The 144,179-nt window shown below is 34.8% G+C and overlaps 1 protein-coding gene across 1 annotated transcript; it reads right to left on the bottom strand.

Annotated features, from left to right (window-relative positions):
- Nucleotides 1-121,626: 121,626 nt before the first annotated feature.
- On the bottom strand, nucleotides 121,627-124,654 carry LOC130966351 (uncharacterized). The gene is made up of 2 exons (XM_057891141.1): nucleotides 124,182-124,654; nucleotides 121,627-122,065 (listed from the first exon to the last, which is right to left on the bottom strand). Exons 1-2 carry the CDS (start codon nucleotides 124,652-124,654, stop codon nucleotides 121,627-121,629), a joined length of 912 nt encoding a protein of 303 aa, XP_057747124.1.
- Nucleotides 124,655-144,179: the final 19,525 nt, after the last annotated feature.

Raw genomic sequence — 144,179 nt, 5'->3', positions numbered from 1 at the left:
CAAAGCTTGAGGACTGGTTACTGGAATTTTGCACTGATCCCATCTGTGAAACAAGAGTTTGTAAAGTAGAAGCGAAAGTATTCAGAGTTGCTTTAATACTTTCTTCCATAGCCTGATGTCTCTGATCAATGGCTTGTAGTAAGTCAGTATTAGGGGATGAAGAGATGCTAGTGGTCTGAGAGGTTTGCTGAGGGGCTTGAGGTTGTCTTAAATGAGGTGCTCTGTAAGGTTGATTCTGCTGCCTGTTGTTATTGTTATTCCACCTCTGATTTCCATTGTTATCTCTGCCTCCTCTGTTAGAATTGTCCCTCCAACCCAGGTTAGAATTGTCTCTCCAGCCTTGGTTGGAATTATCCTGCCATCCTTGGTTATAATTGCTACCTTGATTGTACCCTTGATTGGGGCGGTCATAAAAGTTGTGAGTGGCTGCTATAGTATTGTCTTCTGGTTGGAGCTGCGGACACTCATCGGTATAGTGACTATAATCTGCACAGATGCCGCACACTCTTTGTGGGACTAACTGCTGGCTGTGCTGTGGTGGAGAAGGCTGAACTTGCTGAGGTTGTTGTTGATTCAGTTGCATCTGTTTCAGCAAGTTAGTAATTTCATATAGATTCTGGGCTATAGCAGTAGTCTCTATATTGGTGGATACCTCCGCAACAGCTCTTGACCGACTTTGTCTCTGCCTATGATTCCTAGTAGAGTCAGCTAAGTCTCTGATCAATTGCCATGCTTCGTCCGTGGTCTTGTGCTTTTTCATAGAACCATTGCAAGCACCTTCCAGTGTGGTCCTATCTTGAGGTCTCAGACCTTGTGTAAAGTAACTGAGTAAGACTATCTTGTCAATCATATGATGGGGACATGCATTTCGAAGTGTATTGAAGCGTTCCAAGTATTCGTAGAGGGTCTCATATTCGTCCTGGACGATCATAGACATGTCCTTCCTTAGCTTATCAGCAACTTCAGCTGGAAAAAATTTATCCAGAAATTCGCTCCTAAGTGTATCCCAGTTGGAAATGGTTTCTCTGGGCTGAGTGTAGTACCACTCTCTTGCCTTTCCTTCCAGAGAAAATGGGAAGGCTTTTAATAGAATAGAGATTTCATCAACTCCATCACGCTTAACAGTAGAGCAAGCGGTCTGGAAATCCCTGAGATGCTTGATAGGCTCTTGAGCAGGTAAGCCATGAAATTTGGGCATCAAGTTGAGTAGTGACGATTTTATTTCAAAATCTACAGCTACTGCTGGGTGGTGCGCCTGGAATGGTTGGAGCGTAAAATCAGGGGCTCCTTCCTCCTGGATGGTGACTCTTCTGGGTGCTGCCATGTCACCTGTACGTAAATGAACTGGATCAGTAGAAAGAGGGGTTGTTTCTTCCTTAAATGACAGTTCAGGTTCGTCCTCAAAGAGGAGTCGCCTACGCCTAGCTCGCCTTATATGTGAAAGAGTTCTTTCAATTTCAGGGTCAAATGCTGGCAAGCTTGGATCAGGAAGCGAACGCGTCATTTAACAAAAGAAACGTGCAGTTCATAGTGATAGAATGAAAAGAAAAAAAATTACAGTAGAAATAAATACCAATCAATAAATTAACACACTGTTGCAACTCCCCAGCAACGGCACCAAAAATTGATGCAGCAAAAATTGGTGAATTAAAAATTATTAAAAGGTGTACGTTGCGAGTATAGTTCTTAACTCACCGAAAATCCACTTATCAATTTAGAAATATGTCACAGAAATTCAAATTTTAAATACTGGGAGTATGAATCCCAGGTCGTCTCCCAACGAGTTGCAGAAAGGTGTGCTATTTTATTAATCAGATGTTTTCAAAAAAGGTTTGAGTTGAATAACAGGAAATTAAATTGATGAATTTGAACAATGTAAATAAAAGCCTTGACTGGGAGTTGATTAGTTGGAATACTCTCAAGATTAATTGATAATTAAAAGTTATTCTATTTTGTTATCCTTTACTAGGCAAAGGAAAGTCAAACAAGTTGGAATGCTACGTCTGTTCACAAGTTGCAACCCACTTAATTAAAAGTGATTGGTGTTAGTGACTAGAAGGCAATCCAACAGTAAACCCAATTACAACCTTTCTTTCAAGCCTTCCAACTCAATTGGTTCCTTTCAATCAACTCCCCATCAAGTTAGGGAACTACTCGCTCATTGTAAATGCAAAATTCATAACATATGAGAAGAAATTAAAGAAAGACATTGTAAATAGAAATAAAAAATAATCCAATTAAAATAAGAATAATCCTTGTCTTGAATAAATCCTAATAGTATTCCAATGGTAAAATTAACAAAGCAAAGGACATGGAAGAGTAAAGCCAAGTAAAGAAAATGAACTAGAATGACGAAGTCTTGATGAGGTAATGACTCTTCTCAATATCCCAATGCAAAAGTAGTAGAAAAATAATATCCTAAGAGTATCAATTGTGTAGAGAGAAAACCTAGAGGAGGAGTAAAACTAGATCTAAAATCTCAAAACTGTGTAAAATGAATGTTGTCCTTCGTTTCTGCATGTTCTCTGGCTCTAGTCTGCTGTTCTGGGCCGAGAACTGGGTCAAAATAGGGCCCAAAACCGCTCCCAGCAAAATCTGCAGATTATGCAGATCGCGCATGTCACGCGATCGCGTCGTCCACGCGGACGCGTCATTCGCATTTTTTTCGTGCCACGCGTTCGCGTCGTCCACGCCTCCGCGTTACTTGTGCTTTTCCTTTCTGCGCGGTCGCGTGAGCCAAGCAGCCGCGTCACTGCGATTTCTCCTCTTCCGCGCGAACGCGTGAGCCATGCGGCCGCGTCACTTCTCGCTGGTTGTCTCCTCAATTTCTTGTGTTCCTTCCATTTTTGCTAGCTTCCCTTCCAATCTCCAACTCATCCATGCCTTATAAAGCCTGAAACACTTAACACACAAATCACGGCATCGAATGGGATAAAGGAGAACTAAAATGCATAATAAAAAGTCTTTAGGAAGCAGTTTTCAACCATGTAATAATTCCAGGAAGGAAATATAAATGCATGATAAATTAATGAATAAATAGGTAAGGATCATGATAAAACCACATAATTATACACAATATAAACCATAAAATAGTGGTTTATCAAGTACACGTGCACGTGGCCTTGTTTTCGTCTCAAAGTTGATTTTTGAGTTTTAAAAGCTAAATTTCATACTTCTAAGCCTCCGATCTCATCACTTTTGTCTTAAATCATTATGATATGCCTAGCAATGAGAAAAGGAGCTAGGGGATGTGGTAACTTCCGAGTGAAGCAAGGAAAAAATGAATGATCAATGAAGATCAAAGATGATTTTGTGAGATGCGGAGGATGGCGGTGGAAGTGCTTGTTATGCCATGGGCCGAAGGGCCGTAATTGTTAATGAATTGGCTGGTTATGGATTTAACCGTGAGCCGGATGGCTAGATTATTGCCGTGTTATGGCGGAGCCATGATTATGGCTAAGTATAAATGCATATATGCTGTTGAATGAATTGTGAATATTTGAACTTCTACTATCGGAGATGAGAGTTTCCCTGGGAGGAAGCAGTGGCTAGCCACCACGTGCTCCAAGTTGAGACTCGAAGCTCTTTTGACCCTATGTTGTCAGGGTGGCTGGGCACTGTGAAAGCCCCGGATGAGCTCACCCCCATAAATATTCACCAGTGAGGGTGATGGATATGGATCATGATTATGATCAAGTTTATATTGAGTATAACTCGAGCTGGGGAGACACGACAGAGGGACAGTCCAATGGTTAGCTACCAGGACTTGTCGGGTTGGCTCTATAACCGATAGATGATATCATTAGCCATTAGGGACAGGCATTCATCATATGCATACTATGTGAATTGATTGAGATTGCCTATTTGACTGCATATTACTTGCTATTTGTCTAAATGCTTTATTTGTTCCTATTTGTATATCTCTTGTCTGATATAACTGTGTTTGCTATATTATGCTCCTGCTGGTGGTTGGGAGGTCTGAAGAAATTGGAAAGGAAAGTATTAGTTAGATTGAAGGATCTTTAGTCAGATGCCTTTTATGGTTTAGCTTGTTTATAAGCTTTGATTTTATCTGGAAGAAGTTCTAGGATTGCCTTCGGCTCTCCTCTATTATTACGTATTATATATGTGGAAGCTGTTACCATGCTGGGAACCTCTGGTTCTCACCCATGCGGATTTTATGGTTTTCAAATGCAGGATGTGAGGTTTCTCGCTGAGGCATGCTGGAGACTCCTGGATTAGCGAAGATCCTTTGTTCTCGGGACTCTGTTTTGGTTTATATGTTTTGCTTAGATACTTTTATCTCCATTAAATAATACAAACTGTGATGACTCCTCTTATAGGAGATTTTGGAGAATAGGTTTTTTGTATTTGTGTCCCTTTGGGTTTCCTTTGGGGTTTCCTTATTTTATCATATGTATATATTGCTATTCTCGGACTAGTTATCTTCGCAACTGGATTTTGAGTCTTGATATTCCTGTTTTTGACACTCCGTTGTATATATATAATCTCGCGTTAGCTTATCCTTTGTTCGTTACGTTATCGATCGGAGTATTGCGCTTTCGAGTGGCGATTTTTGTTTATCCCTTTTTCTACAAAGGCTCCTAGTTATAATCAATCATTCATACTACTATACGTACTAATTTTTTTTATTTTAGAGGTCGTAATACCTTTCCATCTCTGAATTATGACTTAAGCATAAGACTCTGTATGGTAGGGTGTTACATAGCATTATCTTGTGAATAAAAAAATAAAAAAATATTTTTAAAAAAATTAAAAATTTGAAAAAACTAAAATTTTAATTTTTTATTTTTTAAATTATATTATTTAATTCTTTTATTTAAAATAGAAAAATAAAATAAAGTCCGGCAATATCTAGTAAACAACAGATCTGTAAATTTATTAATTTTTTTTTAATTTTTAAACTAAAAAAATAAATTTTTTTCTAATAGAAGAAAAATAAAAAATTATAACAATATCCAAAAAATAAAAAAATTTTAAATTTTAAATTTTAAATTTTTTAAATTAATTTATTCTTAATTTATGAACTAGTACAGTAAAAAAAAGTAAACTGCTGGGGTGTAGCCTTATCTAGTGAATAAAAAAATAAAAATTTATTTCTATAAAGATTAGAAATTTTAAAAAATTAAATTTTTTATTTTTGAAATTTTAAATTATAACATTAAATTATTTTTATATAAATTAGAAAAATAAAATAAAGTCCAGCAATATCTAGTAAACAACATATCTGTAATTTTTTTTAATTTTTAAACTAACAAATATTTTTTTTCTAATATTAAAAAAATAAAAAATTTCAAAAATATTCAAAAAATAAAAAATTGAAAAATTTTTATTTTTAAAATTTTTAAATTAATTTATTCTTAATTAGTGAACAAGTGCAACAAAAAAAGTCAACTGTCTAGGTGTAGCATTATCTGGAGAATAAAAATAAAAAAAATATTTTAAAAAACTAAATTTTTTATTTTTGAATTTTTAAATTATATGATTATTTTTTATTTAAATTAGAAAAATAAAATAAAGTCCAGCAATATTTAGTAAACAATAGATCGGTAAAAGTATTTTTTTAGATTTAAATCTAAAAAATTAAATTTTTTTCTATTAGTAGAAAAATAAAAAATTCCAAAAATATGAAAAAAATAAAAATTTGAAAAATTTAATTTTTTTGAATTAATTTATTTTTAATTTGTGAACAAGTGTTACAAAAAAAATCAATAGTATGGGTGTAGCAAAATCCGGTGAATAACAAAATAAATTTTTTTTTTAAAAATTAATTATTTTAAAATATTAAATTTTTTATTTTTGAATTTTTAAATTATAGTATTTAATTCTTTTATTTAAATTACAAAAATAAAATAAAGTCTAGCAATATCTAATAAACAGCACATCTATAAATTTATTATTTTTTATTTTTAAACTAAAAAAATAAATTTTTTCTAATATTAGAAAAATAAAAAATTCTAAAAATATCCAAAAATAAAAATATAAAATTTAAAATTTGAAATTTTTTAAATTGATTATTCTTAATTTGTGAACAAGTGCAGCAAAAAAAGTAAACTGTCCGGGTGTAGCATTATCCGGTGAATAAAAAAATAAAAAAATATTTTTAAAAAACTAAATTTTTTATTTTTGATTTTTTAAATTATATGATTAATTTTTTATCTAAATTAGAAAAATAAAATAAAGTCCAGCAAAATTTAGTAAATAACAGATCTGTAAAATTATTTTTTTTAATTTTAAATCTAAAAAATAATTTTTTTTCTAATTGTAGAAAAATAAAAAATTCCAACAATATCCAAAAAATAAAAAATTGAAAAATTTTAAATTCTTTAAAATAGTTTATTCTAAATTTGTGAACAAGTGCCACAAATAAAAGTCAACTATACGCGTGTAGCATTATCCGATGAATAAAAAAATAAAAAAATATTTTTAAAAAAATTAAAAATTTTAAAACCCTAAAATTTTAATTTTTGATTTTTTAAATTATATATTATTTAATTTTTTTATTTAAAATAGAAAAATAAAATAAAATCCGGCAATATTTAGTAAACAACGGATCTGTAAATTTATTAATTTTTTTAAATTTTTAAACAAAAATTTTTTCTTCTAATAGTAGAAAAAAATTCCAACAATATCCAAAAAATAAAAAAATTTTATATTTTAAATTTTAAATTTTTTAAATTGATTTATTTTTAATTTATGAACAAGTGCAGCAAAAAAAGTAAACTGTCCAGGTGTTGCCTTATCCGGTGAATAAAACAATAAAAAATTATTTCTATAAAGATTACAAATTTTAAAAAACTAAATTTTTTAATTTTGAATTTTTAAATTATAATATTAAATAATTTTTATATAAATTAGAAAAAATAAAATAAAGTCCAGAAATATCTAGTAAACAACATATCTGAAATTTTTTTTAATTTTTAAACTAAAAAAATAATTTTTTTCTAATATTAAAAAAATAAAAAATTCCAAAAATATTCAAAAAATAAAAAATTGAAAAATTTTTATTTTTAAATTTTTAAAATTAATTTATTCTTAATTAGTGAACAAGTGCAACAAAAAAGTCAACTGTTTGGGTGTAGCATTATCTGGAGAATAAAAACTGAAAAAATCTATTTTAAAAAACTAAATTTTTTATTTTTGAATTTTTAAATTATATGATTATTTTTTTATTTAAATTATAAAAATAAAATAAAGTCCAGCAAAATTTAGTAAATAACAAATCTGTAAAATTATTTTTTTTTAATTTTAAATCCAAAAAACAAATTTTTTCGAATATTAGAAAAATAAAAAATCCAACAATATCCAAAAAAAAGTGAAACATTTTAAATTGTTTAAAATAATTTATTCTTAATTTTTAAACAAATGCCACAAATAAAATTCAACTATACGAGTGTAGCATTATCCGATGAATAAAAAAATAAAAATAGTATTTAAATTATATGATTTAATTGATTTATTTAAATTAGCAAAATAAAATAAAGTACAGCAATATCTAGTAAACAACAGATTTGTAAATTAGTTAATTTTTTTATTTTTAAACAAAAAATTTAATTTTTTTCAAATAGTAGAAAAATAAAAAATTCTAACAATATCCAAAAAATAAAAAAATTGAAAATTTTTAAATTCTTTAAAATAATTTATTCTTAATTTGAGAACAAGTGCCACAAATAAAAGTCAACTATATGGGTGTAGCATTATCCGTTGAATAAAAAAATAAAAAATATTTTTAAAAAAATTAAAAATTTGAAAAAACAAAATTTTAAGTTTTGATTTTTTAAATTATATGATTTAATTCTTTTATTTAAAATAGAAAAATAAAATAAAGTCTGGCAATATCTAGTAAACAACAGATCTATAAATTTATTAATTTTTTTTATTTTTGAACTAAAAAATTTTTTTTCTAATAGTAGAAAAATAAAATGATCCCAAAATATCGAAAAAATAAAAAATTTTAAATTTTAAATTTTAAATTTTTTAAATTGATTTATTCTTAATTTATGAACACGTGCAGCAAAAAAAAAAGTAAACTGTACAGGTGTATCCTTATCCGGTGAATAAAAAAATATTTAGTAAATAAGAGATCTGTAAAATTATTTTTTTTAATTTTAAATCTAAAAAATAATTTTTTTTCTAATTGTAGAAAAATAAAAAATTCCAACAATATCCAAAAAATAAAAAATTGAAAAATTTTAAATTCGTTAAAATAATTTATTCTAAATTTGTGAACAAGTGCCACAAATAAAAGTCAACTGTATGGGTGTAGCATTATCCGGTGAATAAAAAAAAAAATTTTTTTTAAAAAACTAAAAATTTTAAAAAACTAAAATTTTAATTTTTGATTTTTTAAATTATATGATTTAACTCTTTTATTTAAAATAGAAAAATAAAATAAAATCCGACAATATCTAGTAAACAACAGATCTGTAAATTTATTATTTTTTTAATTTTTAAACTAAAAAATAATTTTTTTTCTAATAGTAGAAAAATAAATAATTCCAATAATATCCAAAAAATAAAAATTTTAAATTTTAAATTTTAAATTTTTTAAATTAATTTATTCTTATTTTCTGAACAAGTGCAGCAAAAAAAAGTCAACTTTCTGGTTGTAGCATTATCTGGAGAAGGAAAAAATAAAAAATATTTTTAAAAAACTAAATTTTTTATTTTTGAATTTTTAAATTATACGATTAATTTTTTTATTTAAATTAGAAAAATAAAATAAAGTCTTGCAAAATTTAGTAAACAATAGATCTATAAAATTATTTTTTTTTAATTTTAAATCCAAAAACTAAATTTTTTTCTGATAGTAGAAAAATAAAAAATTCCAACGATATCCAAAAAATGAAAAAATTTAAAAAATTTGAATTCCTTAAAATAATTTATTTTTTAATTTTTAAACAAGTGCCACAAATAAAATTCAACTATACGGGTGTAGCATTATCCGGTGAATAAAAAAATAAAAAAAATATTTTTAAAAAAATAAAAAATTTAAAAAAACAAAATTTTTTATTTTTTATTTTTAAATTATATGATTTAATTGCTTTATTTAAATTAGAAAAATAAATAAAGTGCAGCAATATCAAGTAAACCACAGATATTTAAAATAATTAATTTTCTTAATTTTTAAACTAAAAATTTAATTTTTTTCTAATAGTATAAAAATAAAAAATTCCAACAATATCCAAAAAATAAAAAATTGAAAAATTTTAAATTCTTTAAAATAATTTATTCTTAATTTGGGAACAAGTGCCACAAATAAAAGTAAACTGTAAGGGTGTAGCATTATCTGGTGAATAAAAAATAAAAAAAATAGTTTTAAAAAAATTAAAAATTTGAAAAAACTAAAATGTTATTTTTTTATTTTTTAAATTATATGATTAAATTCTTTTATTTAAAATAGAAAAATAAAATAAAGTCTGACAATATCTAGTAAACAACATATTTATAAATTTATTAATTTTTTTAAATTTTTAAACTAAAAAATAAATTTTTTTATAATATTAGAAAAATAAAAAATTTCAACAATAGCCAAAAAATAAAAAAATTTTAAATTTTAAATTTTTTAAATTAAATTATTCTTAATTTTTGAACAAGTGCAGCAAAAAAAAGTCAACTTTCTGGCTGTAGCATTATCTGGAGAAGGAAAAAATAAAAAAATATTTTTAAAAAACTAAATTTTTTATTTTTGAATTTTTAAATTAAATGAATAATTTTTTTATTTAAATTATAAAAATAAAATAAAGTCCAGCAAAATTTAGTAAACAACAAATCTGTAAAATTATTTTTTTCTTAATTTTAAATCCAAAAAATAATTTTTTTCTAATAGTAGAAAAATAAAAAATTCCAACAATATCCAAAAAATAAAAAATTGAAAAATTTTAAATTCTTTAAAATAATTTATTCTTAATTCTTGAACAACTGCCACAAATAAAATTCAACTGTACGAGTGTAGCATTATCTGATGAATAAAAAAATAAAAAAATATTTAAAAAAAATAAAAAGTTTTAAGAAACTATATTTTTTATTTTTTATTTTTTAAATTATATGATTTAGTTCCTTTATTTAAATTAGTAAAATAAAATAAAGTGCAGCAATATCTAGTAAACAACAAATCTGTAAATTTATTAATTTTTTTAATTTTTAAACTAAAAATTTAAAAATTTTTTCTAATACTAGAAAAATAAAAAATTCCAATAATATCCAAAAAATAAAAAAATGAAAAATTTTAAATTGTTTAAAATAATTTATTCTTAATTTGTGAACAAGTGCCACAAATAAAAGGCAACTGTACGGGTGTAGCGTTATCTGGTGAATAAAAAAATAAAAAATATTTTAAAAAAATTAAAAATTTGAAAAAAATAAAATTTTAATTTTTTATTTTTTAAATTATATGATTTAATTCTTTTATTTAAATTAGAAAAATAAAATAAAGTCCGACAATATCTAGTAACCAAAGATCTGTAAATTTATTATATTTTTTAATTTTTAAACTAAAAAAATAATTTATTATCAAATAGTAGAAAAATAAAAAATTCCAACAATATCCAAAAAATAAAAAATTTTAAATTTTTTAAATTAATTTATTCTTAATTTATGAACAAGTGTAGCAAAAAAAAGTAAACTCTCTGGGTGTAGCCTTATCCGGTGAACAAAAAAAATTTTTTCTTTAAATATTACAAATTTTAAAAAATTAAATTTTTTATTTTTGAAATTTTAAATTATAATATTGAATGATTTTTATATAAATTAGAAAAAATAAAATAATGTCCAGCAATATCTAGTAAACAACATATCTATAAATTTATTTTTTTTATTTTTAAACTAAAAAAATAATTTTTTTCTAATATTAAAAACATAAAAAAGTCCAAAAATATTCAAAAAATAAAAAAATTGAAAAAATTTTCTTTTTAAATTAATTTATTCTTAATTAGTGAACAAGAGCAACAAAAAAAGTCAACTGTCTAGGTGTAGCATTATCCATAGAATAAAAAATAAAGAAAATATATTTTAAAAAACTAAATTTTTTATTTTTGAATTTTTAAATTATATGATTTTTTTTATTTAAATTAAAAAAATAAAATAAAGTCCAGCAATATTTAGTAAACAACAAATCTGTAAAATTATTTTTTTAGATTTAAATCTAAAAAATTAAATTTTTTTCTATTAGTAGAAAAATAAAAAATTCAAAAAATATCTAAAAAATAAAAATTCGAAAATTTCAAATTTTTTAAATTAATTTATTCTTAATTTGTGAACAAGTGTTGCAAAAAAAAGTCAACAGTACGGGTGTAGCAAAACTCGGAGCATAACAAAATAAAAAAATATTTTGAAAAAAAATTAATAATTTTAAAATATTAAATTTTTTATTTTTGAATTTTTAAATTATAGTATTTAATTCTTTTATTTACATGAGAAAACTAAAATAAAGTCTACAATATCTAATAAATAACACATCTGGAAATTTATTATTTTTTAATTTTTAAACTAAAAAAATAAATTTTCTCTAATAATAGAAAAATAAAAAATTCCAAAGATATCCAAAAAAAATTGGAAAATTTTAAATTTTAAATTGATTATTCTTAATTTGTGAACAAGTGCAGCCAAAAAAAGTCAATTGTCCGGGTGTAGCATTCTCCGGTGAATAAAATATAAAAAAATATATTTTAAAAAACTAAATTTTTTATTTATGAATTTTTAAATAATATGATTAATTTTTTATCTAAATTAGAAAAATAAAATAAAGTTTAACAATATTTAGTAAATAATAAATCTGTAAAATTATTTTTTTATTTTAAATCTAAAAAATAATTTTTTTTCTAATAGTAGAAAAATAAAAAATTCCAACAATATCCAAAAAATAAAAAAATTGAAAAATTTTAAATTCTTTAAAATAATTTATTCTTAATTTGTGAACTAGTGCCACAAATAAAAGTCAACTGTACGGGTGTAGCATTATCCGGTGAATAAAAAATTTAAAAAATATTTTTAAAAAATTAAAAATTTGAAAAAACTAAAATTTTATTTTTTATTTTTAAATTATATGATCCTAGGAAGAAAAAGGCGAGCCATGTGTCTGTGGTGAAGAAATGTTGAGTGAAATTAAGCCAAAGGCCACTGCAACATTTGCCACTAAGCTTTCAATAAGTAATAAGCTCTCTAATACAAAAGAAAGAAGAAAAAGCTAACAAGGGAAATAAGCAAAAAGTAAGGTATTGTAGCAGCAACCTTGGTGAACCCTTTAGGAGACATTGTTTGTTTTGATAGCAAGTAATAAATGAACTATTATTGATCTGCATAAAACCCCATAAACCAAATTCAACTATCTGCCTAATAAGGACATATATACTTCTCTATTTCATTCTATCTTCTCTTATGTTTAGTGCTTGCTTGGGGACAAGCAAGATTTAAGTTTGGTGTTGTGATGACAAGTCATCATATGCCCATTTTTCAAGCTAATTTCACTTGTTCCACTAGTTTTTATGCACTTTCTTGCATTCTAAGTAAGTAATTTGGAATGGAAATGCATGATTTCTTTGAATCAAACAACCACCATTTAATTGATGCTAAATCATGAGGTTTAAGCTAAATTTAATTGATTTTTAATGATTTATAAACCTTGTGAATTTGGTGATACTTTGAGTGGTTGTTTTGATTACTTGTAGGTGAAGAAAGAAGAAAATAAGAAAAGCGTGGCATAAGAAATGTGTCCAAAGGAAGCAAAAAGCGTGCCAACATTAAGGAAGAAGGAAAGCTAAGTTGAGAAAGCAAACTGAGCTTCACAAGGAAAAATGGGAGAAAGCAAGGCACAAAGCTCAGTTCACTTGTGAACTGAGCACTAAAGAAAGCAAGGAAATGACATAAAGCTCAGTTCACTAAGTGAGCTTTATCGGGCTCCTTCAAAAATTAATTCAAAGCAAAAATCCCATAAATGAAGCCACCAAGTTTCGAACTCATGAACTAAAGGAAGCAAGGAACGCTCCTTGCAAGGAAATTGAGAAAGAATTAGCCAAAATGCTTCCTCCAAGGTTCGAACAAGGGATCTCTCACTACCAAGCTTGCAAGGAAAATAACACAAGATGCTTGGGCCAAGTTTCGAACCTGGGAACTCTTTGGAACATAAGGGAAGAGCGTCCAACTTTTCCAAGAAAAATAGCCTCCACTTGCTTCCACCAGGATTCGAACTTGGGAGATTGAGGTCCCAAGCAAGGCGCTGCACATGGAGAGCTCAGTTGGTTTTCCCAACTGAGCGCTACTCTCCCCAAGCTCCCCATGATGGGATATTTTAGGTTGAGACAAGAATCTCTCCCAAAAATAACACCAATCTAACCGGCAAGTATACCGGGTCGCATCAAGTAATAAAAACTCACGGGTGTGAGGTCGATCCCACAGGGATTGAAGGATTGAGCAATTTTAGTTTAGTGGTTGAATTAGTCAAGCGAATCAAGATTTGGTTGATTGAGTTGCAGAATTTAAATTGCATTGAAAGTAAAGAGAGCAATGAGTAAATTGCTGAATCTTAAAGAACAAGAAATTAAATGGCAGAAACTTAAAGAGCAAGTAATGTAAATTGCAAAATCTTAAAGTGCTGGAAATGTAAATGACTTGAATTGTAAAGGGAATTGGGAGTTGGATTTGCAGAAATTAAACAAGGAAAAGTAAAATTGCATCGAACAGAAGGATAATTGGGAATTGGGATTAGATCGTAGTTAAAACAGAAAGGTAAATGAATAAGTAAAGCAAGAGCAGAAAATTTAAAATGTGAGAATTGGATCTCAGGTCCCAGAGACTAGAAAACTGAGTCTAGATCTCAATGCCTTCCTAGATCCAACAAGAACAATAGCCAGGAAATTGTAAATTGCAAGGGAAATAGAAGAAGAGCAATTAACAGGAAGCTAAATTCAATTAAACAGTAAATCAAAAGAGAGATCTAAGGTGAGATTGAAACAGAATTCCTTCAATTCTCCAACCCAAGATCCAAGACAAGTGTAATTGAAATTGAAAGCTAAGAGGAAGAGAATGGACTTCTCCTTCCCCCGAAACAAGAAACTAAAGATCACTCTGTAACTCAAAACTCAAGGAAAGCTCTCAGCAAAATTCTAAAAAGAGAACTCCCCGAAACAAATTGAATTCTAGCCTATTTATACACCTTCTTCAATTGATCTTCAAGCCTTGGTTTGGGCCTTTGCTCTTGATGGAATTGGGTTGAAGGAGGCCTTGGTTGATTGCTCTTGAAATTTGGAAAGAGACCCAAGTGAATCAATTGAACCGGATGTGAGTTTTGCAAAGTTGGGTTTTTAAAGTTAGCCTCAAAGTTAGGGGCTAACTTCATGGCTAACTTTTTTTAGCAGCAAACCCCATTCTCTGCACTTCACGTTGGTGCCAACGTTAGGGGGCTAACTTTGACCCTAACGTTGGCCTCCCTTATGCACATTTATGGGGCCAACTTTGTCCTCTTGTCATGTTGCCAATTTTATGCCCAATATAGACTATCATATATGGTTGGAAAGCTCTGAATGTCAGCTTTCTAACACACTTGGAATCACTTCAATTGGACATCTACAACTCAAGTTATGATCATTTGAAGAGGGCATGGTCGCTGGCTTTGGTGTGCAGCGTTTGAGGTAACGTTAGCCCTCAAACGTTGGCGAAAACGCCAATTCTGGAGGCTCAAACGTTTTGTCCACCCCATACTATTATACATTGTTGGAAAGCCCTGGATGTCTACTTTCATTTGCCGTTGGAAGCGCATCAATTGGAGCTCTACAGCTCGAGTTATACTCCATTGAAGGTGCAGAGGTCAAGTGGCCTCACTGCAGGTTGCCCACATGTTCATTTATGCACATTGTGGGGCAGTTTTCTCCCTCAATTTTAGTGTCCACCATGCAGTGCCATATATGCTTGGAAAGCTCTTGATTCCTACTTTCCAATGCTTCTTGAATCACCTCATTTGGAGCTCTCTAGCTCAAGTTATTCTTGTTGGAAGTACACCCTGGAGGACAATTTCTCATGCCAACGTTAGCCTCCAAGTTAGGGGCTAACGTTGGCGCTAACGTGGCTAACCCCTGGAGGACAATTTCTCATGCCAACGTTAGCCTCCAAGTTAGGGGCTAACGTTGGCGCTAACGTGGCTAACCCCTGGGAGCAATTTCAAATCTCCAACGTTAGCCTCCAAGTTAGGGGCTAACGTTGGGGCTAACTTCAATTCTAACTTCAATTATTCCTGGTTCAAGTTCACTTGATTCATTGTCTTCTCTTAGCTTCTAGCCATTCCTTCTCATTTCAATCCTTTTCCAAGCTTTCTTCACCTATCATAAATCAACCAAACACATCAAAGCTATGCTTGAAATCATGAGATGATCATTCTATCCTAATATGCACCAATTATGGCATCAAACCTCATGAAAAAGCATTAATTCACATATGGTTGATTCAATCAAAGGAAGCATGAAAATCTACCTAAATTGGCTTGCTTGTAGCTTAAGAAAGTGCATAATTCAAGTGAAAACAAAAGAAAAAGACTAGTAAAACTAGGCTAAGATGACTTGTCATCACAACACCAAACTTAAATCTTGCTTGTCCCCAAGCAAGCAGTAAAACATAAGAAAAATTACTAGAAGCAGAGAAGTGTATAAGCCTTTTATTGGAAGACATTGAATACTGGTAAATGGAGTTTTTATGCATGGTATCTTAGGGATTTTTATTCTGGGGCTGGGACATCAACATTCCTTTGGATCCTTACTTGAATTACAAAAAAAAATGAGACTTGTTATTAGCTTGGTCCTTAGCTTTTCTTGTTCTTTTCTTGGCTGAGGCTTAATGCTATGTGGTAAGGCAACTTTTTAGAGTAAGCTTTCAGCCAGCATTCCCGCCCCAGTTGGTTCAAGATGCTAGGTGTTGAAACACCCCTATGGACTTACTTGCTCAAGCCTCTCCTTAGCACACACACATCACAGGCATTTAGCTTGTTTTGTTCATCTCTGTTAGTTCTTTGGAAATTGATGCCCAGCACCTCTTTGGGTTACTAAATGCTTTGTCTCAAAGTAGCTCTTGATGGTGGACTTTCGGTTGGCAATCCCGGGTTAGTTAACCCAAGTTGCCGGGTGATGAAGCACCCCTTAGAACCTAGTTATCCAAGCTTATCTTTGTACAAAAAGCATCACAGGCATATATCCAAATCTCAAGCTATTGATGCCCAGCCTTGTTTATTTCTTTTTGCTTCTTTTTCTTGCATTTTCTTTCTTTTATTTTGGACCTTTTTCTTTTGTCAAGTCTCATGAAATGTAACTCAAGTTCATATCACAAAGTCATGCTAACATTCAGCCTTATTCATAAATCAACTAATGAACCAGCACATACCACCACATAACCTTATTTTGTCTCATATCATGCTAGACTTTTACTCTTTCTCTATTTCACAGTTATTTTTCTTTTATTCAAGCATGAGGAACAAAGCATATAATTCAAGTAAGATGAAAGTGAATCAAGCACTTAGACTAGTAAGCCATAATAGCATGAAACCAAACAAACTCGCAGACAGTAAATAAATCTAAGAAGACACTAATTAACAGGGGACATTTGCACTTTCAATTAACATACTTGAACTAGAATTAGTCAGAGAACAATACAACCTCTTGGAGTCTCTTTGTTTCCTCTGTGTCATCATCATTGTTGGCTTCTATATCCTTCCTCTGTCCATGATGATGTACTTTTTCCTCCAAGAGATTGAATGACTTCCTACAAAAGATATTGAAAGTTGCTTGTTCCCCAAGCACTTGAGAGGCAGTTAGCATGCATGTATGCTTGTGATTCTGTGAACCTAAGTTGATGTGGGAACACCAAACTTAGTTCCTTGCCTACTTCTATATGTAGCAAAATGAATACATGCATGAAACATCAAGTACTTTTATTAAGGAAATAAACTATGAACTAAGAAACAAACTATGAACCAGAAAACAACCAAAAACTAGAAACATGACAATTGTTAAGCAGTTTCTCTGATGGTTTGGAGCTGATACTGATCATGCTGAGGGTGCAATGTGTTCTTAATGAAATTTTGGTGGAACACCAAGCTTAGCATCCAACATTCACCCCTTAACTATTTTGGTGTGCAACACCAAACTTAGCTCTTTGCAATACATAGAAATCTACTCAACTCTTTTATTAAATTAGCTATGAAGAGAAAATTACCTCAGGTTGGGTTGCCTCCCAACAAGCGCTCTTTTAATGTCACTAGCTTGACATCCTTCATTCTCTGATCATGGGGGTTGAAAATCATAGTGCTTCAACTTTTCTCCTCTTACTGTGAACTTCCTTCCAGTCTCCTCTTTGATGATCTCTAGGTGTTCAAGTGAAAGGACCCGGTTCACAGTGTAGTATTCAGATAATTGTTGAGACACCTTCATTGGTTGGGTGTTTAGCACCACTTTATCCCCTGGTGAAAAGCCTTCAGTAGGGATCTTCTTGTTTCTCCACCCTTTTGGCCTCTTCTTCTTTTCTTTCTCAAGAGATACTCCCTGCCTTGGTGGTTCTTTATTTGGGGTGTTGAGGTTCTCATCTGGGGGTTTTGGATCTAGTTCCTCCCTGATTTCTTTGGTCTGTTGCACCATCTCTACTTCTTTCAATTGTGGATTTAGAAGTCTTGGATTTGATTCATTGAATGCCTCCTTCAAGCTTTGATCTCTGGCCTTATCCTTCATATAATCTTCTTCTTGAGTGGGCTCATGCAGGGTTTTAAAAACATGGAATGCTAGGTGCTCATCATGCACTCTCAGCAACAATTCCCCTTTTTCAACATCTATCAATGCTCTGCCCGTAGCTAGAAAAGGCCTCCCCAGGATGATGGGAGTGTCAGGGTCCTCTTCTATATCTGAGATAACAAAGTCAGCAGGGAGAAAGAATTTTCCCACTTTTACCAACACATTCTCCACAACTCCCAGTGCTTGCTTAGTGGATTTGTCAGCCATTTGGAGAACTATTCGTGTGGACTTTAGCTCAGAAATTTTAAGTTTCCTCATTAGAGACAAAGGCATCAAGTTTATGCTTGCACCCAGGTCACAAAATGACTTCTCAATTGTTATGTTTCCTATGGTGCAAGGTATGTAAAAACGCCCAGGATCATCTTTTTTCTCTGGCAACTCTCTTTGGAGGATAGCACTACATTCCTTTGTCATCTCAACAATCTGTCCTTCCTTCAGGGATCTTTTCTTTGTTAGCACTTCTTTCATAAATTTGGCATATAATGGCATCTGTTCAAGTGCTTCTAAGAAAGGAATATTGATACTGAGTGTCTTGAATATGTCCAGGAACTTTGAATATTGCTTATCCTCGTTTTCTTTTTTGAACCTCTGAGGGTACGGAAGTTTGGGGACATCTGGCTTCACCCCTTCCTTCTTCTCCTGTAGCTGTGTTTCAAGGATGTCCTCATCTTTCTTTGAGCTTTTTGCATTCTTGGTCTTTCTCTCCTCTTCACTTCTTTCTTCTGTCTCTTCTCGTGGAACTTTTCTGTTGTGTTCTTCCTGATTGATGGCTTCCTTCTCACTTCCCACCATAATTGCTTTGCATTCTTCCCACTTTGTAGCTTTTCCTTTGTCCCTTGGGTGGTCTGAAGTGGTACTAGGGGATGCATTTGATTGCTTCTCACCCATCTCTGTGTTTTGTTTAGCCATTTGTTCCATATGCCTCTCAAGATTTCTGATTGCAGCTTCTTGATTTTTGATTGTTGTGGCTTGATCTTTTCTTACTGCTTCTTGCTCTTTTCTTGCTGCTTCTTGATCTTGTCTTGCCATCTCTTGATTTTTCATGAGTTTCTCCATCATTGTCTCTTGGTTCTTCATCATCTTTTCTATCAATGTCTCCAAGTTGGAGATCCTTTGAGTGTCTTGTGATGTTTGTGGCTGGTTGTGGGGTGTTGAAGGTTGATGGTGGGTATTTTGGTTAGTGGTTTGGTTATTGGGTGGATAGTAGCTAGAATTTGGGTGGTTGTTTTGGGATTTTCTATATGGATTGGGGTTAGTGTTTTGCTGGTTGTGATTTTGGTTGTTTTTGAGTTGTTTTGGTTTGAATTTTTTTGCCATGGTTGCTGATTTTGAGTGTGGTTATCTCCCCATCTTATGTTTGGATGGTTCTTCCAGGATGGATTGTGGGTGTCACCATAGACGTCATTTTGGCTGGGGCTTTGGTTGTGCACATATTGAGGTTGTTCCTGCTGCTGATCTTCTTGGTTTTCTTCATTTTGCCCCCATTTGGTTGATGGTTGGCTTGTATTTACTGCTGGAACTTGCAGGCTATCAATCTTTTTAGCCATCTGCTCAAATTGTTGTTGAATTTGCTGCTGCATTAATTTGTTTTGAGCCAGGATTGAATCCACTCCTTCTAGCTCCATTACTCCTCTTCTTTGTGACGGTTGGCGGCTTCTTTGATGAGCAAAGAAATATTGGTTGTTAGCCACCATGTCAATGAGTTCTTGAGCCTCCTCTGCAGTTTTCATGAGTTGCAAGGAACCTCCAGCTGAGTGATCCAAAGCCTCCTGGGATTTCAATGTTAAGCCTTCATAGAAGTTTTGTAGCTTCTCACATTCATTAAACATGGCAGGGGGGCATTTTCTGACTAAAGCCTTGTACCTCTCCCATGCCTCATAAATGGGTTCAGCCTCCATTTGTGTGAATGTTTGTACCTCAGCCTTCAGCCTTATAACCCTCTGAGGTGGATAAAACTTGGCAAGGAACTTGGTTACCAAATCATCCCAGTTGTCGATGCTGTCCCTTGGAAACGATTCCAACCATTGAGTGGCCTTGTCCCTGAGAGAGAATGGGAATAGCATCAGTTTGTAACTGTCAGGAGGCACACCATTAGTTTTGACCGTGTTGCATATCCTCAAGAAGGTGGATAAGTGTTGGTGCGGGTCCTCAAGTGATCCTCCACCAAAAGAACAATTGTTCTGAACCAAAGTGATGAGTTGTGGCTTAAGTTCAAAATTGTTTGCATCGACATTTGGGGTAAGGATGCTACTCCCACAATGCCTTGGATTAGCAAATGTATATGAAGCCAAGACTCTCCTCTGGGGTTGACCATTGTTGTTGGCCATTCTCACTGGTGGATTTGTTGGATTTGTTGAGTGTTCCTCCAATTCATGATATTCTTCATCTGATTCTTCCTCTCCAGCAACATTTTTTCTCTTGCTTCTCTTCTTAGCCTTTGGAGGATTCTTTCGTCTTGTTCATGCAGACTTAGTGTGCTTCTTCTTGTACCTGACATACAAGCATGACAAAAGGAATTCACAAACCAGTGATGTTTCAATTTACTGCTAAATTGAAGTTTTAGTTAGTTTAAACAATAAATCAAACAGTTAGTGGGTTAATCAAAATTTAAAGAAAAAATGCTTGATCTAAATAACCACCTCACTTAATCATTGTCAATCTAATCAATCCCCGGCAACGGCGCCAAAAACTTGATGGGATATTTTAGGTTGAGACAAGAATCTCTCCCAAAAATAACACCAATCTAACTGGCAAGTATACCGGGTCGCATCAAGTAATAAAAACTCACGGGTGTGAGGTCGATCCCACAGGGATTGAAGGATTGAGCAATTTTAGTTTAGTGGTTGAATTAGTCAAGCGAATCAAGATTTGGTTGATTGAGTTGCAGAATTTAAATTGCATTGAAAGTAAAGAGAGCAATGAGTAAATTGCTGAATCTTAAAGAACAAGAAATTAAATGGCAGAAACTTAAAGAGCAAGTAATGTAAATTGCAAAATCTTAAAGTGCTGGAAATGTAAATGACTTGAATTGTAAAGGGAATTGGGAGTTGGATTTGCAGAAATTAAACAAGGAAAAGTAAAATTGCATCGAACAGAAGGATAATTGGGAATTGGGATTAGATCGTAGTTAAAACAGAAAGGTAAATGAATAAGTAAAGCAAGAGCAGAAAATTTAAAATGTGAGAATTGGATCTCAGGACCCAGAGACTAGAAAACTGAGTCTAGATCTCAATGCCTTCCTAGATCCAACAAGAACAATAGCCAGGAAATTGTAAATTGCAAGGAAAATAGAAGAAGAGCAATTAACAGGAAGCTAAATTCAATTAAACAGTAAATCAAAAGAGAGATCTAAGGTGAGATTGAAACAGAATTCCTTCAATTCTCCAACCCAAGATCCAAGACAAGTGTAATTGAAATTGAAAGCTAAGAGGAAGAGAATGGACTTCTCCTTCCCCCGAAACAAGAAACTAAAGATCACTCTGTAACTCAAAACTCAAGGAAAGCTCTCAGCAAAATTCTAAAAAGAGAACTCCCCGAAACAAATTGAATTCTAGCCTATTTATACACCTTCTTCAATTGATCTTCAAGCCTTGGTTTGGGCCTTTGCTCTTGATGGAATTGGGTTGAAGGAGGCCTTGGTTGATTGCTCTTGAAATTTGGAAAGAGACCCAAGTGAATCAATTGAACCGGATGTGAGTTTTGCAAAGTTGGGTTTTTAAAGTTAGCCTCAAAGTTAGGGGCTAACTTCATGGCTAACTTTTTTAGCAGCAAACCCCATTCTCTGCACTTCACGTTGGTGCCAACGTTAGGGGGCTAACTTTGACCCTAACGTTGGCCTCCCTTATGCACATTTATGGGGCCAACTTTGTCCTCTTGTCATGTTGCCAATTTTATGCCCAATATAGACTATCATATATGGTTGGAAAGCTCTGAATGTCAGCTTTCTAACCCACTTGGAATCACTTCAATTGGACATCTACAACTCAAGTTATGATCATTTGAAGAGGGCATGGTCGCTGGCTTTGGTGTGCAGCGTTTGAGGTAACGTTAGCCCTCAAACGTTGGCGAAAACGCCAATTCTGGAGGCTCAAACGTTTTGTCCACCCCATACTATTATACATTGTTGGAAAGCCCTGGATGTCTACTTTCATTTGCCGTTGGAAGCGCATCAATTGGAGCTCTACAGCTCGAGTTATACTCCATTGAAGGTGCAGAGGTCAAGTGGCCTCACTGCAGGTTGCCCACATGTTCATTTATGCACATTGTGGGGCAGTTTTCTCCCTCAATTTTAGTGTCCACCATGCAGTGCCATATATGCTTGGAAAGCTCTTGATTCCTACTTTCCAATGCTTCTTGAATCACCTCATTTGGAGCTCTCTAGCTCAAGTTATTCTTGTTGGAAGTACACCCTGGAGGACAATTTCTCATGCCAACGTTAGCCTCCAAGTTAGGGGCTAACGTTGGCGCTAACGTGGCTAACCCCTGGAGGACAATTTCTCATGCCAACGTTAGCCTCCAAGTTAGGGGCTAACGTTGGCGCTAACGTGGCTAACCCCTGGGAGCAATTTCAAATCTCCAACGTTAGCCTCCAAGTTAGGGGCTAACGTTGGGGCTAACTTCAATTCTAACTTCAATTATTCCTGGTTCAAGTTCACTTGATTCATTGTCTTCTCTTAGCTTCTAGCCATTCCTTCTCATTTCAATCCTTTTCCAAGCTTTCTTCACCTATCATAAATCAACCAAACACATCAAAGCTATGCTTGAAATCATGAGATGATCATTCTATCCTAATATGCACCAATTATGGCATCAAACCTCATGAAAAAGCATTAATTCACATATGGTTGATTCAATCAAAGGAAGCATGAAAATCTACCTAAATTGGCTTGCTTGTAGCTTAAGAAAGTGCATAATTCAAGTGAAAACAAAAGAAAAAGACTAGTAAAACTAGGCTAAGATGACTTGTCATCACCCCACACTCTGGTGCACCAAAATTGACAAGCAATGCAAGTTGGGCGCTCAGTTTGGTATTTGAACTGAGCTTGCCCCTGGGAGGTGCACTTGGGGGCCAAAATTCATTAAAAATCCAAATTAATTCATTTCTTCACCAACTTTTAGAGCCCACCCAAAATCTTAGATCTAAATTAGGAAGTGTATAAATAGGTGATAGTTTGATTTAGAAAAGACTTTTTTTACCTTTTGCTTCTTTGAAGAATTTTTATTTTTGTAATTTTGAGCTTTTTATTTTTTGGAGCTGAGTTCTTGGAGAATTGGGAAGGATAATTGATCTCTCTTCTTCTTTGTTCTTGCTTGAGCACTCTTTAATTTTCTTGCTTTGGATCTTGGGTGTAGAATTGAAGAATTTCTGTTTCAATCTCACCTTGAGATCTCTTGTTTACTTTTTCTACATAATTGAATTTCCATTTCTGTTTACTGCTTCATTCTTCTACTCTTTCTGCAATTTACTTTTCTTTATTTCTGTTGCAATTGTTCTTGTTGGATCAAGGAAGGATTTGAGATCTAGACTTGTTTTCTAGTCTCTTCCACTCCTGAGATCTTCAACCTCTTTTAATTTGCTGCAATTAAGCACAAGTCATTTTTTGTTTTATTTTTCAAAGCATTTTACTCTTCTGTTTGAGATCTACTTCAATTCAATTCATCTTTTGCCTTTCTGTTTATTGCAATTTACTTTTGCTTGTTTAAATTCTGCAATCCCAATTCCCAATTCCTTTTATAATTTAAGCAATTTACATTTCTTGCACTTTAAGTTTCAGTCATTTACATTTCTTGCAATCTAAGCTTCTGCAATTTAAATTACTTGTTCTTTAAGATTCAGCACTTTTACCTCTTGTTCTCTTTAATTTATTGCAATTCTTCCCTCTCCCTTTACAATTCATGCAATTTAGTTTCTGCAAATTACAAATCCCTCAACCAATACTTGATTCGCTTGACTAAATCAACCACTAAACTAAAATTGCTCAATCCTTCAATCCCTGTGGGATCGACCTCACTCATGTGAGTTATTATTACTTGATGCGACCCGGTACACTTGCTGGTGAGTTTTGTGTTGGATCGTTTTCCACACATCAAGTTTTTGGCGCCATTGCCGGGGATTGAATTAGATTGACAATGATTAAGTAAGGTGGTGGTCTAGATTAAGCATTTTTTTCTTTATTTTTACTAAGCGCATTAACTGTTTGACACATTGTGTCACCTAACCCTCTAACCACATTCTGGCAATAGAATGTCCATGTTTCATTTGGTTTATTTGTGATTTTTACAAGTCATGGAGGCTGAGGTGCGTGAGAGGGAGTGAGCAACAATACCCAGCCTGTAAGAAGGGTGTTGGCCTCTTACACTATCCCCAATCCCAGACATTATGGGAGCAGCATCCTCACCCCAAACGTTCAGGCAAATGACTTTGAGTTGAAGCCTCAACTAATCACCTTGGTGCAAAACAATTGTGCTTATGGAGGTGGCCCTCTTGAAGACCCCAACCAACATTTGTCTATTTTCTTAAGGATTTGTGAAACGGTCAAGACAAATGGGGTTCATCCTGACATTTACAAATTACTTCTGTTCCCATTTTCTTTGAGAGACAATGCTACTCAATGGCTGGAAACCTTTTCCAAAGAGAGCATCAACAATTGGGATGAATTGGTGAGCAAATTCCTAGCCAAGTTCTACCCACCTCAGAGGGTCATCAAGCTGAAAACAGAAGTGTAAACATTCATTCAAATGGATGGAGAGTCGTTGTATGATGCCTGGGAGAGATACAAGGCCTTAATCAGGAAGTGTCCCCCAGAAATGTTTAGTGAGTGGGATAGACTCCAAAACTTCTATGAAGGGTTGACCCAGAAAGCTCAGGAAGCATTAGATCATTCAGCAGGAGGCTCATTGCAGTTAATGAAGACAGCAGAGGAAGCCCAAAACCTTATAGAGATGGTGGCAAACAATCAATACTTCTTTGCTCATCAAAGACAATGCCAACCAACCCAGAGAAGGGGTGTACTGGAGCTGGAAGGTGTGGATACCATCTTCAAAGTGATGGCTCAACAAATTCAGCAACAATTTGAGCAGATGGCTAAGAAAATTGATGGACTGCAAATCGCTGCAGTAAATACACAAAGCCAATCTCAAACCTCACATGGGTGGAAGCAATCTGAAGAAAGTTTTGGGATAGTCAATTATGAGCAACAAAATCAACAGTACGGGTGTAGCAAAATAAATTTTTTAAATTAATTTATTCTTAATTTGTGAACAAGTGTTGCAAAAAAAGTCAACAGTACGGGTGTAGCAAAATCCGATGAATAACAAAATAAAAAATATTTTGAACAAAATTAATAATTTTAAAATATTAAATTTTTTATTTTTTAATTTTTAAACTATAGTATTTAATTCTTTTATTTAAATGAGAAAAATAAAATAAAGTCTACAAAATCTAATAAACAACACATCTGTAAATTTATTATTTTTTAATTTTTAAACTAAAAAAGTAAATTTTCTCATATATTAGAAAAATAAAAAATTCCAATGATATTCAAAAAATAAAAAATTTGAAAATTTTAAATTTTAAATTTTTTAAATTGATTATTCTTAATTTGTGAACAAGTGCAGCAAAAAAAAGTCAATTATCCGGGTGTAGCCTTATCCGGTGAATAAAAAATAAAAAATATATTTTAAAAAACTAAATTTTTTATTTATGAATTTTTAAAATATATGATTAATTTTTATCTAAATTAGAAAAATAAAATAAAGTCCAGCAATATTTAGTAAACAATAGATATGTAAAATTATTTTTTTTAAAATTTTAAATATAAAAAATAATTTTTTTCTAATAGTAGAAAAATAAAAAATTCCAACAATATCCAAAAAATAAAAAAATTGAAAAATTTTAAATTCTTTAAAATAATTTATTCTTAATTTGTGAATTAGTGCCACAAATAATAGTCAACTGTACGGGTGTAGCATTATCCGGTGAATAAAAAAATAAAAATATTTTTAAAAAATTAAAAATTTTAAAAAACTAAAATTTTATTTTTTGATTTTTAAATTATATGATTTAATTCTTTTATTTAAAATAGAAAATAAAATAAAGTCCGACAATATCTAGTAAACAACAGATTTGTAAATTTATTAATTTTTTTAATTTTTAAACTAAAAAAATAAATTTTTTTCTAATAGAAGAAAAATAAAAAATTCCAACAAAATCTAAAAAATAAAAAAATTTTAAATTTTAAATTTTAAATTTTTTAAATTGATTTATTCTTAATTTATGAACAAGTGCAGCAAAAAAAAGTAAACGCTCCTGGTGTAGCCTTATCCGGTGAATAAAAAAAATTATTTCTTTAAAGATTACAAATTTTAAAAAATTAAATTTTTTATTTTTGAAATTTTAAATTATAATATTGAATGATTTTTATATAAATTAGAAAAAATAAAATAAAGTCCAGCAATATCTAGTAAACAACATATCTATAAATTTATTTTTTTAATTTTTAAACAAAAAAATAATTTTTTTCTAATATTTAAAAATAAAAAATTCCAAAAATATTCAAAAAATAAAAAAATTGAAAACATTTTCTTTTTAAATTTTTAAATCAATTTATTCTTAATTAGTGAACAAGTACAACAAAAAAAAGTCAACTGTCTAGGTGTAGCATTATCCAGAGAATAAAAAATAAAAAAAATATATTTTAAAATACTAAACTTTTTATTTATGGATTTTTAAATTATATGATTTTTTATTTAAATTAGAAAAATAAAATAAAATCTAGCAATATTTAGTAAACAACAGATCTGTAAAATTATTTTTTTTAGATTTAAATCTAAAAAAGTAAATTTTTTTCTATTAGTAGAAAAATAAAAAATTTCAAAAATATCCAAAAAATAAAAATTTGAAAAATTTAAATTTTTTAAATTAATCTATTCTTAATTTGTGAACAAGTGTTGCAAAAAAAAGTCAACAGTACGGGTGTAGCAAAATCCGGTGTATAACAAAATAAAAAATATTTTGAAAAAAATTAATAATTTTAAAATATTAAATTTTTTACTTTTTAATTTTTAAATTATAGTATTTAATTCTTTTATTTAAATGAGAAAAATAAAATAAGGTCTACAATATCTAATAAACAACACATCTGTAAATTTATTATTTTTTAATTTTTAAACTAAAAAAATAATTTTTCTTTAATATTAGAAAAATAAAATATTCCAACGATTTCCAAAAAAATAAAAAATTGGAAAATTTTAAATTTTAAATTTTTTAAATTGATTATTCTTAATTTGTGAACAAGTGCAGCAAAAAAAGTCAATTGTCCGGGTGTAGCATTATTCGGTGAATAAAAAATAAAAAAAATATATTTTAAAAAACTAAATTTTTTATTTATGAATTTTTAAATTATATGATTAATTTTTTATCTAAATTAGAAAAATAAAATAAAGTCCAGCAATATTTAGTAAACAATAGATCTGTAAAATTATTTTTTTTAATTTTAAATCTAAAAAATAATTTTTTTCTAAAAGTAGAAAAATAAAAAAATTCCAACAATATCCAAAAAATGAAAAAAATTGAATAATTTTAAATTCTTTAAAATAATTTATTCTTAATTTTTGAATTAGTGCCACAAATAAAAGTCAACTGTACGGATGTAGCATTATCCGGTGAATAAAAATATAAAAAAAATATTTTTAAAAAATAAAAAATTTGAAAAAACTAAAATTTTATCTTTTTTTATTTTTAAATTATATGATTTAATTCTTTTATTTAAAATAGAAAAATAAAATAAAGTCCAACAATATCTAGTAAACAATAGATCTGTAATTTTATTATTATTTTTTTAATTTTTAAACAAAAAAATAAATTTTTTCCAATAGTAGAAAAACAAAAAATTCTAACAATATCCAAAAAATAAAAAGATTTTAAATTTTAAATTTTTTAAATTGATTTATTCTCAATTTATGAACAAGTGCAGCAAAAAAAGTAAACTCTCCGGATGTAGCCTTATCCGGTGAATAAAAAAAATTATTTCTTTAAAGATTACAAATTTTAAAAAATTAAATTTTTTATTTTTGATATTTTAAATTATAATATTGAATGATTTTTATATAAATTAGAAAAAATAAAATAAAGTCCAGCAATATCTAGTAAACAACATATCTATAAATTTATTTTTTTTATTTTTAAACTAAAAAAATAATTTTTTTCTAATATTAAAAAATAAAAAAGTCCAAAAAAATTCAAAAAATAAAAAAATTGAAAATTTTTTTTTAAGTTTTTTAAATTAATTTATTCTTAATTAGTGAACAAGTACAACAAAAAAAGTCATCTGTCTAGGTGTAGCATTATCTAGAGAATAAAAAATAAAAAAATATATTTTAAAATACTAAATTTTTATTTATGAATTTTTAAATTATATGATTTTTTTATTTAAATTAGAAAAATAAAATAAAGTGCAGCAATATTCAGTAAACAACAGATTTGTAAAATTATTTTTTTATTTTAAATCTAAAAAATAATTTTTTTTCTAATAGTAGAAAAATAAAAAATTCCAACAATATCCAAAAAATAAAAAAATTGAAAAATTTTAAATTCTTTAAAATAATTTATTCTTAATTTGTGAACAAGTGTTGCAAAAAAAGTCAATAGTACGGGTGTAGCAAAATCCAGTGAATAACAAAATCAAAAAATATTTTGAAAAAAATTAATAATTTTAAAATATTAAATTTTTTACTTTTTAATTTTTAAATTATAGTATTTAATTCTTTTATTTAAATGAGAAAAATAAAATAAAGTCTTCAATATCTAATAAACAACACATCTGTAAATTTATTATTTTTTAATTTTTAAACTAAAAAAATAATTTTTCTCTAAAATTAGAAAAATAAAATATTCCAACGATATCCAAAAAATAAAAAATTGGAAAATTTTAATTTTTAAATTTTTTAAATTGATTATTCTTAATTTGTGAACAAGTGCAGCAAAAAAAAGTCAATTGTCCGGGTGTAACATTATCCGGTGAATAAAAAATAAAAAAATATATTTTAAAAAACTAAATTTTTTATTTATGAATTTTTAAATTATATGATTAATTTTTTATCTAAATTAGAAAAATAAAATAAAGTCCAACAATATTTAGTAAACAATAGATCTGTAAAATTATTTTTTTTAATTTTAAATCTAAAAAATAATTTTTTTTCTAATAGTAGAAAAATAAAAAATTTCAACAATATCCAAAAAATAAAAAAATTGAAAACTTTTAAATTCTTTAAAATAATTTATTCTTAATTTGTGAACTAGTGCCACAAATAAAAGTCAACTGTACAGGTGTAGCATTATCCGGTGAATAAAAAAATAAAAAAATATTTTTAAAAAAATTAAAATTTGAAAAAACTAAAATTTTATTTTTTGATTTTTAAATTATATGATTTAATTCTTTTATTTCAAATAGAAAAATAAAATAAAGTCCGACAATATCTTGTAAACTACAGATCTATAAATTTATTATTTTTTTTAATTTTTAAAACAAAAAAATTAATTTTTTTCCAATAGTAGAAAAATAAAAAATTCCAAGAATATCTAAAAAATAAAAAAATTTTAAATTTTAAATTTTAAATTTTTTAAATTGATTTATTCTTAATTTATGAACAAGTGTAGCAAAAAAAAGTAAACTCTCCGGGTGTAGCCTTATCCGGTGAATAAAAAAATTATTTCTTTAAAGATTACAAATTTTAAAAAATTAAATTTTTTATTTTTGAAATTTTAAATTATAATATTGAATGATTTTTATATAAATTAGATAAAATAAAATAAAGTCCAGCAATATCTAGTAAACAACATATCTATAAATTTATTTTTTTAATTTTTAAACTAAAAAAATAATTTTTTCTAATATTAAAAAAATAAAAAAGGCCAAAAATATTCAAAAAATAAAAAAATTGAAAAAATTTTCTTTTTGAATTTTCTAAATTAATTTATTCTTAATTAGTGAATAAGTGCAACAAAAAAAATCAACTGTCTTGGTGTAGCATCATCCAAAGAATAAAAATTAAAGAAAATATATTTTAAAATACTAAAATTTTTATTTATGAATTTTGAAATTATATGATTATTTTTTATTTAAATTAGAAAAATAAAATAAAGTGCAGCAATATTCAGTAAACAACAGATTTGTAAAATTATTTTTTTTTTAGATTTAAATCTAAAAAGTAAATTTTTTTTCTATTAGTAGAAAAAAAATTCCAAAAATATCCAAAAAATAAAAATTTGAAAAATTTTAAATTTTTTAAATTAATTTATTCTTAATTTGTGAACAAGTGTTGCAAAAAAAAGTCAACAGTACGAGTGTAGCAAAATCCGGTGAATAACAAAATCAAAAAATATTTTGAAAAAAATTAATAATTTTAAAATATTAAATTTTTTACTTTTTAATTTTTAAATTATAGTATTTAATTCTTTTATTTAAATGAGAAAAATAAAATAAAGTCTACAATATCTAATAAACAACACATCTGTAAATTTATTATTTTTTAATTTTTAAACTAAAAAAATAATTTTTCTCTAAAATTAGAAAAATAAAATATTCCAACAATATCCAAAAAATAAAAAATTGGAAAATTTTAAATTTTAAATTTTAATTTTTATAAATTGATTATTCTTAATTTGTGAACAAGTGCATAAAAAAAAAGTCAATTGTCCGGGTGTAGCATTATCCGGTGAATAAAAAATAAAAAAATATATTTTAAAAAACTAAATTTTTTATTTATGAATTTTTAAATTATATGATTAATTTTTTATATAAATTAGAAAAATAAAATAAAGTCCAGAAATATTTAGTAAACAATAGATCTGTAAAATTATTTTTTTTAATTTTAAATCTAAAAAATAAATTTTTTTTCTAATAGTAGAAAAATAAAAAATTCCAAAAATATCCAAAAAATAAAAAATTGAAAACTTTTAAATTCTTTAAAATAATTTATTCTTAATTTGTGAACTAGTGCCACAAATAAAAGTCAACTGTACAGGTGTAGCTTTATCCGGTGAATAAAAAAATAAAAAAATATTTTTAAAAAAATTAAAAATTTGAAAAAACTAAAAATTTTATTTTTTGATTTTTAAATTATATGATTTAATTCTTTTATTTAAAACAGAAAAATAAAATAAAGTCCAACAATATCTTGTAAACAACAGATCTATAAATTTATTAATTTTTTTTAATTTTTAAACTAAAAAAATTAATTTTTTTCCAGTAGTAGAAAAATAAAAAATTCCAACAATATCTAAAAAATAAAAAAATTTTAAATTTTAAATTTTAAATTTTTTAAATTGATTTATTCTTAATTTATGAACAAGTGCAGCAAAAAAAATTAAACTCTCCGTGTTTAGCCTTATTCGGTGAATAAAAAAATTATTTCTTTAAAGAATACAAATTTAAAAAAATTAAATTTTTTATTTTTGAAATTTTAAATTATAATATTGAATGATTTTTATATAAATTAGAAAAAATAAAATAAAGTCCAGCAATATCTAGTAAACAACATATCTATAAATTTATTTTTTTTAATTTTTAAACTAAAAAAATAATTATTTTCTAATATTAAAAAATAAAAATGTCCAAAAATATTCAAAAAATAAATAAAATTGAAAAAATTTTCTTTTTGAATTTTTTAAATTAATTTATTCTTAATTAGTGAATAAGTGCAACAAAAAAAATCAACTGTCTTGGTGTAGTATCATCCAGAGAATAAAAATTAAAGAAAATATATTTTAAAATACTAAAATTTTTATTTATGAATTTTTAAATTATATGATTATTTTTTATTTAAATTAGAAAAATAAAATAAAGTGCAGCAATATTCAGTAAACAACAGATTTGTAAAATTATTTTTTTTAGATTTAAATCTAAAAAGTAAATTTTTTTTCTATTAATAGAAAAAAAATTCCAAAAATATCCAAAAAATAAAAATTTGAAAAATTTAAATTTTTTAAATTAATTTATTCTTAATTTGTGAACAAGTGTTGCAAAAAAAAAGTCAACAGTACGGTGAATAACAAAATCAAAAAATATTTTGAAAAAAATTAATAATTTTAAAATATTAAATTTTTTACTTTTTAATTTTTAAATTATAGTATTTAATTCTTTTATTTAAATGAGAAAAATAAAATAAAGTCTACAATATCTAATAAACAACACATCTGTTAATTTATTATTTTTTAATTTTTAAACTAAAAAAATAATTTTTCTCTAAAATTAGAAAAATAAAATATTCCAATGATATCCAAAAAATAAAAAATTGGAAAATTTTAAATTTTAAATTTTTTAAATTGATTATTCTTAATTTGTGAACAAGTGCAGCAAAAAAAGTCAATTGTCTGGGTGTAGCATTATTCGGTGAATAAAAAATAAAAAAATATATTTTAAAAAACTAAATTTTTATTTATGAATTTTTAAATTATATGATTAATTTTTTATCTAAATTCGAAAAATAAAATAAAGTCCAGCAATATTTAGTAAATAATAGATCTATAAAATTATTTTTTTAATTTTAAATCTAAAAAATAATTTTTTTTTCTAATAGTAGAAAAATAAAAAATTTCCACAATATCCAAAAAATAAAAAATTGAAAACTTTTAAATTCTTTAAAATAATTTATTCTTAATTTGTGAACTAGTGCCACAAATAAAAGTCAACTGTACAGGTGTAGCATTATCCGGTGAATAAAAAAATAAAAAAATATTTTTAAAAAAATTAAAAATTTGAAAAACTAAAATTTTATTTTTTAATTTTTAAATTATATGATTTAATTCTTTTATTTAAAATAGAAAAATAAAATAAAGTCCGACAATATCTTGTAAACAACAGATCTATAAATTTATTAATTTTTTTTATTTTTATACTAAAAAAATTAATTTTTTTCCAATAGTAGAAAAATAAAAAATTCCAACAATATCTAAAAAATAAAAAAATTTAAATTTGAAGTATTAAATTTTTTAAATTGATTTATTCTTAATTTATGAACACGTGTAGCAAAAAAAGTAAACTCTCCGGGTGTAGCCTTATCCGGTGAATAAAAAAAATTATTTCTTTAAAGATTACAAATTTTAAAAAACTAAATTTTTTATTTTTGAAATTTTAAATTATAATATTGAATGATTTTTATATAAATTAGGAAAAATAAAATAAAGTCCAGCAATATCTAGTAAACAATATATCTATAAATTTATTTTTTTTTATTTTTTAACTAAAAAAATAATTTTTTTCTAATATTAAAAAAATAAAAAAAGTCCAAAAATATTCAAAAAATAAAAAAATTGAAAAAATTTTCTTTTTAAATTTTTTAAATTAATTTATTCTTAATTAGTGAATAAGTGCAACAAAAAAAATCAACTGTCTTGGTGTAGCATCATCCAGAGAATAAAAATTAAAGAAAATATATTTTAAAATACTAAAATTTTTATTTATGAATTTTGAAATTATATGATTATTTTTTATTTAAATTAGAAAAATAAAATAAAGTGCAGCAATATTCAGTAAACAACAGATTTGTAAAATTATTTTTTTTAGATTTAAATCTAAAAAGTAAATTTTTTTTCTATTAGTAGAAAAATAAAAAATTCTAAAAAGATCCAAAAAATAAAAATTTGAAAAATTTAAATTTTTTAAATTAATTTATTCTTAATTTGTGAACAAGTGTTGCAAAAAAAGTCAACAGTACGGGGGTAGCAAAATCCGGTGAATAACAAAATCAAAAAATATTTTGAAAAAAATTAATAATTTTAAAATATTAAATTTTTTACTTTTTAATTTTTGAATTATAATATTTAATTCTTTTATTTAAATGAGAAAAATAAAATAAAGTCTACAATATCTAATAAACAACACATCTGTAAATTTATTATTTTTTAATTTTTAAACTAAAAAAATAAATTTTCTCTAAAATTAGAAAAATAAAATATTCCAACGATATCCAAAAAATAACAAATTGGAAAATTTTAAATTTTAAATTTTTTAAATTGATTATTCTTAATTTGTGAACAAGTGCAGCAAAAAAAATCAATTGTCTGGGTGTAGCATTATCCGGTGAATAAAAAATAAAAAAATATATTTTAAAATACTAAATTTTTTATTTATGAATTTTTAAATTATATTATTAATTTTTTATCTAAATTAGAAAAATAAAATAAAGTCCAGCAATATTTAGTAAACAATAGATCTGTAAAATTATTTTTTTTAATTTTAAATCTAAAAAATAAATTTTTTTCTAATAGTAAAAAAATAAAAAATTCCAACAATATCCAAAAAATAAAAAAATTGAAAAATTTTAAATTCTTTAAAATAATTTATCCTTAATTTGTGAACTAGTGCCACAAATAAAAGTTAACTATACAGGTGTAGCATTATTCGGTGAATAAAAAAATAAAAAATATTTTTTAAAAAATTAAAATTTGAAAAAACTAAAATTTTATTTTTTGATTTTTAAATTATATGATTTAATTTTTTTATTTAAAATGGAAAAATAAAATAAAGTCCGACAATATCTTGTAAACAACAGATCTATAAATTTATTATTTTTTTTTAATTTTTAAACTAAAAACATTAATTTTTTTCCAATAGTAGAAAAATAAAAAATTCCAGGAATATCTAAAAAATAAAAAAATTTTAAATTTTATATTTTTTAAATTGATTTATTCTTAATTTATGAACAAGTGCAGCAAAAAAAAAGTAAACTCTCCGGGAGTAGCCTTATCCGGTGAATAAAAAAAATATATCTTTAAAGATTACAAATTTTAAAAAATTAAATTTTTTATTTCTGAAATTTTAAATTATAATATTGAATGATTTTTATATAAATTAGAAAAAATAAAATAAAGTCCAGCAATATCTAGTAAACAACATATCTATAAATTTATTTTTTTTAATTTTTAAACTAAAAAAATAATTTTTTTCTAATTTTCAAAAAAAAGTCCAAAAATATTCAAAAAATAAAAAAAATTGAAAAAATTTTCTTTTTAAATTTTTTAAATTAATTTATTCTTAATTAGTAAATAAGTGTGACGAATGGATTTTTGACGGTTTAGAATTTCACAAATGAATTCTCGTTGCAAGTATAGTCTCTAAACCAATCGCTAATCCTTTCATACAAAAGATTGTTTGTCACAAGTAACAAACCCCTAAAATTAATAACCGAAGTATTCAAACCTCGGGTCGTTCTCCCTAGGAATTACAATAAAGTGTTTTGTTATTGGTTGTGAGTTATTTTTTGGGGTTTTGATAAGAAGCATGAAAGATAAATGGCAAGAAAGTAAACAAAGGCCTAAAAAGGTCTTGGCAAGGATTGGTGGTCAAGGATCTCTATCCTAATCACTAACCACAATATGAGAATTGCAAGGATCAATCCCATTAAATCATCCTCTAACTAGTAGTAAAGGAAAGTCAAATGAGCTATATCAATCCTAGTCCATAAGTCCTAACTCTCCACCAATTCAATTAGTGAGAACTAGAGTCAATGGCTCCCAATCATCAATCACTTGGACATTAGTAACTCAAGAGTTCCCAAGTTACCTTTCCAAGCCAAGAGTATAAAATTCTACTCTAAAATCCAACCAAGCATTTCATCAAACACTTGGAAGGCATAAAAGGAAAGCATAGTAAATTGCAAGAAAAGTAAATCTACACTACTCAATTACAAGGAATTAACAACAACAAATCAAAAAAAACACATTTATTAAGAATTACCTTGAATTGAATTGAAAGAAAATGGGAGAAACAAAAGTAGATCTACAACAAAACATAAGAACAACATAAAGGAAATTACAACAAAAGAATAGAAGAAGATGAATGTATCAACAAGGAATTAAGAGGATAGAAGTAGAAGAAGATGAATAAAATCTAGATCTAAGAACTAAACCTAATCCTAATTCTAATTCTAGAGAGAAGAGAGAGCTTCTCTCTCTAGAAACTAACTCTAAACTAATCCTAATGTGTGTGTAATGAACTAATGAGTTGGCATTCCCTTTGCTCTTCAATCCTTGGCTTTAAATAGCATCTTTGGCGCCAAAGTTGGTTAGGATTGGGCCCCACAACCCTTCAGAATTCGTTGGCCACGTTTTCATTAAAAAATCATAAACCAACACCGACGCGTACGCGCACAGCACGCGTACGCGTCCATGGAGCAATTGGTAGGTGCGCGCAAGCGCCAGGTGCGCGCGCGCGTCCATGGGCGAGTTCAACTTCTTTGACTTTTCATGATTTCTCCACTTTGCATGCTTTCCTTTTCACTCCTTTGATCCATTCCTAGCCTTTTCAATCTGAAATCACTAGCAAACATATCAAGGCATCTAGTGGAATCAAAGGGAGATTAAAACCATCAAATTAAGGGTCTAAAAGCATGTTTTCATATCTAAGCACAAATAAGGAGACAATCATAAAACCATGCTATTTCATTGAATAAATGTGGGTAAAAGGTGATAAAATCTCTTAAAATCAATACAAGATAAACCGTCAAAACGGGGTTTGTCAACCTCCCCACACTTAAACCAAGCATGTCCTCATGCTTAAACCAAGAATGAAGTAAGGGTATGGCATTTATTTAATGGAAACTAACTAAATGCAATCTACCTATATGCAACTATCTAGATGAATGCAATTGCTTGGTCAAAATAAATCAATTCCCAAGAAGCATATATGCACAAGGGCTAAGGACTAGCAAGTCTAATCCATAATTGAATTGAGTTATTAAATATTTTTACAAACTTGCATGAAAAGGGATGATCATAGGTGGAAACATGTAATTGAGCATCAAACCCTCACCGGTAGTGTTTGCACTCTATTCGCTCAAGTGTTTAGGGTTGATTCACTCAATTCTCTCCTAATCATGCTTTCTAAGATTTGTTTTTCTTCTAACAATCGACATATATTTCATGCATGCATACAAGTATCATGAGGTCTTTTCTTTAGGTTGTAATGGGGTTAGGGTCAAGGTAGGATGCATATATGGTTAAGTGAGCTTGAAGTTTGAATCTTTGATAAGCTTAGACTTCCCACCTAACCTATGACATCCTATACAGTTTCAAAGCTAACCTAACTACCCATTTCTCACTTTTTCACATACTTATGCATTTCCTTTTTCATTTCACAACACTTATGCATTGATCTTATTGAGCTTCACTTTGCTTCGGGGCATTTTGTCCCCTTTTTATTATTTTTCTTCTCTTTTTTTTCTTTTCTTCCTTTTTTTCTATTTTTTTCTTTTCTTTTCCATATTGTTTTTTTTTTCTTTTGTTTTCATTCATTTTTTTTTCTATATACAAGAATCTCAATGCATAAGGTTTTACATTTGATCAATACATGAGTATGTACCCAATTCCCAATATTTTCAATAACAATACAAAATTACCCTTTTATTCACCCAAAGTCCCAAGGTTCCCACACTTGAATGATACTCACACACTCTAGCCTAAGCTAATCAAAGATCCAAATAAGGACATTTATTGTTTTTCGCTTTAAGGCTTGTAATGTGCTAAAATTAAGAACAAATGGGTTAATCGTAGGCTCAAATTGGCTAACAATGGAAGATCAAAGGTAAGGCCATTTGGGTAAGTGAGCTAATGAAATGATGGCCTCAATCATATAAATGCATGAATACTCAAAATAATGGATATAAAGAACCAAACAAATCAAAGATTACAATCATAGGAAGAGAATAATGCACACAAGAAGGAAAATAAGTGGTTATAAGATGTAACCACACCATTAGGCTCGAATCTCACTTGCTTGTGTTCTTAGCTCAAAAATATGATCCACAATATATATGATTCAAGCAAGTTCTATGAAAAGTTTTCACTCAAATCAATTAAGGTGCCCTATAGATAGAAATCTTGAAAATTTCCATTATTTTGACTAAGCTTATTGTGTATATATATGCAATAAGGATCCTAAAAACCTAAAATAAAATGCAAAAGTGTTGGGATTAGAAGTTTGTCACCCAAAATCGCCGAACGGTCGGACGACCTCCCCACACTTAAAAGTTTGCACCGTCCTCGGTGCATGCAAAGATGAGCAAGGGGGTACGACGACTCTCCGGATTGCTACGTGTTCTTAGTCTTGCTTCCGTTATTGCTTGTGGTGCATTCATCATGAAAAACAAAAATATAACACCATAAGGTAGGGTAATACAAAAGCAAGGAAGCATAATTGTTGGAATGAGGTAAATCACTAGAATTGAGTGAGTGAATTAGTGTGACATTAATGACAAATAAGTGTGTGAATTCTAAATTGCGCGGTTTAGAACACACATTAGCATAAAAGTTATGTCACAAAAGAAGCATGCACTTTACTCATTCTAGTATGCTTGAGATGCTTTAAGTGAACTTGTAAGGTAAAACAAGCATTAAAGAAGCATGAAAGCATTCAAGCCAAACACATATGGATGCATATAATCATGAAATACAATGCATTAAGGTAAATGCACAATATCATCCATCAAGAGGTTGCCTAATCACAAAATAAGGCTCAAATCACATGGTGGCCAAATCATGTAATTCAAGAAGAGTTACAAGCTCGAAGGCAATTCTCATCACTTGGTATTTTTCAAAAGATAAGCATGAAAAACTCAAGACCAAGTAGCAAAATATAACCTCAATCATAGGATCCAACAAAGATTATCTAAAAACATTAATGCTAAATTAGCATTTAGGCAATAAGGGGGGAAGCAATGCATAGTAAACAAAGTCAATAATCCAACACTTATGATGAAAAGAGAGAAAATAAAATGAAAACTAAACTAAAACTAACTAACAAACTAACCAACTAACTAATTAACTAACTAAAATAAATGGTTATCCATGGTGTTTGGAAGTGTTGGATGAGGGGTAGGAGGAGGGAAGAAGAGATAAGAAGGAAAGAAATGGAAAGAGGAGAAGAAAAGAAATGTGGTGAAGGAAGGAACTCCGCGCGTACGCGCGCATGCCGCGCGCGCGCAGATGGTTCATTTCGAGCGTGGCGCGTACGCGTCATGTGCGCATACGCGTGAATTGGTTTGTGCCTCAGGCCCAATTTCCGCATGGTGCAGGCCTAACTCTCGGGTCAAGGTATTGGTGGTGGAACTTCTCAATCCACGCGTACGCGCGCATGGCGCGCACGCGTGGATGGTCCAAAATGCTTGATGCACGCGTACGCGTGGATGGTGCTCTGTTTTTCAAAAATATTTTTCTATGTTTTTGCACCAATCTAAGCATTCTAAACCTCCAAACAGCTACCAAAACACCATAAAACCTTATTTGACATACTAAACTACCAATTAGACTCATTAAAACAATCAAAACAAGAATTTAAACTAATTTTACCAACATGTACAAAAAGAGAAAATGAAAAGAAGTTACCATGGTGGGGTGTCTCCCACCTAGCACTTTTATTTATTGTCCTTAAGTTGGACTTATGAGGAGCTTCTCTCAAGGTGGCTTGTGCTTGTACTCATCTTGGAACTTCCACCAATGCTTGGACTTCCAATAAGCTCCATCATGCAAGATTAATAGCTCCAAGCTTTGATGGAGTTCTTCACAAACCATGGGCTCCCAATGTTGATCCTTATGTGTTCCCGGATCCCATATTTTGTCTTCACACCCATCTCCAAGTTGATTATTATTAATCCATGTGGGTGGTGAGCAAGGTGAATTCTCAATAGAGTGACCAAACATCCTTCTAGACCCAAGCAATCTAGTTCTACACCAACTCTTACAATTAAGCTTTGAGTATGCAACCATGATGAACCTAGAATGATATTCAAACCACTAACCATCTCCTTTTTACTCTTAAAGCCACAAATATGTCTAAGTTGACCATCCGTCTCAAACAAACCATATTCAAGGGGAATAATAAAGCTTAAGTATAAAGAATTTACCCACTTGAATGAAAAAATAGATGGTGGTGGCTTGGGGAGAGGTATTTCTAATGTGCTAGTAAACTCCACTCCCTTGTTTGCTTCTTTGTCAATCTCCACCTCTTCATAAACTTCTTCATTCCCAATCCTTTGTTCATCAACTTCCTCTAACTCTTCTCCATCACTCAAGTCATAAATGGGAGGTTGAGAGAAATCTACCTCCATATCACTTTCAAATTCATTGGGAGAAGGTTCTTCGAATTCAAAGGATTCTTCACCAAGAAGATTGGATGCATGATCTTCATTACCAAGGGAACTCCATTCTTGCTTCATTCCTTCCAAGTCTTCATTCAAAATTTGTTTTGGAGGTTGTGCACTTTCCTCCTCAACATCAAATTCAATCTTCTTGGTGGGGTTTTCTTCAATTCTAAGTTTCCAAGGGGGTTCCGCATCTCCTAAGTCTTCAACCACTTCTTCCTCTTCTTCAATGGCCATAGGTTCCTCCAATTGTTCTAACACAAAGTAGCATTCCTCATTCTCCACCGGAGTTTCCAATCTCTCCTTCATGCTATGCTTTTCAATTGATTCTCCACATGTAACCATGGGAGTGCCTTGAGTACTCAAATTATGAACAAGTGCAGCAAAAAAAGTAAACTCTCCGGGTGTAGCCTTATCCGCGGAATAAAAAAATTTATTTCTTTAAAGATTACAAATTTTAAAAAAAATAAATTTTTTATCTTTGAAATTTTAAATTATAATATTGAATGATTTTTATATAAATTAGAAAAAATAAAATAAAGTCTAGCAATATCTAGTAAACAACATATCTATAAATTTATTTTTTTTAATTTTAAGACTAACAAAATAATTTTTTCTAATATTAAAAAAATAAAAAAATCCAAAAATATTCAAAAAATATAAAAAAAATTGAAAAATTTTTCTTTTTAAATTTTTTAAATTAATTTATTCTTAATTAGCGAACAAGTGCAACAAAAAAGTCAACTATCTAGGTGTAGCATTATCCAGAGAATAAAAAATAAAGAAAATATATTTTAAAATAGTAAATATTTTATTTATGAATTTTTAAATTATATATTATTTTTTATTTAAATTAGAAAAATAAAATAAAGTGCAGCAATATTTAGTAAACATCAGATTTGTAAAATTATTCTTTTATATTTAAATCTAAAAAAGTAAATTTTTTTTCTATTAGTAGAAAAATAAATAATTCCAAAAATAACCAAAAAATAAAAATTTGAAAAATTTAAATTTTTTAAATTAATTTTTTCTTAATTTTTGAACAAGTGTTGTAAAAAAAAAGTCAACAGTATGGGTGTAGCAAAATCCAGTAAACAACAAAATCAAAAAATATTTTGAAAAAAATTAGTAATTTGAAAATATTAAATTTTTTACTTTTTAATTTTTAAATTATAGTATTTAATTCTTTTATTTAAATGAGAAAAATAAAATAAAGTCTACAATATCTAATAAACAACACATCTGTAAATTTATTATTTTTAATTTTTAAACTAAAAAAATATTTTTTCTCTAAAATTAGAAAAATAAAATATTCCAACGATATCCAAAAAATAAAAAATTGGAAAATTTTAAATTTTAAATTTTTTAAATTGATTATTCTTAATTTGTGAACAAGTGCAGCAAAAAAAAGTCAATTGTCTGGGTGTAGCCTTATCCGGTGAATAAAAAATAAAAAATATATATTTTTAAAAACTAAATTTTTTATTTATGAAATTTTAAATTATATGATTAATTTTTTATCTAAATTAGAAAAATAAATAAATTTTAGCAATATTTAATAAACAATAGATCTATAAAATTATGTTTTTTTAATTTTAAATCTAAAAAATAATTTTTTTCTAATAGTAGAAAAATAAAAATTCCAACAATATCCAAAAAATAAAAAAATTGAAAAATTTTAAATTCTTTAAAATAATTTATTCTTAATTTGTAAACTAGTGCAACAAATAAAAGTCAACTGCATGGGTGTAGCATTTTCCGGGAAATAAAAAAATATTATTAAAAAAAATAAAAATTTGACAAAACTAAAATTTTATTTTTTGATTTTTTAAATTATGTGATTTAATTCTTTCATTTAAAATAGACAAATAAAATAAATTCTGACAATATCTAGTAAACAACAGATCTGTAAATTTATTTTTTTTTAATTTTTAAACTAAAAAATTAAATTTTTTTCTAATAGTAGAAAAATAAGGAATTCCAACAATATCCAAAAAATAAAAAAATTTTAAATTTAAAAATTTTAAATTTTTTAAATTGATTTATTTTTAATTTATGAACAAGTGCAGCAAAAAAAGTAAACTCTCCGGGTGTAGCCTTATCCGCGGAATAAAAAAATTTATTTCTTTAAAGATTACAAATTTAAAAAAATAAATTTTTTATTTTTGGAATTTTAAATTATAATATTGAATGATTTTTATATAAATTAGAAAAAATAAAATAAAGTCCAGCAATATCTAGTAAACAACATATCTATAAATTTATTTTTTTTATTTTAAGACTAAAAAAATAATTTTTTCTAATATTAAAAAAATAAAAAATCCAAAATATTCAAAAAATAAAAAAAATTGAAAAATTTTTCTTTTTAAATTTTTTAAATTAATTTATTCTTAATTAGCGAACAAGTGCAACAAAAAAAAGTCAACTGTCTAGGTGTAGCATTATCCAGAGAATAAAAAATAAAGAAAATATATTTTAAAATAGTAAATATTTTATTTATGAATTTTTAAATTATATGATTATTTTTTTATTTAATTTAGAAAAATAAAATAAAGTGCAGCAATATTTAGTAAACATCAGATTTGTAAAATTATTTTTTTAGATTTAAATCTAAAAAAGTAAATTTTTTCTATTAGTAGAAAAATAAATAATTCCAAAAATAACCAAAAAATAAAATTTGAAAAATTTAAAATTTTTAAATTAATTTATTCTTAATTTGTGAACAAGTGTTGTAAAAAAAAGTCAACAGTACGGGTGTAGCAAAATCCAGTGAACAACAAAATCAAAAAATATTTTGAAAAAAATTAGTAATTTGAAAATATTAAATTTTTTACTTTTTAATTTTTAAATTATCGTATTTAATTCTTTTATTTAAATGAGAAAAATAAAATAAAGTCTACAATATCTAATATACAACACATCTGTAAATTTATTATTTTTAATTTTTAAACTAAAAAAATAATTTTTCTCTAAAATTAGAAAAATAAAATATTCCAACGATATCCAAAAAATAAAAACTTGGAAAATTTTAAATTTAAATTTTTTAAATTGATTATTCTTAATTTGTGAACAAGTGCAGCAAAAAAAAGTCAATTGTCTGGGTGTAGCATTATCCGGTGAATAAAAAATAAAAAATATATATTTTAAGAAACTAAATTTTTTATTTATGAAATTTTAAATTATATGATTAATTTTTTATCTAAATTAGAAAAATAAATAAATTTCAGCAATATTTAATAAACAATAGATCTTTAAAATTATGTTTTTTTAATTTTAAATCTAAAAAATAATTTTTTTCTAATAGTAGAAAAATAAAAAATTCCAACAATATCCAAAAAATAAAAAAATTGAAAAATTTTAAATTCTTTAAAATAATTTATTCTTAATTTGTGAAGTAGTGCAACAAATAAAAGTCAACTGCATGGGTGTAGCATTTTCTGGGAAATAAAAAAATATTATTAAAAAAATTAAAAATTTGAAAAAACTAAAATTTTATTTTTTTATTTTTTAAATTATATGATTTAATTCTTTTATTTAAAATAGAAAAATAAAATAAAGTCCGACAATATCTAGTAAACATCAGATCTGTAAATTTATTAATTTTTTTAAATTTTTAAACTAAAAAAATAAATTTTTTTTCAAATAGTAGAAAAATAAAAAATTCTAACAATATCCAAAAAATAAAAAAGTTTTAAATTTTAAATTTTCTAAATTGATTTATTCTTAATTTATGAACAAGTGCAGCAAAAAAAAGTCAATTGTCTGGGTGTAACATTATTCGGTGAATAAAAAATAAAAAATATATTTTAAAAAACTAAATTTTTTATTTATGAATTTTTAAACAATATGATTAATTTTTTATCTAAATTAGAAAAATAAAATAAATTCCAGCAATATTTAGTAAACAATAGATCTATAAAATTATGTTTTTTTAATTTTAAATCTAAAAAATAATTTTTTTCTAATAGTAAAAAAATAAAAAATTCCAACAATATCCAAAAAATAAAAAAATTTAAAAATTTTAAATTCTTTAAAATAATTTATTCTTAATTTGTGAACTAGTGCCACAAATAAAAGTCAACTGTACGGGTGTAGCATTATCCGGTGAATAAAAAAATAAAAAAATATTTTAAAAATATTAAAAATTTGAAAAAACTTAAATTTTATTTTTTTATTTTTTAAATTATATGATTTAATTCTTTTATTTAAAATAGAAAAATAAAATAAAGTCCGACAATATCTAGTAAACATCAGATCTGTAAATTTATTAATTTTTTTAAATTTTTAAACTAAAAAAATAAATTTTTTTTCAAATAGTAGAAAAATAAAAAATTCTAACAATATCCAAAAAATAAAAAAGTTTTAAATTTTAAATTTTCTAAATTGATTTATTCTTAATTTATGAACAAGTGCAGCAAAAAAAAGTAAACTCTACGGATGTTATCCGGTGAATTAAAAAAATTATTTCTTTAAAGATTACAAATTTTAAAAAATTAATTTTTTATTTTAAAAATTTTAAATTATAATATTGAATGATTTTTATATAAATTAGAAAAAATAAAATAAAGTCCAGCAATATCTAGTAAACAACATATCTATAAATTTATTTTTTTTATTTTGAAACTAAAAAAATAATTATTTTCTAATATTAAAAAATAAAAAAGTCCAAAAATATTAAAAAAATAAAAAAAGTAGAAAACATTTTCTTTTTAAATTAATTTATACTTAATTAGTGAACAAGTGCAACAAAAAAAGTCAACTGTATAGGTGTAGCATTATCCAGAGAATAAAAAATAAAGAAAATATATTTTAAAATACTAAATTTTTTATTTATGAATTTTTAAATTATATGATTATTTTTTTATTTAAATTAAAAAAATAAAATAATGTCCAGCAATATTTAGTAAATAATAGATCTGTAAAATTATTTTTTTTAGATTTAAATCTAAAAAAGTAATTTTTTTCTATTAGTAGAAAATAAAAAATTCTAAAAATATCCAAAAAATAAAAATTTGAAAAATTTAAATTTTTTAAATTAATTTATTCTTAATTTGTGAACAAGTGTTGCAAAAAAAAGTCAACAATACGGGTGTAGCAAAATCCGGTGAATAACAAAATAAAAAAATATTTTGAAAAAAATTAATAATTTTAAAATATTAAATTTTTTATTTTTGAATTTTTAAATTATAGTATTTAATTCTTTTATTTAAATGAGAAAAATAAAATAAAGTCTACAATATCAAATAAACAACACATCTGTAAATTTATTATTTTTTAATTTTTAAACTAAAAAATAAATTTTCTCTAATTTTGAAAAATAAAAAACTCCAACAATATCCAAAAAATAAAAAATTAGAAAATTTTAAATTGATTATTCTTAATTTGTTAACAGGTGCAGAAAAAAAGTCAACTGTCCGAGTGTAGCATTATTCGGTGAATAAAAAATAAAAAAAATATATTTTAAAAAATTAAATTTTTTATTTATGAATTTTTAAATTATATGATAAATTTTTTATCTAAATTAGAAAATAAAAATAAATTCCAACAATATTTAGTAAACAATAGATTTGTAAAATTATATTTTTTAATTTTAAATCTAAAAAATATTTTTTTTCTAATAATAGAAAAATAAAAAATTCCAACAATATCCCAAAAATAAAAAAATTGAAAAATTTTAAATTCTTCAATATAATTTATTCTTAATTTGTGAACTAGTGCCACAAATAAAAGTCAACTGTACAGGTGTAGCATTATCCGGTGAATAAAAAAATAAAATAATATTTTAAAAAAAATAAAAAATTTGAAAAAACTAAAATTTTATTTTTTTTATTTTTTAAATTATATGATTTAATACTTTTATTTAAAATAGAAAAATAAAATAAAGTCTGACAGTATCTAGTAAACAACAGATCTATAAATTTATTAATTTTTTTTTAATTTTTAAAATAAAAAATAAATTTTTTTCTAATAGTAAAAAAATAAAAAATTCCTACAATATTCAAAAAATAAAAAAATTTTAAATTTTAAATTTTAAATTTTTTTAACTTGATTTATTCTTAATTTATGAATAAGTGCAGCAAAAAAAAGTAAACTCTCCAGGTGTAGCCTTATCCGGTGAATGAAAAAAATTATTTCTTTAAAGATTACAAACTTTAAAAAATTAAATTTTTTATTTTTGAAATTTTAAATTATAATATTGAATGATTTTTATATAAATTAGAAAAAATAAAATAAAGTCAAGTAATATCTAGTAAACAACATATCTATAAATTTATTTTTTTAATTTTTAAACTAAAAAAATAATTTTTTTCTAATATTAAAAAAATAAAAAAGTCCAAAAATATTCAAAAAATAAAAAAATTGAAAAAATTTTCTTTTTAAAATTTTTAAATTAATTTATTCTTAATTAGTGAACAAGTGCAACAAAAAAAAGTCAACTGTCTAAGTGTAGCATTATCTAGAGAATAAAAAATAAAGAAAATATATTTTAAAAAACTAAATTTTTTATTTATGAATTTTTAAATTATATGATTTTTTTATTTAAATTAGAAAAATAAAATAAAGTCCAGCAATATTTAGTAAACAACAGATCTGTAAAATTATTTTTTTAGATTTAAATCTAAAAAAGTAAATTTCTTGCTATTTATAGAAAACTAAAAAATTCGAAAAATATCCAAAAAATAAAAATTTGAAAAATTTAAATATTTTAAATTAATTTATTCTTAATTTGTGAACAAGTGTTGCAAAAAAAGGTCAACAGTACGGGTGTAGCGAAATCCGGTGAATAACAAAATAAAAAAAATATTTTGAAAAAAATTAATAATTTTAAAATATTAAATTTTTTATTTTTGAATTTTTAAATTATAGTATTTAATTCTTTTATTTAAATGAGAAAAATAAAATAAAGTCTACAATATCTAATAAACAACACATCTGTAACTTTATTATTTTTTAATTTTTAAACTTAAAAAATAAATTTTCTCTAATACTAGAAAAATAAAAAACTCCAACAGTATCCAAAAAATAAAAAATTGGAAAATTTTAAATTTTAAATTTTTTAAATTGATTATTTTTAATTTGTGAACAAGTGCAGCAAAAAAAGTCAAGTGTCCGGGTGTAGCATTATCCGGTGAATAAAAAATAAAAAAATATATTTTAAAAAACTAAATTTTTTATTTATGAATTTTTAAATTATATGATTAATTTTTTATCTAAATTAGAAAAATAAAATAAAGTCCAGCAATATTTAGTAAACAATAGATCTGTAAAATTATTTTTTTTAATTTTAAATCTAAAAAATATTTTTTTCTAATAGTAGAAAAATAAAAAATTCCAACAATATCCAAAAAATAAAAAATTTGAAAAATTTTAAATTTATTAAAATAATTTTTTCTTAATTTGTGAACTAGTGCCACAAATAAAAGTCAACTGTACGGGTGTAGCATTATCGGTGAATAAAAAAATAAAAAAATATTTTAAAAAAAATTAAAAATTTGAAAAAAGTAAAATTTTAATTTTTTTATTTTTTAAATTATATGATTTAATTCTTTTATTTAAAATAGAAAAATAAAATAAATTCCGACAATATCTAGTAAACAATAGATTTGTAAATTTATTAATTTTTTTTAATTTTTAAACTAGAAAAATAAATTTTTTTCTAATAGTAGAAAAATAAAAATTCCAACAATATTCAAAAATTAAAATAAAATAAATTTTAAATTTTAAATTTTTTTAATTGATTTATTCTTAATTTATGAACAAGTGCAGCAAAAAAAGTAAACTCTCCGCGTGTAGCCTTATCTGGTGAATAAAAAAAATGATTTCTTTAAAGAATAAAAATTTCAAAAAATTAAATTTTTTATTTTTGGAATTTTAAATTATAATATTGAATTATTTTTATATAAATTAGAAAAAATAAAATAAAGACCAGCAATATCTAGTAAACAACATATCTGTAAATTTATTTTTTTAATTTTTTAACTAAAAAAATAAGTTTTTTCTAATATTAAAAAAAAAAATAAAAAAAGTTCAAAAATATTCAAAAAATAAAAAAAATTGAAAAAATTTTCTTTTTAAATTTTTTAAATTAATTTATTTTTAATTAGTGAACAAATGCAACAAAAAAAGTCAACTGTCTACGTGTAGCATTATCCAGAGATAAAAAAAATATATTTTAAAATAATAAATTTTTTATTTATGAATTTTTAAATTATATGATTATTTTTTATTTAAATTAGAAAAATAAAATAAAGTCCAGCAATATCTAGTAAACAATATATCTATAAATTTATTTTTTTTTAATTTTTAAACGAAAAAAATAATTTTTTTTCTAATATTAAAAAATAAAAAAGTCCACAAATATTCAAAAAAAATTGAAAAAATTTTATTTTTAAATTTTTTAAATTAATTTATTCTTAATTAGAGAACAAGTGCAATAAAAAAAATCAACTGTCTAGGTGTAGTGTTATCCAGAGAATAAAAAAATATATTTTAAAATATTAAATTTTTTATTTATGAATTTTTAAATTATATGATTATTTTTTATTTAAATTAAAAAATAAAATAAAGTCCAGCAATATTTAGTAAACAACAGATATGTAAAATTATTTTTTTTAGATTTAAATCTAAAAAAGTAAATTTTTTCCTATTAGTAGAAAAATAAAAAGTTCCAAAAATATCCAAAAAAAAATTTGAAAAATTTAAATTTTTTAAATTAATTTATTCTTAATTTGTGAACAAGTGTGGCAAAAAAGTGAACAGTACGGGTGTAGCAAAATCCGGTGAATAACAAAATAAAAAAATATTTTGAAAAAAATTAATAATTTTAAAATATTAAATTTTTTATTTTTGAATTTTTAAATTATAATATTTAATTCTTTTATTTAAATGAGAAAAATAAAATAAAGTCTACAATATCTAATAAACAACACATTTGTAAATTTATTATTTTTTAATTTTTAAACTAAAAAAATAAATTTTCTCTAATATTAGAAAAAAATTCTAATGATATCCAAAAAATAAAAAATTGTAAAATTTTAAATTTTAAATTTTTTAAATTGATTATTCTTAATTTGTGAATAAGTGCATCTAAAAAAAGTCAATTGTCCGAGTGTAGCATTATCCGGTGAATAAAAAATAAAAAAATATATTTTAAAAAACTAAATTTTTTATTTATTAATTATTAAATTATATGATTAATTTTTTAACTAAATTAGAAAAATAAAATAAAGTCTTGCAATATTTAGTAAACAATGTATCTGTAAAATTATTTTTTTAATTTTAAATCTAAAAATAATTTTTTTTCAAATAGTAGAAAAATAAAAAATTCCAAAAATATCCAAAAAATAAAAAAATTGAAAAATTTTAAATTCTTTAAAATAATGTATTCTTAATTTGTGAACTAGTGCCACAAATAAAAGTCAACTGTACGGGTGTAGCATTATCCGGTAAATAAAAAAATAAAAAAAAATATTTTTAAAAAAATCAAAAATTTGAAAAAACTAAAATTTTATTTTTTTGTTTTTTTTAAATTATATGATTTAATTCTTTTATTTAAAATAGAAAAATAAAATAAAGTCCGACAATATCTAGTAAACAACAGATCTATAAATTTATTAATTTTTTTTAATTTTTAAACTAAAAAATTTTTTTTCTAATAGTAGAAAAATAAAAAATTCCAACAATATCCAAAAAATAAAAAAATTTTAAATTTTAAATTTTAAATTTTTTAAATTGATTTATTCTTAATTTATGAACAAGTGCAGCAAAAAAAAGTAAACTCTCCAGGTGTAGCCTTATCCGGTGAATAAAAAAAATTATTTCTTTAAAGATTACAAATTTTAAAAAATTAATTTTTTTTGAAATTTTAAATTATAATATTAAATGATTTTTATATAAATTAGAAAAAATAAAATAAAGTCCAGCAATATCTAGTAAACAACATATCTGTAAATTTATTTTTTTAATTTTTAAACTAAAAAAATAAGTTTTTTCTAATATAAAAAAAATAAAAAAAGTCCAAAAATATTCAAAAAATAAAAAAATTGAAAAAATTTTCTTTTTAAATTTTTTAAATTAATTTATTTTTAATTAGTGAACAAATGCAACAAAAAAAGTCAACTGTCTACGTGTAGTATTATCCAGAGATAAAAAAATATATTTTAAAATAATAAATTTTTTATTTATGAATTTTTAAATTATATGATTATTTTTTATTTAAATTAGAAAAATAAAATAAAGTCCAGCAATATTTAGTAAACAACAGATCTGTAAAATTATTTTTTTTAGATTTAAATCTAAAAAAGTAATTTTTTTTTCTTTTAGTAGTAAAATAAAAAATTCTAAAAATATCCAAAATATAAAATTTTGAAAAATTTAAAATTTTTAAATTAATTTATTCTTAATTTGTGAACAAATGTGGCAAAAAAAGTCAACAGTACGGGTGTAGCATGTAAAACCCGGTTAATTAACGGCTAATTAACCCATAAATGAGAATTTATTCTAGAAAGCCTAAAATGTGATTTTTATGGCTAAATGTGATAGAGGAGACTGAGACGAGAATTTTGGTACCAATTTTATAGAATTCGGACCAAGATTGGACCGAACGGGCCAAACCGGGCCAACCGGACCCAAAGTGGGCCCTTGGCCCAACATAACTTAACCAAAACCCTAGTTTTCAGCACTCTCTCTCCTCATTTGTTACACACACAAGCTGAAATTAGAAAGAAAGGGAGGAAGAACACTCTCTCAAGTTCTCTCCCTTGGTTGATCTTCAAATCACCATAACTTTTGATCTAGAGCTCCGATTGCCGCCCCGTTTGCGGCCACGCGTTCACCGCGGAGAGCTCTACAAAACCCATACAATCAATCTTGAGGTAAGCCACATGTTGCTGTTCGAAATCTCAGCCCTTATTTTCGAGTTTCATGGGTTAAATGTTGAGATTTTGGGTTCTTTGATGTTATAGGACTAAACTCTCTTGAAGGAGAAGGTTAATCTTGTCTCCTTGGACCTTGGGTGTGGTAAGATTCTCAACCCTAGTGTGATTTGTGGTTTTATGATGTTTGGGTATTGAGATGTTGTGTATGGGTATGATGGTTGTGGCTTAGGTTGTGGATATGTGAATATTGGAGCTTAATTGGTGACTTTGAAAAGCTTGGAAAGGGTTTGGTGGTGAAAAATCTGTTCTTGGAGGTGTTGAGGCCTTGAGAGCTTGTGGATAAGTGGTTTGGAAGTGCTCCGGTGGAGCTTGGGAAATTCGGCTAAGGTATGGTTTCGGTTTCCCGTATCTAATATGTAATGTGGTAGGAAACACTTAGGCTAGAGGCCCTAAGATAGGCATTGAATGGTTGATGGTGTTAAATGATTGATATATATGATGTGGTCATATATGTGATGATGATTATTGATGCCTTAATGGTATGATGTATGAGAGGTATGCATGTTGTGATATATGCTTGATGATTGGTTATGGTTGAATTGTGGGTTGAACCATGTTGATGGTGAATATGATATTGATTATGTATAATGATGGTTAATTGGAATTGATGTTGTTGGGAATTGACATGAGGATTAGTATATGATATGTCAATATGTTTGAGTTTGAGCCACTTGGGTGAAGTGGGCTAAAATGATGAGATAGTGATTTTGTATATTGTGGTAATGTGTCAACGTGTGAGTTGAGGAGGCTTGATGTTGAATTTGATACATTTGATTGATTTCAAAGAAAAGGGGTGAAATTGGCATGTTTTGATTGATTTTGAAAAGAGTTGAAAATGGTTTGTTTTGAAAATGGCATATTGTGGTTTTGTATGAAAATATGGTTTTTGGGCATACTTTGACGGGACATAACTTGGACTACGGATCTCTGTTTTGTACCAAATCTGTTTAGAAAGGAAAATTGATCCGGGGTGTCCATGCCGTTCGAAGAACGGGTGAAAAATGATTTAAAATGAGGAAGTTATGTCCATTGGAAGATAGGGGTTTGAATCTGTGAATTCTGCAGCTTTTAACTTAGAAAATTTTTAGCAGAATAACCCCTTGCGCGTAAGCGCACCTGGCGCGTACGCGCCGATCTTCCGAGAAGTGCCATCCACGCGTACGCGTGATGTGCGCGGGCGCGCCGATTGTGCTGCACCCAATGCCCAGCCATTTTCCAGAGAGTTATGCCAGACTTGTGCCGGTGTTGTGCCTGGGGCACGAGAACACCCGCGCGTACGCGTAGTTGACGCGTGCGCGTCGATTGGCAAACTTGTAATCCACGCGTTAGCGTGCATGACGCTTACGCGTCGATAAGTTTTTGAGGCCATCCACGCGTGCGCGTGGAGTGCGCGCACGCGCGGCCCTGTTTTCATCCCAAAGTTGATTTTTGAGTTTTAAAAGCCAAATTTCATACTTCTAAGCCTCCGATCTCACCATTTATGTCTTAAATCTTTATGGCATGCCTAGCTGTTAAGAAGGGGCTAGTGAATGAGGTAACTTGCGAGTGAAGCAAGGGAAATATGAATGATCAATGAGGATCAAGATGATTATGTGAGATGCGGAGGATGGTGGTGGAAGTGCTTGTTATGCCATGGGCCGAAAAGCTATAATTGTTTATGAATGGGCTGGTTCTAGATTGAACCGTGAGCCGGAATAGCAGTGTATGCTATGAGTATTGGCGGGTTCTGGACTGAACCGTGAGCCGGATGGCTGATATGGATGTTGATCCATGGATGAGAATTCATGCATGTTTATGCTGAATTATTGATAATTGTGAATTCCACTTCCACTATCGGAGATACGAGTTTCCCTGGGTCGTAGCAGTGGCTAGCCACCACGTGCTCCAGGTTGAGACTCGAAGCTCTTTTGACCCTATGTCGTAAGTGTGGCCGGGCACTGTGAAAGACCCGGATGAGCTCGATCCCCCATAAATATTCACCAGTGAGGGTGATGGATATGGATCATGTTTATGATCAAGTTTATAACGAGTATAACTCGAGTTTGGGGATGCATGACAGAGGGACAGTCCAATGGTTAGCGACCAGGACTTGTCGGGTTGGCTCTATAACCGACAAGATGATATCATCAGCCACTAGGGACAGGCATTCATCATATGCATATTATGTGAATTGTTTGAGATTGCCTATTTGACTGCATATAACTTGCTAATTGTCTAAATGTCTTACTTGCTCCTATTTGATATTCTTTGTTTGATATAACTGTGTTTGCTATTTTATCTCCTGCTGGTGGTTGGGAGGTTTGAAGGAATTGGAAAGGGAAGTATTAGTTAGACTGAAGAATCTTTAGTCAGATGCCCTTATATGGTTTAGTTTGTTTATAAGCTTTAATATTATCTGGAGGAAGTTCTAGGATTGCCTTCGGCTTTCCTCCATTATTATGTATTATATATGTGGAAGCTGTTACCATGCTGGGGACCTCTGGTTCTCACCCATGCGGACTTTGTGGTTTTTCAGATGCAGGACGTGAGGTTTCCCGTTGAGGCATGCTGGAGACTTCTAGATTTGCGAAGATTCCTTGTTCTTGGGGACTATGTTTTAGGCTTATATGTTTTGTTTAGATACTTTTATCTCCACTAAATAATACAAACTGTGATGACTCCTTTTATGGGGGAATTTTGGAGAATAGGATTTATGTATTTGTGTCCCTTTGGGTTTCCTTTGGGGTTTTCCTTATTTTATCATATGTATATATTGCTATGCTCGGACCGGTTATCTTCGCAGCCGGATCTCGAGTCTTGATATTCCTGTTTTTGACACTCCTTTGTATATATATAATCTCGCGTTGGTTTATCCTTAATCGTTACGTTTTCGATCGGAGTGTTGCGCTTTAGAGTTGCGGTTTTTGTTTACCCCTTTTTCTACAAAGGCTCCTAGTTATAACCAATTATTCATACTACTATACGTACTAAATTTTTATTTTAGAGGTCGTAATACCTTGCCATCTCTGAATTATGACTTAAGCATAAGACTCTGTATGGTAGGGTGTTACATTATGGTATCAGAGCAGTTCGTTCCTATAGAGCCTGAGGGATGGACTGACTATGCTTCTGTGCATTCTCTGTGTGTGTGTTATGTGCTATTAGTATATCTGCTTGATATAATTGGCATAAACGTTCATGAGCATGCATTTGGGACTTTGAAGCACTAGACTTCCGATATTGAGACTGATCAACTTAATATCGATTGTTGGGTGTGTATAGGAACCAGATGGCGCCTCGTGGACGCGGTAGAGGTAGTGCGAGAGGTCGTACGAATGCTCGTGCACTGGAGGATAATCCTAATAACCCGGTGAACTTCATGGCTGTGTTGGAGAACATGGCTGCTGCTATGCAAGCCACTGCTGAGGCTGATACATGGTTTCAGGCTATAGAGCGAGCATTACAAGCACAAGTGGTACCTGAAGGACAGCGTGTCGAGTTTGCCACTTATATGCTCACCGGTGAAGCGTCGCATTGGTGGCAAGGTATCCGACGTCTTCTGCAGCAGGGTGATGACTATATCACCTGGAATGTCTTTCAAGAAGAGTTCTATAAGAAGTACTTTCCGACTTCTGCTAGGACGGCTAAGGAACTTGAATTGTTACAACTGAAGCAGGGTACTATGTCCATATCAGAGTATACTGACAAGTTTGAGGAGCTGTTCAGGTTCTCTCGTGTGTGCCAAGGGACTCCGGTGGAATATGAGGAATGGAAGTGTGTTAAGTATGAAGGAGGACTCCGGAGTGATATCTTCAGTTCAGTGGGACCAATGGAGATTAGGACTTTCTCCGAGTTGGTAAACAAATGTAGGGTTGCCGAAGAGTGTGTGAAAAGGGCAACCGCTGAGAAAGGGAGTCAAAGGGGATCATTCCCACAGAACCGAGGGAAGAGCTTTGCACCTAGAGGTTCGTCTTTCAAGAGAGGAAGCTCTTTTAGGAAGCCCAACAACAACAACAACTCCCAAGGGAGGAAGTTTGGGAAGCAGCCTCAGAATGATCAAGCTTGTACTAGGTGTGGAAGTCACCATCCGGGAGCACCATGCAAGGCCGGATGGGGTTTGTGCTACACTTGTGGAAAGGCGGGGCATAAAGCCGTAAATTGTCCTGAGAAGCAGAAACAAGGTGCTGGAAAAGCACAACAGACTGGTCGGGTGTTCACCACTTCAGCTGTAGGAGCTGAGGGATCTGAGACACTCATTCGAGGTAACTGTGAAATAGCTGGTCAAACTTTAAATGCTTTATTTGATTCGGGAGCATCACATTCATTCATTGCATTTGAGAAAGCTCATGAGTTAGGATTGAAGATTGTAACCTTAGGTTATGACCTAAAGGTATATAATGCTACCCATGAAGCCATGGTAACTAGGCTAGGATGCCCGGAAGTTTCCTTTAGGTTCAAGCAGCGTGATTTTGTTCATAATTTAGTCTGCTTGCCGATGATTGGTCTTGATCTTATCTTGGGATTGGACTGGTTATCTAAGAACCATGTCCTGCTTGATTGTTCTACAAAGTCGGTGTACTTTATGCCCGAAGATACTGAAGGACCGGTCGTGGTGAATAATTATTACTTGAATTCGATGATGGTGAATTGTTCCGGAACCGAATGTCAGGGTATCTTGCTGTTAACCGCGAGCGTTTCGGGTGATGATCAAAGGTTGGAGCAGATTCCGGTTGTGTGTGAGTTTCCGGAATTGTTTCCCGATGATATCGATGAGTTTCCACCTAACCGAGAGGTTGAGTTTGCTATTGAGTTGGTGCCCGGGGCGGGACCAATCTCAAGTGCTCCTTATAGGATGTCACCGTTAGAGATGAACGAGCTAAAGTCTCAGTTAGAGGATTTGTTGGGAAAGAATTTTATACGACCGAGTGTCTCTCCGTGGGGTGCTCCAGTGTTACTGGTGAAGAAGAAGGATGGGAGTATGCGCCTCTGTGTGGATTACAGGCAGTTGAACAAGGTTACAATAAAGAATAAGTACCCATTACCGAGAATTGATGATCTCATGGATCAGTTACAAGGAGCTGGAGTTTTCTCCAAGATTGATTTGCGATCCGGTTATCACTAGATAAGGGTGAGGGGTGAGGATATCCCTAAGACCGCTTTCAGGACTCGTTATGGTCATTATGAGTACACTGTAATGTCTTTTGGGTTGACGAACGCTCCTGCGGTATTCATGGATTACATGAATAGAGTCTTCCGTCCGTTTCTGGATAAATTCGTTGTTGTCTTCATTGATGACATACTGATTTATTCCAAGACTGAAGAAGAGCATGCGGAACACTTGAGGACCGTGTTGCAGATTCTAAAGGAGAAGAAACTTTATGCAAAACTGTCTAAGTGTGAGTTTTGGAAGAGTGAGGTGAAGTTTTTGGGTCATGTGGTGAGTAAGAAGGGAATAGCAGTAGATCCAACTAAGGTGGAGGCAGTGATGGATTGGAAACAACCAACCACCATAACAGAGATAAGGAGTTTTCTGGGTCTAGCTGGCTATTACCGAAGGTTTATCAAGGGCTTTTCACAGATAGCGTTACCAATGACAAAGTTAACCCGCAAAGACACTCCGTTTGTTTGGACTCCTGAGTGCGAGGAGAGCTTTCGGACATTGAAGAAAAAGTTGACCACTGCGCCTGTGTTAGTGTTACCCGAGCCGAACGAGCCATTTGAGGTGTACTGTGATGCCTCATTAAAGGGTTTAGGGTGCGTGCTGATGCAGCATCATAATGTGGTGGCGTATGCCTCACGACAGTTGAGACCTCATGAAGTTAATTATCCTACACACGACTTGGAGCTCGCTGCGGTTGTGTTTGCCTTGAAGGTGTGGAGGCATTATCTCTATGGGGTTAAGTTCCAAGTTTTCTCTGATCATAAGAGCCTGAAGTACCTCTTTGGTCATAAAGAGCTTAATATGAGGCAGAGAAGGTGGATGGAATTGTTGAAGGATTACGACTTTGAGTTGCATTACCATCCGGGAAAGGCGAATGTAGTGGCGGATGCGTTAAGTCGGAAGTCGTTATGTGCAGCTTGGATGATGCTCCAAGAGGAGAAGTTGCTCAAGGGATTCGAGAGTCTGAAAATTGGTACTCAAGAAGTATCCGGAACTTTGTGTTTGAGCCGATTAGAAATCTCAAGTGACTTTAAGTCCGAACTCCTAAAGGCTCATCAAAATGATGAAGCATTATGGAAAGTGTTACCGGCTATTGAGCAAGGAAAACAGTGGAGAGTGTCGGAAGAAAAAGATGGGTTATGGAGATTCAAGGGTAGAATCATTGTGCCGGATGTTGGCACTTTGAGGCAAGATATCTTAAAAGAGGCACACAAAAGCGGATTCTCCATTCACCCGGGAAGTACTAAGATGTACCATGATTTAAAGGCGATGTTTTGGTGGCCGGGTATGAAGAATGATGTGGCGGAATATGTTTCAAAGTGCTTAACTTGTCAAAAGGTAAAGATTGAACATCAAAGACCTTCTGGGATGTTGCATCCTTTAGAGATTCCACAATGGAAGTGGGAAAGTATTGCAATGGACTTTGTGTCAGGATTGCCAAGGACTAGGACTGGTTTTGATGCTGTTTGGGTAATTGTGGACCGACTGACGAAGTCAGCTCACTTTTTGCCCATTCGTATAAATTACACCCTTGAGGAGCTAGCACGGTTGTACATAAAGGAGATTGTGAGACTTCATGGTGTACCTGCTACTATAATCTCTGATAGAGATCCTCGTTTCACTTCAAGGTTTTGGGGTGCATTTCAGAAAGCTTTTGGAACCCGATTAAGCTTGAGCACGGCTTACCATCCTCAAACAGATGGTCAATCTGAGAGGACAATCCAAACACTAGAGGATATGTTGAGAGCTTGTGTTTTGGACCAACTGGCGAGTTGGGATCGGTATATGCCATTGGTGGAGTTTGCATACAATAATAGTTATCATGCGAGCATCGGAATGGCTCCGTATGAGGCCTTGTATGGGAGAAAATGTCAATCTCCGCTATGTTGGTATGAAGCTGGAGAGAAAAGCTTGTTGGGGCCGGAAATGATAGCTGAGACCACCGAACAAGTCAAGAAAATCCGAGATAGGATGCTTACGGCGCAGAGTCGTCAGAAGAGTTACGCCGATCAAAGGCGAAAGCCCTTAGAGTTTGAGGAAGGGGACCATGTTTTCTTAAGGTTACTCCGACTACGGGAGTAGGTAGGGCGATTAAAGCAAAGAAGTTGAATCCTCGATACATTGGTCCATTTCAAATCTTGGAGAGGATTGGACCGGTGGCGTATCGGGTGGCTCTACCACCTCATCTTTCGAACCTGCACGACGTGTTTCACATGTCGCAGCTTCGGAAGTACACTCCTGATGCTAGCCATGTGTTGGAACCTGAATCGGTTCAGTTAAGGGAAGATTTGACGCTTCCAGTGGCTCCGGTCAGAATTGATGATACTAGTATCAAACGGTTGCGTGGAAAAGAGGTTTCTATACTGAAAGTGGCTTGGAGTCGAGGCGGTGTTGAGGAACACACTTGGGAACTTGAGTCGGAGATGCGAACGGATTATCCGCATTTATTCTCAGGTAATTGCATTTGAATTTTGTGGGCAAAATTCTCTATTAGGTGGGTAGGATGTAAAACCCGGTTAATTAACGGCTAATTAACCCATAAATGAGAATTTATTCTAGAAAGCCTAAAATGTGATTTTTATGGCTAAATGTGATAGAGGAGACTGAGACGAGAATTTTGGTACCAATTTTATAGAATTCGGACCAAGATTGGACCGAACGGGCCAAACCGGGCCAACCGAACCCAAAGTGGGCCATTGGCCCAACATAACTTAACCAAAACCCTAGTTTTCAGCACTCTCTCTCCTCATTTGTTACACACACAAGCTGAAATTAGAAAGAAAGGGAGGAAGAACACTCTCTCAAGTTCTCTCCCTTGGTTGATCTTCAAATCACCATAACTTTTGATCTAGAGCTCCGATTGCCGCCCCGTTTGCGGCCACGCGTTCACCGCGGAGAGCTCTACAAAACTCATACAATCAATCTTGAGGTAAGCCACGTGTTGCTGTTCGAAATCTCAGCCCTTATTTTCGAGTTTCATGGGTTAAATGTTGAGATTTTGGGTTCTTTGATGTTATAGGACCAAACTCTCTTGAAGGAGAAGGTTAATCTTGTCTCCTTGGACCTTGGGTGTGGTAAGATTCTCAACCCTAGTGTGATTTGTGGTTTTATGATGTTTGGGTATTGAGATGTTGTGTATGGGTATGATGGTTGTGGCTTAGGTTGTGGATATGTGAATATTGGAGCTTAATTGGTGACTTTGAAAAGCTTGGAAAGGGTTTGGTGGTGAAAAATCTGTTCTTGGAGGTGTTGAGGCCTTGAGAGCTTGTGGATAAGTGGTTTGGAAGTGCTCCGGTGGAGCTTGGGAAATTCGGCTAAGGTATGGTTTCGGTTTCCCGTATCTAATATGTAATGTGGTAGGAAACACTTAGGCTAGAGGCCCTAAGATAGGCATTGAATGGTTGATGGTGTTAAATGATTGATATATATGATGTGGTCATATATGTGATGATGATTATTGATGCCTTAATGGTATGATGTATGAGAGGTATGCATGTTGTGATATATGCTTGATGATTGGTTATGGTTGAATTGTGGGTTGAACCATGTTGATGGTGAATATGATATTGATTATGTATAATGATGGTTAATTGGAATTGATGTTGTTGGGAATTGACATGAGGATTAGTATATGATATGTCAATATGTTTGAGTTTGAGCCACTTGGGTGAAGTGGGCTAAAATGATGAGATAGTGATTTTGTATATTGTGGTAATGTGTCAACGTGTGAGTTGAGGAGGCTTGATGTTGAATTTGATACATTTGATTGATTTCAAAGAAAAGGGGTGAAATTGGCATGTTTTGATTGATTTTGAAAAGAGTTGAAAATGGTTTGTTTTGAAAATGGCATATTGTGGTTTTGTATGAAAATATGGTTTTTGGGCATACTTTGACGGGACATAACTTGGACTACGGATCTCTGTTTTGTACCAAATCTGTTTAGAAAGGAAAATTGATCCGGGGTGTCCATGCCGTTCGAAGAACGGGTGAAAAATGATTTAAAATGAGGAAGTTATGTCCATTGGAAGATAGGGGTTTGAATCTGTGAATTCTGCAGCTTTTAACTTAGAAAATTTTTAGCAGAATAACCCCTTGCGCGTAAGCGCACCTGGCGCGTACGCGCCGATCTTCCGAGAAGTGCCATCCACGCGTACGCGTGATGTGCGCGGGCGCGCCGATTGTGCTGCACCCAATGCCCAGCCATTTTCCAGAGAGTTATGCCAGACTTGTGCCGGTGTTGTGCCTGGGGCACGAGAACACCCGCGCGTACGCGTAGTTGACGCGTGCGCGTCGATTGGCAAACTTGTAATCCACGCGTTAGCGTGCATGACGCTTACGCGTCGATAAGTTTTTGAGGCCATCCACGCGTGCGCGTGGAGTGCGCGCACGCGCGGCCCTGTTTTCATCCCAAAGTTGATTTTTGAGTTTTAAAAGCCAAATTTCATACTTCTAAGCCTCCGATCTCACCATTTATGTCTTAAATCTTTATGGCATGCCTAGCTGTTAAGAAGGGGCTAGTAATGAGGTAACTTGCGAGTGAAGCAAGGGAAATATGAATGATCAATGAGGATCAAGATGATTATGTGAGATGCGGAGGATGGTGGTGGAAGTGCTTGTTATGCCATGGGCCGAAAGGCTATAATTGTTTATGAATGGGCTGGTTCTGGATTGAACCGTGAGCCGGAATAGCAGTGTATGCTATGAGTATTGGCGGGTTCTGGACTGAACCGTGAGCCGGATGGCTGATATGGATGTTGATCCATGGATGAGAATTCATGCATGTTTATGCTGAATTATTGATAATTGTGAATTCCACTTCCACTATCGGAGATACGAGTTTCCCTGGGTCGTAGCAGTGGCTAGCCACCACGTGCTCCAGGTTGAGACTCGAAGCTCTTTTGACCCTATGTCGTAAGTGTGGCCGGGCACTGTGAAAGACCCGGATGAGCTCGATCCCCCATAAATATTCACCAGTGAGGGTGATGGATATGGATCATGTTTATGATCAAGTTTATAACGAGTATAACTCGAGTTTGGGGGTGCATGACAGAGGGACAGTCCAATGGTTAGCGACCAGGACTTGTCGGGTTTGCTCTATAACCGACAAGATGATATCATCAGCCACTAGGGACAGGCATTCATCATATGCATATTATGTGAATTGTTTGAGATTGCCTATTTGACTGCATATAACTTGCTAATTGTCTAAATGTCTTACTTGCTCCTATTTGATATTCTTTGTTTGATATAACTGTGTTTGCTATTTTATCTCCTGCTGGTGGTTGGGAGGTTTGAAGGAATTGGAAAGGGAAGTATTAGTTAGACTGAAGAATCTTTAGTCAGATGCCCTTATATGGTTTAGTTTGTTTATAAGCTTTAATATTATCTGGAGGAAGTTCTAGGATTGCCTTCGGCTTTCCTCCATTATTAGTATTATATATGTGGAAGCTGTTACCATGCTGGGGACCTCTGGTTCTCACCCATGCGGACTTTGTGGTTTTTCAGATGCAGGACGTGAGGTTTCCCGTTGAGGCATGCTGGAGACTTCTAGATTTGCGAAGATTCCTTGTTCTTGGGGACTATGTTTTAGGCTTATATGTTTTGTTTAGATACTTTTATCTCCACTAAATAATACAAACTGTGATGACTCCTTTTATGGGGGAATTTTGGAGAATAGGATTTATGTATTTGTGTCCCTTTGGGTTTCCTTTGGGGTTTTCCTTATTTTATCATATGTATATATTGCTATGCTCGGACCGGTTATCTTCGCAGCCGGATCTCGAGTCTTGATATTCCTGTTTTTGACACTCCTTTGTATATATAATCTCGCGTTGGTTTATCCTTAATCGTTACGTTTCGATCGGAGTGTTGCGCTTTAGAGTTGCGGTTTTTGTTTACCCCTTTTTCTACAAAGGCTCCTAGTTATAACCAATTATTCATACTACTATACGTACTAAATTTTTATTTTAGAGGTCGTAATACCTTGCCATCTCTGAATTATGACTTAAGCATAAGACTCTGTATGGTAGGGTGTTACATTATGGTATCAGAGCAGTTCGTTCCTATAGAGCCTGAGGGATGGACTGACTATGCTTCTGTGCATTCTCTGTGTGTGTGTTATGTGCTATTAGTATATCTGCTTGATATAATTGGCATAAACGTTCATGAGCATGCATTTGGGACTTTGAAGCACTAGACTTCCGATATTGAGACTGATCAACTTAATATCGATTGTTGGGTGTGTATAGGAACCAGATGGCGCCTCGTGGACGCGGTAGAGGTAGTGCGAGAGGTCGTACGAATGCTCGTGCACTGGAGGATAATCCTAATAACCCGGTGAACTTCATGGCTGTGTTGGAGAACATGGCTGCTGCTATGCAAGCCACTGCTGAGGCTGATACATGGTTTCAGGCTATAGAGCGAGCATTACAAGCACAAGTGGTACCTGAAGGACAGCGTGTCGAGTTTGCCACTTATATGCTCACCGGTGAAGCGTCGCATTGGTGGCAAGGTATCCGACGTCTTCTGCAGCAGGGTGATGACTATATCACCTGGAATGTCTTTCAAGAAGAGTTCTATAAGAAGTACTTTCCGACTTCTGCTAGGACGGCTAAGGAACTTGAATTGTTACAACTGAAGCAGGGTACTATGTCCATATCAGAGTATACTGACAAGTTTGAGGAGCTGTTCAGGTTCTCTCGTGTGTGCCAAGGGACTCCGGTGGAATATGAGGAATGGAAGTGTGTTAAGTATGAAGGAGGACTCCGGAGTGATATCTTCAGTTCAGTGGGACCAATGGAGATTAGGACTTTCTCCGAGTTGGTAAACAAATGTAGGGTTGCCGAAGAGTGTGTGAAAAGGGCAACCGCTGAGAAAGGGAGTCAAAGGGGATCATTCCCACAGAACCGAGGGAAGAGCTTTGCACCTAGAGGTTCGTCTTTCAAGAGAGGAAGCTCTTTTAGGAGGCCCAACAACAACAACAACTCCCAAGGGAGGAAGTTTGGGAAGCAGCCTCAGAATGATCAAGCTTGTACTAGGTGTGGAAGTCACCATCCGGGAGCACCATGCAAGGCCGGATGGGGTTTGTGCTACACTTGTGGAAAGGCGGGGCATAAAGCCGTAAATTGTCCTGAGAAGCAGAAACAAGGTGCTGGAAAAGCACAACAGACTGGTCGGGTGTTCACCACTTCAGCTGTAGGAGCTGAGGGATCTGAGACACTCATTCGAGGTAACTGTGAAATAGCTGGTCAAACTTTAAATGCTTTATTTGATTCGGGAGCATCACATTCATTCATTGCATTTGAGAAAGCTCATGAGTTAGGATTGAAGATTGTAACCTTAGGTTATGACCTAAAGGTATATAATGCTACCCATGAAGCCATGGTAACTAGGCTAGGATGCCCGGAAGTTTCCTTTAGGTTCAAGCAGCGTGATTTTGTTCATAATTTAGTCTGCTTGCCGATGATTGGTCTTGATCTTATCTTGGGATTGGACTGGTTATCTAAGAACCATGTCCTGCTTGATTGTTCTACAAAGTCGGTGTACTTTATGCCGGAAGATACTGAAGGACCGGTCGTGGTGAATAATTATTACTTAAATTCGATGATGGTGAATTGTTCCGGAACCGAATGTCAGGGTATCTTGCTGTTAACCGCAAGCGTTTCAGGTGATGATCAAAGGTTGGAGCAGATTCCGGTTGTGTGTGAGTTTCCGGAAGTGTTTCCCGATGATATCGATGAGTTTCCACCTAACCGAGAGGTTGAGTTTGCTATTGAGTTGGTGCCCGGGGCGGGACCAATCTCAAGTGCTCCTTATAGGATGTCACCGTTAGAGATGAACGAGCTAAAGTCTCAGTTAGAGGATTTGTTGGGAAAGAATTTTATACGACCGAGTGTCTCTCCGTGGGGTGCTCCAGTGTTACTGGTGAAGAAGAAGGATGGGAGTATGCGCCTCTGTGTGGATTACAGGCAGTTGAACAAGGTTACAATAAAGAATAAGTACCCATTACCGAGAATTGATGATCTCATGGATCAGTTACAAGGAGCTGGAGTTTTCTCCAAGATTGATTTGCGATCCGGTTATCACTAGATAAGGGTGAGGGGTGAGGATATCCCTAAGACCGCTTTCAGGACTCGTTATGGTCATTATGAGTACACTGTAATGTCTTTTGGGTTGACGAACGCTCCTGCGGTATTCATGGATTACATGAATAGAGTCTTCCGTCCGTTTCTGGATAAATTCGTTGTTGTCTTCATTGATGACATACTGATTTATTCCAAGACTGAAGAAGAGCATGCGGAACACTTGAGGACCGTGTTGCAGATTCTAAAGGAGAAGAAACTTTATGCAAAACTGTCTAAGTGTGAGTTTTGGAAGAGTGAGGTGAAGTTTTTGGGTCATGTGGTGAGTAAGAAGGGAATAGCAGTAGATCCAACTAAGGTGGAGGCAGTGATGGATTGGAAACAACCAACCACCATAACAGAGATAAGGAGTTTTCTGGGTCTAGCTGGCTATTACCGAAGGTTTATCAAGGGCTTTTCACAGATAGCGTTACCAATGACAAAGTTAACCCGCAAAGACACTCCGTTTGTTTGGACTCCTGAGTGCGAGGAGAGCTTTCGGACATTGAAGAAAAAGTTGACCACTGCGCCTGTGTTAGTGTTACCCGAGCCGAACGAGCCATTTGAGGTGTACTGTGATGCCTCATTAAAGGGTTTAGGGTGCGTGCTGATGCAGCATCATAATGTGGTGGCGTATGCCTCACGACAGTTGAGACCTCATGAAGTTAATTATCCTACACACGACTTGGAGCTCGCTGCGGTTGTGTTTGCCTTGAAGGTGTGGAGGCATTATCTCTATGGGGTTAAGTTCCAAGTTTTCTCTGATCATAAGAGCCTGAAGTACCTCTTTGGTCATAAAGAGCTTAATATGAGGCAGAGGAGGTGGATGGAATTGTTGAAGGATTACGACTTTGAGTTGCATTACCATCCGGGAAAGGCGAATGTAGTGGCGGATGCGTTAAGTCGGAAGTCGTTATGTGCAGCTTGGATGATGCTCCAAGAGGAGAAGTTGCTCAAGGGATTCGAGAGTCTGAAAATTGGTACTCAAGAAGTATCCGGAACTTTGTGTTTGAGCCGATTAGAAATCTCAAGTGACTTTAAGTCCGAACTCCTAAAGGCTCATCAAAATGATGAAGCATTATGGAAAGTGTTACCGGCTATTGAGCAAGGAAAACAGTGGAGAGTGTCGGAAGAAAAAGATGGGTTATGGAGATTCAAGGGTAGAATCATTGTGCCGGATGTTGGCACTTTGAGGCAAGATATCTTAAAAGAGGCACACAAAAGCGGATTCTCCATTCACCCGGGAAGTACTAAGATGTACCATGATTTAAAGGCGATGTTTTAGTGGCCGGGTATGAAGAATGATGTGGCGGAATATGTTTCAAAGTGCTTAACTTGTCAAAAGGTAAAGATTGAACATCAAAGACCTTCTGGGATGTTGCATCCTTTAGAGATTCCACAATGGAAGTGGGAAAGTATTGCAATGGACTTTGTGTCAGGATTGCCAAGGACTAGGACTGGTTTTGATGCTGTTTGGGTAATTGTGGACCGACTGACGAAGTCAGCTCACTTTTTGCCCATTCGTATGAATTACACCCTTGAGGAGCTAGCACGGTTGTACATAAAGGAGATTGTGAGACTTCATGGTGTACCTGCTACTATAATCTCTGATAGAGATCCTCGTTTCACTTCAAGGTTTTGGGGTGCATTTCAGAAAGCTTTTGGAACCCGATTAAGCTTGAGCACGGCTTACCATCCTCAAACAGATGGTCAATCTGAGAGGACAATCCAAACACTAGAGGATATGTTGAGAGCTTGTGTTTTGGACCAACCGGCGAGTTGGGATCGGTATATGCCATTGGTGGAGTTTGCATACAATAATAGTTATCATGCGAGCATCGGAATGGCTCCGTATGAGGCCTTGTATGGGAGAAAATGTCAATCTCCGCTATGTTGGTATGAAGCTGGAGAGAAAAGCTTGTTGGGGCCGGAAATGATAGCTGAGACCACCGAATAAGTCAAGAAAATCCGAGATAGGATGCTTACGGCGCAGAGTCGTCAGAAGAGTTACGCCGATCAAAGGCGAAAGCCCTTAGAGTTTGAGGAAGGGGACCATGTTTTTCTTAAGGTTACTCCGACTACGGGAGTAGGTAGGGCGATTAAAGCAAAGAAGTTGAATCCTCGATACATTGGTCCATTTCAAATCTTGGAGAGGATTGGACCGGTGGCGTATCGGGTGGCTCTACCACCTCATCTTTCGAACCTGCACGACGTGTTTCACATGTCGCAGCTTCGGAAGTACACTCCTGATGCTAGCCATGTGTTGGAACCTGAATCGGTTCAGTTAAGGGAAGATTTGACGCTTCCAGTGGCTCCGGTCAGAATTGATGATACTAGTATCAAACGGTTGCGTGGAAAAGAGGTTTCTATACTGAAAGTGGCTTGGAGTCGAGGCGGTGTTGAGGAACACACTTGGGAACTTGAGTCGGAGATGCGAACGGATTATCCGCATTTATTCTCAGGTAATTGCATTTGAATTTTGTGGGCAAAATTCTCTATTAGGTGGGTAGGATGTAAAATCCGGTTAATTAACGGCTAATTAACCCATAAATGAGAATTTATTCTAGAAAGCCTAAAATGTGATTTTTATGGCTAAATGTGATAGAGGAGACTGAGACGAGAATTTTGGTACCAATTTTATAGAATTCGGACCAAGATTGGACCGAACGGGCCAAACCGGGCCAACCGAACCCAAGTGGGCCATTGGCCCAACATAACTTAACCAAAACCCTAGTTTTCAGCACTCTCTCTCCTCATTTGTTACACACACAAGCTGAAATTAGAAAGAAAGGGAGGAAGAACACTCTCTCAAGTTCTCTCCCTTGGTTGATCTTCAAATCACCATAACTTTTGATCTAGAGCTCCGATTGCCGCCCCGTTTGCGGCCACGCGTTCACCGCGGAGAGCTCTACAAAACCCATACAATCAATCTTGAGGTAAGCCACGTGTTGCTGTTCGAAATCTCAGCCCTTATTTTCGAGTTTCATGGGTTAAATGTTGAGATTTTGGGTTCTTTGATGTTATAGGACCAAACTCTCTTGAAGGAGAAGGTTAATCTTGTCTCCTTGGACCTTGGGTGTGGTAAGATTCTCAACCCTAGTGTGATTTGTGGTTTTATGATGTTTGGGTATTGAGATGTTGTGTATGGGTATGATGGTTGTGGCTTAGGTTGTGGATATGTGAATATTGGAGCTTAATTGGTGACTTTGAAAAGCTTGGAAAGGGTTTGGTGGTGAAAAATCTGTTCTTGGAGGTGTTGAGGCCTTGAGAGCTTGTGGATAAGTGGTTTGGAAGTGCTCCGGTGGAGCTTGGGAAATTCGGCTAAGGTATGGTTTCGGTTTCCCGTATCTAATATGTAATGTGGTAGGAAACACTTAGGCTAGAGGCCCTAAGATAGGCATTGAATGGTTGATGGTGTTAAATGATTGATATATATGATGTGGTCATATATGTGATGATGATTATTGATGCCTTAATGGTATGATGTATGAGAGGTATGCATGTTGTGATATATGCTTGATGATTGGTTATGGTTGAATTGTGGGTTGAACCATGTTGATGGTGAATATGATATTGATTATGTATAATGATGGTTAATTGGAATTGATGTTGTTGGGAATTGACATGAGGATTAGTATATGATATGTCAATATGTTTGAGTTTGAGCCACTTGGGTGAAGTGGGCTAAAATGATGAGATAGTGATTTTGTATATTGTGGTAATGTGTCAACGTGTGAGTTGAGGAGGCTTGATGTTGAATTTGATACATTTGATTGATTTCAAAGAAAAGGGGTGAAATTGGCATGTTTTGATTGATTTTGAAAAGAGTTGAAAATGGTTTGTTTTGAAAATGGCATATTGTGGTTTTGTATGAAAATATGGTTTTTGGGCATACTTTGACGGGACATAACTTGGACTACGGATCTCTGTTTTGTACCAAATCTGTTTAGAAAGGAAAATTGATCCGGGGTGTCCATGCCGTTCGAAGAACGGGTGAAAAATGATTTAAAATGAGGAAGTTATGTCCATTGGAAGATAGGGGTTTGAATCTGTGAATTCTGCAGCTTTTAACTTAGAAAATTTTTAGCAGAATAACCCCTTGCGCGTAAGCGCACCTGGCGCGTACGCGCCGATCTTCCGAGAAGTGCCATCCACGCGTACGCGTGATGTGCGCGGGCGCGCCGATTGTGCTGCACCCAATGCCCAGCCATTTTCCAGAGAGTTATGCCAGACTTGTGCCGGTGTTGTGCCTGGGGCACGAGAACACCCGCGCGTACGCGTAGTTGACGCGTGCGCGTCGATTGGCAAACTTGTAATCCACGCGTTAGCGTGCATGACGCTTACGCGTTGATAAGTTTTTGAGGCCATCCACGCGTGCGCGTGGAGTGCGCGCACGCGCGGCCCTGTTTTCATCCCAAAGTTGATTTTTGAGTTTTAAAAGCCAAATTTCATACTTCTAAGCCTCCGATCTCACCATTTATGTCTTAAATCTTTATGGCATGCCTAGCTGTTAAGAAGGGGCTAGTAAATGAGGTAACTTGCGAGTGAAGCAAGGGAAATATGAATGATCAATGAGGATCAAGATGATTATGTGAGATGCGGAGGATGGTGGTGGAAGTGCTTGTTATGCCATGGGCCGAAAGGCTATAATTGTTTATGAATGGGCTGGTTCTGGATTGAACCGTGAGCCGGAATAGCAGTGTATGCTATGAGTATTGGCGGGTTCTGGACTGAACCTTGAGCCGGATGGCTGATATGGATGTTGATCCATGGATGAGAATTCATGCATGTTTATGCTGAATTATTGATAATTGTGAATTCCACTTCCACTATCGGAGATACGAGTTTCCCTGGGTCGTAGCAGTGGCTAGCCACCACGTGCTCCAGGTTGAGACTCGAAGCTCTTTTGACCCTATGTCGTAAGTGTGGCCGGGCACTGTGAAAGACCCGGATGAGCTCGATCCCCCATAAATATTCACCAGTGAGGGTGATGGATATGGATCATGTTTATGATCAAGTTTATAACGAGTATAACTCGAGTTTGGGGGTGCATGACAGAGGGACAGTCCAATGGTTAGCGAGCAGGACTTGTCGGGTTTGCTCTATAACCGACAAGATGATATCATCAGCCACTAGGGACAGGCATTCATCATATGCATATTATGTGAATTGTTTGAGATTGCCTATTTGACTGCATATAACTTGCTAATTGTCTAAATGTCTTACTTGCTCCTATTTGATATTCTTTGTTTGATATAACTGTGTTTGCTATTTTATCTCCTGCTGGTGGTTGGGAGGTTTGAAGGAATTGGAAAGGGAAGTATTAGTTAGACTGAAGAATCTTTAGTCAGATGCCCTTATATGGTTTAGTTTGTTTATAAGCTTTAATATTATCTGGAGGAAGTTCTAGGATTGCCTTCGGCTTTCCTCCATTATTATGTATTATATATGTGGAAGCTGTTACCATGCTGGGGACCTCTGGTTCTCACCCATGCGGACTTTGTGGTTTTTCAGATGCAGGACGTGAGGTTTCCCGTTGAGGCATGCTGGAGACTTCTAGATTTGCGAAGATTCCTTGTTCTTGGGGACTATGTTTTAGGCTTATATGTTTTGTTTAGATACTTTTATCTCCACTAAATAATACAAACTGTGATGACTCCTTTTATGGGGGAATTTTGGAGAATAGGATTTATGTATTTGTGTCCCTTTGGGTTTCCTTTGGGGTTTTCCTTATTTTATCATATGTATATATTGCTATGCTCGGACCGGTTATCTTCGCAGCCGGATCTCGAGTCTTGATATTCCTGTTTTTGACACTCCTTTGTATATATATAATCTCGCGTTGGTTTATCCTTAATCGTTACGTTTTCGATCGGAGTGTTGCGCTTTAGAGTTGCGGTTTTTGTTTACCCCTTTTTCTACAAAGGCTCCTAGTTATAACCAATTATTCACACTACTATACGTACTAAATTTTTATTTTAGAGGTCGTAATACCTTGCCATCTCTGAATTATGACTTAAGCATAAGACTCTGTATGGTAGGGTGTTACATAGCAAAATCCAGTGAATAACAAAATAAAAAAATATTTTGAAAAAAATTAATAATTTTAAAATGTTAAATTTTTTATTTTTGAATTTTTAAATTATAGTATTTAATTCTTTTATTTAAATGAGAAAAATAAAATAAAGTGTACAATATCTAATAAACAACACATCTGTAAATTTATTATGTTTAAATTTTAATACTAAAAAATAAATTTTCTCTAATATTAGAAAAATAAAAAATTCCAACGATATCCAAAAAAATAAATAATTGGAAAATTTTAAATTTTAAATTTTTTAAATTGATTATTCTTAATTTGTGAACAAGTGCAGCAAAAAAAAGTCAACTGTCTAGTTGTAGCATTATCCGGTGAATAAAAATTAAAAAAATATTTTAAAAAACTAAATTTTTTATTTATGAATTTTTAAATTATATGATTAATTTTTATCTAAATTAGAAAAATAAAACAAAGTCCAGCAATATTTTGTAAACAATAGATCTGTAAAATTATTTTTTTTAATTTTAAATCTAAAAAATAATTTTTTTGTAATAGTAGAAAAATAAAAAATTCCAACAATATCCAAAAAATAAAAAAATTGAAAAATTTTATATTCTTTAAAATAATTTATTCTTAATTTGTGAACTAGTGCCACAAATAAAATTCAACTGTACGGGTGTAGCATTATCCGATGAATAAAAAAATAAAAAAATATTTTTAAAAAAATAAAAAATTTGAAAAAACTAAAATTTTATTTTTTTGATTTTATAAATTATATGATTTAATTCTTTTATTTAAAATCGAAAAATAAAATAAAGTCTGACAATATCTAGTAAACAACAGATCTGTAAATTTATTAATTTTTTAATTTTTAAACTAAAAAAATAAGTTTTTTTCTAATAGTAAAAAAATAAAAAATTCCAACAATATCCAAAAAATAAAAAAAAATTTAAATTTTAAATTTTTTAAATTGATTTATTCTTAATTTATGAACAAGTGCAGCAAAAAAAGTAAACTCTTTTATTGTAGCCTTATCCGGTGAATAAAAAAATTATTTCTTTAAAGATTACAAATTTTAAAAAATTAAATTTATTTTTGAAATTTTAAATTATAATATTGAATGATTTTTATATAAATTAGAAAAAATAAAATAAAGTCCACCAATATCTAGTAAACAATATATCTGTAAATTTATTTATTTTTTTAATTTTTAAACTAAAAAAATAAGTTTTTTCTAATACTAAAAAAAATAAAAAAGTCCAAAAATATTCAAAAAATAAAAAAATTGAAAAAATTTTATTTTTAAATTTTTTTAATTAATTTATTCTTAATTAGTGAACAAGTGCAACAAAAAAAAATCAACTGTCTAGGTGTAGCATTATCCAGAGAATAAAAAATATATTTTAAAATATTAAATTTTTTATTTATGAATTTTTAAATTATATGATTATTTTTTTATTTAAATTAGAAAAAATAAAATAAAGTCCAGCAATATTTAGTAAACAACAGATCTGTAAAATTATTTTTTTTTAGATTTAAATCTTAAAAAGTAAATTTTTTTTCTATTAGTAGAAAAATAAAAAATTCCAAAAATATCCAAAAAATAAAAATTTGAAAAATTTAAATTTTTTAATTAATTTATTCTTAATTTGTGAACAAGTGTGGCAAAAAAAGTCAACAATACGGGTGTAGCAAAATCCGGTGAATAACAAAATAAAAAAATATTTTGAAAAAAATTAAAAATTTGAAAAAACTAAAATTTTATTTTTTGATTTTTTAAATTATATGATTTAATTCTTTTATTTATAATCGAAAAATAAAATAAAGTCCGACAATATCTAGTAAACAACAGATCTATAAATTTATTAATTTTTTTTTAATTTTTAAACTAAAAAATTTTTTTTCTAATAGTAGAAAAATAAAAAATTCCAACAATATCCAAAAAATAAAAAAATTTTAAATTTTAAATTTTAAATTTTTTAAATTGATTTATTCTTAATTTATGAACAAGTGCAGCAAAAAAAAAGTAAACTCTCCAGGTGTAGCCTTATCCGGTGAATAAAAAAAATTATTTCTCTAAAGATTACAAATTTTAAAAAATTAATTTTTTTTGAAATTTTAAATTATAATATTAAATGATTTTTATATAAATTAGAAAAAATAAAATAAAGTCCAGCAATATCTAGTAAACAACATATCTGTAAATTTATTTTTTTAATTTTTAAACTAAAAAAATAAGTTTTTTCTAATATAAAAAAAATAAAAAAAGTCCAAAAATATTCAAAAAATAAAAAAATTGAAAAAATTTTCTTTTTAAATTTTTTAAATTAATTTATTTTTAATTAGTGAACAAATGCAACAAAAAAAGTCAACTGTCTACGTATAGTATTATCCAGAGATAAAAAAAATATATTTTAAAATAATAAATTTTTTATTTATGAATTTTTAAATTATATGATTATTTTTTATTTAAATTAGAAAAATAAAATAAAGTCCAGCAATATTTAGTAAACAACAGATCTGTAAAATTATTTTTTTTAGATTTAAATCTAAAAAAGTAATTTTTTTTCTTTTAGTAGTAAAATAAAAAATTCTAAAAATATCCAAAATATAAAATTTTGAAAAATTTAAAATTTTTAAATTAATTTATTCTTAATTTGTGAACAAATGTGGCAAAAAAAGTCAACAATACGGGTGTAGCAAAATCCAGTGAATAACAAAATAAAAAAATATTTTGAAAAAAATTAATAATTTAAAAATGTTAAATTTTTTATTTTTGAATTTTTAAATTATAGTATTTAATTCTTTTATTTAAATGAGAAAAATAAAATAAAGTGTACAATATCTAATAAACAACACATCTGTAAATTTATTATTTTTAAATTTTAATACTAAAAAATAAATTTTCTCTAATATTAGAAAAATAAAAAATTCCAACGATATCCAAAAAAATAAAAAATTGGAAAATTTTAAATTTTAAATTTTTTAAATTGATTATTCTTAATTTGTGAACAAGTGCAGCAAAAAAAAGTCAACTGTCTAGTTGTAGCATTATCCGGTGAATAAAAATTAAAAAAATATTTTAAAAAACTAAATTTTTTATTTATGAATTTTTAAATTATATGATTAACTTTTATCTAAATTAGAAAAATAAAACAAAGTCCAGCAATATTTTGTAAACAATAGATCTGTAAAATTATTTTTTTTAATTTTAAATCTAAAAAATAATTTTTTTCTAATAGTAGAAAAATAAAAAATTCCAACAATATCTAGTAAACAACATATCCGGGTGAATTTATTCTTAATTTTTAAAAATTTGAAAAAATTTTTAAAATTAATTTCAAAAAATAAAAATTTGAAAAATTCAAAATTTTTAAATTAATTTATTCTTAATTTGTGAACAAGTGTTGCAAAAAAAGTCAACAGTACGAGTGTAGCAAAATCCGGTGAATAACAACAAAAAAATATTTTGAAAAAAATTAATAATTTTAAAATATTAAATTTTTTATGTTTGAAATTTTAAATTATAGTATTTAATTCTTTTATTTAAATGAGAAAAATAAAATAAAGTCTACAATATATAATAAACAACACATCTATAAATTTATTATTTTTCTAATTTTTAATCTAAAAAAATAAATTTTCTCTAATATTAGAAAAATAAAAAATTCCAACGATATCCAAAAAATAAAAAATTTTAAATTTTAAATTTTAAATTTTTTAAATTGATTATTCTTAATTTGTGAACAAGTGCAGCAAAAAAAAGTCAATTGCCCAGGTGTAGCATTATCCGGTGAATAAAAAAATAAAAAATATTTTAAAAAACTAAATTTTTTATTTTTGAATTTTTAAAATATATGATTAATTTTTTATCTAAATTAGAAAAATAAAATAAAGTCCAGCAATATTTAGTAAACAATAGATCTGTAAAATTATTTTTTTTAATTTTAAATCTAAAAAATAAATTTTTTTCTAATAGTATAAAAATAAAAAATTACAACAATATCAAAAAAATAAAAAAAAAAGAAAAATTTTAAATTCTTTAAAATAATTTATTCTTAATTTGTGAACTAGTGCCACAAATAAAAGTCAACTGTACGGGTGTAGCATTATCCGGTGAATAAAAAATAAAAAAATATTTTTAAAAAATTAAAAATTTTAAAAAACTAAAATTTTAATTTTTGATTTTTTTAGATTATATGATTTAATTCTTTTATTTAAAATAGAAAAATAAAATAAAATCCGGCAATATCTAGTAAACAACAGATCTGTATGTATGGCTCATATGGTTCAAAATGTGGTTGGTATGGTGGATATGGATTGGGGTCATGTGAAGGTGTTTGGTGAAAAGAGGCTTGTGAGTGTGGTTGAGGTTCATGTTGAGGATATGATTCATAGGCATATGGTGGTGGTTCTTGAAAGTTACAAGGAAATTCACCATAGCCATTGGATTGGTATGCATCATAGAATGACTCATCTTCATAGTGCATTGGTGGAGGTTGTTGCCATGAGGATTGATCATGTGCATATGGCTCCTGTCACCTTTGATTGTCCCATCCTTGATACACATCCTCATTGTAGCCCTCATTTCCTACAACATAGTTAGAACCAAACTCATAGCCAAAGTAAGAATTCATGATAGCAAGAGAAAAGGAAAATAGAATCAAATAAGAAACAAAGAAAACCAAATCCTAAAACTAGCAAGAGCTAACAAAAGCAAACATATTCACACTATTCACATAAATACAATAACCAATAACATAACACCATTGCAATTCCCCGGCAACGGCACCATTTTGATGATTGAATTTTTGATGGTTTAGAATTTCACAAATAAAATCTCGTCGAAGTATAGTTTCTAAACCAAGCAATAATCCTTTCATACAAAAGATTGTTTGTCACTAAAACAAACCCCTAAAATTAATAACCAAAGTATTCAAATCTCGGGTCGTTCTCCCTAGGAATTGCAATAAAGTGTCTTGTTATTGGTTATGAGATATTTTGGGGTTTTTGAGATTTTAGACAAGAAATATAAATGGCAAAGAAAATAAACTAACAACTAACAAAGCTCTTGGCAAGATATGAGAACTAGAAGTCTTATCCTAGTTATCCTCCTTAATTGTGACCACAAATTGTTCATTGCTACCACTTAGTTAACCTCTAACCATGGAGGAAAGTCAAGTGGATGAATCAATTTGATTCCTCAATTCCTAATCAACTCCTAAAGGAAAGACTAGCTTTAGAGGCATTCAAATCAATTAGCAACTTCTAATTATCAATCAATCAAAGGCACTAATTACTCTACCTAGGCCAAGAGCAACAAAATCTAACTAATAGCTAGAAGAGACATTTTATCAAACACATAAAAGGCAATAAAAGTAAACAACATGAATTGCAAGAATTAAAGAGAGATCTAACCACAATGGCAAGAGATCAATAATAGAAAAGAAAAATAATTGTGAAACAACAAAGAACTTACCAATTGCATTGAAGAAGAAATGTAGATCTACAAAAGAAAGTTTATAAACTACAACTAACAATACAAAGGAATTACAAGAGAAATAGAATGCTACAACTACAAGAGAACAATTAAGGAAAGTAAAGGAAAATTAAGAGAGAAGAAGAAGAAGTAGATCTAGATCTAAAACCTAATCCTAATTCTAGAGAGAAGTGAGAGCTTCTCTCTCTAAAACTAACTTTAAACTAATCCTAATGAGTGTGAATGATTGAATCCCCCTTTGCTCTTCAATCCTTGGCCTTTTTAAAGCATATTGGCGCCAAAGTTGGTTGGGATTAGGCCCCACAACTCCTGAGAATTTGCTGGGCGCGAATTCACTTAAAAATTAACTATCAGTATCGACGCGTACGCACACAGCACGTGTATGCATCCATGGGCCATTTCGCAGAGTGTGCGTAAGCGCCTGGTGCGCGCGCGCGTCCATGGGCGAATTCAATTCTTTGGCTTTTCATGATCTTCTCCACTTTGTATGCTTTTCTCTCACTCCTTTGATTCTTCCCTAGCCCTTTTCAACCTGAAATCACTTAACAAACAAGTCAAGGCATCTAGTGGAATCAAAGGTGAATTAAATTTAGCTAATTAAGGACCTAAAAAGCATGTTTTCACACTTAAGCACAAATTGGGAGACAATCATGAAATCATGCTATTTCATTGAATAAATGTGGGTAAAAGGTTATAAAATCCCTTAAATTCAACACAAGATAAACCATACAAATGGGGTTTATCAATGAAGCTGCACTCAACAAGAAGGCTCAAGAGAAGCTTAAAGAGAAAGATGACTAGCCACAAAATTCAAGGAAAGGAAAGCAAGTAATAAAGGAACCATCTCAAGAACAAAGGCAAGGAGTGAAGGTTCACACACCTCCGTTGCCATATTCCCAAAGGTTTAACAAGGAAACCAAGGATCAACACTTCCCCAAATTCCTTGAAGTCTTCAAGAAGTTGGAGATTAACAACCCCCTGGCTAAAGCATTAGAACAGATGCCTCTATATGCAAAGTTCTTGAAAGAGCTTATCAACAAAAAGAGAAGTTGGCATGAGAAGGAAACCATTATGCTCACTGAAGAATCCAGTGCTATGATTCAAAGGGGTATCCCACCAAAGCTCAAGGATCCTGGGAGCTTCTTCTTGCCTTGCACCATTGGTAGTCTAACCATTGATAAGGCACTATGTGACTTAGGAGCAAGCATCAATCTAATTCCCTATTCTATGATGAGGAAGCTATGCATAGAGGAGGTAAAGCCCACACAAATATCACTAGAGCTTGTGGACAAATCATTGGTATTTTCCAGAGGAGTGATTGAAAATCTCCTGGTCCAAGTAGGAACATTCATATTCCCAGTAGACTTTGTGATCCTAGATCTAGGAGAAGAAGGAAGTGACTCTATTATCTTGGGAAGACCCTTTTTGGCCACAGCAAGGGTCATCATAGATGTTGAACAAGGAGAGTTGACCCTAAGGATAAATGATGAAAGCATTACTCTGAATGTCTTTCCAGAAGCACAGAATAATAATGAAAAGGAAAAATGCATGGAGGTTGACAAAGAAAACTTGCAGTGGAAGGAAGAAACCAAAGAGGCACTCATTAATTCTCTCCCAGAGCAAGAGACAAACAGCAAAGCAGGACAAAAGGAGAATGAGACTCTAAAGACTGATGAGAGAAAGCAAGAAGAAAGTGAGGCGTTAACCACTAAGAAAATGGATCCCAAATTACAGCCCATTATCAAAGTAGGAGGATTATCAAAAAAGGGAAAGAAGAGTAAGAAAAAGGCTCCAAAAGGGTGAAAAAATAAAAAGATTTTGATTGAAGGATTCTCAAAGGGAGACAAAGTACAGCTGATTTACCAGCAGTTGGGGACAAATCAACAATCTGATGATTATTACACTATCAGCAAGATACTCACCCTGGAACATGCAAAAATTGAACATCAAGACACTGGAAGGAAGCTCACAGTGAGAGGAGATAAACTGAGGCACTACAATCATCAATCACCCTAATAAGGGTCCAGTGTCAAGCTAATGATAATAAAAGAGCGCTTGTTGGGAGGTAACCCAACCTGAGATAGTTCTCTTTTCATAGCTAGTTCAATAAAAAGGTTAAGTAGATTCACCTGTATTGCAAGGAGCTAAGTTTGGTGTTGCACACCAAAAAAATTTAAAGAAGAATAAAGGATTCTAAGTTTGGTGTTCCACCAAAATCTCATTTAAAAGCACATTCTCACTTTCTGCATAAAGAGTTGCTAGCTCCAAGCAATCAGAGAAGCTACTTAACCAGTATCTGCTTTCTAGTCTTTAGTTTTATTATCTTTAGCAAAGATACGAGGATTTCACATATGATTATCGCTTTGATGCATGAGAAACGTGGCAAGGGACTAAGTTTAGTGTTCACACACCAAAGTAAGTTCAAAAGCCTACAAGAAAATCTTGCACACTAATCAGTTACCTAAGGACTTGAGAAACAAGCAACTTCCATTAACTTTGCAGGAATTCAATCACTCTCTTGGAAGGGCTACACACCATCAGCTGAGAGTAAGAAGAAGAAGCCACCAAGAGGTTGTATTATCACTTAATTCCATCAGCATTGAAATACTCTAAATTGGAAGTTTGAATGTTCCCATCTTAATAGTAACTGTTAGTTCAGTAGTTTTGCATCTTGTTTGTTTAATTTTGCAATAAGTATGCTAGCCTAAGTGTGTGATTATGTGCTTTCACTTTCACTTGATTGAATGCTTGTATTGTCCCCTGAATCTTTTCAATTAAATAAAAGAAATGTTTGAACAAGAAGTGGGATAGTTCCTTGTCAGCAAGAAGTAGAATAATAGTAAGTGGTGGCATAAATATTTGATTGTTTGGTGGCTCACTCATAAAATAAAAGGATAGATTGTTCCCTTTTTAAGTGAAAATTAGCCTATTGCCTATGAATCTTAGCAAATAAAAATCCTTGGTTGAAAGAAAAACAAAGAAAAAAAAAGAAAAGCCAAGAGTGGCAGCAAAAACAAAAGAAAGAAAGAATAAAGCTAGACACCAATAGCTTGAACCTTAGGACATATGCCTGTGGTGTCTTTGTACTAGGATCTACTTGGATGAATAGGTTCTATGGAGTGCTTTAACACTTGGTAACGTAGGTTAACTAACCTGGGATTATCAACCAAAATCCATTATCAAGAGCAACCTAGTTGTAAGACATTTAGTAACCCAAAGAGGTGCTGGGGCATCAATGTTCTAAGAAGAAATGTGAGCCAAGTGTCTATGGTGAATAATGTGTTAAGCACAAATAAGTTGAGAAATTGATGCACACATGACACTGAGCTAAAGCTTACAGGAAAAGAAAATGAAGAAAAGTAATTACCAAGGATAAGTAATAATAAGAGGTCATAGCCGTGTGTTAATTGATGCTTGAAGGAGACATTTTATGCCTAAAGATCAATAAGAAGTGAGTTGTTGCATTGTCTGCATAAAACCCCATGAGCTACTAATAATGCTTTGCGGGGATATGAACATCCCCTTCTATTTCAGTATTTCTTCTTAATAATTCAGTACTTGCTTGGGGACAAGCAAGATTTAAGTTTAGTGTTGTGATGCCAGGGCATCTTAGGCTAGTTTTACTAGCCTTTTTCTTTATTTTTGATAGGTTTTATGCACCTTCTTGAGTCATAAGTAAGTCATTTGGGTAGAAATTCATGCATACCTAGATTCATCCAATTATGATTAATATGATGCAATTTCATGAGAATTATAATTACTTGTGTGTTAAGAATGATAAGAATTCTTATGACTTTAGTAAGGTTTTGATGCATTTATTGGTTGATGATAGGTGAAGAAAGGCATGGAGGAAGGTTGAAGAAAGGCATGGAGGAAGGTTGAAGAAAGAGCATGGGAAGGATGAAGAGGAAGCAACGTTGGTGGCCAAGTTGGACCACCAACGTTGCCTCAAACGTTGTAAACATGGTTGATGCTCACGTTAGAGGTGGCGTTGTGGTTCCAACGTTAACCCCAACGTAATGAGGAAATGATCAATTCTGGGGCTGAAGGAATTTTGAGTTGTGCACGTACGCGGCATAAAAAAAGCAGCAAATTTTGGCATCCGCGTGGAAGCGTACGGTGCGTGTAAGCGCCACAACTGAACGTTAGAGGTCCAACGTTACCTCAAACGCTACCTCCAACGTCCACGATGCTCAGTCCAGAATTGAGATTGGAAAAATTGGACTCGACACGAAAGCATCAATGCCGCGCATGCGCGGATACAAAAAAAGCAATGGGCGCTTAAGCTCGCGGTACGCGTACGCGTGGCTTCGCTGACGTTGGCCCTCCAACGTTGAGTCAAACGCCAATGACAGCAAACCTTTCTTGTTTTTGCTGATCTGATTCAAAGTGGCGTTTGAGTCAATGTTGGCCCTCAAATATTGACTCAAACTTGAAGCATCAGTATTCAAACTTTGCACAGATCTCTTCTCAACACCAAGGGCAACTAATTGGAGCAATCCTTAATCCAATTCCATCAAGGTCAAAAGCCCAATTCAAGGCTCGAAGATCAAAAATAGAAAGTGTATAAATAGGAGTTAGTCTGATTTGTAGAAGACTTTTACCTTTTTTTTTACTGTCACTTTGGAACCTTCTTTTATTTTTTAGTTTTAGCTCTTTTTTACTTTTTAGCTGGGAATTTGGGAATTGGGATTGGGAATTAAGTTCCCTTCCTCTTTATTCTTACTTCTGCACTCTTTCTCTTTGTTTTGAATCTTGGATTGAGATTGAAGGAATTCTGTTTCATTCTTGATCTGAGATTTCTCTTAGTTTATTTTCTGCATAATTCAGTGAATTGAGATTTGGATCTGAAGTTCATCTGATGTTTTCATCTTTCTTTTCTTCTGCAAATTGTTCTCTGTTGGATCAAGGAAAGAATTGAGATCTAGACTTGTTTTCTAGTCTCATTGACCCCCTGAGATCCTCACTTTTCTTTTTAGATTTCGCAATTAAGCTGAGTTTCATTTCTGTTTTGTTTCTTCAAGCAATTTTACTTTTCTGTTTGAGATCTGCTGCAACTTATTTCATTTTATTTTCTCTGATTGATTGCACTTTGAGTTCTCTTATTAAATTTTGCATTCCAGCTCCCGAAATCCCTTTACACTTTAAGCAATTTACATTTCTTGCACTCTAAGCATCAACTATTTACATTTCTTGCAATTTAAGTTTCAATCATTTACAATACTTGCTCCTTAAAATTCAGCTCTTTTGCTTTCTTGCACTTTAAATTTCATGCAATTTAGCTTCCGTTGAATACAAATCACTCAAATCAACACTTGTTTGCTTGACTGAATCAACCACCTAACTAAAATTGCTCAATCCTTCAATCCCTGTGGGATCGACCTCACTCATGTGAGTTATTATTACTTGATGCGACCCGGTACACTTGCCGGTGAGTTTTTTGTTGGATCATTTTCCACAGATCAAGTTTTTGGTGCTGTTGCCGGGGATTGATTAGATTGACAATGATTAAGTAAGGTGATGGTTTAGATTAAGCATTTTTTTCTTTATTTTTTTCTAACACACTAACTGTTTGAATCTTTGCTTAAGCTAACTCTAACCTCACTCTAGCAATAGAGTGCAGTGTTCCTGGTTTTTCTGGTTTTGTGAGTTTCTTGTGTTTTGTTTGTATGACAGAAGCAAGGAGAGAGACCCCTACTTTCTGTGAGGCTAACGAAAGAACTCTCAGGAGAATAAGAAGAGAAACCAGAGGAAAGGGAGTCATTGGTGAGGAAACTTCAGAAGAGGAGTACCAAGAAATGGAGGAGAATCTAACAAATCCACCAGTAGGAGTGGCCAACAACAATGGTCAACCACAGAGGAGAGTCTTGGCTTCTTACACGTTTTCTAATCCAAGGCATTGTGGGAGTAGCATCCTTACCCCAAATGTCAATGCAAATAACTTTGAATTGAAGCCACAGCTCATCACTTTGGTACAAAACAATTGTTCCTATGGAGGAGGGCCACTTGAAGATCCAAACCAATACTTATCCACTATTTTGAGGATTTTTGATACTGTCAAAACCAATGGTGTACATCCTGACATATACAAGCTGTTGCTATTTCCATTTTCCCTGAGAGACAAAGCTACTCAATGGTTGGAGTCATTTCCAAGAGATAACATCAACAATTGGGAAGATCTAGTGAACAAGTTCTTAGCCAAGTTCTATTCTCCTCAAAGGATCATTAGACTTAAAACAGAGGTCCAAACATTCACTCAGATGGATGGAGAGTCATTCTATGAGGCTTGGGAGAGATACAAGACCTTGATCAGAAAGTGTCCACTAGACATGTTCAACGAATTGGATAAGCTTCAAAACTTCTATGAAGGACTAACTCTGAAGGCTCAAGAAGCACTAGATCACTCAGCAGGAGGCTCCTTACAATTGATGAAGACTGCAGAGGAGGCCTAAAACCTTATTTATATGGTGGCAAACAATCAATACTTCTTTGCTCATCAGAGACAACACCAACCATCACAAAGGAAAGAAGTGCTAGAGTTGGAAGGAGTAGATTCTATCCTAGCTCAAAACAAGATGATGCAATAGCAAATTCAGCAACAATTTGAACAAATGGCTAAGAAGATTGATAGCCTGCAAGTTGCATCAGTGAATGTCACAAGCCAACCACCAACTGGATGGGGATCAAATAAAGAAAACCAAGAGGATCAATAGCAGGAACATGTTCAATATGTGCACAACCAAGGTTCTGGATCAAATGAAGTTTATCGTGACACCTACAACCCCTCCTGAAAGAACCACTGAAATCTCAGATGGGGAGATAGCCAAAATCAAAACCAGTAGCCATGGCAAAGAAATTCAAACCATAACAACTCAAGAAACAACCAGAACCACAACCAGCAAAATAATAACCAAAATACATATAGAAAACCCCAAAATAATTACCCCAATTCCAACCATTATCCATCCAATAACCAAACCACCAACCAACACAATTATCATTCACCCTCAATATCTCACAATCAGCCACAGATACCACAAGATACTCAAAGAATCTCCAACCTGGAGATACTCATGGAAAAGATGATGAAGCAGCAGGAACTAATAAGCAAGAATCATGAAGCCTCAATGAGAAACTTAGAAAGATAAATTGGATAACTGTCCAAGCAAGCTATGATTGAAAGGCCAACAAGTTCACTCCCAAGTGACACCATTCCGAATCCTAAAGAGGAATGCAAAGCTATTCAATTAAGGACTGGAAGGATATTGGTGAATAACAAAGAAGCCAACAAAAAGCCTATGGAGAATGACAAAAGACCAACTGAGAAAAGGGAAGCCAGCAACGAAGAAGAGGATGAAGCTGCACTCAACAAGGAGGCTCAAGAGAAGCTTAAAGAGAAGGATGACCAGCCACAAAATTCAAGAAAAGGGAAGCAAAAAATAGAGGAACCATCTCAAGAACAAAGGCAAGGAGTGAAGGCTCACACACCTCTGTTGCCATATTCCCAAAGGTTCAACAAGGAAACCAAGGATCAACACTTCCCCAAATTCTTTGAAGTCTTCAAGATGCTGGAGATTAATATCCCCCTGGCTGAAGCATTAGAATAGATGCCTCTATATGCAAAGTTCTTGAAAGAGCTTATCAATAAAAAGAGAAGTGGGCATGAGAAGGAAACCATTATGCTCACTGAAGAATCCAGTGCTGTGATTCAAAGGGGTATCCCACCAAAGCTCAAGAATCCTGGGAGCTTCTTCTTGCCTTACACCATTGGTAGTCTAACCATTGATAAGGCACTATGTGACTTAGGAGCAAGCATTAATCTAATTCCCTATTTTATGATGAGAAGGCTATGCATAGAGGAGGTAAAGCCCACACAAATGTCACTAGAGCTTGTGGACAAATAATTGGTATTTCCCAGAGGAGTGACTGAAAATCTCCTGGTCCAAGTAGGGACATTCATATTCCCAGCAGACTTTGTGATCATGGATCTAGGAGAAGAAGGGAGTGACTCTATTATCTTGGGAAGACCCTTCTTGGCCACAGCAAGGATCATCATAGATGTTGAACAAGGAGAGCTGACCCTAAGGATAAATGATGAAAGCATTACTATGAATGTCTTTCCAGAAGCACAAAATAATGATGAAAAGGGAAAATGCATGGAGGTTGACAAAGAAAACTTGCAGTGGAAGGAAGAAACCAAAGAGACACTCATTAATTCTCTCCCATAGCAAGAGACAAAAAGCAAAGCAGGACAAAAGGAGAATGAGACTCTAAAAACTGATGAGGGAAAGCAAGAAGAAAGTGAGGTGTTAACCACTAAGAAAATGGATCCCAAATTACAGCCCATTATCAAAGTAAGAGGATTATCAAAAAAGGGAAAGAAGAGTAAGAAAAAGGCTCCAAAAGGGTGGAAAAATAAAAAGATTTTGACTGAAGGATTCTCAAAGGGAGATAAAGTACAGCTGATTTACCAGCAGTTGGGGACAAATCAACAATCTGATGATTACTACACTATCAGCAAGATACTCTCACTAGAACATGCAAAAATTGAACATCAAGACACTGGAAGGAAGCTCACAGTGAGAGGAGACAAACTGAGGAACTACAATCATCAACCACCCTAATAAGGGCCCAGTGTCAAGCTAATGATAATAAAAGAGCGCTTGTTGGGAGGCAACCCAACCTGAGGTAGTTCTCTTTTCATAGCTAGTTCAATAAAAAGGTTAAGTAGATTCCCCTGTATTTCAAGGAGCTAAGTTTGGTGTTGCACACCAAAACAATTTAAAGGAAAATGAAGGATTCTAAGTTTGGTGTTCCACCAAAATCTCATTTAAAAGCACATTCTCACTTTTTGCAAAAAGAGTTGCTAGCTCCAAGCAATCAGAGAAGCTACTTAACTAGTATCTGCTTTCTAGTCTTTATTTTTATTGTCTTTAGCAAAGATATGAGGATTTCACATATGGTTGCTTTGATTCATGAGAAACGTGGCAAGGGACTAAGTTTGGTGTTCACACACCAAAGTAAGTTCAAACGCCTACAAGAAAATTTTGCACACTAACCAGTTACCTAAGGGCTTGAGAAACAAGCAACTTCCATTAACTTTGCAGGAATTCAATCACTCTCTTGGAAGGGCTACACACCATCAGCTGAGAGTAAGAAGAAGAAGCCACCAATAGGTTGTACTGTTACTTAATTCCATCAGCATTGAAATGCTCTAAATTGGAAGTTTGAATGTGCCCATCTTAACAGTAACTGTTAGTTCAGTAGTTTTGCATCTTGTTTGTTTAATTTTGCAATAAGTATGCTAGCCTAAGTGTGTGCTTATGTGCTTTCACTTTCACTTGATTGAATGCTTGTCTTGTCCCCAGAATCTTTTCAATTAAATAAAAGAAATGTTTGAACAAGAAGTGGGATAGTTCCTTGTCAGCAAGAAGTAGAATAATAGTAAGTGGTGGCATAAATATTTGATTGTGTGGTAGCTCACTCATAAAATAAAAGGATAGACTGTTCCCTTTTTAAGTGAAAATTAGCCTACTGTCTATGAATCTTAGCAAATAAAAATCCTTGGTTGAAAGAAAAACAAATAGAAAAAAAAGAAAAGCCAAGAGTGGTGACAAACCCCATTTTGAGGGTTTATCTTGTGCTAATTTCAAAAGGGTTTATCAATGATTTCACACACTTTCTGCATGAAAATATAAGGATTTGCATTCTTTTCCTAGTTTTGCCTCATGAAGGAAAACATGCTTATTTTGCAGTAAAATAGATACATTTCTAATCTCTCCTTGATGCCATTCGATGCCGTGACTTGTGCGCTAAGTGGTTTCAGGACATAGAGTAGGAATGGACAGGAAAAGATAAGGAAGAAGGGTGCAAAGGAAGGAAGCATGAGAATTGAGCATTGGAGATTTCCGCATGGGCGCGTGCGCGCACCTGACGTGCCCGCGCATATGAGAGCAACGTGAAGCCGAGACTAAGAAGCAGAGCCACGAGCCGGCTGGAGTAGCGGCTGAGCCAGGATCCTCATAGACGCGCACGCGTACGTTTCGCCTCCGCGCACGCTCCAAAACCGCATCCATGGCGCGCACGCGTACCTTGCGCGTACGTGCCGATGTTCAAGTATGATATTTTTAGAAGTCACGTGACTTAGGCGTGGAGTTGGTTAGAGATCCTAACTTTTGAGGAGTGCTTTGGCGGGAAAAGGCATAAGAGGACCAAGGGGGGCAAAGGTTGAGGGGACTTAGTTCATATTTTCTAGTTTTTGAGATAATTTTGGAGTTAGTTACATGGTTAGAGAGAGAAACTCCAACTTCTCTCTAGGATTCATCAACTTCTCTCAAGTTCTTACTAGGGTTCTTCTTCATCAAAATTCTGGATTTTTACTCATTCCTTGGTGAGATCCATTGCAACTTTCATTTCACTTTGCTCATGTAATAGGTTTTCCCTTCCAATTTCAAGTTGTAGTTGTAATTGCTAAAGTTCCTTGGATCTAGGATTCAACTCTATGAATTTAGGATTTCATTGATATTTTGAGATTTTGATCCTCATTGTTGCTAATTCCTTGTATTGCAATATCTTCAATTCTACTTTTCTCCTCATTTTACTATGACATTCCTTCTTGCTCACTACATGTTTGATAAAATGTCAATACTAGCTATGGAGTAGAATTTTTGCACTTGGCATAGGGTTTGGTCATTGGAAGAAATTGAATAGCTATCTCAATAGTTGATTGAGAGTTAAGGATTGCTAATTGACTTGGAGTGCACTAAAGCTAGATTCCCATAAGGTGAAGCTAGGACTTGTGACTCAAGTTGATTGTTCTCATTTGATTTTCCTCTATACTTAGGGGATGACTAAATGGAGCAAGGCCTAATTGTTATCAACATTGAGTGAACTATAATGATAAAGATTCCTAATGCCAACCCTAAGTCAAGTCCTTTTGATAATTGATTGTTTGTTCCTCATTACTTGCTAAGACCTTCAAAGAACTCAAACAAAGCTTACTAAATCAATAAGATGCATACTTTGGCAATTCCAAGGGAGAACAACTCGGGAGATTAATACTCTCGGATATAGATTGTAGATTTGTTTGATGATGGATTTCACGTTGGTTTAGACTATACTACGATTGATCACTTGATAAATTCTATACCAACAAAAATTCATTTGTCAAAATGGTGCCGTTGCCGGGGAATTTGCCTAGTGTGCCATGTTATTGTTTGGATTAAGCATGTATATATGTACATAGTTGCATTTCATTGTAAATAATTCAAGCGACTAACCCCTCATTCATTACAATGAATTCCATTTTCCCTTCATTGCATGACGCGTTCACAACCGAATCCGAGCTTAGTCCCTTTTGATCCGGAAATAGAACGAACTTTGCTTCATATTAGACAAGCTCGGAGGCGGCTTAAGATTGGAAAAGGGGAAGAGGCTTTCACTACCTCAACCACCTTACTAGAAGTGAACATTGAACCGTCACTCAAAGAAGGCACTAATTCTACTTCCATCAATCTCACTAACAAATCTTCTTTTGATCTAGGTACTAATACCATGGATGCTCCGAGGAGAGTTACCATCAAGGAAGCGGGTGCACTGGATTATGTCCTTCAACCCCTTCACGTAACTCACCCCAACTTGAATGCGAACTTCGAATTGAAGACCGCTTTGATCAACCTCCTACCCAAGTTTCACGGGCTTCCCGCACAAGACCCTATTCGACATCTCAAGGACTTCCATCGCATATGCTCGACTACTAGACGGGAAGGGTCCGATGAAGTTGCTATATGGTTGTTTGCTTTCCCTTTTTCTCTTGAGGACAAGGCTAAAGAATGGTTCTACACCCTCTCTAGTGAAGTTACCTCCGATTGGGACTTGCTTAGAAGGGGATTCTTGGATAAATTCCTACCTCCGGAAAAGATGGATAGGCTAAGGAAAGAAATGTCTTGTATTGTGCAAGGTGAAATGGAACCACTCTATGAGTATTGGGAACGGTTTCGCAAACTACTAGATGCATGCCCAAATCACATGATCGACACTCAAGTATTGCTTGGATACATATGTCAAGGGATGCGAGAGCAAGATAGAACCCTCTTGGATACTTCTAGCAATGGTTCTTTGTCCAAATATAAAACCGCGGAGGAGGCATGGCAACTTATTATTGATTTAGCCGAATCCAACCAACATATGAGGCGAAGAGTCAACCGTCCAAGGACCGTGAATGAGGTATCAACTAGTAGTGAAACCACCGCTCTAACTCAATCCTTGAATGAGATGACATCCATCTTGAAGCAACTCCAATTGAACCAACAACAACCACAACCTCAATCATACCAACAACAACACCCTCCACCACCTCAACAACACAACCAACAATTGGTCCCTCAAAGAGTATGTGGCATTTGCTCTTGCTACTCTCACTACACGGATGAGTGCCCAAACCTTCAAGAAGACAACACCTTGGCGGCTACCCACAATTTCTATGATCGCCCCAATCAAGGGTACTACCAAGGCGGTAATCCTAACCAAGGGTACTCTTATCAAGGAGGAGGAAGCCACAACCAAGGAAGTGGACACAATAATCAAAATTGGAGAGACAACCATCAACAAGGGAATAGGGACAACAATAACAATGGAGGAGGCCAAAGATGGGGTAACAACTCACAAAACTTCTCACAAAACTTCTCACAAAACCGACCATACAATTCACAAAATCAACCATACAATCAACAAAACCCACAAAGAAACTACCAAACATATCAACCACCACATCAAAGACCACCACCCAACCAATCACAAGCCCCTCAACTCACATATGCAACCACTCCCTCCAACCAAGACGAAACACTCCGAGCCATTATCCAAGGCCAAAAGGAACTACAAAACACACTTGCCTCCGGTCTCACCGGTCTCACCTCTACACTACAAGCTCTTCTCGCACGCATGGATACACCATCAACTTCCACTCCTCAACCTCCAATCCAAAGTGTCATTCCTTCTCAACCTCAACCAAATCCAAAGGGGGGCATCAATGCCATCACCCTTAGATCCGGTACGCAACTAAAAGAGAAGGAAGCAAAGGACTCAAGCCCTATCACAACCGCTCAAGAAGAGGAGAGAATAAATATAGAAGAAGTAGTGGAAGAGGAGACACCCCAAGCCATAGTTGAGGATGAAGTCCAACCAACAAGGGAAACAACCAAGGCCAAAAGAACCTTGGAAGAAGAAGTTGCTCAACCACTTCCATTCCCAACACTTGCGAAGAAGGCTAAAAAGCACATAGAACTCGACCCCAAAATGGTAGAAATGTTCAAGAAAGTTGAGGTAACCATCCCCCTCTTTGATGCTATCCATCAAGTTCCTAGATATGCCAAATTCCTCAAAGACTTATGCATACATAAGGACAGAATTCTTGAATTTGAAACCATTCCATTGGGGAGCTCTATTTCCGCTTTAATGGGAACACTACCCGAGAAGTGTGATGATCCGGGCCCTTGTATGGTCACTTGCACAGTCAATGGAGTTCAATTTAGAGATTGCATGTGTGACCTTGGAGCATGTGTTAGCATCATGCCGCTCTCCGTCTACCGGTCATTGAACTTGCCACAACTAAAAAGGTCGACGGCAAGATTTGTCTTAGCGGATAAAAGCATAATAACCGTAGCGGGTGTTGCGGAAGATGTATTGGTGAATATAAAAGGGTTGGTGTTTCCGATTGACTTCTATGTCCTTGAAATGCCATCAAGCGAAACCGAGAGAGCATCGTCTATCCTACTTGGAAGACCATTCTTGAGAACCTCTAGATTTAAACTTGATGCTTACTCAGGGAACTACTCATTTGAAATAGATGGGAGAATTGTAAGCTTTAGCCTAGAGGAAGCAATGAAGCATCCACCGGAGAACCACTCTTTATTTCGGTGTGACCCAATTGATAACATAGTGGCCGAAGTGCATCTAGCAAAGTTGGATGAGAAGTATAGGGTTGAAGAAGCAAATGAAAAGTCAAGCGAACTAAATACCACACATCATGCAACTCATCCGGAAATTCAAACCTCAAAGAATGACAAAAAGATGGAATTGAAGCCACTACCACCTCACTTAAGGTATTCATACCTTGATGAAGCCCAAGAGCTACCCGTGATAATTGCACAAGAGTTAACCCCTCAACAAGAAGAGAAATTGCTGAATGTATTGAGGAAAAACAAAAGGGCAATCGGGTGGAGTTTAGCGGATCTAGTGGGAATAAGCCCCAAAGTATGCGAGCACCGCATATTCCTTGAAGAAGGAACAAGACCGGTCCGACAACCTCAAAGGAGACTTAATCCAACCATTCTTGAGGTAGTAAAGAAAGAAGTCACCAAGCTACTTGAAGCGGACATCATCTATCCTATCTCGGATAGCGAATGGGTAAGCCCGGTCCAAGTAGTGCCCAAAAAGTCCGGAGTGACAACAATCAAAAATGAAAGTGGTGAACTTATAGCAACAAGAGTGCAAAATTCTTGGAGAGTATGCATAGACTACCGGAGATTGAATGCGGCCACAAGAAAAGATCATTTTCCACTACCATTTATTGATCAAATGCTTGATCGATTAGCCGGTAAATCATATTATTGTTTTCTTGATGGTTACTCCGGGTACTTCCAAATTCATATTGCTCTAGAAGACCAAGAAAAAACCACATTTACTTGCCCCTTTGGGACGTATGCTTACAAGCGTATGCCATTTGGCCTATGCAATGCACCGGCAACGTTCCAAAGATGCATGATGAGCCTATTTGCGGACTTTCTAGAGCAATCAATGGAAGTTTTCATGGATGACTTTAGTGTATATGGTGATTCATTTGAGCATTGTTTAGGTAACCTTGAAAAAGTCTTAGAGAGATGCACCAAAACAAACCTTGTTTTAAATTTTGAAAAATGTCATTTCATGGTCAAACAAGGAATTGTTTTGGGACACATAGTATCAAAGGAAGGCATCTCCGTAGATCCGGCAAAGATAAATGTCATATCCAGTTTACCTTACCCCTCCTCCGAGAGGGAAGTCCGTTCTTTTCTTGGACATGCAGGATTTTACCGGAGATTCATCAAAGACTTTAGCAAGGTGGCCTTACCTCTCTCTCGATTACTACAAAAAGACACCGAATTTGAGCTAAGCAAGGAATGTATGGAGGCATATGACAAACTCAAAGTAGCATTGACACAAGCTCCTATAGTGCGAGGCCCCAATTGGACTCAACCCTTTGAAATCATGTGTGACGCTTCGAACTATGCGATTGGAGCCGCGTTAGCACAACGCGAGGGTAAGATTCCCTATGTCATAGCTTATGCTTCCAAAACATTAGATGGAGCCCAATCCAACTACACTACTACCGAAAAGGAACTACTAGCTATTGTTTTTGCTTTGGACAAGTTCCGAGCCTATCTTCTTGGTTCCAAGGTTGTAGTGTACTCGGATCATGCGGCGCTAAAGTACTTGTTGGCCAAAAAGGAATTAAAACCGAGATTAATTCGTTGGGTGCTTTTGTTACAAGAATTTGACTTGGAGATCAAAGATAGGAGTGGTTCCCAAAACCTAGTGGCGGACCACTTAAGTCGCCTCGAACACACAAAAGGTGACACCACTCCTATCAATGATTCCTTTCCTTTAGATACCTTGCACGCAATCTCGGAAGTGGTTCCTTGGTATGCCCCAATCGCAAACTATTTGGTTTCACGCACCTTCCCTCCTAATCTTGACAAAAACAAAAAGGATAAGCTGAAAAGCGAATCCAAATACTATATTTGGGATGATCCCTATTTGTGGAGATGTGGAGCGGACCAAATAGTGCGACGATGCATACCCCAAACCGAATTCCAAGCAATCTTGGACGCTTGCCATGCTTCCGAAGGGGGTGGTCACTATGGACCCCAAAGAACGGCAAGAAAGGTCCTTGATTGCGGATTTTGGTGGCCAACTCTTCTCAAAGACGCTTCTCTCTATTGCAAATCTTGCCCCCAATGTATGAGGTTTGGAGATATTTCCAAGAAGGACGAAATCCCCCAACAAAATATGCTTTTTTGTGAAATCTTTGACGTATGGGGAATCGACTTCATGGGACCATTTCCAAACTCCAATGGCTTTCTCTACATCTTGTTAGCCGTCGATTATGTGTCAAAATGGGTGGAGGCAATCCCCACCCGAACGGATGACGCTAATGTGGTGTATTCTTTTGTGAGGAATAATATCATTTGCCGTTTTGGAGCCCCAAGAGCAATCATAAGTGACCAAGGATCACACTTTTGCAACAAAAAAATAGACGGCCTCATGAGGAAATATGGCATCATCCACAAAGTCGCCACGGCTTACCACCCTCAAACAAACGGCCAAGCCGAAGTCTCAAACCGGGAAATCAAGCATGTTTTAGAAAGGGTTGTAAAGCCAAATAGGAAGGATTGGAGCAATAAACTCTCCGATGCACTTTGGGCGTATCGGACGGCTTACAAGACACCAATCGGCATGAGCCCCTTCCGGCTTGTATATGGTAAAGCATGCCACTTACCGGTGGAGATTGAACACAAAGCGTATTGGGCCGTAAAGGAGTGTAATATGAACTTGGGTGGGGCCGGCATCGAAAGAAAGCTTCAATTGGCGGAATTGGAATGTTTGAGACTAGAAGCTTACGACAATGCTAGGCTCTACAAGAAAAAGTTGAAAGCCATCCATGACAAAAACATTAGGAGAAGAGAGTTCCGACCCGGTGACCTAGTGCTTCTCTACAATTCAAGGTTGAGATTACTACCCAGAAAGCTCAGATCAAGGTGGGATGGAACATACCAAGTGGAGAAAGTAGAACCTTATGGGGTCTACCACTTACGCCACCCAACAAGCCCGGACATCTTCAAGGTAAACGGGCACCGTCTCAAATTGTATCATGGTGAGCAAAGAAAGAACTCCAAAGAATTTGAAGTGTTCCTCTTGAGAGATGCAACTCTTGAACAAGCACTATGAGCTGATGAAAGTCCAACTTAAGGACGTTAAACAAAAGTGCTAGGTGGGAGACACCCCACCATGGTAAGATCTTCCTTTGAGCTTTGTACATAGACACTTGACCTCATGTTTGTAGATGGATTTTAATGTTGATTCCTCGTTTTCTTTCTTGTTTTGTGTTAAATTCATTAATGGGTTATAAGCAAAATGCTCTGCTATAATGATTAAGCAGCTGAGTGAAGGAAGGGAGTTGAAATATCAAAAGTGGTTTAAAATCATGCAAATGTAGGAAAAAAACAACTCCTTCTGCGCGTGCGCGCACCTGGCGCGTACGCGCCCTTAAGAAACTCAGCGGTCACCTACGCGGACGCGCAGCGTGCGCGGACGCGTGGATCGCAAAACATAGCCTTCCATACATTCACCCGAGAGTTGCGCCCACACCAGGCCAGGACCATGCCTGAAGCACAGGAAGCTCGCGCGTACGCGCACATGGCGCGTCCGCGCCCCTGGGCGAACTCTGCCAATCGACGCGTAAGCATGCTATGCGCGTCCGCGCCGATTACCCTGCTGCACTCCTGGTACATATTCCAGAGAGTTAAGCCACTCTCAGGCCTATATCAGGCCCCCAGCCCAACACATCTGCCGCGTGCGCGCACCTGGCGCGCACGCGTCCTTACACTATGAGCACAAGAGGCGCGCGCTGGTGGACGAAATTGTGATCACTGTTCTTTGATCTGATTCATTGTAATTGGATTTATTCAATAATTGTCCTTATTTGAAGTCACAACTCCGTTCAACTAACCAGCAAGTGTACTGGGTCGTCCAAGTAATACCTTACGTGAGTAAGGGTCGAATCCACAGAGATTGTTGGTATGAAGCAAGCTATGGTCACCTTGCAAATCTCAGTTAGGGAGATTAAAGAGTAATTGTGATTATCATTAAATAGAAAGGAATAATAAAAGGGATAGAAGTACTTATGTAGATTCATTGGTAGGAATTTCAGATAAGCGGAATGGAGGTGCTGTAGAGCTCTAGGACGCCTGCTCTCCTATTCCTTCTACCCAATCCTTCTTACTCCTCTCCATGGCAAGCTTTGTATAGGGGTTCACTATCAGCTGTGGCTACTTTCATTCCTCTCGGGGAAATAACCTGTACGGCTGTCACTCGCACAGCTAACCAGTCTGGAGGCATCACCCATGGTTGATAGCTACATCCCATCCTCGCAGTGAGAGCTAATGCACGCACTCTGTCACAGTACGGCCAATCACCGGTTGGTTCCCGCTCCTACTGGAATAGAATCCCTCTTTTGCGTTTGTCACTAACGCCCAGCAGGTTAAAGTTTGAAGCACGTCACAGTCATTCATGAACGGAATCCTACTCGGAATACCACAGACAAGGTGAGACTTTCCGGATTCCCAGGATCCTACTCGGAACACCACAGACAAGGTTGGACTTTCCGGATCCAGATGAATGCCGCCATCTATCTAGCTTATACCACGAAGATTCTGTTGGGGAATCTAAGAGATACACATTCAAGCTTGTGTTGCATGTAGAACGTAAGTGGTTGTCAGTCACGCGCGCTCATAAGTGAGAATGATGATGAGAGTTATTAGCTCATCACATTCATCATGTTCTTGGGTACGAATGAATATCTTGGAATAAGAATAAGATAGAGAATTGAATAAAAGAAAATAGAACTTCATTAATCTTTGAGGTACAGCAGAGCTCCACACCCTTAATCTATGGTGTGCAGAAACTCCACCGTTGAAAATACATAAGTAAAAGAAGGTTCAGGCATGGCCGAATGGCCAGCCCCCTAAACGTGATCAATGATCTCCTAAGATGAAGAATAAAATAAAACTGAGATCAAAAGATGATTGATACATTAGTAAATCATCCTATTTATAATAAACTAGCTCCTAGGGTTTACATGAGTAAGTAATTGATGCATAAATCCACTTCCGGGGCCCACTTGGTGTGTGCTTGGGCTGAGCTTGATTTATCCACGAGCAGAGGCTCCTCTTGGAGTTGAATTTCGAGTTATGATGTGCTTTGGGCGTTCAACTCCGGATTATGACGTTTTTCTGGCGTTTAACTCCAGAAAGGAGCGTGTACTTGGCGTTCAACGCCAGTTTGCGTCGTCATTCTTCGAATAAAGTATGGACTATTATATATTGCTGGAAAGCCCTGGATGTCTACTTTCCAACGCCGTTGAGAGCGCGCCATTTGGAGTTCTGTAGCTCCAGAAAATCCATTTCGAGTGCAGGGAGGTCAGAATCCAACAGCATCAGCAGTCCTTTTGTCAGCCTTTTTCAGAGTTTTGCTCAAATCCCTCAATTTCAGTCAGAATTTACCTGAAATCACAGAAAAACACACAAACTCATAGTAAAGTCCAGAAATGTGAATTTAACATAAAAACTAATGAAAACATCCCTAAAAGTAGCTCAAACTTACTAAAAACTATATAAAAACAATGCCAAAAAGCGTATAAATTATCCGCTCATCACAACACCAAACTTAAATTGTTGCTTGTCCCCAAGCAACTGAAAATCAAATAGGATAAAAAGAAGAGAATATACTATAAAGTCCAAAATATCAATGAATATTAATTTAATTACATGAGCGGGACTTGTAGCTTTTTGCTTCTGAACAGTTTTGGCATCTCACTTTTTCCTTTGAAGTTCAGAGTGATTGGCATCTTTAGGAACTTAGAATTTTGGATAGTGTTATTGACTTTCTTAGTTAAGCATGTTGATTCTTGAACACAGTTACTTATGAGTCTTGGCTGTGGCCCTAAGCACTTTGTCTTCCAGTATTACCACCGGATACACAAATGCCACAGACACATAACTGGGTGAACCTTTTCAGATTGTGACTTAGCTTTGCTAAAGTCCCCAATTAGTGGTGTCCAGAGCTCTTAAGCACACTCTTTGCTTTAGATCACGACTTTAACCACTCAGTCTCAAGCTTTTCACTTGGACCTTCATGACACAAGCACATGGTTAGGGACAGCTTGATTTAGCCGCTTAGGCCCGGATTAAATTTCCTTGGGCCCTCCTATCCATTGATGCTCAAAGCCTTGGATCCTTTTTACCCTTGCCTTTTGGTTTTAAGGGCTATTGGCTTTTTCTATTGCTCCTTCTTTTTTTTTTTTTTTTTTTTCACTGCTTTTTCTTGCTTCAAGAATCAATTCCATAAATTTTCAGATCATCAATAACATCTCTCTTTGTTCATCATTCTTTCAAGAACCAACAATTTTAACACTCATAAACAACAAGATCCAAAGACATATGCACTGTTCATTCATTCATTCAGAAAACAAAAGCATTGTCACCACATCAAAATAATTAAACTAAATTCAATAATAATTTCGAAAATTATGTACTTCTTGTTCTTTTGAATTAAAACATTTTTCTTTTAAGAGAGGTGAAGGACTAATGGAATTTATTTATAGCTTTAAGGCATGGTTACATACTAATGATCATGAAATAAAGACACAAAACATAGATAAACATAATAATTAAAAACCGAAAACAGAAAGAAATAAAGAACAAGGAATGAATCCACCTCTAGTGGCGTCTTCTTCTTGAAGGACCAATGATGTTCTTCAACTCTTCTATGTCCCTTCCTTGCCTTTGTTGCTCCTCCCTCATTGCTCTTTGATCTTCTCTTATTTCTTGAAGAGTGAGGGCGTGCTCATGGTGTTCCACCCTTAGTTGTTCCACATTATGGCTCAAATCTTCCAAGGAGGTGCTAAGTTGCTCCCAATAGTTGTTGGGAGGAAAGTGCATTCCATGAGGCATTTGTTGATGGTGAACCTCCTCTTGTTCTCCTTGAGGGCCGTGAGGAACTTCCCTTGTTTGCTCCATCCTTTTCTTGGTGATGGGCTTGTCTTCTTCTATGGAGGCATCTCCATTTATGATAACTCCGGCTGAATAACATAGATGGCATATGAGGTGAGGGAATGCTAGCCGTGCCATGTATGAAGGTTTGTCAGCTATTTTGTAGAGTTCATTGGCTATGACTTCATGAACCTCTACTTCTTCACCAATCATGATGCTATGAACCATGATGGCCCGATCCACAGTAACTTCAGATCGGTTGCTTGTGGGGATGATGGATCTTTGAATGAACTCCAACCATCCTCTAGCTACAGGCTTGAGGTCCAGTCTTCTTAGTTGGACTGGCTTGCCTTTGGAGTCAACTCTCCATTGGGCGCCTTCCACACAAATGTCCCTAAGGACTTGGTCCAACCTTTGATCAAAGTTGACCCTTCTAGTGTAGGGGTGTTCATCACCTTGCATCATAGGCAAATGAAACGCCAACCTCACATTTTCCGGACTGAAATCCAAGTATTTCCCCCTAACCATTGTGAGATAATTCTTTGGGCTTGGGTTCATACTTTGGTCATAGTTTCTAGTGATCCATGCATTGGCATAGAACTCTTGAACCATGAGAATTCCGACTTGTTGCATGGGGTTGGCTAAGACTTCCCAACCTCTTCTTTGAATTTCATGTCGGATCTCCGGATACTCATTTTTCTTGAGCTTGAAAGGGACCTCAGGGATCACTTTCTTCTTTGCCACAACATCATAGAAGTGGTCTTGATGGCTTTTGGAGATAAATCTCTCTTTCTCCCATGACTCGGAAGTGGAAGCTTTTGCTTTCCCTTTCCCTTTTCTTGAGGAAATTCCGGTCTTGGGTGCCATTGATGGTGAAAAAAAATAAAAAGCTTAGGCTTTTTACCACACCAAACTTAAAATTTGCTTGTCCCCAAGCAAAAAGAAAAGAAGAGTAGAAGAAGAAGAAGAAAATATGGAGAGGGAGAAGAGAGGGTTCGGTTATGTGGGAGAATGTGGGTTTGTGTTGTGTGAAAATGGAAAAGAAAAGAAGGGTATTTATAGGGAGGGGGGAGGGTATAGGTTCGGCCATTTTGGGTGGGAAAGGGTGGGAATTGAATTTGAAAGTAGTGGGGGGTGGGTGGGGTGTATGGGGAAGAGGAGGATGATGTGAATGGTGAATGGGGTAATTGGGAAGAGGAATTGAGGTGATAGGTGAAGGTTTTTGGGAAGTGTGACATTGAGAATGAGATTTGGATTAGAAGAGTGTGATTAGGATTAAAAGGAATGTGGTAGGTGGGGATCCTGTGGGGTCCACAGATCCTGAGGTGAGGATCCTGTGGGGTCCACAGATCCTGAGGTGAAAACAAATACCATTCTTTCACCATATAGGCATGTAACATGCCTTGATGCATCATTCTGGCGTTCAAACGCCCATTGATGCTAGTTCTGGGCGTTAAACGCCCATGTTATGCACGTTTCTGGCGTTGAACGCCAGTTTCATGCTTGTTTCTGGCGTTCAGCGCCAGATTGTCCTCTGTGTGCGCATCCTGGCGTTAAACGCCAGGTTGTTGCTTGTTTTGGGCGTTCAACGCCAGAAAGATGCTCTGTTCTGGCGTTGAACGCCAGAAAGATGCTCCTTCTGGGCGTTGAACGCCAGCCCGTGCGCCTCCAGGGTGAAAAATTTTTTTCTTCTGTTTTTGACTCTGTTTTTAATTTTTTTTGATTTTTTCGTGACTCCTCATGATCATGTACCTAATAAAACACAAAAATAACAAAGAAACAAAATAAAATAGAATTAGATAAATAAAATTGGGTTGCCTCCCAACAAGCGCTTCTTTAATGTCAATAGCTTGACAGTGGCTCTCATGGAGCCACAAGGTGATCAGGTCAATTTAAGTGTGGTATTCCCAACACCAAACTTAGAGTTTGGATATGGGGTTTGGACACCAAACTTAGAGTTTGGTTGTGGCCTCACAACACCAAACTTAGAGTTAGACTGTGTGGGCTCTTCTTGACTCTGAACTGAGAGAAGCTCTTCATGCTTACTCTCTTTTGTCATAGAGGGATGGCCATGTGCTTGAAACACAAGGTAGTCCCCATTCAATTGAAGGACTAACTCACCTCTGTTGACATCTATCACAGCTCCTGCTGTGGCTAGGAAAGGTCTTCCTAGGATGATGCATTCATCATCTTCCTTCCTAGTATCTAGGATTATGAAATCAGTAGGGATGTAAAGGCCTTCAACCTTTACTAGCACGTCCTCTACTAATCCATAAGCTTGTCTCACTGACTTGTCTGCCAGTTGTAATGAGAACAAGGCAGGTTGTACCTCAATGATTCCCATCTTCTCCATCACAGAGAGTGGCATAAGATTTATCCCTGACCCCAGATCACATAGAGCTTTTTCAAAGCTCATGGTGCCAATGGTACAAGGTATTAAGAACTTGCCAGGATCTTGTTTCTTTTGAGGTAGAGTTTTCTGAATCCAAGTGTCTAGTTCACTAATGAGTAAGGGAGGTTTACTTTCCCAAGTCTCATTACCAAACAGTTTGGCATTCAGCTTCATGATAGCTCCTAGATATAGAGCAGCTTGCTCTCCAATCACATCTTCATCCTCTTCAGAGGATGAATATTCTTCAGAGCTCATGAATGGCAGAAGGAGATTTAATGGGATCTCTATGGTCTCTAGATGAGCCTCAGATTCCTCTGGATCCTTAATAGGAAACTCCTTCATGCTTGAAGGGCGTCCCAGGAGGTCTTTCTCCTTAGGATTTTCGTCCTCCTCCTCCCTAGTGCATTCGGTCACTTTGATTAAATCAATGGCCTTGCACTCTCCTTTTGGATTCTCTTCTGTATTGCTTGGGAGAATACTGGGAGGAGTTTCAATAACTTTCTTACTCAGCTGGCCCACTTGTGCTTCCAGATTTCTAATGGAAGATCTGGTTTTATTCATGAAACTGAAAGTGACCTTTGACAGATCAGAGACTATGTTGGCTAAATTAGAATTGTTTTGTTCAGAGTTCTCTGTCTGTTGCTGCGAAGATGATGGATATGGCTTACTATTATTCAGCCTTGCACGTCCACCATTGTTAAAACCTTGATGGGGTTTTTGTTGATCCTTCCAGGAGAAATTCGGATGATTTCTCCATGATGAATTATAGGTGTTTCCATAGGGTTCACCTAAGTAATTAACTTCTGCCATGGCAGGGTTTTCAGGATCATAAGCTTCTTCAGAAGCTACCTCTCTAGTACTATTGGATGCATGTTGCAGTCCATTCAGATTCTGAGAGATCATGTTGACCTGTTGAGTCAACACTTTGTTCTGAGCCAATATGGCATTCAGAGCATCAATTTCAAGAACTCCTTTCTTCTGAGGTACCCCATTGTTCACGGAATTCCTCTCAGAGGTGTACATGAACTGGTTGTTTGCAACCATGTCAATGAGTTCTTGAGCCTCTTCAGGCGTTTTCTTCAGGTGAATAGATCCACCTGCAGAGTGGTCCAATGACATTTTCGAAAATTCAGAGAGACCATAATAGAATATATCTAATATGGTCCATTCAGAAAACATGTCAGATGGACATCTCTTGGTCAGCTGCTTGTATCTTTCCCAAGCTTCATAGAGGGATTCACCATCTTTTTGTTTGAAGGTTTGAACATCCACTCTCAGCTTGCTCAGCTTTTGGGGAGGAAAGAACTTGTCTAAGAATGCAGTGACAAGCTTATCCCATGAGTCCAGGCTATCCTTGGGTTGTGAATCCAACCATACTCTAGCTCTGTCTCTTATAGCAAAAGGGAAAAGCAAGAGTCTGTAGACTTCAGGATTAACTCCATTTGTCTTTACAGTGTCACAGATCTGCAAGAACTCAGTTAAAAACTGATAAGGATCTTCAGATGGAAGTCCATAAAACTTGCAGTTTTGTTGCATCAATGCAACTAGTTGAGGCTTAAGCTCAAAGTTATTGGCTCCTATGGCAGGAATGGAGATGCTTCTTCCATCAATCTTGGATGTTGGCTTTGTGAAGTCACCAAGCATTCTCCTTGCATTATTATCATTATTTTCGGCCATCTCTTCCTCTTGTTCGAAATTTTCTAAAAGGTTGCTTCTGGATTGTTGTAATTTAGCTTCTTTTAATTTTCTCTTCAGAGTCCTTTCAGGTTCTGGATCAACTTCAACAAGAGTGCCTTTGTCCCTGTTCCTGCTCATATGAAAGAAAAGGGAACACAAAAAAGAAAGAAGGAATCCTCTATGTCACAGTATAGAGATTCCTTTATGTTAGTAGAAAAAGAAAGGGGTAGAAGAAGAGGAATGGATTCGGATTTTGGATGAAGAGAGGTGAAGAGAAGTGTTAGTAATTAAATAATTAAATAGGATAAGAAAAGAGAAAAGAAAATTCGAAAACAATTTTTTGAAAAGGAGTTAGTGATTTTCGAAAATTAGAGATAAAATAAAATTAAAATTAAAATTTAAAACAATTAATTAATTAAAAAGAATTTTTGAAAAAGGGAAGAAATATTTTCGAAAATAGAGGAGGGAAAAGTAGTTAGGTAGTTTTGAAGAAGATAAGAAACAAACAACAAGTTAGTTAGTTGATTGAAAAAGATTTGAAATCAAAATTGAAAAAGATAAGAAGATAGTAAGTTAGATAAGATATTTTAAAATCAAATTTTGAAAAAGATAAAATTTTAAAAAGAATAAGATAAAGAGATAAGATAAAAGTTTTAAGAAAAAGATATTTTTGAAAAAGATTTAATTTTTAAAATTACTTAACTAACAAGAAACTACAAGATAAGATTCTAGAACTTAAAGATTGAACCTTTCTTAACAAGAAAGTAACAAACTTCAAATTTTTGAACCAATCACATTAATTGTTAGCTAATTTTCGAAAATTACATATAAAGATAAGAAAAAGATTTTGAAAATATTTTGAAAAATAATTTTTGAAATTTTCGAAATTTATAAAAAAATGAAAAAGATATGATTTTTGAAAAAGATTTTGAAAAGATAAGATTTTTAAAATTGAAATTTGACTTGACTTGTAAGAAACAACTAATTTTGAAAATTTTTGACCAAGTCAACCCAAAATTTCGAAATTTTAGAGGAAAATAAGGAAAAGATATTTTTGATTTTTAAATTTTTAAGGAAAAACACAAAAATGACCCAAAACATGAAAATTTTGGATCAAGACACAAGATGCATGCAAGAATGCTATGAATGTCAAGATGAACACCAAGAACACTTTGAAGATCATGATGAACATCAAGAACATGATTTTGAAAAATTTTTAATGCAAAGAAAACATGCAAGACACCAAACTTAGAAATCTTTAATGCATGGAAAATATGAATGCAAAAATGCACATGAAAAACAACAAAAGACACAAAACAAGAAATCATCAAGATCAAACAAGAAGACTTATCAAGAACAACTTGAAGATCATGAAGAACACTATGAATGCATGAGATTTTCGAAAAATGCAAGAAAAATTTTAAAAGCATGCAATTGACACCAAACTTAAAATTTAACACAAGACTCAAACAAGAAACACAAAATACTTTTGATTTTTATGATTTTCTAATTTTTTTGGATTTTTATTATTATTTTTCGAAAATAAAGTTTAAAAACACGAAAATTCAAAGAAAAATTTTGAAAAAGATTTTTGAAAAGAAAATTACCTAATCTGAGCAACAAGATGAACCGTCAGTTGTCCATACTCGAACAATCCCCGGCAACGGCGCCAAAAACTTGGTGGACGAAATTGTGATCACTGTTCTTTGATCTGATTCATTGTAATTGGATTTATTCAATAATTGTCCTTATTTGAAGTCACAACTCCGTTCAACTAACCAGCAAGTGTACTGGGTCGTCCAAGTAATACCTTACGTGAGTAAGGGTCGAATCCACAGAGATTGTTGGTATGAAGCAAGCTATGGTCACCTTGCAAATCTCAGTTAGGGAGATTAAAGAGTAATTGTGATTATCATTAAATAGAAAGGAATAATAAAAGGGATAGAAGTACTTATGTAGATTCATTGGTAGGAATTTCAGATAAGCGGAATGGAGGTGCTGTAGAGCTCTAGGACGCCTGCTCTCCTATTCCTTCTATCCAATCCTTCTTACTCCTCTCCATGGCAAGCTTTGTATAGGGGTTCACTATCAGCTGTGGCTACTTTCATTCCTCTCGGGGAAATAACCTGTACGGCTGTCACTCGCACAGCTAACCAGTCTGGAGGCATCACCCATGGTTGATAGCTACATCCCATCCTCGCAGTGAGAGCTAATGCACGCACTCTGTCACAGTACGGCCAATCACCGGTTGGTTCCCGCTCCTACTGGAATAGAATCCCTCTTTTGCGTTTGTCACTAACGCCCAGCAGGTTAAAGTTTGAAGCACGTCACAGTCATTCATGAACGGAATCCTACTCGGAATACCACAGACAAGGTGAGACTTTCCGGATTCCCAGGATCCTACTCGGAACACCACAGACAAGGTTGGACTTTCCGGATCCAGATGAATGCCGCCATCTATCTAGCTTATACCACGAAGATTCTGTTGGGGAATCTAAGAGATACACATTCAAGCTTGTGTTGCATGTAGAACGTAAGTGGTTGTCAGTCACGCGCACTCATAAGTGAGAATGATGATGAGAGTTATTAGCTCATCACATTCATCATGTTCTTGGGTACGAATGAATATCTTGGAATAAGAATAAGATAGAGAATTGAATAAAAGAAAATAGAACTTCATTAATCTTTGAGGTACAGCAGAGCTCCACACCCTTAATCTATGGTGTGCAGAAACTCCACCGTTGAAAATACATAAGTAAAAGAAGGTTCAGGCATGGCCGAATGGCCAGCCCCCTAAACGTGATCAATGATCTCCTAAGATGAAGAATAAAATAAAACTGAGATCAAAAGATGATTGATACATTAGTAAATCATCCTATTTATAATAAACTAGCTCCTAGGGTTTACATGAGTAAGTAATTGATGCATAAATCCACTTCCGGGGCCCACTTGGTGTGTGCTTGGGCTGAGCTTGATTTATCCACGAGCAGAGGCTCCTCTTGGAGTTGAATTTCGAGTTATGATGTGCTTTGGGCGTTCAACTCCGGATTATGACGTTTTTCTGGCGTTTAACTCCAGAAAGGAGCGTGTACTTGGCGTTCAACGCCAGTTTGCGTCGTCATTCTTCGAATAAAGTATGGACTATTATATATTGCTGGAAAGCCCTGGATGTCTACTTTCCAACGCCGTTGAGAGCGCGCCATTTGGAGTTCTGTAGCTCCAGAAAATCCATTTCGAGTGCAGGGAGGTCAGAATCCAACAGCATCAGCAGTCCTTTTGTCAGCCTTTTTCAGAGTTTTGCTCAAATCCCTCAATTTCAGTCAGAATTTACCTGAAATCACAGAAAAACACACAAACTCATAGTAAAGTCCAGAAATGTGAATTTAACATAAAAACTAATGAAAACATCCCTAAAAGTAGCTCAAACTTACTAAAAACTATATAAAAACAATGCCAAAAAGCGTATAAATTATCCGCTCATCACGCGCGCGCCATGGCCGCGCACGCGCCTTTCAATCATGCACTCCTCTCTGAGCCATTTCACAGAGAGGTGAGCCCCCTCCAAGCCCTTCTCATGCTTGGGGCACAACCACGTCGACGCGTACGCGCGCTGTGCGCGCGCGCTAACGATCCTGACGCAATCTCTGGTACTGCGTCCAGAGAGTTATGCCTCCCCTGTGCCACCTCTGGGCCCCCAGCACAAGCGCATGGACGCGCACGCGCGACGTGCGCGCCCGCGTCCCTCCCCACCTCGCCTCCTTGCGCGAGCGCGTAATGCGCGCGCACGCGCGGATGCTCGGCGCTAACGAAGAAAAGGCACACTCACCTTTCACTTTCTCTCCAAATTTCCTTCCCCCTCTCATACCCTCTACTACACATCCAACTTGAAAAAGAGGCACACCCATTTCTCACCTTCATCCCTCCATTCCCTCTTCTACACTTCATTCTACCACTCACTACCTTCAACACCACTCCTCATCAACCCACACAATAACTTCTTCTCCCATTTTCCTCATCATCTCACAAGGTACTATACTAACCCATCATCTCTTGTGATTCTTACTCATTTAGTTCCACTCTCTTTTGGCTAGCTCCTTTCTCCTTTCATTTTAGTTACTTCTTTAGGAGGTTTTCTTCTTTTTTTCGCTTTTGTTTCCTTCTTCCTTCTTCCTCTCCCTCCCCTTAACACTTCATGGGCATTTAGGTCTCCACTTCACTTGCATCAGTAGATGAGTTGTGTTGCTTGTCTGTCTTACATTCACTGTGCACTGTAATCATTAATAGTGGATTGTGAGTTACTACATTGCTTTCACCATCTTGTAATTACACACTTCAACAGGATGCACACCAAGTGTTCGATGAAAGGCATACTTGACTTTTGAGCCTACTTTGACTAACTTGCCTCTCACCTTATCACTTTTAGGCGCATCTCCATTTTCTTAACTTGCTTTTTATTTGTGGTCCTTAAGGGTATATGCTTCTCATGCTCCCTACTTGCATGCTTAATTTCCCTTACACCATATGAAAATGATTTGCCTTGCTTTTCTCATGTTATCCTAGTTACATGTTGCAGCTGTCATGTGACAACGATACCCATATTCTATGGCATTACTTTTCATTGCATATTCGCTTTACTTCCACTTATTTGGGTCTCATGTTTTCCCGTTCTTTGTTTTCATAGGATGGTCATCAAAAAGAACAAAGGGAAAGCCCCCAAGAAGCCACCTCCAAATAAGGCGCACCGCGACCTAGGGGCCAAGCCACTCTTGAGGAAGAGTAAGGGCCCCGTTGACATTCTAGAGAAGGACAACCCTCCTAAGGATCCGAACAAGTTTTCCAACCGCTACTGCGAACTTGTTTACTCGAGAATGATTGAGAGGAACTATCATCCGGAACCCCTCCTAGTCCTACCGGCTCACCTCCATCCGATTGTGATGCAACACATTGACCGGAGGCAATGGAAGTTCCTTTTGAGGCAACCAAAGGAGGCCAATCTCTCGTGGGTAGTGGAATTCTACTCCAACTACCACTCTCCCCTTCTCACCTCGATATTTGTGCGCCGAAAGCAAGTGTCGGTCACAGTGGAAACCATCCAAGAGGTCCTTGGGCTTGAACCATCAACGGATGAATATGACGCCTACGAAGAAGTCTTGGCTACATGCGATGACCGCGCATTCGATTGGAGCGCGATCCTCCGCGTCATTGCTTTACCCGACACATGTTGGATTCGGGGGACCATCAAGCAAAGACCTAAAGGTTTAGATGTCCGCCACCTCACTCAAGAAGCCACGGCATGGGCCCAAATTCTAGCTTACTATGTGCTCCCAAGTACACATGGGTCATCCATCACCGCCGAGTTGGCCTTATTGATATGGTGCATCTTAACCGAGAAACCGGTCAACATTTCGCAAGTCATCCGCCAATCCATGGGGCGCATTCATGCCAAAGGAAATCTCCCATTCCCCGCTTTGGTGACCGACTTGGTTGCAAAAGCCGGCGCCAACCGAGAGGCTAAAGATAGGAGAACCCCAATTCCGGTCGATGGTGATATAATTCCGACCAAGAGATGCCTCAAGCCTCCGGAAGTCACCAAGGACTTTGGACCACCCCCACCGACTCGCAACACTACCCCTTCATCTACATCACAGAAATCGACCGCCCAACGCCTTGAGGACCTTCACAAGAAATTGGACCGTTATGAGCGGCGTAACCAACGCCGCTATGCTCATGTGAAGAAACTTCTAAGCGTAGTCACCCCACCTATGGAGGAACCCGATATCTCCACATCCACCGCAACTTCAAGCGGCGAGAGCTTTGACATCGGAGATGTGGGACACTCGGAGCTCGACCAACCACTGCGCCTAACCTATAGCACGGAGGACCGTGCTAAGTTTTAAGTGTGGGGAGGTCGGCCGACCGATCTCCGTAGGTAACATCTGAATAAATCTGAATACATTAGGATAGGTTGCATGATTAGGTTTTAGTTGACACCATTTGCATGATAAATTTACTTGGTTGGAACAATGAAATTCTTTCTTAGGAAACCAATACTTTGGGGCAACCATGGGACATTGCAAAAATTTTAAATGCTTTGATGCCAAAATTGCATGAAGAATTATATCTTGGAACACGGTTTGAGTTAAGAACACAAGCTTGCGAGACTTGAGCCTAATGGTGTGGTTACATTTTATAACCATTTATTTCCTTTCTTGTGTGCACTATTCTCCTCCATGATTGCAATCTTTGATTTGTTTGATCCTTTATGTCCATTATTTTGTGTATACATGCATTTATAGGATTGAGGCCATCATTTCTTTAGCTCACTTATCCAAATAGCCAACCCTTTTATATTCCCTTGTTAGCCAATTTGAGCCTACGATTAACCCACTTGTTCTTAATTTTAGCACATTACAAGCCTTAAAGCGGAAAACAATAAATGTCCTTAATTTGGATCTTTGACTAGCTTAGGCAAGTGTGTGTGAGTATCATTCAAGTGTGGGAATCTTGGGACATGGGAGGAATAAAAGGGTAGTTTTGTATTGATATTGAAAATATTGGGAATTGGGTACATGCTCATGTAATGATCAAATGTAAAACCTTATGCATTGATGCTCTTGTATAAAGAAAAAAAAAAGAGAAAGAAAAAAAAAAGAAGGAGAATGAGAAAAAAAAAAGAAAATTGCAGAAGAAAGAGAAAGAAAAGCAATAAAGGGGACAAAATGCCCCAAAGTGAAGCTCAATGAAAATCAATGCATAAATGTTGCGAAATGAATAGAAAATACATGAGTACGTGAAAAAGTGAGAAATGGGTAGTTAGATTAGTACTTAATTGAATAGGTCATTATATAGGTTAGGTGGGAAAGTTTAAGCTCGTCAAAGACTCAATTTCTAAGCCCACTAGCCATATATGATCCTACCTTGACCCTAACCCCATTACAACCTAAGGAGAAGACCTCATGATAGATGTATGCATGCATGAAATATATGTTGATTGTCAGAAGAAAAACAAATCTTGGAAAACATGATTAGGGGAGAATTGAGAGAATCAACCCTAAACACTTGAGCAACTAGAGCGCAAACACTTCCGGTGAGGGTTCGATGCTCAATCCTTTTATTCCCGGCTCTCGCGAGCATTCCTCATGCAAGGTTGCATATATTGCATTTAGTACTTAGAAATTGGCAAGTCCTATGCATTGACCCCCATCGTGTCCCATGAGCTCGCATATGTCATAAGAAAGCTGATTTGTTCCCAATCAAGTAGATAACCGCACTAGTCGTAGCTGCATGCATATAAGTAGGTTGCATTTCATGAGTCCTATACGTTTGTGACCCTCGGTCTTCTATGTCTCTTTGCATTTTCCTAAGCATGAGGACATGCTAGAATCTAAGTGTGGGGAGGTTGACAAACCCCATTTTGAGGGTTTATCTTGTGCTAATTTCAAAAGGGTTTATCAATGATTTCACACACTTTTTGCATGAAAATATAAGGATTTGCATTCTTTTCCTAGTTTTGCCTCATGAAGGAAAACATGCTTATTTTGCAGTAAAATAGATACATTTCTAATCTCTCCTTGATGCCATTCGATGCCGTGACTTGTGCGCTAAGTGGTTTCAGGACATAGAGTAGGAATGGATAGGAAAAGATAAGGAAGAAGGGTGCAAAGGAAGGAAGCATGAGAATTGAGCATTGGAGATTTCCGCATGGGCGCGTGCGCGCACCTGACGCGCCCGCGCAGATGAGAGCAACGTGAAGCCGAGACTAAGAAGCCGAGCCACGAGCCGGCTGGAGTAGCGGCTGAGCCAGGATCCTCATAGACGCGCACGCGTACGTTCTGCCTCCGCGCACGCTCCAAAACCGCATCCATGGCGCGCACGCGTACCTTGCGCGTACGCGCCGATGTTCGAGTATGATATTTTTAGAAGTCACGTGACTTAGGCGTGGAGTTGGTTAGAGATCCTAACTTTTGAGGAGTGCTTTGGCGGGAAAAGGCATAAGAGGACCAAGGGGGCAAAGGTTGAGGGGACTTAGTTCATATTTTCTAGTTTTTGAGATAATTTTGGAGTTAGTTACATGGTTAGAGAGAGAAACTCCAACTTCTCTCTAGGATTCATCAACTTCTCTCAAGTTCTTACTAGGGTTCTTCTTCATCAAAATTCTGGATTTTTACTCATTCCTTGGTGAGATCCATTGCAACTTTCATTTCACTTTGCTCATGTAATAGGTTTTCCCTTCCAATTTCAAGTTGTAGTTGTAATTGCTAAAGTTCCTTGGATCTAGGATTCAACTCTATGAATTTAGGATTTCATTGATATTTTGAGATTTTGATCCTCATTGTTGCTAATTCCTTGTATTGCAATATCTTCAATTCTACTTTTCTCCTCATTTTACTATGACATTCCTTCTTGCTCACTACATGTTTGATAAAATGTCAATACTAGCTATGGAGTAGAATTTTTGCACTTGGCATAAGGTTTGGTCATTGGAAGAAATTGAATAGCTATCTCAATAGTTGATTGAGAGTTAAGGATTGCTAATTGACTTGGAGTGCACTAAAGCTAGATTCCCATAAGGTGAAGCTAGGACTTGTGACTCAAGTTGATTGTTCTCATTTGATTTTCCTCTATACGTAGGGGATGACTAAATGGAGCAAGGCCTAATTGTTATCAACATTGAGTGAACTATAATGATAAAGATTCCTAATGCCAACCCTAAGTCAAGTCCTTTTGATAATTGATTGTTTGTTCCTCATTACTTGCTAAGACCTTCAAAGAACTCAAACAAAGCTTACTAAATCAATAAGATGCATACTTTGGCAATTCCAAGGGAGAACGACTCGGGAGATTAATACTCTCGGATATAGATTGTAGATTTGTTTGATGATGGATTTCACGTTGGTTTAGACTATACTACGATTGATCACTTGATAAATTCTATACCAACAAAAATTCATTAGTCAAGTGGCAGCAAAAATAAAAGAAAAAAAGAATAAAGCTAGACACCAATAGCTTGAACCTTAGGACATATGCATGTGGTGTCTTTGTACTAGGATCTGCTTAGATGATTAGGTTCTATGGAGTGCTTTAACACTTGGTAACTTGGGTTAACTAACCCGGGATTATCAACCGAAAGTCCATTATCAAGAGCAACCTAGTTGCAAGACATTTAGTAACCCAAAGAGGTGCTGGGCATCAATGTTCTAAGAAGAAATGTGAGCCAAATGTCTATGGTGAATAATGTGTTAAGCACAAATAAGTTGAGAAATTGCTGCACACATGACACTGAGCTAAAGATTACAGGAAAAGAAAATGAAGAAAAGTAATTACCAAGGATAAGTAATAATAAGAGGTCATAGCCGTGTGTTAATTGATGCCTGAAGGAGACATTCTATGCCTAAAGATCAATAAGAAGTGAGTTGTTGCATTGTCTGCATAAAACCCCATGAGCCACTAATAATGCTTTGCAGATATGAACATCCCCTTCTGTTTCAGTCTTTCTTCTTAATAATTCAGTACTTGCTTGGGGACAAGCAAGATTTAAGTTTGGTGTTGTGATGCCAGGGCATCTTAGGCTAGTTTTACTAGCCTTTTTCTTTATTTTTGATATGTTTTATGCACCTTCTTGAGTCATAAGTAAGTCATTTGGGTAGAAATTCATGCATACCTAGATTCATCCAATTATGATTAATATGATGCAATTTCATGAGAATTATAATTACTTGTGTGTTAAGAATGATAAGAATTCTCATGACTTTAGCAAGGCTTTGATGCATTTATTGGTTGATGGTAGGTGAAGAAAGGCATGGAGAAAGGTTGAAGGAAGGCATGGAGGAAGGTTGAAGAAAGAGCATGGGAATGATGAAGAGGAAGCAACGTTGGTGGCCAAGTTGGACCACCAACGTTGCCTCAAACATTGTAAACAAGGCTGATGCTCACGTTGGAGGTGGCGTTGGGGGTCTAACGTTAACCCCAATGTAATGAGGAAATGATCAATTCTGGGGCTGAAGGAATTTTGACTTGCGCACGCGCGTACATGCCGCGTACGCGCAAAAGCATCAAATTTCAGTATCCGCGCGGAAGCGTACGGTGCGCGTACGCGCCACAACTGAACATTGGAGGTTCAACGTTACCTCAAACGCTACCTCCAACATCCGCGATGCTCAGCCCAGAATTGAGATTGGAAAAATTGGAATCGACGCACACGCGTCAATGCTGCGCACGCACGGATACAAAAAAGCAATGGGCGCTTAAGTGATAAACGAAATTTAGCATGCCGATTTAGAATTCAATGATGAATATGATCGTGAGTATAGTCTAGTCAACACTTAAACTTCGCACCAAACAATCCTACAATCTATAACCGAGAGTACTAGTCTCCCGAGTCGTCCTCCCTTGGAATTGCTAAAGTATGCATCTTATTGATTAGAAAGCCTTGTTATGATTTCTTGAAGGTTTAGCAAAATAATAGGAAACAAACAATCAATCCTTGAAAGACTTGGCTTAGGGTTGGCATTAGAAACTCTATCCTTATAGTTCCTTCAATGATGATAACAATTAGGCCTTGCTTCATTTAGTTAACCCCTAGGCATAGAGGAAAGTCAAATGAGAGTAATCAACTTGAGTCACAAGTCCTAGCTTCACCTTATGGAAATCTAGCTTTAGTGCACTCCAAGTCAATTAGCAATCCCTAATTCCAAATCAACAATTGACACAACTATTCAACTTCTTCTAATGGCCCAAACCCTATGCCAAGTAAGAAATTTCTACTCCATAACTAGTGTTGACATTTTATCAAATATTTGATGAGCAAGAATGAAAGTCATAGTAAAAATGAGAAGAAAATAGAACTAAAAGTATTGCAACACAAGGAACTAACAACAATTATCAAAGAACAACAATGAAAATCAAATTCTCAAGGAATTGATAAAATCCAAAACTACAAAGTTGAATCCTAGATCTATGAGAATTGAGCAATTAAAAGTACTACTTGAGATTGGAGAAGAAGATCTATGACATGAACAAAGTGAATTGAGAATTGCAATGGATCTCACCAAAGAGTGATTGAAAATTCAGAAATTGGATGAAGATGAACCCTAGTGAGAGCTTTGAAATCTCTCTCTTCTTCTCCAAGAGTGTAACTAACTATCTTCAAAATATCTAAAATCTAGAAAATGAGCTAAAAGTCCCTTAACCCTTGTTCCTTTGGTCTTCTTAAGCTTTTCCCGCCAAGGCACTTCCCCAAAATGGGATTCCCAACTGCCTCCACGCCCAAGTCACGTGGCTCTTAAAAAATCACATTCGAACATCGGCGCGCACGCGCAATGTACGCGTGCGCGCCACTGAAGATCATGGCCTAGCCGCTACGCAAGCCGGCTCGTGGCTTGGCTCTTGGCTTCGACTTCTAGCTGCTCAATCCACGCGGACGCGTCAAGTGCGCGCACGCGCCCATGCTGAAATTTCCAAAGCTCAATTCTCATGCTCCCTTCCTTTGCACCCATCCTCCTTCTCTCTTCCGGTCCATCCCTGCCCTATATTCTGAAATCACTTAACACACCGGTCACGGCATCGAATGGCACCAAGAGAAGATTAAAAATGTATCTAATTTAGTGCAAAATAAGCATGTTTTCATCCATGAGGCAAAATTAGGAAGGGAACACAAAGTCTTGTATTTTCATATAGAAAGCGTGTGGAATCATTGATAAAACCCTTGAAATCAACACAAGATAAACCCTCAAAATGGAGTTTATCAACCTCCCCACACTTAGATTCTAGCATGTCCTCATGCTTAGAGAAATGCAAAAGAAACACAAAAGACAGAGGGATCATAAAGGTATGAAACTCATGAAGTTCCACCTACTTATATGAATGCAACTATGACTAATGCTATTATCTACTTGGTTAGGAACAAATCAACCTTCCTATGATATATGCAAGCATATGGGGTCCGATGATGGTCAGTATATAGGACTTACCAATTTTAAGCATCAAATGCAATATATGCAACCTTACATGAGGAACGCTCGTGAGAGCCAGGAATCAAGGAATTGAGCATCAAACCCTCACCGGAAGTGTTTGCACTCTAGTCGCTCGGTTTTTGGGGTTGATTCACTCAATTCTCCCCTAATCATGCTTTCCGAGATTTGTTTTTCATCTAACAATCAACAATTATTCAATGTATGCATGCAATTATCATGAGGTCTTTTCTTTAGGTTGTAATGGGGCTAGGGTTAAGGTAGGATGCATATTTGGTCAAGTGAGCTTGAAATTTGAATCTTCGATAGGCTTAGACTTCCCACCTACCCTATGACATCCTATACAATTAAGCACTAATCTAACTACCCATTCCTCACTTTTTCACATACTCATGCATTTTCTTTTCATTTCATAATACTTATGCATTGATTCTTATTGAGCTTTGCTTTGGGGCATTTTGTCCCCTTTATTGCTCTTCTTTTTTTTTTCTTTCTTTTCTTTTTTTTTTGCTTTCATTTCTTTTTCTTTTCTTTCTTTCTTTTTCACTTTTATTTCATTTTTTTTCTTTTCATTTTTTTTCTTTTTCTTTCAAACTATACACAAGAACATGAATGCATAAGGTCTATACATTTAATCAATATATGAGTATGTACTGATGTGTGGAAAACGATCCAACACAAAACTCACCGGCAAGTGTACCAGGTCGCATCAAGTAATAAAACTCACGGGAGTGAGGTCGATCCCACAAGGATTGAAGGATTGAGCAATTTTAGTTGAGTGGTTGATTTAGTCAAGCGAATCAAGTTTTGGTTGAGTGATTTTGTATCCAACAGTAAGTAAATGACAGAAAATGTAAAGGGGGAGGGAAGAATTGCAGAAATTAAAGAAAACTGAAAGTAAAAGAGCTGAATCTTAAAGAACAAGAAATTAAATGACTGAAACTTAAAGTGCAAGAAATGTAAATTGCAGTAACTTAAAGTGCAAGAAATATAAATTGCAGTAATTATCAAAGCAAGAGATGATTTGAGTTCTGTTAGATCTTAAACAGAAAGGGAAAATAAATTGCAGCAGGGGTTCACAGAAGAACCAAAAGGAAAATGGGATCTCAAGACTCCAGAGACTAGATAGCAAAGTCTAGATCTCAATTGCCTTCCCAGATCCAAATTCACAAAGCAATTAACAAGAAATTAAAGAGGAAGTAGTAAAGGAAATTGGATTCAATTCAATTATGCAGTGAGATAATCAAAGGGATCTTAAATGGAGATTGAGACAGAAATTCCTCAATTCTTCACACTCAAGATTCAAACAAGAAAAATAAAAAATACTCCAGCAAGAACAAGGAAGAAGAGAGATCAATTCTCCTTCCCAATTCTCTAAAATCTCAGTTCCAAGCTCTCAAAATCAAGTCTAAAGATGTGAAAATTCAAAAATCAAAAGAAAGGTCCTAATTACATCAAACTATCTCCTATTTATACACTTTCTATTCTTGGATTTTGGAATTTGGATGGGCTTTTAATTTGGTGAAGAAATGAATTTAATTGGATTTTTAATCCAATTTTTGGCCCATGAGAAAGTGGCTTCCAGGAGGCTGCCCTGCTCTTGTGGAGGGCAGAGCAGGGAAGTTGTGTGAGGAAGCATGTTGCGTGCGAAGTGTGGGAGAGGCATTCAGGATGCTGCCCTGCCCTTGTGGAGGGCAGGGCAATGTTGTCATGGTGCGGCCTTGTGCGCGCACCAAGTTCCTTGACCGTGCCAAATTGTGCTTGTGTGCGCCAAGGAGTAGCGCCTAAGCCTTTACTTCCTTGAAGGTCTTGTGTTCGAACCTTAGTGAAAGCATTTGGGGGAGCAATTTTCCTTTATTTTCCATGAAGAGAGCATGACATTGCCCTGCTCTCCAAGAGGGCAGAGCAGAAAAATGAGTGCTACTTGCTTTGGAGTGAGGCTCCAGCTTCGAACCTTGGTGGAAGCACTTTGGTTTATTTTCACTTATTTTTGGCCCTTAAAGATGCCTTTCACTCATACCTCAATTGTGCGCCAATTATGGATTGCTATATATCGTTGGAAAGCTCTGAATGTCAGCTTTTCAACGCAACTGGAAGCACATCAATTGGACATTTGTAGCTCAAGTTATAGCCCTTTGAAGGAGGCATGGTCATGCTGTGAGCGCCCAGATTTTACCTTAGCGAAAATTCTTGCTTCCAACCTCACTTTGCATCACGATACTGCTCTGCCCTTGGCAAGAGCAGGGCAGTGTGTGCTGATTGCCTATTCTCCTTTAATTTGGTCATGGGCCACGCTTTTAAAAGCGTGGCCTAAGGCTCCAAAGTGTGCTCCAACTTCAAAGTGTGTCCCAAAGCTCTTTTTTTCTCCTTTTTTTGTGCTTCTTTGCTTCTTTTTCTTCTTATTTCCTACAAGATTTATAAAATTAAAAGATCAAGGAAATATACCAATTAAGTATAAAAGCATTCAATATTTAAGCACAAATCATCAATTTCTTGTATGAAAAAAACATAGAAAAATAGGTATATGATGACATGTCATCACAACACCAAACTTAAACCTTGCTTGTCCCCAAGCAAGAAAAGAATCATGCAATAAAGATTGACAATCCAAGGTAAGAAGAATAGCAACTCAATGTTCATGGTTAGCTAGTTTTCTATGCATGCTTCAATCACAAAAGAAATGTAAATGATTGATGCTTCTATCTAGCTCATTTTATGAAATCTTTTTCTTATAATTCTTCCTTGAAACAAGCTTTTGATTTTTTTTAGCTTCTCCTTTTGGGTGCTTTGCCCCATGAGTTAATAACAAAGCTACGACTTCTAAATGCTTTGTTTTCAAGTATTACCACTTGATACATAAGCACCACAAGCATTTAATTAGAGGACTTTATTAAGCTCATTTTTCTTTTCTTTTCTTGACTCTCTAATCATTGATGCTTAGAGCCTTGAGCTTTGAGGGAGTGCTTTTGCACTTGAGCCTAGCCTTGACTTCTAAGTGTTTTGTTTTCAAGCATTTGGCTTGATACATAAACACCACAAGCACTTAGCAAATAAATTGCCATTGGTACTCAGAGCCTTCAGCTTTCTCATTCTTTCCCTTTTTCTTTTCTTGCTTTAATTGTATTTGCTTCTTCAAGGTTTTCATGATTTCAAAAGATTTCACAAAATGTACTAAATGAAAAACTTCAATTAAATAAAATCCAATGCAATTGAGCAACAATCAATCATACTAGCTTTCCAATACTTGTATGCACATGCTAAATTCTTCTTTAGTTCCTTGTTTGTTTATGATCATGATGCTTTTTTGCTTTTGAATTCACAAAACTCAAGTTGGTAGTCATAATGTCACAACAATATATTTCAAATCAAATTCAAGCTATGCTTAGTCATACCACACATGCATACAGAAAATATAAAGACAATCATGCAATTTAAAGTGCTGGAAATAAATGAGAGGAAAAGGAACTTTACAACCTTGCAATTCATCTTCTCTATTGTTGTCATTTTCCTCCCATTCTTCTCCTTCCCATACCAACTCAGAATGCTTGCTTATCCTCAAGCAACAATTAGAACAATGGCTATGGGGCTAAGATGGATCATGAATGTCTTACACAATGAAATGTTAGTAGCACATGTGTTTTAAGCAAGCAAAATTAAAGATAATAATCAAGGCACAAGAGACAGAGACATTGTGATTGCAAACTTAAGAAGGTGAGCACAATACATTGCATAAAAGATAAGTGGCACACCAAACTTAGTGTGACACTTTCACTTGGAATCAATGCAAGTATCCAGTAAAGATTTGAAGCAAATTGTGTTGCATAGCAACACCAAACTTAGAATGCAATCCTATGTCCACTTATTTGAATTAAAACCAAGCAAATGAAACTGTTATTTATTAAGTACAATCACCAAGCTAAGAATCTGTCATTAATAAAGCTCTCTTGGTAATGTATTAACAAACACAGTAAATAAGCAAACTAAAATAAAAGCATTAAAAACAAAGAATTAACTAAAGTAAACAGAATAACAAAATATCAAACCAAAAGAAAATTAACACTGCAAAGACATTATGGTTATGCAGACAAGTGGTGTTGCTGAATGATTTGCATAGAAAAATAGGTGGCACACCAAACTTAGAATCTTAGTGTGTCACTTTCATTTTTTTGATTTGATGCAATCATCCAAAAAGATTGAAAATAATGTGCTGTATGGCAACACCAAACTTAGAATGTAACCATATGCCAATTTATTGAATTTAAACAAAGCAAAGAAAGAAAACAAAGCAGAGAAGAGAAATTATACCTACGGTTGGGTTACCTCCCAACAAGTGCTCTTTTAGTGTCATTAGCTTGACATGTTGTTCTTCACTTTCTTCCTCTTCTTCCAGTTTGTTAAGAGGAATGACCTCAAAGGAGGGAAAGATTCAGCTAGTGTCCCTTGTCTTGGCCTTTCCTCAGCAAGCTTCCTTTTGCAAATGGCTTGATTGATCTTGCTTGCTGGATTAGGGACAGAATTGGTGTTCTTGCTAGTTGCCTTCACTTCTTTGGATTTAAGACTTGGTTGCTGTGTGATTATTGGAGTGATTTCTTCATTAAGAGCCTCTTGCATTGGTGGTTCCATGAGCTTTTCCTCTTTGCACTTCTCCACTTCAATTGAATGTGACTTTTCTGGAACGACTTCCTCACTTTCTTGCTCCTCCACTCCTTTCTTTGCACTCAACATTTGACTTAATAGTTCTTTTATGGAGGAGGTTTGTTATTCTTCCCAAGATTTCTTCATCTCCTCTTTATATTTTTCGATCACAGATTCAAGGGAAGTTTGTGAGGGTTGTGAGTGTTCATGTTTCTTTGTTACCTCAAGTGGCTTTTGTGAATACAAAATCCTTGGCTCATGTTCCTCATCTTTCATTGCAATTTCACTTGACACAAGGACCTTTTGTTCTTGTTTTTCCACTTCCTCTCTCACAAATTGATTTTTACTGTTTGATGGTTCTAAGTGTTTCCTTATGTTCTCCAGGTGCTCATTTGTCCTCTGACGGAGGATTTCTTTCCTTTTCCAGGCTTGTTCTTGTCTTTCAAAAAATCCTCTGAACTTTTGAAGGAGATCCTCTGAATCACAATTTGAAGAATTATTGAACTCATCACAGTATGGATTACTAAGATTTCTTTGATTTTGAATTTCCCAGCCACAATATGAGTAGTTGTTAGACTCATCAAAATCTGGATTGTGTCTCTGGAAGGTGTCCCATTTTAACTGATTGTTCACATTCTTCTTGATATGTCCAGACACTATGAGGATAATGATATAAGTCATTCTGTAGTTCTGGACAGTATCTCATGTGCTCAGCTTGATCAATTTGTGACTCTGGAGCAAGTCTCCATTGATTGAAGTGCTCAGAATTTGTATCTTCTTGGTGATATTCCCAACCATCATTAGAATAATGACTTGAATCATATTGTGATGGTGGGCAATATCCCATGAAGTTTGTTTGATTAAAAGATGAGGTGAACTCCATTTGAATTTTGTAAAACACAACACCAATGAAAATTGAAATTACTCATATCAGATATGAGTTTTGCTTAGTGAGGCAAAAACACAAACACCTTGGTTTCAACTTTAAAACAGAGAACAAAAAAAAGAAAATGCTTGATCTAGACTTCTCACCCACTTAATCATTGTTGATCTAAATCAATCCCCGGCAACGGCGCCAAAAACTTGATGTGTGGAAAACGATCCAACACAAAACTCACTGGCAAGTGTACCGGGTCGCATCAAGTAATAAAACTCACGGGAGTGAGGTCGATCCCACAAGGATTGAAGGATTGAGCAATTTTAGTTGAGTGGTTGATTTAGTCAAGCGAATCAAGTTTTGGTTGAGTGATTTTGTATCCAACAGTAAGTAAATGACAGAAAATGTAAAGGGGAAGGGAAGAATTGCAGAAATTAAAGAAAACTGAAAGTAAAAGAGCTGAATCTTAAAGAACAAGAAATTAAATGACTGAAACTTAAAGTGCAAGAAATGTAAATTGCAATAACTTAAAGTGCAAGAAATATAAATTGCAATAATGAAAAGGGAAATGAGGACTGGGATTTCAGGATTCAAGCGAGGGAAATTAAATTGCAACAATTATCAAAGCAAGAGATGATTTGAGTTCTGTTAGATCTTAAACAGAAAGGGAAAATAAATTGCAGCAGGGGTTCACAAAAGAACCAAAAGGAAAATGGGATCTCAAGACTCCAGAGACTAGATAGCAAAGTCTAGATCTCAATTGCCTTCCCAGATCCAAATTCACAAAGCAATTAACAAGAAATTAAAGAGGAAGTAGTAAAGGAAATTGGATTCAATTCAATTATGCAGTGAGATAATCAAAGGGATCTTAAATGGAGATTGAGACAGAAATTCCTCAATTCTTCACACTCAAGATTCAAACAAGAAAAATAAAAAATACTCCAGCAAGAACAAGGAAGAAGAGAGATCAATTCTCCTTCCCAATTCTCTAAAATCTCAGTTCCAAGCTCTCAAAATCAAGTCTAAAGATGTGAAAATTCAAAAATCAAAAGAAAGGTCCTAATTACATCAAACTATCTCCTATTTATACACTTTCTATTCTTGGATTTTGGAATTTGGATGGGCTTTTAATTTGGTGAAGAAATGAATTTAATTGGATTTTTAATCCAATTTTTGGCCCATGAGAAAGTGGCTTCCAGGAGGCTGCCCTGCTCTTGTGGAGGGCAGAGCAGGGAAGTTGTGTGAGGAAGCATGTTGCGTGTGAAGTGTGGGAGAGGCATTCAGGATGCTGCCTTGCCCTTGTGGAGGGCAGGGCAATGTTGTCATGGTGTGGCCTTGTGCGCGCACCAAGTTCCTTGACCGTGCCAAATTGTGCTTGTGTGCGCCAAGGAGTAGCGCCTAAGCCTTTACTTCCTTGAAGGTCTTGTGTTCGAACCTTAGTGAAAGCATTTGGGGGAGCAATTTTCCTTTATTTTCCATGAAGAGAGCATGACATTGCCCTGCTCTCCAAGAGGGTAGAGCAGAAAAATGAGTGCTACTTGCTTTGGAGTGAGGCTCCAGCTTCGAACCTTGGTGGAAGCACTTTGGTTTATTTTCACTTATTTTTGGCCCTTAAAGATGCCTTTCACTCATACCTCAATTGTGCGCCAATTATGGATTGCTATATATCGTTGGAAAGCTCTGAATGTCAGCTTTTCAACGCAACTGGAAGCACATCAATTGGACGTTTGTAGCTCAAGTTATAGCCCTTTGAAGGAGGCATGGTCATGTTGTGAGCGCCCAGATTTTACCTTAGCGAAAATTCTTGCTTCCAACCTCACTTTGCATCACGATACTGCTCTGCCCTTGGCAAGAGCAGGGCAGTGTGTGCTGATTGCCTATTCTCCTTTAATTTGGTCATGGGCCACGCTTTTAAAAGCGTGACCTAAGGCTCCAAAGTGTGCTCCAACTTCAAAGTGTGTCCCAAAGCTCTTTTTTTCTCCTTTTTTTGTGCTTCTTTGCTTCTTTTTCTTCTTATTTCCTACAAGATTTATAAAATTAAAAGATCAAGGAAATATACCAATTAAGTATAAAAGCATTCAATATTTAAGCACAAATCATCAATTTCTTGTATGAAAAAGCATAGAAAAATAGGTATATGATGACATGTCATCATGTACCAATTTCCCAATATAAAAATACAAAACACAAACACCCTTTTATCCCAACCAATGTCCCAAAGTTTTCCCACTCTTGGATGACACTCACACTCACTAGCCTAAGCCAATCAAAGATCCAAATAAAGGACATTCATTGTTTTCCGCTTTAAGGCTTGTAATGTGCTAAAATAAGAATAAGTGGGTTAAGCGTCGGCTCAAGTTGGCTAACAAAGGAAGATAAAAGGTAAGGCCAATTGGGTAAGTGAGCTAATGAAATGATGGCCTCAATCATATAAATGCATGAATACACAAAATAATGGATATAAAGAATCAAACAAATCAAGGATCACACTCATAGAGAGAAAACAATTGCACACAAGAAGGACAGTAGGTGACTATAAGATGTAGCCACAAAACAAGGCTCAAAGCTCACTAGCTTGTGTTCTTAACTCAAAATTCATGTTCCAAAATATAATTCTTCATGCAAATTTGACATCAAAATGTTTAAAATTGGCAATGCCACGGTTGCCCCAAAGTATTGGTTTCCTAAGAAAGAGTTTCATTGTTCCAACCAAGTAAACTTATCATGCAAATGGTGTCAACTAAGACCTAATCATGCAACCTATCCTAATTACAAAGGAGTTCAAAGAACAAGAACTTATTCAGGTGTTACCTATGGAGATCGGTCGGCCGACCTCCCCACACTTAAAACTTAGCACGGTCCTCTGTGCTATATGTTAGGCGCAATGGGTGGTCAAGTCCCGAGTGTCCCTCATCTCCAATGTCATCGCTATCTCCGCTTGAAGTTGCGGTGGATGTGGAGATATCTGGTTCCTCCATAGGTGGGGTGACTACGCTTAGAAGTTTCTTCAAGTGAGCGTATCGGCGTTGGTTACGCCTCTCATAACGGTCCAACTTCTTGTGAAGGTCTTCAAGGCGTTGGGCGACTAATTTTTGTGGTGTAGATGATGTGGTAGTGTTGCGAGTTGGTGTGGGTAGTCCAATGTCCTTGGTGAATTCTGGAGGCTTGAGGCACCTCTTGGTCGGAATAACATCGCCCTCCACCGGAATTGAGGTTCTCCTATCCTTAGCCTCTCGGTTGACGCCGGCCATTGCAACTAATTCGGTCACCATAGCGGGGAATGGTAGATTTCCCTTGGCATGAATGCGCCCCATGGAATTGTGAATGGCATGCGAAATGTCGACCGGTTTCTCGGTTAAGATGCACCATATCAATAATGCAAGCTCGGCGGTAATGGATGACCCATGGGTGCTCGGGAGCACGTAGTGAGCTAGAATTTGGGCCATGACGTGGCTTCTTGAGTGAGGTGGCGGACATCTAAACCCTTTGGTCTTTGCTTTATGGTCCCCCGAATCCAATATGCGTCGGGTAAAGCAATTACGCGGAGGATCGCGCTCCAATCGAACACACGGTCATCGCATGTAGTCAAGACTTCTTGGTAGGCATCATATCCATCCGTCAACGGCCCAATCCCAAGGACTTCTCGGATGGTTTCCACTGTGACTGACACTTGCTTCCGCGCATAAATATTGATGTGAGAAGGGGTGAGTGGTAGTTGGAGTAGAATTCCACCACCCATGAGAGATTGGCCTCCTTTGGTTGCCTCAAGAGGAACCTCCATTGCCTCCGGTCAATGTGTGGCATCACTATCGGAGTGAGGTGAGCCGGTAGGACTAGAAGAGGCTCCGGGTGATAATTTCTTTCAATCATTCTTGAGTAAACAAGTTTGCAGTAGCGGTTAGGAAACTTATTTGAATCCTTTGGAGGGTTGTCCTTCTCTAGAACGTCAACGGGGCCCTTAGCCTTCTTCAGGAGTGGCTTGGCCGTTAGTTCTTGGCGCGCTCTATTGGAAGCTGGCTTCTTCGGGGCTTTCCCTTTGTTCTTTTTGATGACCATCCTGTGATAGCAAAGAAAGGGGATAACATCAAACCCAAAGAAGCGTAATTGAATGCGATTATGCAATGAAAAGTTATGCCATAGAATATGGGTATCATTATTACATGACAGCTGCAACATGTAACTAAGATAACATGTGAAGAGCAAGGCAAATCATTTACATGTGGTGCAAGTGTAGTTTAAGCATGCAAGTAAGAAGCATGAGAAGCATACACCCTCAAATACCAAAAGTGGGAAGCAAGTTATGAAAAGGTGAGTGGATGGATTGGAGAATGTGGGGATGCACCCAAAAGTGATTAGTTGAGAGGCAATTAGTCAAAATGAGCTCAAAACTCAAGTATGCCTTTCGTCAAACACTTGGCGTGCATCCTTTTTGTAGTATGTAATTAGATGAAGGTGAAAGCAATGTAACACTCCACAATCCATTATTAATGACTACAGTGCACAGTGGTTGTAAGAAAATCAAGCAACACATCTCATCTACCAATGTAAGAGAATGTAGGACCCAAATGCCTATGAAGAGTTAAATGAAAAAAAAAACAAAAACACCCCAAAGAAGTAACTAAAAAGAGGGAGGAGAAAAGGAAAGAGACTACCAAAAAGAAAATGAAACTAAATGACTAAGAATCAAAAAGAGAGAGGTGGAGCAAGAGGGGAGCTTAGTATAGTACCTTGAGAGATGGAAGAGGATACGGAAGAAGAAGTTGTAGAGTGGAGTGATGGAGAGTGGAGGGGTAATGTGGGGCCACCGGAGGTAGGTGGTAGGAGGCGGTTGACTAGAAGAAGAAATGGTAGTAGGTGGGTGGGTAGTAGAGAGAGTGAGAAGAAGAGGGAAAGGAGAAGAAGAATGAAGGGGGCAAGTATGCTCCCTATTAAGTTGGCGTCGATCACCCACACGTGCGCGCATGGTGCGCGCTCACGCAAGGGAGCGAGGTGGAGTAAGGGCGCGCGCGCGCACGTTGCGCACACGCGCCCATGCACTTGGGCTGGTAGCACAAGGGTGGCTTAGAGGTGGCACAACTCTCTGGACGAAGTACCAGAAGTTGGCTGCAGGGCTGTTGGCGCGCGCACGCACGGTGTGCACGCGCGTCAATGTGGTTATGCCCCAGGCATGAGATGGGCCTAGGGTGGGCCTAACTCTCTGTGGAGTGGCATAGAGGAGGGTGCAGGGCGAGGGGCGCGCGCGCGCACTTTGTGTTGCGAGCATATGGACGCGTGCGCGCCAGGTGCGTGCACGCGGCAGAGGTGCTGGGCTGGTGGCTTAGTACAGGCCCGAGAGTGGCCTAACTCTCTGGAAAATGTACCAGGAGTGCAAAAAGGGTTATCGGCGCGGACGCGCACAGTGCGCTAGCGCGCCGATCTGCATATTTGTAAAAAGCGTGCGTACGCGCCATGTGCGCGCACGCGTGATTGGCCTGTGCCTCAAGCATGGGGCTGGCGTGGTGTTGGCTCAACTCTCTGGAAAATATGTGGAGGGTTGCTTTTGTCGATCCACGCGTCCGCGCACGGTGCGCGTCCGCGCGGATGGTCGATAAATGCTTCAAGGACGCGCGCGCGCCAGGTGCGCGCACGCGCAGAAGGGTGCCTTCCTCAAAGTTTGCATGTTTCCGCACCACTTTTAGCATTCCAACCCTCCAAACAGCCACTTAAGCACTATAGAAGGACGTTTTAACTTGATAAACTACCAATGAACTCAACAAATGAAGCAGAATTAGAATTGAAATCTAGCTAACAACTACATCTATTACCTAGCTACCAAACATGAAGTCAAGTGTTAAGCAAGTGTCAATCAAAGAATGATGCAATGGCTATGTACAAAGGAAGATCTTACCATGGTGGGGTGTCTCCCACCTAGCACTTTTGTTTACCGTCCTTAAGTTGGACTTTCACTAGCTCAAAGTTCTTGTTCAAGAGGTGCATCCCTCAAGAGGAATACTTCAAATTCCTTGGAGTTCTTTCTTTGCTCACCATGGTACAATTTGAGACGGTGCCCATTTACCTTGAAAATGTCCGGACTTGATGGGTGGCGCAAGTGGTAGACCCCATAGGGTTCTACTTTCTCCACTTGGTAGGGTCCATCCCACCTTGATCTAAGCTTTCCGGGTAGTAATCTCAACCTTGAGTTGTAAAGAAGGACTAGCTCACCGGGTCGGAATTCCCTTCTCCTAATGTTCTTGTCATGGATGGCTTTCATCTTTTCCTTGTAAAGTCTAGAGTTGTCATAAGCTTCTAATCTTAAGCATTCCAATTCCGCTAATTGAAGCTTTCTCTCTACTCCGGCTCCACCCAAGCTCATATTACATTCCTTTATGGCCCAATAAGCTTTGTGTTCAATTTCTACCGGTAAGTGGCATGCTTTACCATATACAAGCCTAAAGGGGCTCATGCCAATGGGTGTTTTATAAGCCGTTCGATAAGCCCAAAGTGCATCGGAGAGTTTAGCGCTCCAATCCTTCCGATTCGGCTTCACAATCCTTTCCAACACATATTTGATTTCCCGGTTAGAAACCTCGGCTTGGCCATTTGTCTGAGGGTGGTAAGCCGTGGCGACTTTGTGTATGATGCCGTACTTTCTCATGAGGCCGTCCATTTTTTTGTTGCAAAAGTGGGATCCTTGGTCACTTATGATTGCTCTTGGGGAGCCAAAGCGACAGATGATATTGTTCCTCACAAAAGAATAAACAACATGAGCATCATCCGTTCTGGTGGGGATTGCCTCCACCCATTTTGACACATAATTGACGGCTAACAAGATGTAAAGAAAGCCATTGGAATTTGGAAATGGTCCCATGAAGTCGATTCCCCATACATCAAAAATTTCACAAAAAAGCATATTTTGTTGGGGGATTTCGTCCTTCTTAGAAATATTTCCAAACCGAATGCATTGGGGACAAGATTTGCAATAGAGAGAAGAATCTTTGAGAAGGGTTGGCCACCAAAATCTGCAATCAAGGACCTTTCTTGCCGTTCTTTGGGGGCCGTAGTGGCCACCTCCTTCGGAAGCATGGCAAGCGTCCAAGATTGCTTGGAATTCGGTTTGAGGTATGCACCGTCGCACTACTTGGTCCACGCCACACCTCCACAAATAGGGATCGTCCCAAACATAGTATTTGGATTCGCTTTTCAGCTTATCCTTTTGATGTTTGTTGAGATTGGGAGGGAGAGTGCGTGAAACCAAGTAGTTTGCTATTGGGGCATACCAAGGAACTACTTTCGAGATTGCGTGCAAAGCATCTAAAGGGAAGGAGTCATTGATAGGAGTGGTGTCGCCTTTTGTGTGTTCGAGGCGACTTAGATGGTCTGCCACTAGGTTTTGGGAACCACTCCTATCCTTGATCTCCAAGTCAAATTCTTGTAACAAAAGCACCCAACGAATTAATCTCGGTTTTGATTCCTTTTTGGCCAACAAATACTTTAGTGCCGCGTGATCCGAGTACACTACAACCTTGGAACCAAGAAGATAGGCTCGGAACTTGTCCAAAGCAAAAACAATAGCTAGGAGTTCCTTTTCGGTAGTAGTGTAGTTGGATTGGGCTCCGTCTAGTGTTTTGGAAGCATAAGCTATGACATAGGGAATCTTACCCTCGCGTTGTGCTAACGCGGCTCCTATCGCATAATTCGAAGCATCACACATGATTTCAAATGGTTGAGTCCAGTTCGGTCCTCGCACAATAGGAGCTTGTGTCAAGGCTACTTTAAGTTTGTCATATGCTTCCATACATTCCTTGCTCAGCTCAAATTCAGTGTCTTTTTGTAGTAGTCGAGAGAGAGGTAAGGCCACCTTGCTAACGTCTTTGATGAATCTCCGGTAGAATCCTGCATGTCCAAGAAAAGAGCGGACTTCCCTCTCGGAGGAGGGGTAAGGTAAACTAGATATGACATTTATTTTTGCCGGATCTACGGAGATGCCTTCTTTTGAGACTATGTGTCCCAAAACAATGCCTTGTTTGACCATGAAATGACATTTTTCAAAATTTAAAACAAGGTTTGTTTTGGTGCATCTCTCTAAGACTTTTTTAAGGTTACCTAAGCAATGATCAAATGAATCACCGTACACACTAAAGTCGTCCATGAAAACTTCCATACATTGCTCTAGAAAGTCCGCAAATAAGCTCATCATGCATCTTTGAAACATTGCCGGTGCATTGCATAGGCCAAATGGCATACGCTTGTAAGCATACGTTCCAAAGGGGCAAGTAAATGTGGTTTTTTTCTTGGTCCTCTAGAGCAATGTGAATTTGGAAGTATCCGGAGTAACCATCAAGAAAGCAATAATATGATTTACTGGCTAATCGATCAAGCATTTGATCAATGAATGGTAGTGGGAAGTGATCTTTTCTTGTGGCCGCATTCAACCTTCGGTAGTCTATGCATACTCTCCAAGAATTTTGCACTCTTGTTGCTATAAGTTCACCACTTTTATTTTTGATTGTTGTCACCCCAGATTTCTTTGGCACCACTTGGACCGGGCTTACCCACTCGCTATCCGAGATAGGATAGATGATGTCCGCTTCAAGTAGCTTAGTGACTTCTTTTTTCACAACCTCAAGAATGGTTGGATTAAGTCTCCTTTGAGGTTGTCGGACCGGTTTTGCTCTTTCTTCAAGAAATATGCGATGCTCGCATACTTGGGGGCTTATTCCCACTAGATCCGCCAAACTCCACCCAATTGCCCTTTTGTTTTTCCTCAATACATCTAGCAATTTTTCTTCTTATTGAGGAGTCAACTCTTTTGCAATTATCACGGGGAGCTTTTGGGCTTCATCAAGATATGAGTACCTTAAATGGGGTGGTAGTGGCTTCAATTCCATCTTTTTGTCGTTCTTTGAATTTGAGTTTCCGGATGGCTTGTATGGTGTGTGGTGTTTAATTTGCTTGGACCTTCATTTGCTTCTTCAATCATGTACTTCTCATCTAACTTTGCAAGGTGCACTTCGACAACCATGTTGTCAATTGGGTCACACCGGAATAGAGAGTGATTCTCCGGTGGATGCTTCATTGCTTCTTCTAGGCTAAAACTTACGACTCTCCCATCTATTTCAAATGAGTAGGTCCCCGAGTAGGCATCTAGCTTAAATCTAGAAGTTCTCAAAAATGGTCTTCCAAGTAGGATAGATGATGCTCTCTCGGTTTCGCTTGATGGCATTTCAAGGACATAGAAGTCAATCGGAAACACCAACCCTTTGATATTCACCAATACGTCTTTCGCAACACCCGTCACGGTTATTATGCTTTTATCCGCTAGGACAAATCTTGCCGTCGACCTTTTTAGTGGTGGCAACTTCAATACCCGGTAAACGGAGAGCGGCATGATGCTAACACATGCTCCGAGGTCACACATACAATCTATAAATTGAACTCCATTAACGGTGCAAGTGACCATACAAGGGCCCGGATCATCACACTTCTCGGGCAATGCTCCCATTAAAGCGGAAATAGAACTCCCCAATGGGATGGTTTCTAATTCAAGAATTCTATCCTTGTTCATGCATAGATCTTTAAGGAATTTTGCATATCTGGGAACTTGATGGATAGCATCAAAGAGGGGGATGGTTACCTCAACTTTCTTGAACATTTCTACCATTTTGGGGTTGAGTTCTATGCGCTTTCTAGCTTTCTTTGCAAGTGTTGGAAATGGGAGTGGTTGAGCAATTTCTTCTTCCAAGGTTCTCTTGACCTTGGGGGTCTCCTTTGTTGGTTGAGCTTCATCCTCAACTATGACTTGTGGTGTCTCCTCTTCCACTGCCTCTTCTATATCTATTCTCTCTTCCCCTTGAGCGATTGTGATAGGATTTGAGTCCTTTGCTCCTTTCTCTTTTAATTGTGTTCCGGATCTAAGGGTGATGGCATTAATGCCCCCCTTAGGATTGGGTTGAGGTTGAGAGGGAATGACGCTTTAGATTGGGGGTTGAGGAGTGGGATTTGTGGGTATGTCCATTCGTGCAAGAAGAGCTTGTAGTGTAGAGGTGAGGCCGGTGAGACCGGAAGCAAGTGTGTTTTGTAGTTCCTTTTGGCCTTGGATGATGGTCCGGAGTGTTTCGTCTTGGTTGGAGGGGGTGGTTGCATATGTGAGTTGAGGAGTTTGTGATTGGTTGGGTGGTGGTCTTTGATGTGGTGGTTGGTATGTTTGGTAGTTTCTTTGTGGGTTTTGTTGGTTGTATGGTTGATTTTGTGGGTTGTATGGTCGGTTTTGTGAGAAATTTTGTGAGTTGTTGCTCCATCTTTGACCTCCTCCATTGTTGTTGTTGTCCCTATTCCCTTGTTGATGACTGTCTCTCCAATTTTGATTATGGTACCCACTCCCTTGATTGTAGCTTCCTCTTTGATAAGGGTGCCCTTGGTTAGGATTACCGCCTTGGTAGTACCCTTGATTTGGGCGGTCATAGAAATTATGGGTAGCCGCCAAGGTGTTATCTTCTTGAAGGCTCGGGCACTCATCCGTGTAGTGGGAGTAGCAAGAACAAATGCCACACACTTTTTGAGGAACCAATTGTTGGTTGTGTTGTTGAGGTGGTGGGGAGTGTTGTTGGTATGATTGAGGTTATTGTGGTTGTTGTTGGTTCAATTGGAGTTGCCTCAAGATGGATGTCATTTCGCTCAAGGATTGAGTTAGAGCGGTGGTTTCACTACTAGTTGATACCTCATTCACGGTTCTTGGACGGTTGACTCTTCGTCGCATATGTTGATTGGATTCGGCTAAGTCAATGATAAGTTGCCATGCCTCCTCCGCTGTTTTATATTTGGACAAAGAACCATTGCTAGAGGTGTCCAAGAGAGTTCTATCTTGCTCTCACATCCCTTGACATATGTATCCAAGCAATACTTGAGTGTCAAGCATGTGATTGGGGTATGCGTCTAGTAGCTTACGAAACCATTCCCAATACTCGTATAGTGGTTCCGTTTCACCTTGCACAATACAAGACATTTCCTTCCTTAGCCTATCCATCTTCTCCGGGGACAAGAATTTATCCAAGAATCCTCTTCTAAGTAAGTCCCAATCGGAGGTGACTTCACTAGATAGAGTGTAGAACCATTCTTTAGCCTTGTCCTCAAGAGAGAAAGGGAAAGCAAACAACCATATAGCAACTTCATCGGATCCTTCCCATCTAGTGGTTGAGCATATACGATGAAACTCTTTGAGATGTCGAATAGGGTCTTGTGCGGGAAGCCCGTGAAACTTAGGTAGGAGGTTGATCAAAGCGGTCTTCAATTCAAAGTTTGCATTCAAGTTGGGGTGAGTTACTGATGAGCGGATAATTTATATGCTTTTTGGCATTGTTTTTAGGTAGTTTTTAGTAAGTTCAAGCTACTTTTAGGGATGTTTTCATTAGTTTTTATGTTAAATTCACATTTCTGGACTTTACTATGAGTTTGTGTGTTTTTCTGTGATTTCAGGTAATTTCTGGCTGAAATTGAGGGACTTGAGCAAAACTCTGAAAAAGGCTGACAAAAGGACTGCTGATGCTGTTGGAATCTGACCTCCCTGCACTCAAAATAGATTTTCTGGAGATACAGAACTCCAATTGGCGCGTTCTCAACGGCGTTGAAAAGTAGACATCCAGAGCTTTCCGGCAATATATAATAGTCCATACTTTATTCGGAAATTGACGACGTAACTTGGCGTTGAACGCCAAGTACATGCTGCTGTCTGGAGTTAAACGCCAGAAAAACGTCATGATCCGGAGTTGAACGCCCAAAACACGTCATAACTCGGAGTTCAACTCCAAGAGGAGCCTCAGCTCGTGGATTGATCAAGCTCAGCCCAAGCATACACCAAGTGGGCCCCGAAAGTGGATTTATGCATCAATTACTTACTCATGTAAACCCTAGGAGCTAGTTTATTATAAATAGAACTTTTTACTATCATATTATTATTCTGGATTGTATTTTTGAATCTAGAGACCTTGGGGGCTAGCCATTCGGCCATGCCTGAACCTTTCACTTATGTATTTTCAACGGTGGAGTTTCTGCACACCATAGATTAAGGGTGTGGAGCTCTGCTGTACCTCAAGTTTCAATACAATTACTATTACTTTTTATTCAATTCTCTTTTATTCTTATTCCAAGATATACGTTACACTTAACTTTGATGAATGTGATGATCCGTGACACTCATCATCATTCTCACCTATGAACGCGCGTGATTGACAACCACTTCCGTTCTACTTTAGGCCGGGCGCATATCTCTTAGATTCCCCAACAGAATCTTCGTGGTATAAGCTAGATAGATGGCGGCATTCATGAGGATCCGGAAAGTCTAAACCTTGTCTATGGTATTCCAAGTAGGATTCTGGGATTGAATGACTGTGACGAGCTTCAAACTCCTGAAGGCTGGGCGTGATGACAAGCGCAAAAGAATCAAGGGATTCTATTCCAACCTGATTGAGAACCGACAGATGATTAGCCGTGCTGTGACAGAGCATAGGAACATTTTCACTGAGAGGATGGGATGTAGCCATTGACAACGGTGATGCCCTACATACAGCTTGCCATGGAAAGGAGTAAGAAGGATTGAAGGAGGAGTGAGTAGTGAAGTAGAGTTTCAAGAGGAACAAAGCATCTCCATACACCTATCTGAAATTCCCACTATTGATTTACATAAGTATTTCTATCTTAGTTTATTTATCTTTATTTTCTATTTATTCCATTAATCAAATTTAAACCAATAATCCAATTATACTTGAATCCACCTGACTGAGATGTACAAGGTGACCAAGCTTGCTTCATACCAACAATCTCTGTGGGATCGACCCTTACTCACGTAAGGTATTACTTGAACGACCCAGTACACTTGCTGGTTAGTTGAACGGAGTTGTGTCCACACATAAGTGCCATAATAATGATTCCATACAACAACAAAGAATACTACATTGATGTGATCACAATTTCGTCCACCAAGTTTTTGGCGCCGTTGCCGGGGATTGTTCGAGTATGGACAACTGACGGTTCATCTTGTTGCTCAGATTAGGTAATTTTCTTTTCAAAAATCTTTTTCAAAAATTTTTCTTTTATTTTTCGTTTTTCCAAAAATATTATCGAAAAAAATAATAAAAATCCAAAAAAATCATAAAATCATAAAAACCAAAAATATTTTGTGTTTCTTGTTTGAGTATTGAGTCAATTTTTAAGTTTGGTGTCAATTGCATGCTTTGAAATTTTTTCTTGCATTTTTCGAAAATCCCATGCATTCATAGTGTTCTTCATGATCTTCAAGTTGTTCTTGATAAGTCCTCTTGTTTGATCTTGATGATTTCTTGTTTTGTGTTGTTTGTTGTTTTTCATATGCATTTTTCGTTTGTTAGAGTCCATGCATTAAAGATTTCTAAGTTTGGTGTCTTGCATGTTTTCTTTGCATCAAGAATTTTTCAAAAATATGTTCTTGATGTTCATCATGATCTTCAAAGTGTTCTTGGTGTTCATCTTGACATTCATAGTGTTCTTGCATGCATCTTGTGTTTTGATCCAAAATTTTTATGTTTTGGGTCATGTTTGTGTTTTTCTCTCTCTCATAATTAAAAATTCAAAAATCAAAAAAATATCTTTTCCTTTTTTTATCTCCTAATTTTCGAAAATTTGAGTTGACTTAGTCAAAAATTTTAAAAATTAGTTGTTTCTTACAAGTCAAGTCAAATTTTCAATTTTAAAAAATCTTATCTTTTCAAAATCTTTTTCAAAAATCACATCTTTTTCATTTTTTTATATAATTTTCAAAATTTAAAAAAAAATAATATTTTTCAAAATCTTTTTCTTATCTTTTATATCATATTCTCAAAAATTAGCTAACAATTAATATGATTGGTTCAAAAATTTGAAGTTTGTTACTTTCTTGATAAGAAAGGTTCAATCTTTAAATTCTAGAATCTTATCTTGTAGTTTCTTGTTAGTTAAGTCATTTTAAAAATTAAATCTTTTTCAAAATATCTTTTTCTTAAAAACTTTTATCCTATCTTTTTATCTTATCCTTCTCAAAATTTTATCTTTTTCAAAATTTGATTTCAAAATATCTTATTATCTTCTTATCTTTTTAAATTTTGATTTCAAATCTTTTTCAATCAACTAACTAACTTCTTGTTTGTTTCTCATCTTTTTCAAAACCACCTAACTACTTTTCCCTCTCTAATTTTCGAAAATATCTCACCTCTTTTTCAAAAATTCTTTTCAATTAATTTAATTATTTTTAATTTAAATTTAATCTTATTTCTTATCCAATTTTCGAAATTACTAACTCCTTTTCAAAATTATTTTCGAATTCTCCCTCCTCTTTTCTTCTTCTATTTAATTATTTAATTACTAACACTTCTCTTCACCTTTCTTCATCCAAAAATCCGAATCCTTCTTCATTCTTCTACCCCCTTCTTTTTCTACTAACATAAAGGAATTTCTATACTGTGACATAGAGGATTCCTCTTTCTTTTCTTGTTTTCTTCTCTTTCATATGAGCAGGAACAAGGATAAAGGCACTCTTATTGAAATTAATCCAGAACCTAAAAGGACTCTGAAGAGAAAATTAAGAGAAGCTAAATTACAACAATCAAGAAACAACCTTTCAGAAATTTTCGAACAAGAGAAGGAGATGGCAGCCGAAAATAATAATAATAATGCAAGGAGAATGCTTGGTGACTTCACAAAGCCAACGTCCAAGTTTGATGGAAGAAGCATCTCCATTCCTGCCATTGGAGCCAATAACTTTGAGCTGAAACCTCAGCTAGTTGCTTTAATGCAACAAAACTGCAAGTTTTATGGACTTCCATCTGAAGATCCTTACCAGTTTTTAACTGAGTTCTTGTAGATCTGTGAGACTGTAAAGACGAATGGAGTTGATCCTGAAGTCTACAGACTCATGCTTTTCCCTTTTGCTGTAAGAGACAGAGCTAGAATATGGTTGGATTCACAACCTAAGGATAGCCTGGACTCATGGGATAAGCTGGTCACTGCCTTCTTGGATAAGTTCTTTCCTCCTCAAAAGCTGAGCAAGCTGAGAGTGGATGTTCAAACCTTCAAACAAAAAGATGGTGAATCCCTCTATGAAGCTTGGGAAAGATACAAGCAGCTGACCAAAAGATGTCCATCTGACATGTTTTCAGAATGGACCATATTAGATATATTCTATTATGGTCTCTCTGAATTTTCGAAAATGTCATTGGACCATTCTGCCGGTGGATCTATTCACCTGAAGAAAACGCCTGAAGAGGCTCAAGAGCTCATTGACATGGTTGCAAACAACCAATTCATGTACACTTCTGAGAGGAATTCCGTGAACAATGGGATACCTCAAAAGAAAAGAGTTCTTGAAATTGATACTTTGAATGCCATATTGGCTCAGAATAAAGTGTTGACTCAACAGGTCAACATGATCTCTCAAAATCTGAATGGATGGCAACATGCATCCAACAGTACTAGAGAGGCAGCTTCTGAAGAAGCTTATGATCCTGAGAACCCTGCCATGGCAGAGGTTAATTACATGGGTGAACCTTATGGAAACACCTATAACTCATCATGGAGAAATCATCCAAATTTCTCATGGAAGGATCAACAAAAACCTCAATAAGGTTTTAACAATGGTGGACGTAATAGGCTGGGCAACAGCAAGCCATATCCATCATCTTCTCAGCAACAGACAGAGAATTCTGAACAAAACACCTCTAATTTAGCCAATGTAGTCTCTGATCTGTCAAAGGCCACTTTCAGTTTCATGAGTGAAACAAGATCCTCCATTAGAAATCTGGAGGCGCAAGTGGGCCAGCTGAGTAAGAAAGTCATTGAAACTCCTCCCAGTATTCTCCCAAGCAATACAGAAGAAAATCCAAAAGGAGAGTGCAAGGCCGTTGACATAGTCAATATGACCGAATGCACAAGGGAGGAGGAGGACGAAAATCCTAGTGAGGAAGACCTTCTGGGACGTCCCTCAAGCAAGAAGGAGTTTCCTATTGAGGATCCAAAGGAATCTGAGGCTCATATAGAAACCATAGAGATTCCATTGAATCTCCTTCTGCCATTCATGAGCTCTGAAGACTATTCATCCTCTGAAGAGGATGAAGATGTAACTGGAGAGCAAGTTGCTCAATATTTAGGAGCTATCATGAAGCTGAATGCCAAGTTATTTGGTAATGAGACTTGGGGAAGTGAACCTCCCTTGCTCATTAAAGAACTAGATACTTGGATTCAGAAAATTCTACCTCAAAAGAAACAAGATCCTGGCAAGTTCTTAATACCTTGTACCATAGGCACCATGATCTTTGAAAAAGCTCTATGTGATCTGGGATCAGGAATAAATCTTATGCCACTCTCTGTAATGGAGAAGCTAGGGATCATTGAGGTACAGCCTGCCTTGTTCTCATTACAACTGGCAGACAAGTCATTGAGACAAGCTTATGGAATAGTAGAGGACGTGCTAGTAAAGGTTGAAGGCCTTTACATCCCTGCTGATTTCATAATATTAGACACTAGGAAGGAAGAGGATGATTGCATCATCCTTGGAAGACCTTTCCTAGCCATAGCAGGAGCTGTGATAGATGTCAACAGAGGTGAATTAGTCCTTCAATTAAATGGGGACTACCTTGTGTTTAAGGCACATGGCCATTCCTCTGTGACAGAAGAGAGTAAGCATGAAGAGCTTTTCTCAGTTCAGAGTCAAGAAGAGCCCACACAGTCAAACTCTAAGTTTGGTGTTGTGAGGCCACAACCAAACTCTAAGTTTGGTGTTAAGATCCCACAACCAAACTCTAAGTTTGGTGTGGACAACTATACAACATTGACCTGATCACCTTGTGGCTCCATGAGAGCCACTGTCAAGCTATTGACATTAAAGAAGCGCTTGTTGGGAGGCAACCCAATTTTATTTATCTAATTTTTATTTTATTGTTATTTTGTGTTTTATTAGGTACATGATCATGAGGAGTCACGAAAAAAATCATAAAAATTTAAAAACAGAGTCAAAAACAGCAGAAAAAAATTCGCACCCTGGAGGACGCACAGGCTGGCATTCAACGCCAGTAAGGTGCATCTGGCTGGCGTTCAACGCCAGAACAGAGCACCATTCTGGCGCTGAACGCCAGAAACAAGCAACATTCTGGCGCTGAACGCCAGGAATGTGCCCAGAGAGGAAAAACTGGCGCTGAACGCCAGTAACAAGCATGAAACTGGCGTTCAACGCCAGAAACATGCTTTACATGGGCGTTGAACGCCCAGAATGTGCACCAATGGGCGTTTAAACGCCAGAATGATGCACAAAGGCATTTTACATGCCTATTTGGTGCAGGGATGGAATTCCTTGACACCTCAGGATCTGTGGACCCCACAGGATCACCTCAGGATCTGTGGACCCCACAGGATCCCCACCTACCATATTCCCACCTTCCCTCTTAATCCTAATCACACTCTCCTAATCTAATTTCACTCTTCCCCATGTCACACTTCCCAACAACTTTCACCAATCACCTCAATTCCTCTTCCCAATTACCCCATTCACCACTCACATCCATCCACTCTTCCCCATAAACCCCACCTACCTTCAAAAATTCAAAACCAATTTCCCACCCATTCCCACCCAAAATGGCCGAACATACCTCCTCCCTCTCCCTATAAATACCCTTCCTTTCTACTTCATTTTCACACAACACATACCCCTTCTTCTTCACCTAAACCGAACCTACCACTCCCCCTTCTCTACCATATTTTCTTCTTCTTCTTCTTCTCTTCTTTCTTCTCTTGCTCGAGGGCGAGCAATATTTTAAGTTTGGTGTGGTAAAAGCATAAGCTTTTTTGTTTCTCCATTACCAATGGCACCTAAGGCCGGAGTATCCTCTAGAAAAGGAAAAGGGAAGACAAAAGCTTCCACTTCCGAGTCATGGGAGATGGAAAGATTCATCTCCAAGAGCCATCAAGACCACTTCTATGATGTTGTGGCAAAGAAGAAGGTGATCCCTGAGGTCCCTTTCAAGTTCAAGAAAAATGAGTATCCGGAGATCCGACATGAAGTCCAAAGAAGAGGTTGGGAAGTCTTAACCAACCCCATGCAACAAGTCGGAATCTTAATGGTTCAAGAGTTCTATGCCAATGCATGGATCACTAGGAACCATGACCAAGGTATGAACCCGAGTCCAAAGAATTATCTCACAATGGTTAGGGGAAATACTTGGATTTCAGTCCGGAAAATGTAAGGTTGGCATTCCACTTGCCTATGATGCAAGGTGATGAACGCCCCTACACTAGAAGGGTCAACTTTGATCAAAGGTTGGACCAAGTCCTTATGGACATTTGTGTGGAAGGAGCTCAATGGAAGAGAGACTCCAAAGGCAAGCCAGTCCAACTAAGAAGACTGGACCTCAAGCCTGTGGCTAGAGGATGGTTGGAGTTCATTCAACGCTCCATCATTCCTACTAGCAACCGATCTGAAGTTACTGTGGATCGGGCCATCATGATTCATGGCATCATGAGTGGAGAGGAAGTAGAAGTTCATGAGGTCATCTCCAATGAAATCTACAAAATAGCCGACAAGCCCTCACCTATGGCACGGCTAGCTTTTCCTCACCTTATTTGCCATCTATGTTACTCAGCTGGAGTTATCATAGAAGGAGATGTCTCCATTGAAGAAGACAAGCCCATCACCAAGAAGAGGATGGAGCAAGCAAGAGAGACCCCTCACGGCTCTCAAGAGATGCATGAGGAAGCTCATCATCAAAAAATCCCTGAGATGCCTCAAGGGATGCACTTTCCTCCAAACAACTATTGGGAGTAACTCAACACTTCTTTAGAAGGTTTGAGCCACAATGTGGAACAATTAAGGGTGGAACATCATGAGCACTCCATCATTCTCCAAGAAATAAGAGAAGATCAAAGAGCAATGAGGGAGGAGCAACAAAGGCAAGGAAGGGACATAGAAGAGCTTAAGGACATTGTTGGACCTTCAAGAAGAAGACACCACTAGAGGTGGATTCATTCCTTGTTCTTTATTTCTTTCTATTTTTCGGTTTTTAATATTGTGTTTATCTATGTTTTGTGTCTTTATTTCATGACCATTAGTATGTAACCATGCCTTAAAGCTATGAATAAAATCCATTAATCCTTCACCTCTCCTAAATGAAAAATGTTTTAATTCAAAAGACAAGAAGTACATGAATTTCGAATTATCCTTGAATTTAATTTAATTATATTGATGTGGTGACAATACTTTTTGTTTTCTGAATGAATGCTTGAACAGTGCATAATTTTGATCTTGTTGTTTATGAATGTTAAAATTGTTGGCTCTTGAAAGAATGATGAACAAAGAGAAATGTTATTGATGATCTGAAAAATCATGAAATTGATTCTTGAAGCAAGAAAAAGCAGTGAAAAAGAAGAAGCTTGCGAAAAAAAAATAAGAAAAAAAAAAGTGGCGAAAAAAAAATTTAGAAAGAAAAAGAAAAAGCAAGCAGAAAAAGCCAATAGCCCTTAAAACCAAAAGGCAAGGGTAAAAAGGATCCAAGGCTTTGAGCATCAATGGATAGGAGGGCCCAAGGAAATAAAATCCAGGCCTAAGCGGCTAAATCAAGCTGTCCCTAACCATGTGCTTGTGTCATGAAGGGCCAAGTGAAAAGTTTGAGACTGAGTGGTTAAAGTCGTGATCCAAAGCAAAAGAGTGTGCTTAAGAGCTTTGGACACCACTAACTGGGGACTCTAGCAAAGCTGAGTCACAATCTGAAAAGGTTCACCCAGTTATGTGTCTGTGGCATTTATGTATCCGGTGGTAATACTGGAAAACAAAGTGCTTAGGGCCACGGCCAAGACTCATAAGTAGCTGTGTTCAAGAATCAACATGCTTAACTAGGAAAGTCAATAACACTATCCGAAATTCTAAGTTCCTAGAGAAGCCAATCATTCTGAACTTCAAAGGAAAAAGTGAGATGCCAAAACTGTTCAGAAGCAAAAAGCTACAAGTCCCGCTCATCTAATTATAATTAATATTCATTGATATTCTGGAATTTATAGTGTATTCACTTCTTTTTATCCTATTTGATTTTCAGTTGCTTGGGGACAAGCAACAATTTAAGTTTGGTGTTCTGATGAGCGGATAATTTATACGCTTTTTAGCATTGTTTTTAGGTAGTTTTTAGTAAGTTCAAGCTACTTTTAGGGATGTTTTCATTAGTTTTTATGTTAAATTCACATTTCTGGACTTTACTATGAGTTTGTGTGTTTTTCTGTGATTTCAGGTAATTTCTGGCTGAAATTGAGGGACTTGAGCAAAACTCTGAAAAAGGCTGACAAAAGGACTGCTGATGCTGTTGGAATCTGACCTCCCTACACTCAAAATAGATTTTCTGGAGATACAGAACTCCAATTGGCGCGTTCTCAACGGCGTTGAAAAGTAGACATCCAGAGCTTTCCGGCAATATATAATAGTCCATACTTTATTCGGAAATTGACGACGTAACTTGGCGTTGAACGCCAAGTACATGCTGCTGTCTGGAGTTAAACGCCAGAAAAACGTCATGATCCGGAGTTGAACGCCCAAAACACGTCATAACTCGGAGTTCAACTCCAAGAGGAGCCTCAGCTCGTGGATTGATCAAGCTCAGCCCAAGCATACACCAAGTGGGCCCCGAAAGTGGATTTATGCATCAATTACTTACTCATGTAAACCCTAGGAGCTAGTTTATTATAAATAGAACTTTTTACTATCATATTATTATTCTGGATTGTATTTTTGAATCTAGAGACCTTGGGGGCTAGCCATTCGGCCATGCCTGAACCTTTCACTTATGTATTTTCAACGGTGGAGTTTCTGCACACCATAGATTAAGGGTGTGGAGCTCTGCTGTACCTCAAGTTTCAATACAATTACTATTACTTTTTATTCAATTCTCTTTTATTCTTATTCCAAGATATACGTTACACTTAACTTTGATGAATGTGATGATCCGTGACACTCATCATCATTCTCACCTATGAACGCGCGTGATTGACAACCACTTCCGTTCTACTTTAGGCCGGGCGCATATCTCTTAGATTCCCCAACAGAATCTTCGTGGTATAAGCTAGATAGATGGCGGCATTCATGAGGATCCGGAAAGTCTAAACCTTGTCTATGGTATTCCAAGTAGGATTCTGGGATTGAATGACTGTGACGACTTCAAACTCCTGAAGGCTGGGCGTGATGACAAGCGCAAAAGAATCAAGGGATTCTATTCCAACCTGATTGAGAACCGACAGATGATTAGCCGTGCTGTGACAGAGCATAGGAACATTTTCACTGAGAGGATGGGATGTAGCCATTGACAACGGTGATGCCCTACATACAGCTTGCCATGGAAAGGAGTAAGAAGGATTGAAGGAGGAGTGAGTAGTGAAGTAGAGTTTCAAGAGGAACAAAGCATCTCCATACACCTATCTGAAATTCCCACTATTGATTTACATAAGTATTTCTATCTTAGTTTATTTATCTTTATTTTCTATTTATTCCATTAATCAAATTTAAACCAATAATCCAATTATACTTGAATCCACCTGACTGAGATGTACAAGGTGACCAAGCTTGCTTCATACCAACAATCTCTGTGGGATCGACCCTTACTCACGTAAGGTATTACTTGAACGACCCAGTACACTTGCTGGTTAGTTGAACGGAGTTGTGTCCACACATAAGTGCCATAATAATGATTCCATACAACAACAAAGAATACTACATTGATGTGATCACAATTTCGTCCACCAGTTACATGAAGGGGTTGAAGGACATAATCCGGTGCACCCGCTTCCTTGATGGTAACTCTCCTCGGAGCATCCATGGTGTTAGTACCTAAAACAAAAGAAGAGTTGTTAGTGATATTGATGGAAGTATGACTAATGCCTTCTTTGAGTGACGGTTCAATGTTCACTTTTAGTAAGGTGATTGAGGTGGTGAAAACCTCTTCACCTTTCCCAAACCTTAGCCGCCTCCGAGCTTGTCTAATATGAAACAAAGTTCGTTCTATTTCCGGATCAAAGGGGACTAAGCTCGGATTCGGTTGTGAACGCGTCATGCAATGAAGGGAAAATGAGATTCATGGTAACGATGAGGGGTTAGTCACTTGAACAATTTACAATGAAATGAAACTATGTACATATATACACACATTTATTCCAAACAATAACATGGCACACTAAGCAAACTTCCCCGGCAACGGCGCCATTTGGATAAACGAAATTTAGCATGCCGATTTAGAATTCAATGATGAATATGATCGTGAGTATAGTCTAATTGACACTTAAACTTCGCACCAAACAATCCTACAATCTATAACCGAGAGTACTAGTCTCCCGAGTCGTCCTCCCTTGGAATTGCTAAAGTATGCATCTTATTGATTAGAAAGCCTTGTTATGATTTCTTGAAGGTTTAGCAAAATAATAGGAAACAAACAATCAATCCTTGAAAGACTTGGCTTAGGGTTGGCATTAGAAACTCTATCCTTATAGTTCCTTCAATGATGACAACAATTAGGCCTTGCTTCATTTAGTTAACCCCTAGGCATAGAGGAAAGTCAAATGAGAGTAATCAACTTGAGTCACAAGTCCTAGCTTCACCTTATGGAAATCTAGCTTTAGTGCACTCCAAGTCAATTAGCAATCCCTAATTCCAAATCAACAATTGACACAACTATTCAACTTCTTCTAATGGCCCAAACCCTATGCCAAGTAAGAAATTTCTACTCCATAACTAGTGTTGACATTTTATCAAACATTTGATGAGCAAGAATGAAAGTCATAGTAAAAATGAGAAGAAAATAGAACTAAAAGTATTGCAACACAAGGAACTAACAACAATTATCAAAGAACAACAATGAAAATCAAATTCTCAAGGAATTGATAAAATCCAAAACTACAAAGTTGAATCCTAGATCTATGAGAATGAGCAATTACAAGTACTACTTGAGATTGGAGAAGAAGATCTATGACATGAACAAAGTGAATTGAGAATTGCAATGGATCTCACCAAAGAGTGATTGAAAATTCAGAAATTGGATGAAGATGAACCCTAGTGAGAGCTTTGAAATCTCTCTTCTTCTCCAAGAGTGTAACTAACTATCTTCAAATATCTAAATCTAGAAAATGAGCTAAAAGTCCCTTAACCCTTGTTCCTTTGGTCTTCTTAAGCTTTTCCCGCCAAGGCACTTCCCCAAAATGGGATTCCCAACTGCCTCCACGCCCAAGTCACGCGGCTCTTAAAAAATCACATTCGAACATCGGCGCGCACGCGTAGATCATGGCCTAGCCGCTACGCAAGCCGGCTCGTGGCTTGGCTCTTGGCTTCGACTTCTAGCTGCTCAATCCACGCGGACGTGTCAAGTGCGCGCACGTGCCCATGCTGAAATTTCCAAAGCTCAATTCTCATGCTCCCTTCCTTTGCACCCGTCCTCCTTCTCTCTTCCGGTCCATCCCTGCCCTATATTCTGAAACCACTTAACACACCGGTCACGGCATCGAATGGCACCAAGAGAAGATTAGAAATGTATCTAATTTAGTGCAAAATAAGCGTGTTTTCATCCATGAGGCAAAATTAGGAATGGAACACAAAGTCTTGTATTTTCATATAGAAAGCATGTGGAATCATTGATAAAACCCCTGAAATCAACACAAGATAAACCCTCAAAATGGGGTTTATCATTAAGCGCGCGGTATGCGTACGTGTGGATTCGCTGACGTTGGCCCTCCAACGTTGAGTCAAACGCCAATGACAGCAAACCTTTCTGGTTTTTGCTGATCTGATTCAAAGTGGCGTTTGAGTCAATGTTGGCCCTCAAACGTTGACTCAAACTTGGATCATCAGTATTCAAACTTTGCACAGATCTCTTCTCAACACCAAGGGCAACTAATTGGAGCGATCATCAACCCAATTGCATCAAGGTCAAAATCCCAATTCAAGGCTCGAAGATCAAAAATAGAAAGTGTATAAATAGGAGTTAGTTTGATTTGTAGAAGACTTTTACCTTTTTTTTACTGTCACTTTGGAACCTTCTTTTATTTTTTAGTTTTAGCTCTCTTTTACTTTTCAGTTGAGAATTTGGGAATTGGGATTGGTAATTAAGTTCTCTTCCTCTTTGTTCTTACTTTTGCACTCTTTCTCTTTGTTTTGAATCTTGGATTGAGATTGAAGGAATTCTGTTTCATTCTTGATCTAAGATTTCTCTTAGTTTATTTTCTGCATAATTTAGTGATTTAAGATTTGGATCTGAAGTTCATCTGATGTTTTTATCTTTCTTTTCTTCTGCAAATTGTTCTCTGTTGGATCAAGGAAGGAATTGAGATCTAGACTTGTTTTCTAGTCTCATTGACCCCCTGAGATCCTCACTTTTCTTTTTAGATTTCGTAATTAAGTTGAGTTTCATTTATGTTTTGCTTCTTCAAGCAAATTTACTTTTCTGTTTGAGATCTGCTGCAACTTATTTCATTTTATTTTCTCTGATTGATTGCACTTTGAGTTCTCTTATTAAATTATGCATCCCAGCTCCCGAAATCCCTTTACTCTTCAAGCAATTTACATTTCTTGCACTCTAAGCTTCAGCTATTTACATTTCTTGCAATTTAAGTTTCAGTCATTTACATTACTTGCACCTTAAGATTCAGCTCTTTTGCTTTCTTGCACTTTAACTTTCATGCAATTTAGCTTCTGTTGAATACAAATCACTCAAATCAACACTTGTTTGCTTGACTGAATCAACCACCTAACTAAAATTGCTCAATCCTTCAATCCCTGTGGGATCGACCTCACTCATGTGAGTTATTATTACTTAATGCGACCCGGTACACTTACCGGTGAGTTTTGTGTTGGATCATTTTCCACACATCAAAGTGTTGCAAAAAAAGTCAACAGTACGGGTGTAGCAAAATCAGATGAATAACAAAATAAAAAAATATTATTAAAAAAATTAATAATTTTAAAATAATAAATTTTTTATTTTTTAATTTTTAAATTATAGTATTTAATTCTTTTATTTAAATTAGTAAAATAAAATAAAGTCTAGTATTATCTAATGAACAACACATCTGTAAATTTATTATTTTTATAAATTTTTGACTAAAAAAATAAATTTTTTTCTAATAGCAGAAAAAGAAAAAATTCCAACATAATCCAAAACATAAAAAATTGAAAAAATTTAAATTTTTTAAATTAATTTATTCTTAATTTGTGAACAAGTGCCGCAAAAAAAGTCAACAGTACGGCTGTAGCATAATCCGGTGAATAACAAAATAAAAAATATTTTTAAAAAAATTAAAAATTTTAAAATACTAAATTTTTTATTTTTGAATTTTTAAATTATATGATTTAATTCTCTAATTTAAGTTAGAAAAATAAATTAAAGTCTAGCAATATCTATTAAACAACACATCTGTAAATTTATTATTTTTATAATTTTTAGACTAAAAAAATAATTTTTTTATAGAAAAAAATAAAAAATACCAACAATATCCAAAAAATAAAAAAATTTTAAATTTTAAATTTTTTAAATTAATTTCTTCTTAATTTGTGGATAAGTGCCACAAAAAAAAGTTAACTGTACATATATAGAATTATCCAGTGAATAAAAAAATATATTTTAAAAAAATTTAAAATTTTTAAAAACTAAATTTTTTATTTTTGAATTTTTAAATTATATGATTTAATCCTTTTATTTAAATTAGAAAAATAAAATAAAGTCCAGCAATATCTAGTAAACAACATATTTGTAAATTTATTAATTTTTTAATTTTTAAACTAAAGAAATAATTTTTTTTCTAATAGTAGAAAAATAAAAATTCCAACAATATACAAAAAATAAAAAATGGAAAATTTTAAATTTTTAAATTGATTTATTCTTAATTTGTGAACAAGTGCAGCACAAAAAAACTCAACTGTCCGGGTGTAGCATTATCCGGTGAATAAAAAATTAAAAAAAATATTTTTATAAAAAATTAAAAATTTTAAAAACTAAATTTTTATATTTTAATTTTTAAATTATATGATTAAATGTTTTTTATTTAACTTAGAAAAATAAAATAAAATCCAGCAATATCCAATAAACAACAGATCTGTAAACTTATTATTTTTAAATTTTTAAACTAAAAAATTTCCAACAATATCCAAAAAATAAAAAAAAATTGAATTATTCTTAATTTGTGAC

Source organism: Arachis stenosperma, chromosome 3, assembly GCF_014773155.1.
Source record: "Arachis stenosperma cultivar V10309 chromosome 3, arast.V10309.gnm1.PFL2, whole genome shotgun sequence".
Classification (NCBI taxonomy): Eukaryota; Viridiplantae; Streptophyta; class Magnoliopsida; order Fabales; family Fabaceae; genus Arachis; species Arachis stenosperma.
Note: the sequence above shows the minus strand (reverse complement) of the source record. Positions and strands in the feature narration are given on the sequence as shown.

Bases quoted from the DNA above. Each gene is read 5' to 3' on its own strand.
- LOC130966351 (XM_057891141.1), bottom strand. From the start codon at position 124,654: ATGGACGGCCTCATGAGAAAGTACGGCATCATACACAAAGTCGCCACG. The intron at 122,066-124,181 runs GTTGAGATTACT...TTGCTATCACAG, and splicing joins GTCCTTCTTTACAACTCAAG to GATGGTCATCAAAAAGAACA.